The 144,179-nt window shown below is 42.8% G+C and overlaps 2 protein-coding genes across 5 annotated transcripts; both read right to left on the minus strand.

Moving 5' to 3' along the window:
* Positions 1-9,766: 9,766 nt before the first annotated feature.
* On the minus strand, positions 9,767-33,291 carry LOC311149493 (scavenger receptor cysteine-rich type 1 protein M130; the record flags this gene model as incomplete). The annotated part of the gene is made up of 18 exons (XM_084186682.1): positions 9,767-10,650; positions 10,980-11,151; positions 11,401-11,565; positions 16,471-16,584; positions 18,835-18,969; positions 19,469-19,768; positions 19,905-20,180; positions 20,816-21,112; positions 21,551-21,865; positions 21,984-22,313; positions 22,510-22,824; positions 23,029-23,349; positions 24,044-24,352; positions 24,660-24,875; positions 27,101-27,307; positions 28,831-28,944; positions 29,296-29,607; positions 33,234-33,291. 17 exons carry the CDS (start codon positions 33,289-33,291, stop codon positions 10,982-10,984), a joined length of 3,954 nt encoding a protein of 1,317 aa, XP_084042808.1. The 3' UTR covers positions 9,767-10,650; positions 10,980-10,981.
* Positions 33,292-43,778: 10,487 nt separating this feature from the next.
* Positions 43,779-106,975, minus strand: kcnd1 (potassium voltage-gated channel, Shal-related subfamily, member 1; the record flags this gene model as incomplete). 4 transcript variants are annotated; one of them, XM_084187742.1, is made up of 6 exons in its annotated part: positions 43,779-43,983; positions 44,556-44,791; positions 45,032-45,127; positions 53,398-53,481; positions 53,776-53,938; positions 105,861-106,975. In XM_084187742.1, the coding sequence occupies 6 exons, from the start codon at positions 106,973-106,975 to the stop codon at positions 43,779-43,781; spliced, it is 1,899 nt and encodes a 632-aa protein (XP_084043868.1). The 4 variants fall into 4 exon arrangements, with proteins under 4 accessions (XP_084043868.1, XP_084043865.1, XP_084043866.1 ...); XM_084187739.1 differs by having other exon boundaries at positions 43,779-44,025; XM_084187740.1 differs by having other exon boundaries at positions 43,779-43,980; positions 44,544-44,791.
* Positions 106,976-144,179: the final 37,204 nt, after the last annotated feature.

Consider the following 144,179-nt stretch of genomic DNA (forward strand, 5'->3'; position numbering starts at 1 on the left):
GCGGGTGCTAGCAGCGTTCGATTGAAAAGCATGCATTTAGTTTTACTAGTGTTTAAGAGCAGTTGAAGGCTACTGAAGGATTGTTGTATGGCATTGAAGCTCGTTTGGAGGTTTGTTAACACAGTGTCCAATGAAGGGCCAGATGTATACAAAATGGTGTCGTCTGCGTAGAGGTGGATCTGAGAGTCACCAGCAGCAAGAGCGACATCATTGATATACACGGAGAAAAGTGTCGGCCCAAGAATTGAACCCTGTGGCACCCCCATAGAGACTGCCATAGGTCCAGACAACAGGCCCTCCGATTTGACACACTGAACTCTATCTGAGAAGTAGTTGGTGAACCAGGCGAGGCAGTCATTTGAGAAACCAAGGCTATTTAGTCTGCCAATAAGAATGCGGTGGTTGACAGAGTCGAAAGCCTTGGCCAGGTCGATGAAGACGGCTGCACAGTACTGTCTATTATCAATCGTGGTTATAATATCGTTTAGGACCTTGAGCGTGGCTGAAGTGCACCCTTGACCAGCTCGGAAACCGGATTGCATAGCGGAGAAGGTACGGTGGTATTCGAAATGGTCGGTGATCTGTTTGTTAACTTGGCTTTCGAATACTTTCGAAAGGCAGGGCAGGATGGATATAGGTCTGTAGCAGTTTGGATCTAGAGTGTCACCCCCTTTGAAGAGGGGGATGACCGCGGCAGCTTTCCAATCTCTGGGGATCTCAGACGTTATGAAAGAGAGGTTGAACAGACTAGTAATAGGGGTTGCGACAATTTCGGCGGCTAGTTTTAGAAAGAAAGGGTCCAGATTGTCTAGCCCAGCTGATTTGTAGGGGTCCAGATTTTGCAGCGCTTTCAAAACATCAGCTGTCTGAATTTGTGTGAAGGAGAAGCGGGGGGGGCATGGGCAAGTTGCAGCAGAGGGTGCAGAGTTGGTGGCCGGGTTAGTGGTAGCCAGATGGAAAGCATGGCCAGCTGTAGCAAAATGCTTGTTGAAATTCTCGATTATTGTAGATTTATCGGTGGTGATAGTGTTTCCTAGCCTCAGTGCAGTGGGCAGCTGGGAGGAAGTGCTCTTATTCTCCATGGACTTTACAGTGTCCCAAAACTTTTTGGAGTTAGTGCTACAGGATGCAAATTTCTGTTTGAAAAAGTTAGCCTTTGCTTTCCTGACTGCTTGTGTATATTGGTTCCTAACTTCCCTGAAAAGTTGCATATCGCGGGGGCTATTTGATGCTAATGCTGTACGCCACAGGATGTTTTTGTGCTGGTCAAGGGCAGTCAAGTCTGAGGAGAACCAGGGGCTATATCGGTTCTTAGTTCTGTATTTTTTGAATGGGGCATGTTTATTTAAGATTGAGAGGAAATTACTTTTAAGGAACAACCAGGCATCCTCTACTGACGGAATGAGATCTATATCCATCCAGGATACCTGGGCCAGGTCAATTAGGAAGGCCTCCTCGCTAAAGTGTTTTAGGGAGCGTTTGACAGTGATGAGGGGTGGTCGTTTGACCGCAGACCCGTTACGGACGCAGGCAATAAGGCAGTGATCGCTGAGATCCTGGTTGAAGACAGCTGAGGTGTATTTAGAGGGTATGTTAGTCAGGATGATATCTATGAGGGTACCCATGTTTAAGGATTTAGGGTTATACCTGGTAGGTTCGTTGATAATTTGCGTGAGGTTGAGGGCATCTAGCTTGGATTGTAGGATGGCTGGGGTATTAAGCATATCCCAATTTAGGTCACCAAGCAGTACAAACTCAGAGGATAAATGGGGGGCAATCAATTCACATATGGTGTCCAGGGCACAGCTGGGGGCTGAGGGGGGTCTGTAGCAAGCGGCAACAGTGAGAGACTTATTTCTGGAAAGGTGGATTTTTAGAAGTAGAAGCTCAAACTGTTTGGGCACAGACCTGGATAGTATGATAGAGCTCTGCAGGCTATCTCTACAGTAGATTGCAACTCCACCCCCTTTGGCAGTTCTATCTAGACGGAAAATGTTATAGTTGGGGATGGAAATTTCAGAATTTTTGGTGGCCTTCCTGAGCCAGGATTCAGACACTGCTAGAACATCAGGGTTGGCAGAGTGTGCTAACGCAGTGAATAACTCAAACTTAGGAAGTAGACTTCTGATATTTATGTGCAAGAAACCAAGACTTTTGCGATTACAGAAGTCATCAAATGATAGCTCCTGGGGAGTAGGAGTGATACTGGGGGCTACAGGCCCTGGGTTAGCCTCTACATCACCAGAGGAACAGAGGAGGACTAGAATAAGGATACGGCTAAAGGCTTTAAGAACTGGTCTTCTAGTGCGTTGGGTACATAGAATAAAGGGGGCAGATTTCCGGGTGTTATAGAAAAGATTCAGGGCATTATGTACAGACAAGGATATGGAAGGATATGAGTAAAGTGGAGGTAAACCTAAGCGTTGGGTAACAATGAAAGAGATAGTATCTCTAGAGGCATCAATTGAGTCGGTCTCTGAGCGTATGGGCGGAGGGACAAAGGAGCTAACTAAGGCAGGTTTAGCTAGGCTGGGGGGTCTACAGTGATATAGTACAATTAGAAATAACCGAAACAACAATAAACTAACCATGTTTGGGCTGAGGCTAAACATAAACAGGATGTAGTACCGTAAAAAGGAACAGTCCAGCAGATATCAGCTGTATAGCTGAGTTATCATAAGGTCCGGTGGTGAAGCACTAGTGAGTAAGAGGCCACGGCTAGCGTGTGCTACGTCCGTTTTGTTGTAGCCAGCTGGTAGCGATGAATCCGGAGTTAAAGGTCCAGTGAATTCAGTGATTCCGGCGGAAAAACTGATATGTTCTGGGTCGATAACGCGCTGTGCAGACTGGCCGAATATCCGGTGATCAATGTCCAGTGATTAAAAATTAATCCAGCGGGAAAAAAATCCAATATTCTGGGTGCAACACCGCTAGCTGTGGCTAATAGCAAGTAGCTAGTTCAGTAGCTAGTTCAGTTTAGTGAGTAAGAGGCCACGGATAATGTGTGCTAACGGGCCAGGGCTAGCAGATGGATGGAATCTTCGTGGTTAACGTCGTAACCACATCAGACGATTTCGTCGGCAGACCAGTCGTGTAGGATCGGCGGGGCTCTGTGTCAACACTAGGTGGTCCCGTCCGGTTGATAGAGAGGTAGATAGCCGGGAGATGGGCCTAGCTCGGGATGATTAGCCAGACCACAGCGTCCGTTTTGTTGTTGTTGTAGCCAGCTGGTAGCGATGAATCCGGAGTTAAAGGTCCAGAGAATCAGTGATTCCGGCAGAAAAACGGATATGTTCTGGGTCGATAATGCGCTGTGCAGACTGGCCGAATATCCGGTGATCAATGTCCAGTGATTAAAATTAATCCAGCGGAAAAAATCCAATGATCTGGGTGAAACACCGCTAGCTGTGGCTAATAGCAAGTAGCTAGTTAGCTGGCTAGCTAGTTTCAACTGGAGATTCTAGATTCTAGATAAAAGGTAAGTCAATAATAGAATCCGTTCCACATTGAGTGAGGCGGGTTGCAGGAAAGTATATTTTGTAGAAGGATGAAAAGTCTGATAGGGAAATATGTACGAAAAATACAAAAAAAACAGGGTATTTACAGGCTATTTACAGACACACGACAGAAACAGGACTGCACTACTTCGCCATCTTGGATCAGATGAATGAATGAATGGGGCCATGTATCGTGAGATTTTGAGTGAAAACCTCCTTCCATCAGCAAGGGCATTGAAGATGAAACGTGGCTGGGTCTTTCAGCATGACAATGATCCCAAACACACCGCCCGGGCAACAAAGGAGTGGCTTCGTAAGAAGCATTTCAAAACGTTTGACCTGTGTCATTGCCAACAAAGGGTATATAACAAAGTATTGAGAAACTTTTGTTATTGACCAAATACTTATTTTCCACCATAATTTGCAAATAAATTCCTCCATAACTTACTACATTCGCACACACTGTATACAGTGGGGAAAAAAAGTATTTAGTCAGCCACCAATTGTGCAAGTTCTCCCACTTAAAAAGATGAGAGAGGCCTGTAATTTTCATCATAGGTACACGTCAACTATGACAGACAAAATGAGAAAAGAAATCCAGAAAATCCCATTGTAGGATTTTTTATGAATTTATTTGCAAATTATGGTGGAAAATAAGTATTTGGTCAATAACAAAAGTTTCTCAATACTTTGTTATATACCCTTTGTTGGCAATGACACAGGTCAAACGTTTTGAAATGCTTCTTACGAAGCCACTCCTTTGTTGCCCGGGCGGTGTGTTTGGGATCATTGTCATGCTGAAAGACCCAGCCACGTTTCATCTTCAATGCCCTTGCTGATGGAAGGAGGTTTTCACTCAAAATCTCACGATACATGGCCCCATTCATTCTTTCCTTTACACGGATCAGTCGTCCTGGTCCCTTTGCAGAAAAACAGCCCCAAAGCATGATGTTTCCACCCCCATGCTTCACAGTAGGTATGGTGTTCTTTGGATGCAACTCAGCATTCTTTGTCCTCCAAACACGACGAGTTGAGTTTTTACCAAAAAGTTCTATTTTGGTTTCATCTGACCATATGACATTCTCCCAATCCTCTTCTGGATAATCCAAATGCACTCTAGCAAACTTCAAACGGGCCTGGACATGTACTGGCTTAAGCAGGGGGACATGTCTGGCACTGCAGGATTTGAGTCCCTGGCGGCGTAGTGTGTTACTGATGGTAGGCTTTGTTACTTTGGTCCCAGCTCTCTGCAGGTCATTCACTAGGTCCCCCCGTGTGGTTCTGGGATTTTTGCTCACCGTTCTTGTGATCATTTTGACCCCACGGGGTGAGATCTTGCGTGGAGCCCCAGATCGAGGGAGATTATCAGTGGTCTTGTATGTCTTCCATTTCCTAATAATTGCTCCCACAGTTGATTTCTTCAAACCAAGCTGCTTACCTATTGCAGATTCAGTCTTCCCAGCCTGGTGCAGGTCTACAATTTTGTTTCTGGTGTCCTTTGACAGCTCTTTGGTCTTGGCCATAGTGAAGTTTGGAGTGTGACTGTTTGAGGTTGTGGACAGGTGTCTTTTATTCTGATAACAAGTTCAAACAGGTGCCATTAATACAGGTAACGAGTGGAGGACAGAGGAGCCTCTTAAAGAAGAAGTTACAGGTCTGTGAGAGCCAGAAATCTTGCTTGTTTGTAGGTGACCAAATACTTATTTTCCACCATAATTTGCAAATAATTCATTAAAAATCCTACAATGTGATTTTCTGGAATTTTTTTCTCAATTTGTCTGTCATAGTTGACGTGTACCTATGATGAAAATTACAGGCCTCTCTCATCTTTTTAAGTGGGAGAACTTGCACAATTGGTGGCTGACTAAATACTTTTTTCCCCCACTGTATATATTTTCTGTTGTATTTTTTTGACTTTATGTTTTTTTACCCCATATGTAACTCTGTGTTGTTGTTTTTATCGCACTGCTTTGCTTTATCTTGGCCAGGTCGCAGTTGTAAATGAGAACTTGTTCTCAACTGGCTTACCTGGTTAAATTAAAATAAATAAAATAAAATAAAAATAAAAATCCTCCAGTGTCCCGCTGAACACTCAGCCCAACAGATATTGTATATGTACAGCAGCCTCAGCAGGCCATGATAGGAACCTCTTCATGGGGCCATCCACTGGGAAGCACTACCAATTAATGCATCTCTTCTGTTATGGAAAATCAACAAAACTGGGCCTTTCTCACAGCCACAGGCCTCCCCATTACACCAATCAACAAAACTGGGCCTTTCTCACAGCCACAGGCCTCCCCATTACACCAATCAACAAAACTGGGCCTTTCTCACAGCCACAGGCCTCCCCATTACACCAATCAACAAAACTGGGCCTTTCTCACAGCCACAGGCCTCCCCATTACACCAATCATCAGAACTGGGCCTTTCTCACAGCCCAGCCTGGTCTCATAGACTAGACATAACATAGATAAAAGTAAATCCGGGACACTGAAATTAGTATGATATGTTATGTTTGGCATGGTTACGTAAGACTGATGGCTACTTAACCTTTTCACATTTGATTTCCAAATATCACTAACAGAGTTTTTTGATGCACGTGATGTCAGAATGCACACACTGTTCCAAAATGTGATTGTTACACAACAGGACAGTTAACCCGTGCTGCCCTCAAGCCAAGGCACGCTGCCTGCTAATTATCTATAGGCTATGTTTCAATTTCTCAATTTCTAATGATTTTAGAACAAGTTTAATTTTCTAACAGTTTGAATTGAGGTGTGTTCCGCCTCCTCATTAATTCACATAAGAAGTAGCCCATTTCACTGTTGTGGACAATTTATGTTTGAGGCTTTACTGAGCCGGACAAAGACGGGAGCCCAATCACTTCCCCAGATCAATGTATGCAGACATTTGCACATCTCTAGTCAGAACAGGCCTTGCACAAACTTTTCCCCTTGGCACATTTTCTGGCTGGCGTTCGCATTGCCTTCATTGTTGATTTCCTTACAAATAATAACTTTGGACATGTGTGCGTTCCAATCAAAGTAAGTGCCTTGTTTTCAGTATATCGTGTTGTCATTTCTACTGTAGCACACCATATGTATGTATGGAGCATCATGTATTTACTGTTTTATTCACATGTTTTCAAGTACTGGTGGCAAATCTTGCATTCCAATTCTTGCATAGATCGTTCAAAACAATTTTTCCCAGTCGGAGCTCGTTTTTTTTCAGAGTTCCCAGTTGTCTTGAACACACTGAAGTCAAAAGTCTGATATTTCCGAGTTCCCAGCTCCGAGTTCCCAGTTGTTTTGAACGCGGCATCAGATTGTAACTATGGTACCTCAGGGTTGCTAGCTCAGACCCCCCTACCAGGGGTTTTATTTTTATTTAGCTTATAAACTTCTCCTGTGTTTGCCCCACATGTATTGATAAATCCCCCATCATAGTAATATTTCCTGCATCATATCCCCTCACGATACCTTGCCCCATTTCTACGCCCCATGGACTTGAAAACCCCCCAGAAATTAAATGAACCCCCCACCAACCCCCCTAAAATGGTTTCATTGATATCTGGCAACCCTGTTTAGCTTCCACACTATGGTTAGGCTAGGCAGTAGGCTTGTATTTGGGGTGATGATCTGTGAGGTGATAACATTTTATTTGCTTTGTGTTTTGTCAAAAACTTTAAACAACTTGTCAAGTCATGTGCTTCGGTTCTTGTATACACTATAACAAGTACATAGAAGATTTGTAATATGCTGAAAAGTGATCTTTGACTTTGACTTTGTTTATTTGCATCTTATAGTGAATGGCATTCTGGGATTAGGGAGTTCTCTCTTGTCAAACATAAATAAACATGGCTGCCATCATATAGAATTTAGCTGCTGTTAGCTTAGCTGACACGCATCTCTTTTCTAAACAATATTACATTTCTCCCTTGTGCTCACCAGAGATGTGGTACATATTAAACAAGTCTAGCTGTTAGGTCGCTAACTTATGTTTTGTTTTTTGTCAGCGCAACCTATTATTTAGACTGGTTTATGGAATGAGTTTGGCTGTGGATGTGTTCTGTGTGATGCTTGGATGATGAAGTTCGCATTTATCTTTTACAATAAAAAGTGACATTGATGAATAAAGTTGTGAAGACCTTTATTTCCCATCAGTACAAAACATTGTTTAGATGCTTTTCAGACAACAATACTGTTTAGACGCGTTTGTTGCATCATATGTTCTGTTGCTTCTGTTCCAATCACATATTTGCGATGGTGTGCTGCAGGGACCACTCATCAATCACAAAGATGTGATCGTACGCGTCAAAGGGTTAACCCTTTTAGATAACCGTTCCCCTAATCCTAACCTTAACCCTTTAACCTAACTCCTAAACTTAACCCTAACCTTAACCCTAACCCCTAACCCTAACCCCTTGCCTAGCTAATGTTAGCCAGCTAGCTAACGTTAGCCACCTAGCCAGCTAGCTAGAATGAGTAACATATCATACGTTTTGCAAATTCGTAACATATTGTATGTTTGTAAATTCGTAACATATAGCACGAATTGTAATTCGTAACATATCATACGAAATGGGTGATTGACATCCACAAATTAATACATACCATATACGAAATGTAACATATCATACTAAATTGAGTGTCTCGGATTTACGTACAGAATCATATGAAATGCCCTGAGACCAGGTTGCACAGCCACAGGCCTCCCCATTACACCAATCATACAACTGGGCCTTTCTCACAGCCACAGGCCTCCCCATTACACCAGTCAAAAGGCACGTGTGATGAGGTAAGGAAACATTGGGATTTCACAGCAGTTCCCTCCACCAACTTCGATCCACGGCAAACAAAGCTAAGTCTATGAAAACCACATCAAATGGCCATGGCAGGCTAGTGATGTCAGAGCTCTTTTTTTGAACATCAAGTGGATGAGGTTTTGAACATTTGTCCAAGGTTAGCTGGTTGACATTACAGCAGTTAGTTCCACAAACTGCAGGGTCTTAGTTAATTGCATTTTAATTGAGATATTAATTGAAGTGTCATTAAATTCAGTAAAATAAATAGTTTTAATATTGTTTTATCCATAAGTTTAAATATTCAATTCACATCTAGACTCGTATTATTTAATTTCAGATTCTAAATTGTATCTAAAAGATACAATTATAGGACACACTGTTGCTGTTAAAGGCCTCACAAGATCTATTTACTATGAACAAGGTAGTGATAAAACATGAACCATTTTGTGATGACTGCGGCCTCATTGCTGTTAGACAAACCATATCATGTAAAGCGATACACTGTCAATATCTTTAAGAGCATGCTTTATGCAATCAAAAAAGCAAAGTCAAATTGAAATCCGTGCCAAAATACAAAGGCGGCAGGGATTGCTATAAAAGGAATTCCAGTGTGCACTATGGAGGCTCTGAAGGGACAAAAAACAACCCCAGAATGAAAATATTGGTATGTACTCTGATCTATTTCTGCTTCCCTCCCTGCAGCCTTTTTAATCGTGCATCCCTACCCTTACAAGAGCCCCCTGCTAGAGTGGGAGGCTGGGTGTGATGTTTACATATAACACTAGAACCACCACTTACAAATGAGTCCCGCTGGGTATATCCTCAGTCCTGGGACCTCAATGGGCACTGAATAACTCCTGGCAACACATGTAAAGCTCTGAAGGTTGACACACCCATGGTCACGGGATGCTGTTGTACTGTATGCGTCTCCCGTAAAGGGACAACATATATCAGTCTTCTCATAAGAAACACCATAGCTGGGCATGGGGATCTTTTTTTGTAGGTGTAACAGGCTGTGTGTCACAGAATAGTTTGCCTGAGAGAATGTGGTAAATGGCTTTTTATGCTGTATATCAAACTATACATGTTTAAAAACATACAGTTTAATACACAGCACCAAAGCAATATCCTGTGTCTTGAGCACCTGATCCTGTGTCCAGTCAGTCCGCGTTTACAGTAGATAATATTACAATCTAACTAAGATTCATTTATTGTCCTTTTTCACGGTGTTGTCAAATATTGCCTACAGTACGTGCATGTCCCTTCACTGTTTTCACTTCTCTAAATTGTAATGTTTTTGGAGCATTGTAAACCTTCAAAATATACAGGAAAGACCATTATACAACATATATAATTACCATCATTTGAATAATTTCATAATGTGAAATGTTGTATAAAGACGACAGGATCAATAAAGCCAATAATTGGATCTCATTACAAAACAACACAATACTGACAGCACAGTACACATTATTAAAGCAGTATATTTTCTTTTTCATCAGAAGTGAATTACATAATAAAAACAATCGGACACTTTAATCACATAATCAGGGCCAGTATTCTTAATTATATATTTTATACATCTCATCATCATCTATATATTTTTTTAAATTTCAAGTTTAAGTCGACTGATTTTAACTTTACACTGGATGTTTTCTTTTTTTCCCTGTTGATAATATTCTTAAATTCCAATCACCAAATCCCAAACATGATTTCATAGATAAAACAAAACACTAAACGAACATGTTTAAACGAATAAAGACAGACAAGCTCTAAACTACTCCTTTAATACTTTATAAACCTTAACATCAAAAAACTTCTAAAGGAAAACAGTTTTTTATTATTGATGTAAGATCAGAAAAATGTATTTCATAAGTTGAAGATAAGAATACAAACTAGATGATTTTGTTGCAATTAAAAAGACAAATGTTTAAAATGTTACATTTACAAATGGTAAAAGTAGTTTACGTTTTTTTGTACAATAAAAAAATATTTAAAAACAGCTGTTGGCTATGAGTTTTGATGCATACAGTAAAATCAGTTAATTATGCAGGTCTTCATGGAAGGAACTACCACATTTCAACATGTTTCATGAATACATGTGTTGCGGTGAGACAGACACTATTGATTCTGGTCTGTGTCAATCAGTTCTGCTTTACAGGCCATGGCACAACAAACTAATCAAAACATATTTCTAAAAAAGCAATATCAAATGTTAGAGACCAAAAAAAGTCAAGAAATTCAAATAATTGTATATATGAAAAGGAAACACAGATATTATATGTGGACAGAAGATGAAGGAATTTGAAGTTCTTACGCAGTCAGCTTTTCCCCTCCAACTTTGGGACCCTAAAGACCAATGAGACATACTGAAATTGAGAGACAGACTGGGTGTCTTTAATACCCTTCAGAAGACATTTGATGTGGTATCATGTGTTTTTTGTCAAATTCAATAAACCATACAGTAGTAATTTTACATGACATGATGAAAGTGACAAATTACTAGCTAATTCCTTCATAAAGTAGAAACAGTTATTTCTATCATGCATGAGAATGATGCATAGAGCCAATATAAACCATATAATCAACCATATAATCAACCATATCATCAAAACACCATAATCCCCTCCCATAGTTCTGTTTGACAACAGATCATGTCAAGACTCTATGTTGCTCACTTCTAGCCATCAGGCTCCAGGTAATCCTCGTCATCATGGATCTCCAGGCCCTTGGGCTTGGGTCTCTCATGGACCTCTGCAATCTCCTCTCTGGTCTCAGCTGGCGTGATCATCGACACCACATCATCGTAGCTCTCCTGTTGATCTTCCTCCACCTCGTAGGTAACATGTTCTGTAAAACATTTAGTACAGAGCAGCACATAAAGAATAATATAATATAAGCTATTTAACAGACGCTTTTTATCCGAAGCGACTTGCAGTCATGCGTGCATACATTTTTCGTATGGGTGGCCCCAGCGGGAAACAAACCCAAGACCCTCAGCGTTGTAAGTGCCATTCTCTGACGGCTGAGCCACACAGGACCAAAGACACAACACATTCAGGTACGTACGTATATAACTGAGCTGGGCCTTTATATTACCGTGGGTAGCAGCAGGTCCAGCCCCTGGGCCTGGACTACTGGTTCCATCTCCTCCACTGGATAAGGGTTGAGCTGGGACGTTCTCCACCTCAGCAATGTCATCGTAGGACAGGGATGACGCAGCACTTCGCCGGCCATTCTCCTTGTCTCCGTCAATCACTGATCCTGTAGGAACAGCAATACAGAGAGGGATGTGATGATACAGCAACAAGGCACTTCATTATACTAGGACAGCTACAGTGATCCCCCCCTTATCATTAAAGTAGTTATCCCTTCTGTCATCTACAGTGCCTTCGGAAAGTATTCAGACCCCTTGATTTTTTCCACATTTTGTTACGTTACAGCCTTATTATAAAACGGATTAAATTGTTACCCCATAATTACAAAGCAAAAACGTTTTTTCTTTTTTTTTAGCAAATGTTAAAAAAAATACAAAACTGAAATATTACATTTACATAATTATTCAGACCCTTTACTCAGTACTTTGTTGAAGCACCTTTGGCAGCGATTACAGCCTCGAGTCTTCTTGGGTATGACGCTACAAGCTTGGCACACCTGTATTTGGGGAGTTTCTCCCATTCTTCTCTGCAGATCCTCTCAAGCCTGTCAAGTTGGATGGGGAGCGTCACTGCAGAGCTACTTTAAGGTCTCTCCAGAGATGTTCGAGGTCCGGGCTCTGACTGGGCCACTCAAGGACATTCAGAGACTTGTCCCGAAGCCACTCCTGCGTTGTCCTGGCTGTGTGATTAGGATCTTTGTCCTGTTGGAAGGTGAACCTTCACCCCAGTCTGAGGTCCTGAGCAGGTTTTCATCAAGGATCTCTCTGTACTTTGCTCCGTTCATCTTTCCTGCGATCCTGGCTAGTCTCCCAGTCCCTGTGGCTGAAAAACATACCCACAGCATGATGCTGCCACCACTTTGCTTCACCGTAGGGATGGTGCCAGGTTTCCTCCAGACGTGACGCTTGGCATTCAGGCCAAAGAGTTCAATCTTGGTTTCATCAGACCAGATAATCTTGTTTCTCATGGTCTGAGTCTTTAGATGCCTTTTGGCAAACTCCAAGTGGGTTGTCATGTGCCTTTACTGAGGAGTGGCTTCCGTCTGGCCACTCTAGCATAAAGGCCTGATTGGTGGAGTGCTGCAGAGATGGTTGTCCTTCTGGAAGGTTCTCCCATCTCCACAGTGGAACTCTAGAGCTCTGTCAGTGTGACCATCGGGTTCTTGGTCACCTCCTGACCAAGGCCCTTCTCCCCTGATTGCTCAGTTTGGCCGGGCGGCCAGCTCTATGAAGATTCTTGGTTGTTCCAAGCTTCTTCCATTTAAGAATGATGGAGGCCACGGTGTTCTTGGGGATCTTCAATGCTGCAGAAAGGTTTTGATACCCTTCCCCAGATCTGTGCCTCGACACAATCCTGTCCCGGAGCTTTTGGTTTTTGCATGCTCTGGCATGCACTGTCAGCTGTGGGACCTTATATAGACGGGTGTGTGCCTTTCTAAATCATGTCCAGTGAACTGAATTTACCACAGGTGGACTCCAATCAAGATGTAGAAAAATCTCAAGGATGATCAATGGAAACAGGATGCACCTGAGCTCAATTTCGCGTCTCATAGCAAAGGGTCTGAATACTTATGTAATTAAGGTATTTCTGTTTTTTAATTTTAATAAATTAGCAAACATTTCTATGCTTTGTCATTATGGGGTATCGTGTGTAGATTGCTGAGGAACGTTTTTCATTTAATCCATTTTAGAATAACGCTGCAACATAACAAAATGTGGAAAAAGTCAAGGGGTCTGAATATAAATACTATATAATTTTTTCGTTGATATATATATATATACACTGCTCAAAAAAATAAAGGGAACACTAAAATAAAACATCCTAGATCTGAATGAATGAAATAATCTTATTAAATACTTTTTTCTTTACATAGTTGAATGTGCTGACAACAAAATCACACAAAAATTATCAATGGAAATCAAATTTATCAAGCCATGGAGGTCTGGATTTGGAGTCACCCTCAAAATTAAAGTGGAAAACCACACTACAGGCTGATCCAACTTTGATGTAATGTCCTTAAAACAAGTCAAAATGAGGCTCAGTAGTGTGTGTGGCCTCCACGTGCCTGTATGACCTCCCTACAATGCCTGGGCATGCTCCTGATGAGGTGGCGGATGGTCTCCTGAGGGAACTCCTCGCAGACCTGGACTAAAGCATCCGCCAACTCCTGGACAGTCTGTGGTGCAACGCGGCGTTGGTGGATGGAGCGAGACACGATGTCCCAGATGTGCTCAATTGGATTCAGGTCTGGGGAACGGGCGGGCCAGTCCATCGCATCAATGCCTTCCTCTTGCAGGAACTGCTGACACACTCCAGCCACATGAGGTCTAGCATTGTCTTGCATTAGGAGGAACCCAGGGCCAACCGCACCAGCATATGGTCTCACAAGGGGTCTGAGGATCTCATCTCGGTACCTAATGGCAGTCAGGCTACCTCTGGCAAGCACATGAAGGCCCCGCAAAGAAATGCCACCCCACACCATGACTGACCCACCGCCAAACCGGTCATGCTGGAGGATGTTGCAGGCAGCAGAACGTTCTCCATGGCGTCTCCAGACTCTGTCTCGTCTGTCACATGTGCTCAGTGTGAACCTGCTTTCATCTGTGAAGAGCACAGGGCGCCAGTGGCGAATTTGCCAATCTTGGTGTTCTCTGGCAAATGCCAAACGTCCTGCACGGTGCTGGGCTGTAAGCACAACCCCCACCTGTGGACGTCGGGCCCTCATACCACCCTCATGGAGTCTGTTTCTGACCGTTTGAGCAGACACATGCACATTTGTGGCCTGCTGGAGGTCATTTTGCAGGGCTCTGGCAGTGCTCCTCCTGCTCCTCCTTGCACAAAGGCGGAGGTAGCGGTCCTGCTGCTGGGTTGTTGCCCTCCTACGGCCTCCTCCAACTCTCCTGATGTACTGGCCTGTCTCCTGGTAGCGCCTCCATGCTCTGGACACTACGCTGACAGACACAGCAAACCTTCTTGCCACAGCTCGCATTGATGTGCCATCCTGGATGAAGTGCACTACATGAGCCACTTGTGTGGGTTGTAGACTCCGTCTCATGCTACCACTAGAGTGAAAGCACCGCCAGCATTCAAAAGTGACAAAAACATCAGCCAGGAAGCATAGGAACTGAGAAGTGGTCTGTGGTCACCACCTGCAGAACCACTCCTTTATTGGGGGTGTCTTGCTAATTGCCTATAATTTCCACCTGTTGTCTATTCCATTTGCACAACAGCATGTGACATTTATTGTCAATCAGTGTTGCTTCCTAATTGGACAGTTTGATTTCACAGAAGTGTGATTGACTTGGAGTTACATTGTGTTGTTTAAGTGTTCCCTTTATTTTTTTGAGCAGTGTATATATATATATATATATACTACCAGTCAAAGGTTTGGACACACTTACTCATTCAAGGGTTTTTCTTTATTTTTTCTATTTTTTACATTGTAGAATAATAATGACTACATCAAAACTATGAAATAACGCATATGGAATCATGTAGTAAGCAAAAAAGTGTTAAACAAATCAAAATATATTTTATATTTGAGATTCTTCAGATAGCCACCCTTTGCCGTGATGACAGCTTTGCACACTCTTGGCATTCTCTCAACCAGCTTTATGAGGTAGTCACCTGGAATGCATTTCAATTAACAGGCGTGCCTTCTTAAAAGTTAATTTGTGAAATTGCATTTGAGCCAATCAGTTGTGTTGTGACAAGGTAGGGGTGGTATACAGAAGATAGCCCTATTTGGTAAATGACCAAGTCCATATTATGGCAAGAACAGCTCAAATAAGCAAAGAGAATTGACAGTCCATCATTACTTTAAGACGTGAAGGTCAGTCAATCCCGAGAATTTCAAGAACTTTGAACGTTTCTTCAAGGGCAGTCGCAAAAACCATCAAGAACTATAATGAAACTGGCTGTCATGAGGACCGCCACAGGAAAGGAAGACCCAGAGTTACCTCTGCTGCAGAGGATAAGTTCATTAGAGTTAACTGCACCTCAGAAATTGCAGCCCAAATAAATGCTTCACAGAGTTCAAGTAACAGACACATCTCAACATCAACTGTTCAGAGGAGACTGCGTGAATCAGGCCTTCAAGTCAAATTTCTGTAAAGAAACCCCTACCAAAGGACACCAATAATAAGAAGAGACTTGCTTGAGCCGATGGAAACACGAGCAATGGACATTAGACCAGTGAAATTCTGTCCTTTGGTCTGATGAGTCCCAATTTGAGATTTTTGGTTCAAACCGCCGTGTCTTTGTGAGACGCAGAGTAGGTGAACGCATGTTTGGCTCCCACCGTGAAGCATGGAGGAGGATGTGTGATGGTGCTTTGCTGGTGGCACTGTCTGTGATTTATTTAGAATTCAAGGCACACTTAACCAGCATGGCTACCACAGCATTCTGCAGCGATTCGCCATCCCATCTGGTTTGCGCTTAGAGTGACTATCATTTATTTGTCAACAGGACAATTTCCCAACACACTTCCAGGCTGTGTAAGGGCTATTTACCAAAAAGTGATGGAGTGCTGCATCAGATGACCTGGCCTCCACAATCACCCAACCTCAACCCAATTGAGATGGTTTGGGATGAGTTGGACTGCAGATTGAAGGAAAAGCAGCCAACAAGTGCTCAGCATGTGGGAACTCCTTCAAGACTGTTGGAAAAGCATTCCATGTGAAGCTGGTTGAGAGAATGCCAAGAGTGTGCAAAGCTATCATCAAGGCAAAGGGTGGCTACTTTGAAGAATCTCAAATATGAAATATATTTTGATTTGTTTAACACTTTTTCGGTTACTACATGATTCCATTTCTGTTATTTCATAGTTTTGTTGTCTTCACTATTATTCTACAATGTAAAAAATTGTAAAAATAAAGAAAAACCCTGGAATGAGTAGGTGTTCTAAAACGTTTGACCTGTAATGTATATATATAGTTTATTAATTACACTTCTGATAATTTAATGGATGTCATGCTGTGGAGTTGTTTTAACAAAAAAGGATGGAACTCACCATGGCGATTCAAATCTCTCATTTCCATTGGTCCAAACTGTTCATTTTCGCTGGTCTCTACGTCCTCATAGTCTCCACTCTCAAAAGCAGACTCTTTTCTCATTGAGAATCTCGCTGGATTCAGAATATTATACTAATCAAAACATCAGTGTCTCTCCAAAGCATACATATTAAGAACATATCTAAATGTTTTCACATATTCCATAACATTTAATTCAATGTCACTTGATGTTTCTAGTGTAGAACATGCTGTTAAAGTGCTCACTGACTGCCCTCCAGTGGTGGCACAATTGTACAAATGCATTTGTAATGTGTTTAGGACATAGAGATACAGTGCCTTGCAAAAGTATTCATCCCCCTTGGCGTTTTTCCTATTTTGTTCCATTACAACCTGTAATTTAAATGGATTTTTTGTGGATTTCATGTCATGGACATACACAAAATAGTCAAAATTGCTGAAGCAAAATGAAAAAAATTACTTGTTTCAAAAAATGCTAAAAATAAATAATGGAAAAGTGGTGAGTGCATATGTATTCACCCCCTTTGCTATGAAGCCCCTAAATAAGATCTGGTGCAACCAATTACCTTCAGAAGTCACATAATTAGTTAAATAAAGTCCACCTGTGTGCAATCTAAGTGTCACACCATCTGTCACATGATCTCAGTATATATACACCTGTTCTGAAAGGCCCCAGAGTCTACAACACCACTACGCAAGGGGCACCACCAAGCAAGCGGCACCATGAAGACCAAGGAGCTCTACAAACAGGTCAGGGACAAAGTTGTGGAGAAGTACAGATCAGGGTTGGGTTATAAAAAAAAATCTGAAACTTTGAACATCCTACAGAGCGCCATTAAATCCATTATGAAAAAATTGAAAGAATATGGCACCACAACAAACCTGTCAAGAGAGGGCCGCCCACCAAAATTCACGGACCAGGCAAGGAGGGCATTAATCAGAGAGGCAACAAAGTGACCAAAGATAACCCTGAAGGAGCTGCAAAGCTCCACAGCGGAGATTGGAGTATCTGTCCATAGGACCACTTTAAGCCGTACACTCCACAGAGCTGGGCTTTACGGAAAAGTGGCCAGAAAAAAGCTGTTGCTTAAAGAAAAAAATAAGCAAACATGTTTGGTGTTCGCCAAAATGCATGTGGGAGACTCCCCAAACATATGGAAGAAGGTACTCTGGTCAGATGAGGCTAAAATTGAGCTTTTTGGCCATCAAGGAAAATGCTATGTCTGAAGCAGACCCAACACCTCTCATCACCCCAAGAACACCATCCCCACAGTGAAGCATGGTGGTGGCAGCATTATGCTGTGGGGATGTTTTTCATCGGCAGGGACTGGGAAACTGGTCAGAATTGAAGAAATGATGGATGGCGATAAATACAGGGAAATTCTTGAGGGAAACCTGTTTCAATCTTCCAGAGATTTGAGACTGGGACGGAGGTTCACCTTCCAGCAGGACAATTACCCTAAGCATACTGCTAAAGAAACACTGAAGTGGTTTAAAGGGAAAGATTTAAATGTCTTGGAATTGCCTAGTCAAAGCTCAGACCTCAATCCAATTGAGAATCTGTGGTATGACTTAAAGATTGCTGTACACCAGCGGAACCCATCCAACTTGAAGGAGCTGGAGCAGTTTTGCCTTGAAGAATGGGCAAAAATCCCAGTGGCTAGATGTGCCAAGCTTATAGAGACATTCCCCAAGAGACCTGCAGCTGTAATTGCTGCAAAAGGTGGCTCTACAAAGTATTGACTTTGGGGGGGTGAATAGTTATGCACACTCAAGTTCTGTTTTTTTTGTCTTATTTCTTGTTCGTTTCACCCCAAAAAATATTTTGCATCTTCAAAGTGGTAGGCATGTTGTATAAATCAAATGATACAACCCCCCCAAAAAAAATCAATTTTCATTCCAGGTTGTAAGGCAACAAAATATGAAAACTGCCAAGGGGAGTGAATACTTTCGCAAGAGGACTCATCACGGATATAACCCATTTTAGCATGGACATTGTCATTGAGGGCTTCCACTATTTTAAAGTAGTCAACTGTTTGGGGATTCCTATGAATTGGGATCAATCAGCCAATGAAGAAGAAGAAAATTGACTACTTTAAAATGGAGATAGCCTCAATGGCGCTGCCCATGCCATCACAGACGCTATAATGGCACAGATACAAAGATTGGTTTTATATCTATGGTTTAGGATCGATACCACTTTAGGATAATTTCCTAATTGTGACAGAGCTACACAGATACACAAATTATTACAAAGGTGTGCTTCAATTTGGCTATTGTACTGTAAGTGGCTTTAGTTGGTAAATCCCTACAGTATTATTATCAGCTGTTGAAATGACACTTACCTTTGAACCTGGTTACAAAGCGTCTTCGTAGGAAGAGACAGAGGGCAGCGACCATGACCAGAGACAACACTCCGAGGGAAAGACCAACATACAAGTTGATGGGGATCGGAGCAATGGGGTTTTCGACTTGATAACCTGAAATCATATTAAGTGATTGGGGAGAAATATTATAACTTAAGACATAGACCGTACACATTTTGTCCATCTTAGATTTTAGGAAAAGAGTGTCTTGAGTTTTACTAAGATGATAAAAGCAATTCTGAAGAGTGAGAGACATCTTTGCCATTCTATAGCTAGATAGACCCCTACAGTTATCAACATATCTGAAAACAAGGTTACCTCCCACAAGCTACTTCAAATCAAATCAAATCAATTGTTATTTGACACATGCACCGAATACAACAGGTGTAGACCTTATAGTGAAATGCTTACTTACAAGCCCTTAACCAACAATGCAGTTTTAAGAAAAATAAGTGTTAAGTAAAGAATAGATAAGTAAAAACTAAAAAAATCACAAATCACAAATAATTAAAGAGCAGCGGTAAAATAACAGTAGCAAGGCTATATACTTACAACCTGAAACATTGGAAATTAGCACTTTGAACAACTAATGGTGGTGTGATCATTGTAGTACCTTCACAGTATATTACACCAGGTTTTTCACAACGCTTCTCCTTGAGGATGCAGTGCTGTAAATCTGTATTGTCAGAGGAGCATTGGAGAGATGTCTCTGGTGTTTTTAGTCCTTTTTCCTCATCTGACTGTTCAAACAGATCCAGTTTAAAACCCAAAGGAATGCTACAGTTCAGCTTCTCGCAAAGGAATTCAGCTTCCTTTGAAGACAAACTCTGTAGACATGCCGACTCCCAGGTCCCTCGATAAAGTATCTTAATTCTCCCTCCGCATTTCTGAGTTGAATTGAATTTCACAGCACCTGAAAAATAAATGATGAAGTTGCACCACTTACTGCACTGCTAACCTCTGTTATGGAAACATCACTACTGTATTAACCACACGATTAGTTACCGCTTGTCATGTACACGTCTTCAAAGTTAGTATTTAACTCTTACCTGCACACGACACAGAAACCAATCCTCTACCACACTTTCCTTTCGTTGTTTTGCACTGGCCAAGATTGGACTCTGAGCCGCTGCAGCTGACAAAATATCCATCAGATCGACGTCCTTTGTTGGTTTCTTCGGATGAGATTCTGTTGCTACACTCCTGCTCTTGACATGCTATTTTGGAGTGACTGTCATCCCAGTTATCATAACACACTGGCAGGTGATTTAACATCACCTGCCCAGAGCATTTACCTGGATCTCCCAGGCTTGCTGTGAGAATATCTATGGGGAAACATAGGTGTAAGAATACATAAGCGCCTCAGTCCTTCAGCAGTAACATCAATTATCTTGGCAACTTAAATACCACAACATTTATTTGGTATTATAAACTGGGTGGTTCGAGCCCTGAATGCTGATTGGTTGAAAGCCGTGGTATATCAGACCGTATACCACGGGTATGACAAAACATTTATTTTTGCTGCTCTAATTGTGTTGGTAGCCAGTTTATAATAGCAATAAGGCACCTTGGGGGTTTGTGGTATATGGCCAATATACCACGTCTAAGGGCTGTGTCCATGTATTACGTACGTCCCAATCATATCTCCCTACTCCATGGTAGGAGTTTCAGTCTTTTCCTTTCAAATCAGTGAAGGGGAGTGAACAAGTGCGTACTTTGGAATGAAGGGGAGATAATTGGGACATCGCCCCTGTGTTCATAGATATTGTGTTCATAGGATATCACGTGGGGTCTAAGGCTCATTATGTATATGTTTCTATAGGACAGCGACTAATGTTGTCATTTTGGATTTTGATGATCAACCATTAAAGATATGCGGTGGCAAAAATCACACCATTATCAGTGAGAGTATTTGGAATTACTTGTCTTGTACAATTTAATTATTTTATCACTATCTCACCGCGGCACTTTACGAAGAGCGGCTGGTTTTGAGAGGGCCCGTCGTTTAGTTCACAGTCCCAGATGCTGTTCTTGCCTTTACAGCTGTACTTCTTCCCCCACCAGAGATCATGATTCTCTGCATTCTCCATAGTTGTATGGTTTATGTAGGCTCCACAGCCCAGGTCTGTGCACAACACCTTGCTCTCTGTCTCAGTCCAACCATCGCTGCTGACAGCCCAGCCGTGTGCTCCACTGTACACAAACACTTGCCCCTCACAAGCCCCTTTCCCTAGCTTCAACACCATTCTCCTCCATTCTGTGAAATAACACAAGGCACAGTGAAGGTTAGACCAAGTTAAACACACAGCAACGAACGTGCAGCAGGTAACCTAGCAGTTAAGAGCGTTGGGCCAGTAACTGAAAGGTTGCTGGTTCAAATCCCTGAACCAACTAGTTGAAAAATCTGTGGATTTACCCTTGAGCAAGGCACTTACCTCAAATCTCTCTGGGTAAGTACATCAGCTAAATTAGGAAACCCTCAGGCAAATACGTATTCGGATGGCAAATACAGTGTTAAGAATGCAAGGGCCCCAAACTATACTTTTTACAAAAGACAAACTAGTTATTGTGTACATAATGACTTTCATATGGAAATTGGGAATATAAAAAAATATATAGCTATTATTATACACTTTAAACAATATATTCTCTCATTTTGACTCCGGTGTTAAAAGCATAGAAATGAACAAAATACCAGAGCATTGGAGACCACCGAAGGGACATAGTTTGTTGTTGGTCTGAGTAAGTGTAACTCCACACTCTGCCGAAGAACTGCTGTTTGCACTACAGCTGAGGCCTGACACAACAGCATCACTGCTTGCAGGTGAAGGGCCAAAGAACGAGAGAGGTTTGACAGCGTGTCCACAACCCTGCTCTCTGCAGATAGTGTTTTGGACATCTTGGTTCTGGAGGGCAGTCTCACAGACAGGGCGCCAGATTCCTTGGTAGAACATCTGTACGTTGCCTGAGCATCTATCTCTATGATACATTAGCCTGGCCTTGACACTTCCTGCATTGGAATAATCACATCAAATGAAAAATGATCATGCATCAGCAAAATAATGTGAGAATAATATTACATAAAAATAAGGATTTAATGGAAAACAGGGACTGCTACATGATATTACCTGAGCAAACAACATAGGCTGGCTTGTTCTGACAGTAAGACCCATCAGCAATTTTGACCATGTTGCACTGACTGATGTTAGTTGTCTGCTGGGTACTGTGCACACTGCCAATAATGATTTTGTAATCAGCTGACGGTGATTTTGTCTTCAGGTAGGACAGAGGATAGATGGCTGATCCACAATGGAAGGCTTTACACAACATGTTGGACTTATGCTCCGTCCAGGCATCCTCACAAACACCTCCACACATTCCGTTGAGGCACACATCCACCTTTCCCCAGCATTTCCCCTCACCTCCAGCGTCATCTTTCAGGCTTACTGTTTTACTACCTGTCAGGGCAAAGCAGAGATATCAGGAGGAACACCATGAAGACCTACTATTATAATTATTATCAAATTATTTCCATCACCTGTATCATCATATACAGTTATTCTCCTTTGAAAAATAAAATAATCAATCATTAGAAATAGAGAGAGAGAGAGAGGAACGGGATGTACAATGTTTTGTCAATAGAATGCTGTGTACCTGAGCAGACGACAGAGGCTATACTGTGGTTCGACAGACGTTCACTCCGCTCGCAATGAAAAAGGGATTTGTTCGTTGGCAGGCATTTGTACGAGTATTTCCACAAATCAGTGGTTCCACTAGCATTAACAACGCTAGTGGATTCAAAGTTAATTGAGATAGCATTCCCACAGTCCATCTCTTGACACACCACTGTGGCAGTTTGACGATCCCAAGTGTCGTTGGACCCAGACAGCCAGTAACTCTTCCCAGCTTCCTCTATGCCCACCTTGCCAGAGCAGGCAGAGTCCCCCATCAGGAACACCACCCGACGCTCTAAACAATCAGAAGAAAGGCAGGGAAAGGGTCCACACATCAGTAAAACACATGTAATCCTAAACAAACCATATTCAACTGCAGCATTAAAGCAGCAAATGGTTCTATTTGGGTAAACTAACTTGACATGACAAACTGTAAAGTTTAATATGCATATATTTGTTGTATCTATTTCATGTGTACGAGAAGGAAAATGACAGATACCTTGGCAGATTAACATCTTATTTTTCTCCTGTTGTTGTAGTTGTTGTTGCAGTTTGTTGGTTGGCTTGATACAGCTAGAGATAGATGTCGAGCCACTAACACAGGTCACTTCAATGTCCATTACTGGACTCTTTCCTTGAATGAAGGAATCAGTACCAGGAGCAGCCACAGCATCACCACATTTCAGTTCTTTGCACATCACTTTTGAGTTTTCCTCCTTCCAGTTGCTTTCACCGACGCTCTTCCACTTTCCTTCATACTGAATCTCTACTCTTCCAGCACACCTTCCAGGGCCATCTGACAAACGCACTTTCACACAACCTGGAGAACAATGTCAGGGGAAAAGAGTATGAAAAACAATTTATATTATTCTAAGTATTAATAAACCTACAATTTAGCACATTATACATGCAAAAAATGTGAAGATTATAAACCAATGAGAAAGAAGAAGAAACCCGCACACTGCTCTTGATTGTGTCACTGCTCTTGATAGTATCACTGCTCTTGATAGTATCACTGCTCTTTGAGGGCCTTGAGGCCACTACATAAAGCTTAATAAAGAGCAGTGATAATAGTAAGAGCAGCGATACTAGCAAGAGCGGTGATACTATCAAGAGCAGTGATACTATCAAGAGCAGTGATACTATCAAGAGCAGCGACACTATCAAGAGCAGTGATACTATCAAGAGCAGTGATACTATCAAGAGCAGTGATATTATCAAGAGCAGTGATACTAGCAAGAGCAGTGATACTAGCAAGAGCAGGGTGCGGATTTCTTATTTTGTCTCATCTTATTCGGCTGTTACCATGGCACCTGCAACAAAGATGACTCAGATGTGCGATTGCCTTTTGAAGATTATAAACCAAAAATCTACTTCTTTAGAAATGGCATTTGAAATGATCAAAACACTGGTAATAGTTTTCCACATATTTTTCATATCGTTGTAATTCTATAAACAATACTGAAAACAATCCTACTGCTCTCGAGTTTCCTGTGTTGTGTAATGTATAGTACCTGAGCAGATGACGTTGGCTGTTTTGCATGGGGTTGAGCTCTCTAAGTGATTGGCCAGGCAGTGCCACAGTGAAGCCTCAGAACCTTTGCAATCTACTTGGTCATGCATTCTACCATGCTGGGGTTGACTCCCAAAGCTGACTGACACAACCTCTCCACAGCCCAACTCTCGGCACACGACTTGTCCATCATTTTTATCCCAATCCTTAGAACACACAGCCTCCAGTGTGCCAGAGTGGTTGAAGTGTACTGACCCAAAACAATGACTGACACTTCGGTCATCTTTCAACAGGGATACGTTGACTTCGTCTGAAACACATTGAGCAATAATTCTCAAAAACTCATAGAAAGTTATTCTTAGCTTTTTCTCATGCACATTGCTTTAGACAAGGCGCAACCATCTTTTTTTTCTTCTCAAAACATACAGTATTTGGACATCGTATAAATTAAACAAATGCAATAAATACATTTTACTCTGATATTATTTTCTCTTTTTAAGATTGCCTTTTTAAAGCTTTGCTCATGATTCAAAACCTTAGAACATTTGTGAGTTTTGCCCAGAGAACACTGTGAACTGTCTCAACAAATGAAAAATTGACCTCTCGGAGAGCTTTACCTTTACAATCTAGTGAGATGTTTTTGGAACCATCACAGACCATGCGTTCCTGACTATTATTGGTGCCACACCGCATGTGTGAGCACAGATCATCGATTGATTCGTTCAGCTTGTATTGGCTTTGGCATACAGGTTTCCAAAACCCATCGTCATCATCCACTTCCAACTCTCCAGAACAGACATTGCTTCCACCTTGTAGACGAAAGTTGTGATGATCTGTTTGACATAAATCATACGTTTTTGTAATTTCACCTCAAAGGTAACAGTAAATGTTCCACTTTTATAAAATGAGTTGACATAGACAGTATATGTTATTAAATTAGTAATATCAGAAGGTAATCATAGTGCACAGGCAGATACCAAAAACGGAACTTTGATACATATACATTGACATTTGAGTCATTTAGCAGATGCTCTTATCCAGAGTGACTTACAGTTAGTGCATTCATCTTAAGATACCTAGGTGAGACAACCACACATCACAATCATAGTAAGTACACTTTTCCTCAATAAAGTAGTTATCAGCAAAGTCAGAGCTAGAAATGAGGAGGGTGGGGGGGGGGGGGGGGGGTCAAGTGCAAGTGTTGGTTCAGAATTATTATTACGTTTATTATTATTATTATTTTTAAATGTGGGGGGTGGGTCGAGGTGAGGAGGCAGATTATTTAAGATACTCTTTGAAGAGGTAGGGTTTCAGGTGCTTTCGGAAGATGGGAGGGCCAAGAGACCAGAGGTGGCAGAACGGAGTGCTCGGGTTGGGGTGTAAGGTTTGAGCATAGCCTGAAGGTAGGGAGGGGCAGATCCCCTTGCTGCTCCATAGGCAAGCACCATGGTCTTGGAGTGGATGCGAGCTTCGACTGGAAGCCAGTGGATAGATGCATGCACATCTTAAACTATGTGTTCTGATGGTCCAGGACTGACCTAACAGTTGGACATGATAGGGCAGTTGGTCACCCACCACCTGTTCAAATGTCCAATACATTCGTATTGGATATGTCACACTAATTGCTCCTTGCGGGTCGCCGTCAATAATGGCTGATCCCTGGCTGCAACCCCACTCTCCTTGGCTGTCTCAGGGGGAGTTGGGATATGCAAAAAACACATTTCCATTTCACACCTCACAATCGTACAGGTTACCCACTTGTACATGCACTGAAACAGGACAAATATAAGCACCCCCTATTTAATCTTAAAATATGCGCCTTACAAGAAAATATTCACAGCAACATCTTGGATGCCATCTAGAACCTTAACACATTTCCACAGTGTCAAATTGGCACCCCTTGTATAGGTGTGGTCAGCAGTATTGTGTGATAAGATAGAGGTAACTGCCCAAAACAAGAAAACACCAACATAAAGTGTCTTAACAGGGCGTTGGGCCTCCACGAGCCAGAACAGCTTCAATGCACCTTGGCATAGATTCTACAAGTGTCTGTAACTCTATTGGAGTGCTGCGACACCACTCTTCCATGAGAAATTCCATCATGTGGTGTTTTGATGATGGTGGTGGAAAACGCTGTCTCAGGCGCCGCTCCAGAACAGCCATGGCATATGGTTTACATTGTTTTCATGCTCATCAAACCACTCGTGCCCTGTGGATGGGGGCATTGTCATCCTATGGGGGGCATAGCCATGGTTTTATCCATGACCCTAATCATGATGGGAGGTTAATTGCTTAATTAACTCAGGAACCACAACTGTGTGGAAGCACCTGCTTTCAATATACTTTGTATCCCTCATTTACTCAAGGGTTTCCTTTACTTTGGCCGTTACCTGTATCTTCATCTTATGTTCACTGATGGTGCTGTGTGCTGATAGGCAGCAGCAGAGCAGGGCCACCAATAACATACAGTTCCACTAAGACCTCCACTAACTGTATATACAGTTCCACTCAGCCTGGTCTCATAGACTAGACGTAACATAGTAAAAGTAAATCCGGAATACACAAATTAGTATGGTAGGTTACATTTGGTATAAGACAGATGGCTACTTAACACAAAAATGAAAGTAGGGTGGTTGGTCAGGGTGGATGGGAAGGCGTATAACGTGAACATCTAGCAACCCAATGGTTGTGAGTTTGAATCTCATCACAGACAACTTTAGCATTTTTGCTAATTAGCAATCTACTACTTAAAAATAAAATAAAAAATAAATAAAAAATAAATAAAAATAAATAAATAAATAAATAAATAATGTATGCACTCAATAATGTAAGTCGCTCTGGATAAGAGCATCTGCTAAATGACTAAAATGTAAATGTAAAATGTAACCCCAAAAGTGAAGGGTGAAATCTGCAAACAGTTAGCCACTAAAGCACCTTAATGCATCACACATACAGCGTGAGAGTTATATGAAAAAATTGTGATTACAGCATAAAATAGTGATTGTAAGATCAATGACTGTTACCAGTGAATGTGGTGAGGTGAATGTGAAATACTTGCCTGAGCAAATCACGGCGATACGTTCTGTACACATCTCTACATCCTTGGTTAGACATTGCCAGATATGTTTCATATGCTCATCGCTGCTGCACTGCAAATGTTTGAGGTCGCCAGTTTTTGCCTTTTGTGAGAACATTCCGGCTGCTGGGAGACGCTTAGATTTGCCACATTTGAGATGTTCACACACAAGGTCAGCCTGCCGTTTATCTGAACCAGAGGTAAAGAACAGACATGTGTTATGACCCAAGGGCGAAAACGTGGTGTAGATATTGGGGGAGATGAACAGTGGACGGGGGTCCCGGGTATCTCCCCGGAATTTGTTTTGACAATTTAAAAGCATTTTCTGCAACTCTACACAGTTTGAAATGACTTACAATGACTCTCTTGAGGGTATTTTGAGGGGTACATGGAGGGATATTTTGAGGGGTATATGGATGGGTATTTTGAGGGTTACATGGAGGGGTACTTTTGAGGGGTTCATGGAGGGGTATTTTGAGGTGTATATTTTGAAAACACAGGATAAATGGATAGGAAAATGTGCAGTTTCATGATGCTATTCTTATGCTATTCTTCACATTTTCGAATGAGGATGAGAGAATATTTTTGCAGTTTTTAAAGCTAATTTCCTGCTCCTGTACATACACATATTGCCATGAGGCTGAGTTAAAATGATGCCGTTTTAAAGTAACTGACCAGTGAAAATCTCATTTCAAAAAGTTAATATTCTTTTAACTCATACCCAAATAATGTTGTGGACTCCTATACTCATATTTGTGGCCAAATCATAAATTGGAGAAAGCCCCCCCCCCCCCCCCCCCCCCCCAAAAAAAAAATGCTTGCTATTTCCTCATAGAGGATGAGCTGGCCAACTCGCATTAATATTTTTAATGACCGGTATACAGCCACACCATTCTGTTGTTGGGGTATGCCCACACCATTCCAAACAAATCCTGTGAAATGAAGTCAACACATACTGGAGGAGTTACTGGCTAGCTACAAGTGGCTAGCTTAGCTAATGAACTAGCTATGTTGGTTGCGGCGTGCATGACCAGAATGACACATTGATGAACCACCAAAGGCACACCCCATTTCTGTTTGAAAATTGAGAAGAAGGAGGATTTGGACCAATTTTTGTGCCCGAAGCTGATTTCCTGCAATTCTATACATTTTGCCATTGCTTATGATGTGTTCATATGCTATCTGGGAGGGGGGGTGTCCGAACTCCAGGGTGCCCCCAACCCCAAGAAGATTAAATACAATTTTACCTATGTTACAACCATCACAAAAGGATTGTTTTCACCGCTTGTACAGTCTAGCCATACTTCTTGAAATACATTGTATAAATAAAGGAGAAGAAATATCTTCAAATGAAACTACTTGGATAATTGACACATTTCTAGTTTTGCTATTCACTACCTAAAAGAAAATGTGGATGGTGATTGCTTGCACCTAACTAAGCATATACAGTAAGTTCTAATGAAATATAATTGTTATCAAATGATATAAAGTGTAATTAGACTTTATATTAACAAAAAATTACATGGGTCCCATATTGTAAAGTAGCCTATTTGTTAAATCGTAATTTTATAACTCAAACATTAGCTAACATGATTAGATTAACATGTCTAATTAACATTTCATGTACAGTAGGGTAATGGTAATGTTAAAATCAGTAGTTCTAGTTTACTTGTGACAGAGTTAGTTAAGTGAAGGTAAGATGTAGCTCTTACCCCATTTCGGATCACAAAAGTAGCCCGTTTCGTTGACCTTTGAGATTTTCTGGTATCTGAGAGTTCCAGCACATCTAAACCCAGGCAAACTCTCAAGCGCAAGATGAATCTTATCTGACGATAATAAAAAATAAAAAAAGACTTGTGAGGCTCAAAATGTAATTCAAATGCTTCATTTTGTTTTTAACTTAATGCAAATACTGTACAACACAAAATAAAATCCATATTTTTCAATATTTGAGTTGACAATCAGATGATGTAAAAAGTATTTTTGCTAAATATCAAAGTTAGTAACATGACTTTTTAAATATCGGCATTGGGTATACCATATCGGCATTGGCTGTTGTGACAAATAAAATATTGAGGTGTCAGTGTTAGCCAGCAATTAACATGTAGTAAAATATCCAACCTGATAGAATTACCAATACACAACAGAACATGTAAATAACTTAAAAGTACACTTACCCGAACATGTGATTTTTTTTACTGTATCCTTGGTATAGGAACTTATGTTCCACCCTGGAAAACTGCATTTCCATAGATACGGCTCATTTCCATTGCATTCCAACTCGTTCATCCATGTGGTAAGATTAACCTTTTTCAATATGATATCTTTGGAGCCATTGGATGTCCCACAGCCGATGCTCTTGCAGATTACATTCTCATTGTTCTTGTGCCATTTCTGGTCACCAACAATACCCCATATCCCACCATGGAAGATTTCAACATAGCCCTCGCATGGACCATCCCCACCCTGCAGGATCAACCTGTTTTCCACTGCACAGTAAAATAGATATTATACTATTAACCAGATCTGTGTTCAAATGCATGTGTGTTGATGATCTTTTTTTATTTAAATATTTATTTTCTGTGTATTTGAGTATGTTTTAATAATGAGGACCAAATCAACTACTTCTATTGGAAGTATTTGAAAATATTTTGAGATAATATTTGAAAGTATTTTCAAATACTTATTTCAAATACTTTTTTTAAATACCTAGGTTAAATGCAGGGGAATGTATTTGAGTCAGTGTATTTGTATTTGTATTCAAATACATGCCAATACTTTCCAAGTCTATTTCCAAAGTATATTCCAATATTCAACTGAATACTTACTTTGAAATGTATTTTAAAGTAATTGAGCTACTTGAAATGGTATTTGAACCCAGGTCTGCTATTTAGTTACTGTAATTCCTGTGTAGCTCAGTTGGTAGAGCATGGTGGCTGCAATGCCAGGGTTGTGGGTTCTATTCCCATGTGGAAAATTTATGAACTCACTACTATAAGTCGCTCTGGATAAGAGCGTCTGCAAAAATGACTAAAATATAATTGGGGAAATATCGGAGTGAAATCCTAATTTACTAGCTATTTAATGGTTGGGAAATTATCAAAAAATGTTAGCCCCACTTTATGAATGTGATAGCATTTTAAAAACTCCCTGAATATGGCACCACAATATTCATAGATTCATAATCTGATAAGATAGAGGTAGTTCTACAGTAGTTTTTCTTTTTTAATTCTTCAAAAGACAAAATTGCTTGTTTGATTGCTTGTTAAAAGCATCTAGAACAGGTTAATATTAACCAAAAAAAACTAGCTTTTGTACCAAAATCTAGGACAATAATTCAATAAATATTAATAACATAAGTTTAGAAATCATACAAAATAATTGATTTACTAATTTAGAACTAGGCCTAATGCAGACACATCTGTATTATCTATATTTAACAAATACATTGTAGGCCTATCAAGGGATACTGTATGTAATGGGGGACAATTTACTTCTAGTGTTGACATCTTATAGAAATAATTCAGTTATGGCCAAATATATTGGCACCCTTGCACTTTTCTTAATTTATTTTTCTAAAATAAGTTGAAATTGAAAAACAACTTTTGGTCTCCACATATTGTTATTGGATTTTCAACATTGCAGAACCTATTTTGTTGTCATGGAGAAAATTTAAGCAATTAGCTAATTGTGTCAACAACTGCAACGCTGCTGGGTTTTTCACGCTCAACAGTTTCCCTTGTGTTTCAAGAATGGCCCACCACCCAAAGGACATCCAGCCAACTTGATACAACTGTGGAAAGCAATGGAGTCAACATGGGCCAGCATCCCTGTGGAACCCGTGTAGCTCAGTTGGTAGAGCATGGTGCTTGCAATGCCAGGGTTGTGGGTTCGATTCCCACGGGGGGCCAGTATGAAAATGTATGCACTCACTAACTGTAAGTTGCTCTGGATAAGAGCATCTGCTAAATTATTTAAATGTAAAATGAACGCTTTTGACACCTTATAGAGTCCATGCCGCAACGAATTTAGGCTGTTCTGATGGCAAAAGGGCGGTGCAACTCAAAATTAAGAAGGTGTTCCTAATGTTTTGTACACTCACTGTTTGTAGAACCTGGTGTTGTGCTGGAGATATTGAAAATTAGGTTGAAAAGTAGTGAAATTGACCCTAGAGAGATATTACCACCTATGGCTGCAAATAGACTATTGAGACGGCTTATTATGCTTCCCCAATAATAATGCATTAAATCACAGACCGGGCACATCATTGCACACATGTTGTCACACATCATGAAACACATTGAGGCAAACATTTCAGACAGTAGACTAGTCGCAAAATATAGTTCAATTGATTGAACATTACATTTATTTAAATATGATTGAAATAGCCTATATAGGCCCATGTGGCCTATGTATCTTTTAATGCCGTCATCTCATTTTTCATTTGATGCATCATTTGATCCTTTACTTAATTGTAACAATTGCAAATACTTTAGCAACTTTGTATTTGTAGTCAACTTTGTTCTGAAATTATTGGCAGTCACAGTCAGACAGATTGCCTAAACATCTTGATTCTATGTTTAGCGGAGATCTTCTTTGAATAAAGTGATGCAGAAGGGCAAAAAAAGCATCTAGCGATGCACTTTGGCTGCTGTACGAATGGTCTGGAGCACTAGTAGATGCACAAAGGTTTTTAAGGACCACGTTACTAACGAAGGCTTTGGGAAACACCTCGGCTACTAAAGATACATCGTAAGAAGGTTCTAACGATGATCTTAACACTACGAAGGCTCTGGGAAACGAGGTCCTGAATTTAACACTGGCCACTCCAGAACAGTCCAGCGTTTTTTTTTTTACCATTCCTGGGTGCTTTTTGATGTGTGTTTGGAGTCGTTGTCCTGCTGGAAGACCCACAACCTTGGATGGAGACCCAGTTTTTGGACACTGGGTTGAACATTGGATTTCAAAACACCTAGATGATCTACAGATTTCATGAGGTCTTGCACAAATTCAAGGTCCCCAGTACCAGAGGCAGCAAAGCAACCCCACAGCGTTATCGAACCTCCCCCATGTTTGTTTGTCGGCAGGGTGTTATTTTCTTTGAATGCTTAATTTGGTCGTCAGTAAACATAGCGCTGGTTTGTATTGCCAAAGAGCTCTGATTTTGTTTAATCTGTCCACAGAACATTTCCCCCAGGATTAAGGCTTGTTAATGTGAGTTCAATTGTGGTTTCTTGTGTCTCTTTCAGCAGTGGGATATTCCTATGTATATCAACTTAATGGAGCATTCAAAGAAAATAACATCCACTCCCTACAATCAAACATGGGGGAAGTTTGATCATGCTGAGGGGTTGCTTTGCTGCCTCTGGTACTGGGGGCAAGGCATCATGAAATCTGTAGATTATCAATGTGTTTTGGAGTCCAATGTTCAACCCAGTGTCCAAAAACTGGGTCTCCATCAAAGGTGGTGGGTCTTCCAGCAGGACAACGACTCCAAACACACATCAAAAAGCACCCAGGAATGGTTCAAAAAGAAACTTTGTTCTAGAGTGGCCAGCATTGAGTCCAGATCTGAATCCCAACGAAAACCTATAGCGAGTTCTGAAAACAGCAGTTGGTGGACGGCACCCCTCAAATATTGTAGAATTGGAGCAGTTTGCAGCTGAAGAGCGGGCCAATGTTCCAGCAGATAGGAGTAGCAAGCTCATTGATGGCTACAAAAAGTGTTTGTCAGCAGTTATCACAGCCAAAGGCTATACAACTAGTATTAGAAAAAGCATTAGCTCTTGGGTGCTAATAATTGTGCCCATGCCATCTGTTTTTATTTTCTACATTAAAAAATGCTAACTTAAGTTTGTTCTGCAACGTTGAAAATTCAATAACAATGTGTGGAGACCAAAAGTTTTTTTCAATTTCAACTTAATTTAGAAGAAATAGGAAATTGTTTAAGAAAAGTGCAAGGGTACCAATATATTTGTCCAGAACTGTAAATGCATGGAAGGAAAATGTTTCAGTTATATTGTCTATAGCGCACTCCAAGAAGGCTACATATCCCTTATATAAAGTACATTTAATATCCTATTGACTTCCATTATTAATCAAAGTTTCTACTTGCCTTGAGTGGAGGACAGGTGTGGGGATGATGCATGCAAGAGAAGCACGAGGAACCACATAGTCACAACAGGACAAAAAAATGAGGCAAAGAAAAACGACCTTGGTTTATAAAGGAGGGCATTTCCTTCAACTATGAACACAGGTCATCTTTGTCACCACACCTAGAAAACATAATTCAGCTCCAATAATCCCACTATTTGTTACATTACTGTATTCAGAGTTTAGGAAATTACACACTTTGATAAAGCTATGTTATATTTTACAGAATTATTTTAAATTGACAGATAAAGTTCTGTTTTACTGTAAATGAAGAGGCCTTGCCTTGACACAAAGTAGCCATCCTCACTTAGATAAATGTTACAGCCTAAACCATGGTTTTCTTGTGGTCATATAAATCAGTATTTCATGATACTGTTACAGCAAAGTAAGATGTAGTTTAGCAGGGTTGATATATTTACAGTAAAGGTACATGCATTATTGTCACATAGTGCTGACAACTGTTAAAATAACTACAAGAGTAGATGTTATTATCAAGTTTCATATGTTTTAAGATTATTATTTTTTTGATTACATGTGAAGAACAGATATGAACACCAAATGAAACTAATATTAACCTAAATGAATGTAAACACACTTTTTGAAAGCAACAGGGCAGCAGGTAGCCTAGCGGATAGAGAATTGGGCCAGTAACTGAAAGGTCGCTGCGTTCCAGTACCCGATGCCGACAAGGTGAGAAATCTGACGATGTGCCCTTGAGCAAGGCTACTATGGCTGACCCTGTAAAACAACACATTTCACTGGACCTATCTGGTGTATGTGACACCAAAATATATATATATATATATATATTTTTACATGTAAGGTATTAAATGGCACATTTCAACATGGTAAAATATAAATTAGTTTAACTTGAACAACTATGTTTTCCATGAGCAAAAAAACTAATCTGAGGCCCTCAGCTAGATGTCATTACGGCAGGCTGTGGCTGTGGCTCAGATAAGAGATATGCCAGCTAAGTGTAAAGGTTGAGTGATCTGTGGCAATGTGGTCTGCCTGCTTATGAGAAAGATGCAGTTATCTCCTACCATCTCAGAAGAGAAAAGGGTAGGGCCACTTTTATAAACCTCATCACCTTTTGCAGAGGCATTTTCAGTAGTGCACACTGTTCTTCTATATGTGTAGAAGGGGAAATTCTCCCTTTCCAAAGAAACCTCATCAGATTAAGAGTAGTCCTATCAGTCATCCAAGTGTACCTTTTTTTGTGGCAATTTTTAAAACATGTTTTGTCATTTCTTTGTGGGGGGGGGGGGGGGGGGGGTTACAGGTACAACATTTAAATTAACATCAAGTCATATTCTGTTCATATATATTCAATACATTATTTCCCAGAGAAAACAATACAAACTGATACCTAGTCAGTTTCACAACTGAATGCATCTTCTACATTTAACCCGACCCCTCTGAATCAGAGAGGTGAGGGGGGGGGGGCTGCCTTAATCGACGTCCGCTGCGCCTGGGGAGCAGTTGTTGTTGGGTGTTAACTGACTTGCTCAAGGGCAGAACGACAGATTTTTCCACCTTGCCGGCTCAGGGATTCAAATCAAATCAAATCGAATTTTATTTGCCACATGCGCCGAATACAACAGGTGTAGACATTACAGTGAAATGCTTACTTACACGCCCATAACCAACAATGCAGTTTAAGAGAAAATAAAAATAGCAAATAATTAAAGAGCAGCAGTAAATTAAAATAACAGTAGGGAGGTTATATACACGGGGTACCAGTACAGAGTCAATGTGCGGGGGCACCGGTTAGTCGAGGTAATTGAGGTAATATGTACATGTGGGTAGAGTTAAAGTGACTATGCATAAATAATAAACAGAGTAGCAGCAGCGTAAAAGAGGGGGTTGGGGTGGGGAGGGGGGGCAATGCAAATAGTCCGGTTAGCCATGATTAGCTGTTCAGGAGTCTTATGGCTTGGGGGTAGAAGCTGTTAAGAAGCCTTTTGGACCTAGACATGGCGCTCCGGTACCGCTTGCCGTGCGGTTGCAGAGAGAACAGTCTATGACTAGGGTGGCTGGAGTCATTGATAATTTTTAGGGCCTTCCGCCTGGTATAGAGGTCCTGGATGGCAGGAAACTTGGCCCCAGTGATGTACTGGGCCGTTCACACTACCCTCTGTAGTGCCTTGAGGTCGGAGGCCGAGCAGTTGCCATACCAGGCGGTGATGCAACCAGTCAAGATGCTCTCGATGGTGCAGATGTAGAACCTTTTGAGGATCTGAGGACCCATGCCAAATCTTTTCAGTCTCCTGAGGGGGAATAGGCTTTGTCGTGCCCTCTTCACGACTGTCTTGGTGTGTTTGGACCATGATAGTTTGTTGGTGATGTGGACACCAAGGAACTTGAAGCTTCAAACCAACAACCTTGCGGTTACTGGCCCAACACTCTTAACCACTAGGCTACCTGCTGTACATTACTACAAATCATTTTGATCATATTATGAAGTTGAAGTGATAATACATTCAATATGTACAGTAGAAAAAAATAAAGAAGAAGTGGGCCTCCACCAACCTCCTATCCCATTTCCCCAACCCCACCCAGCCAACATGCCTCCACCCCCAACCTCCCATCCCATTTACCCAACCTCCTATCTCATTCACCCAAACTCCCATCCCATTTACCCAGCCCCAACCTCCCATCCCATCCACCCAACCCCAACATCCCATCCCATTCACCCAACCCCAACCTCCCACATCCCACATCCCATTCACCCAACCACAACCTCCTATCCCATTTACCCAACCCCAACCTCCTATCCCATCCACCCAACCCCACCCAGCCAACATGGCTCCACCACCAACCTCCCATCCCATTTACTCAACCCCATCCTCCCATCCACCCAGCCAACATGACTCCACCAACCTCCCATCCCATTTACCAACCCCAACCTCCCATCCCATTTACCCAGCCCCAACCTCCCATCCCATTCACCCAACCCCAACCTCCCATCCCATTTACTCAACCCCATCCACCCAACCCCACCCAGCCAACATGGCTCCACCACCAACCTCCCATCCCATTTACTCAACCCCAACCTCCCATCCACCCAGCCAACATGTCTCCACCAACCTCCCATCCCATCCCATTCACCCAACCCCACCCAGCCAGCATGCCTCCACCCCCAACCTCCCATCCCATCCTATTCACCCAACCCCACCCAGACAACATGCCTCCACCCCCAACCTCCCATCCCATCCCACCCCATTCACCCAACCCCACCCAGCCAGCATGCCTCCACCCCCAACCTCCCATCCCATCCTATTCACCCAACCCCACCCAGACAACATGCCTCCACCCCCAACCTCCCATCCCATCCCACCCCATTCACCCAACCCCACCAAGCCAGCATGCCTCCACCCCCAACCTCCCATCCCATCCCATCCACCCAACCCCACCCAGCCAACATGCCTCCACCCCCAACCTCCCATCCCATCCCATCCCATTTTTTTATTTTATTTATTTATTTATTTTATTTCACCTTTATTTACCCAGGTAAACCAGTTGAGAACAAGTTCTCATTTACAACTGCGACCTGGCCAAGATAAAGCAAAGCAGTGCGATAAAAACAACAACACAGAGTTACATATGGGGTAAAACAAAACAAAGTCAAAAAATACAACAGAAATACATATATATACAGTGTGTGCAAATTTAGCAAGTTATGGAGGTAAGGCAATAAAATAGGCTATAGTGCAAAATAATTACAATTAGTATTAACACTGGAATGATAGATGTGCAAGAGATGATGTGCAAATAGAGATACTGGGGTACAAATGAGCAAAATAAATAACAATATAGGGATGAGGTAGTTGGGTGGGCTAATTTCAGATGGGCTGTGTACAGGTGCAGTGATCGGTAATGTGCTCTGACAACTGATGCTTAAAGTTAGTGAGGGAGATAAGTGTCTCCAGCTTCAGAGATTTTTGCAATTTGTTCCAGTCATTGGCAGCAGAGAACTGGAAGGAATTGCGGCCAAAGGAGGTGTTGGCTTTGGGGATGACCAGTGAGATATACCCGCTGGAGCGTAGCCTACGGGTGGGTGTTGCTATGGTGACCAATGAGCTAAGATAAGGCGGGGATTTGCCTAGCAGTGATTCATAGATGGCCTGGAGCCAGTGGGTTTGGCGACGAATATGTAGTGAGGACCAGCCAACAAGAGCGTACAGGTCACAGTGGTGGGTATTATATGGGGCTTTGGAGACAAAACGGATGGCACTGTGATAGACTACATCCAATTTGCTGAGTAGAGTGTTGGAGGCTATTTTGTAAATGACATCGCCGAAGTCAAGGATCGGTAGGATAGTCAGTTTTACGAGGGCATGTTTGGCAGCATGAGTGAAGGAGGCTTTGTTGTGAAATAGGAAACCGATTCTAGATTTAACTTTGGATTGGAGATTCTTAATGTGAGTCTGGAAGGAGAGTTTACAGTCTAACCAGACACCTAGATATTTGTAGTTGTCCACATACTCTAGGTCAGACCCGTCGAGTGTAGTGATTCTAGTCGGGTGGGCGGGTGCAAGCAGCGTTCGGTTGAAGAGCATGCATTTAGTTTTACTAGTGTTTAAGAGCAGTTGGAGGCTACTGAAGGAGTGTTGTATGGAATTGAAGCTCCCACCCAGCCAGCATGCCTCCACCCCCAACCTCCCATCCCATCCCATTCACCCAACCCCACCCAGCCAACATGCTTCCACCCCCAACCTCCCATCCCATTCACCCAACCCCACCCCACCCAGCCAGCATGTCTCCATCCAACCCCACCCACCCCCCACTTCCAGAAACCATGTTTTCCACCATTCCCACCCCCCCTAAAAACGAGTATACCCCCCTCCCCCCCCCTCCCTCCCCCTCCATACCATCCCTTCCCCTCCATACCATCCCCTCCCCGTGGGCCTGAAAGCAAAGAAAAGCAAAGAAAGTAAAAAAGATCAAAATCGGTATACATATATACAGTGGGGGAAAAAAAGTATTTAGTCAGCCACCAATTGTGCAAGTTCTCCCACTTAAAAAGATGAGAGAGGCCTGTAATTTTCATCATAGGTACACGTCAACTATGACAGACAAAATGAGAATTTTTTTTCCAGAAAATCACATTGTAGGATTTTTAATGAATTTATTTGCAAATTATGGTGGAAAATAAGTATTTGGTCAATAACAAAAGTTTCTCAATACTTTGTTATATACCCTTTGTTGGCAATGACACAGGTCAAACGTTTTCTGTAAGTCTTCACAAGGTTTTCACACACTGTTGCTGGTATTTTGGCCCATTCCTCCATGCAGATCTCCTCTAGAGCAGTGATGTTTTGGGGCTGTCGCTGGGTAACACGGACTTTCAACTCCCTCCAAATATTTTCTATGGGGTTGAGATCTGGAGACTGGCTAGGCCACTCCAGGACCTTGAAATGCTTCTTACGAAGCCACTTCTTCATTGCCCGGGCGGTGTGTTTGGGATCATTGTCATGCTGAAAGACCCAGCCACGTTTCATCTTCAATGCCCTTGCTGATAGAAGGAGGTTTTCACTCAAAATCTCACAATTCATTCTTTCCTTTACACTGATCAGTCGTCCTGGTCCCTTTGCAGAAAAACAGCCCCAAAGCATGATGTTTCCACCCCCATGCTTCACAGTAGGTATGGTGTTCTTTGGATGCAACTCAGCATTCTTTGTCCTCCAAACACGACGAGTTGAGTTTTTACCAAAAAGTTCTATTTTGGTTTCATCTGACCATATGACATTCTCCCAATCCTCTTCTGGATCATCCAAATGCATTCTAGCAAACTTCACATGGGCCTGGACATGTACTGGCTTAAGCAGGGGGACACGTCTGGCACTGCAGGATTTGAGTCCCTGGCGGCGTAGTGTGTTACTGATGGTAGGCTTTGTTACTTTGGTCCCAGCTCTCTGCAGGTCATTCACTAGGTCCCCCCGTGTGGTTCTGGGATTTTTGCTCACCGTTCTTGTGATCATTTTGACCCCACGGGGTGAGATCTTGCGTGGAGCCCCAGATCGAGGGAGATTATCAGTGGTCTTGTATGTCTTCCATTTCCTAATAATTGCTCCCACAGTTGATTTCTTCAAACCAAGCTGCTTACCTATTGCAGATTCAGTCTTCCCAGCCTGGTGCAGGTCTACAATTTTGTTTCTGGTGTCCTTTGACAGCTCTTTGGTCTTGGCCATAGTGGAGTTTGGAGTGTGACTGTTTGAGGTTGTGGACAGGTGTCTTTTATACGGATAACAAGTTCAAACAGGTGCCATTAATACAGGTAACGAGTGGAGGACAGAGGAGCCTCTTAAAGAAGAAGTTACAGGTCTGTGAGAGCCAGAAATCTTGCTTGTTTGTAGGTGACCAAATACTTATTTTCCACCATAATTTGCAAATAAATTCATAAAAAATCCTACAATGTGATTTTCTGCATTTTTTTCTCTCAATTTGTCTGTCATAGTTGACGTGTACCTATGATGAAAATTACAGGCCTCTCTCATCTTTTTAAGTGGGAGAACTTGCACAATTGGTGGCTGACTAAATACTTTTTCCCCCCACTGTATGTATGGCGTCATGTGTGCGAGCGGTTTGCTGATTCGGTTTGCTGATGTCAATGTTGTTCACAGAGTGCTACGGACAACAAACACAATTGCATTTAATCAATGGCAATTTGAATGCACAGAGATACCGTGACGAGATCTTGAGGCCCATTGTCGTGCCATTCATCACCTCATGTTTTAGCATGATAATGCACAGCCACATGTCGCACGGATCTGTATACAATTCCTGGAAGCTGAAAATGTCCCAGTTCTTCCGTGGCCTGCATACTCACCAAACATGTCACCCATTGAGCATGTTTGGGATGCTCTGGATCGACGTGTACGACAGTGTGTTCTAGTTCCCGCCAATATCCAGAAACTTCACAACTTTCAATTGACTGATTTGCTTATACGAACTGTAACTCAGTAAAATCTTTGAAATTGTTGCACGTTGTTTTTATATTTTCTTATGTATGTGTTGGGCTGTATAGAATGTTTATTTGTATGTGTTGGGCTTTAGCTGAGATTATTCTTTACAGAGTCAAGTATATTTGTCCAAGCCTTAATTGTTCCCTGACTAACACCATTCATTCTTGCTGTCGCTAATTCTAATATTACAACTTCTAATAGTAACTGTATCCACTGGTTAAATGGGAGAGAGTGAGGTGATTGCCATCTAAGAGCCAACATATTTTTTTGCGGCAGTGCTGCCTGCCAGGGTACTTTTAAAGAAGCACTTAGTTAAGCACAGATAAAATGCACTCTTCAACTTTTCCCTGTTGCAATATGACTGATGATAATCATTGTATGCATCGTGATTATGTTAATGAATTACTCACTTTGGATGTAACTTAGCAGCCAACATGTGTTAGAGAAATGCTTAGATGTCTACTTTGGTGATTATCATAAAACTCTTGTACTTGCAATGCTTGCTTACATTTCATGAGAAAAACACATACCACAGAGACATCTCTGCTAACAGAAACCACATCTTCCATCGTAGTGAGCCGAAGCACTGACAGTTTTTTTCACATTCTGTAGGTATTGCATGTCCTTAAATTGAACTTGCAATTTAGATGAACTTTTTATATTATACGATGTCTCCATCTCTTTCTTTGTTTGTTATTGATTTATTTCATTGAATAAGTTTAGGTGTAATATAAAGTATGTGGGTTTCTAAAATGGGCTATTGCGTAAGACACTACAGCAAACATGGTGACAGTGAGGCCTAATGCTCTAATGTGATGCAAGTGCAATATGAGTGAAGCCGTGAATACCATTCAGTCATTCTCTAGCTAGCTCTGATGTCAATGGCACAAATCGTATTAGTGATGTCATTTTAAACAGGTTTAGTGGCACTTCAAAGGTCAGTGCCAATGTCAGGAAGATTCAGACTGACTGACAGGCAGAGTTGGACAGAGTTACCGAACACAGGTCATGTTATGGTCAGATCATCCAGTGGTCTTAAACTAATCACACAGTACTTGCGATTTTAACTGCACTATTTATGAAAACAGACTGTTGGTAATTGTAATAAACGAAAAAATAATAAACCATTGGGATAATGTCATCATTTGTCTACTCGCAGTGGTTCTTAATCCTGGTCCTGGGGACCTAAAGGGACAAACATTTCGGTCTTTGCCCTTAGCACTACACATCTGATTCAAATAATCTAAGCTTGATGATGAGTTGATCATTTCAATCAGCTGTGTAGTGCTCGGGCAAAAACCCAAAACGTTTGTCCCTTTAGGTCCCCAGGACCAGGATTAAGAAACACAACTCTACTGTAATTTGAGCATAAAGGTGAAAATGTTATATCAAACGCTGTAGTGCCCCCTACTGGTGACTTCTCAAATCTCACAATGGAGGGCATTATGGGTAAAATATTTATATAAATATATAAACGTATCACCATCATTCAGGGGGAGAAACACTAGACCAAACCAACAACTTAATGTTGGCAAATATGTGTGAGGTGTCCATGACATATCTGCAGATTGTACACCAGATAATGAGATACAACCAAAGATTTTTGGCATCCATTACTGGACGTTACATGTTGGCCTACACAAAACGTTGCCATAGATTCTTCAACTAACCTGGTATTGAGAGTATCGCCAATACCAGGTTAGTTGAAGAATCTATGGCAACGTTTTGTATAGGCAAACCTGGAACGTCCAGTAATGGATGCCAAAAATCTTTGGTTGTATCTCATTATCTGGTGTACAATCTGTAGTTATCCATAACAGTGCTGATTACTCTAGTCCTATCTGCATTATATAACTCAAACTAAAGCTAACGAATAAATACTAAAGTAACTTTAAAACAGCTGTGGTGCACAGTTACAGATTTTCCATTGCAATATTATGCAAATAATAATAATTGGAGGATAAAAAAGTAGGATTGTAAACACCAGATCTCATAAATAGAAGTCCAATCAACTACAGTAACAGCACCGATATGTTAGCATGTTGGGGCGGCAGGTAGCTTAGTGGTTAAGAGCGTTGTGCCAGTAACCGAAACGTCGCAGGTTCTAATCCCCGAGCCGACTAGGTGAAAAATCTGTCGATGTGCCCTTGAGCAAGGCACTTAACCCTAATTGCTTCTGTAAGTCGCTCTGGATAAGAGTGTCTGCTAAATGACGTAAATGTAAATGTTGAACAGAAAAGGAGTCTGTGTCTTTCACAGCCGTCAACAGGCTGCATACACTTAAACCTGTAACACAATATTACAAGAGGGTCTGAACTGAATGATAATGGATGTCAATGATAGGTTACTGTGAACTCAAAGATGGATAGATACTTTTTTATTACTGGTAACCTCTTCTCCCTTATTTATGACTCATTGACAATGGATGCTGTTGAATCCCTCCTCTACATTTGATTTCCCAAGGGAAAAAACACTTAAAATACCTAAAACGGTATCCATGCATATTTGTGATCAATTAACACAAGTCCTCCCAACCTACCACACACACAGACCATACAATCGGACTCACCCACTTTGCATTCTGGCGAGGAACATGCCTGAATGTTTTTATTTAATTCATTTTTGACCTAATGTACACTTCTGGTGCAGACATCATTATTACGTTACAATGTTGTTGTCAGGAAAAAATAAATCAAACAAACTGTTCTGAGAGAAAGAATAAGGTACCATGCAAAAAACAGATGAGCTAGTCATATCTGACATCACTAATATCAGTAGTTTCTCTTCTCCACCATCTACTGAACAGAACATGCACTGCTGTATTAAGCTAGTCAGTACACTGACATTTTTTGGTAAAGTTTGAAGATGCATGTGATTTAGAGATGTATTATACAAAATATGTTACATATGTACTACCATCTAACGCTCCCTCACTCCTTTATTTTCAAATTAATTTGTGTATTGATATCTATTGCAGAATACAGTATTCATATTTCCATCTGTAAAGATGTATTTAAATATCAATATAGTTGTGCAATTATTCAAAATCTTTATAATCTCTCCCTGCAATTTATTTTACACCAATTATGTATATTAGTTTTTCCTGCTTGTTCTAACATTGCATATCTTGAAAAGTAAAAGGCTTTCGACGCCACGGTGGGTGTATTATTGTTGAAAAACACTTACTAACCACACCATCCATCCCTTCTCTGAGTCCAAGAGGCACTGTCATCTGTTCCTGGTCAGCTCAGAGTGTGTCTGTGATACTGCCTCAATTTAATAACCCCCCCCCCCCCCCCTCCCGTATCTCCCTGTGCCAAAAGGTCAACCTCACAGTAACTACATGGATAGTTACAATTACCGTACTTTTTTTTTATCACGCTGCCCCTACCTTGACTATTCAGTAGACACTGCATTGGTATTGGAGTGAAGCATTTGCAAAGAGTATGGACGTTATCATCCTTCTTTCACATGTTCTTCTCTGATGATCTTCCTCTTCTTTTGTGCAATGGGTCAAGCTCCTGTGCTTCAGAGGGTTATAAAGAGGAGATCTTGACAGTTTCCTGGGTGTTGTAGGTACTGGACCGAGAGTTGCGTAGGATGCCAGGGATGGCGGGCGAGTTAGGTAGGCTCTCATCAGGAGTGTTGGCTGGGGGAGTGGGGATACTGATGATGGCTGCTGTGTAGTCATCACAGTTCAGCTTCAGGTCTTCGGTCCTGGCGTTTAGATTGGAGCGACTGCTCACACACGCACACAGAAATAAAGTTAGACAATTCACGTATCTGTCAATATTACTCCAAAATAGTTACATTTGTTTATGTTGAGAGGACTTTTATGTGTTACCATTGTAAATAGATCAGTGTATTCTAGACAAGTGGTTTGTTCTTCCACCGTCTGTATAGTGATACATCCATCACAGCAACTACGTATAAAAATGCAAACAATCTCACCATTATCAACTGATTCCCTTACAAATAAACGATCATTAGTCATACTACAGTGACAAATGAAATACATTTCCCCATGTTTTTAGGCTACATTTCTCATTAAACCCATGGAGGTTGTTTTGACAAACATCAACAGCATCAAAATAGTTAGAGCCAGCAGAGCTTGAACAACTTAGAAAATATTCGCCTCAGCTTGTAATTCAGGATCAGCAGAATGTTATTTTCAATTAATCGGCCTGAGCAAAATATACTAAAACATCAACAGCCTCTACAGATTATTGAGTGGTGGGGCAAAGATAGAAAGGGAGAGGTGGGCTCCTTGGATCAGGTGGATAGTGTGTGCGGTACTGTACCTCTGTGGGTACTGGGTACCAACAGGAGTCTTGGTGATGTGCAGCGTGGCCAGCTCCTGCACACTTCCCCGGCTGACAGATACGGTGGAGTTGGCAAGGCGGATAGCCCTCCTCTTGGACCGCCGGGAGCAGCAGGTGGTGGTGGCCCCCTGCTGGCTGGACAAGGAAGTGCTGCGGCTGGTGCGGAAGCCCACTGAGTCCATCATACACACCTCGCTGTAGGTGACTTCATCGGTGAATTCGTGATTCTGTCGACACATAAAAGAAAGAAAGACATCTATCCTGGCCTCTGAACGGCCTCACATCTTTAAACTAGCTGTAGGGAGCTGTATACTATATGATAGCTTCTCGTAACTGCTGAAAGTGAGAAACAGCGTGAAACACTGTTGAGTATATATACAGTACATCACAGTGAGTAATAAACTTATCCGACAAAATTATACATGAGATACTTGAAACATTTCCCAGGTGGAAAAAGCAGCACTCACAGTAGTTTTCTCCAAGCACTGCAATAGGTGATGATGTTGGTGCTCAAAGGCGGACCTGTTCTTCACACAAAGAGCTGTGCTGTCACTATCACCACCCTGAGGGACACAGCAAGACAACAACTCACTTAGCCCAACATAGCCCCATATGAAAGACGTCGTCAGTGAAAACACAATCACATCAACAGTTGAATTAGTAGTTGGCAACTTATTGCTGTGGTAAGCAAACTTCACATTATAAACACAAGTGGGAGGTGATTTTGTCTAACAAACATTGTAGAATGAGTTATTATTTAGGCAATAATACAGTATACTGATGAGTAGCGCATATACTGATGAGTCGACAGTATACTGATGAGTCTATAGTATACTGATGCGTCGACAGTATACTGATGAGTCTATAGTATACTGATGCGTCGACAGTATACCTCCACAGCTTATTACTGAGTGACTGCCCTTGACTGTCTGATTGCACAGTGGCCTCCCTCTCTAGTGATGTTAACCCGGGCACAAAGAACTGTCTCCTGTACTCCCTGTGTACCCACGACAGCGTGGTCTCACACAGTTCCAACTCCATCATCAAGTTCGCTGACGAAAAATAGTATGCCTGATTACCAACAACGATGAGACGGCATACAGAGAGGAGGTAGGCAGCCTGACGTCGTGGTGCCAGGTAAACAACCTCTCCCTTAACGTCAGCAAAACAGAAGAGCTGATTGTGGACTTCAGGAGGAACCAGGCTGGGCACACCCCCATCCTCATCAACGGAGCCGCCATGGAGACGGTCAAAAACGTCAAGTTCCTCGGCGTACACATCTCCGAGGCGCTGAAATGGTCAAACAACACGTACACCGTGGTGAAGAAGGCACGACAGCGACTCTTCAACCTCAGGATGCTGAAGAAATTCGGCCTGTCCCAGAGGGCCCTCACAGTATTCAACAGGAGCACCATCGAGAGCATACTGTCGGGCTGCATCACAGCCTGGTACGGCAACTCCACCGCCGCGGACTGCAAGGCACTACAGAGGGTGGTCTGCTCAGCCGAACGCACCACTGGTGCACACTGCCTGCCCTCCAGGACACCTACAACACCAGGTGTCGCAGGAAGGCCCAGAAGTTCATCAGGGACCCCAGCAACACTAGCCACGGCCTGTTCTCCACGCTTTCACAGCCAGTTCTCCCCCAAACATACATTTATCCACTGGCCCCTCCCCCTGCACCCCCTCAACCCCCAATGGACATTTATACTCGTTAGTCACTTGTCACAATCTTTGTTTACACACTTCGCCACTTTTAACTGCAGCAACTGTATAGAATTTTAAACTAGTTGTAAATATATATACAGTGGGGAGAACAAGTATTTGATACACTGCTGATTTTGCAGGTTTTCCTACTTACAAAGCATGTAGAGGTCTGTAATTTTTTATCATAGGTACACTTCAACTGTGAGAGACGGAATCTAAAACAAAAATCCAGAAAATCACATTGTATGATTTTTAAGTAATTAATTAGCATTTTATTGCATGACATAAGTATTTGATACATCAGAAAAGCAGAACTTAATATTTGGTACAGAAACCTTTGTTTGCAATTACAGAGATCATACGTTTCCTGTAGGTCTTGACCAGGTTTGCACACACTGCAGCAGGGATTTTGGCCCACTCCTCCATACAGACCTTCTCCAGATCCTTCAGGTTTTGGGGCTGTCGCTCGGCAATACGGACTTTCAGCTCCCTCCAAAGATTTTCTATTGGGTTCAGGTCTGGAGACTGGCTAGGCCACTCCAGGACCTTGAGATGCTTCTTACGGAGCCACTCCTTAGTTGCCCTGGCTGTGTGTTTTGGGTTGTTGTCATGCTGGAAGACCCAGCCACGACCCATCTTCAATGCTCTTACTGAGGGAAGGAGGTTGTTGGCCAAGATCTCGCGATACATGGCCCCATCCATCCTCCCCTCAATACGGTGCAGTCGTCCTGTCCCCTTTGCAGAAAAGCATCCCCAAAGAATGATGTTTCCACCTCCATGCTTCACAGTTGAGATGGTGTACTCATCCTTCTTCTTCCTCCAAACACGGCGAGTGGAGTTTAGACCAAAAAGCTCTATTTTTGTCTCATCAGACCACATGACCTTCTCCCATTCCTCCTCTGGATCATCCAGATGGTCATTGGCAAACTTCAGACGGGCCTGGACATACACTGGCTTGAGCAGGGGGACCTTGCGTGCACTGCAGGATTTTAATCAATGATGGCATAGTGTGTTACTAATGGTTTTCTTTGAGACTGTGGTCCCAGCTCTCTTCAGGTCATTGACCAGGTCCTGCCGTGTAGTTCTGGGCTGATCCCTCACCTTCCTCATGATCATTGATGCCCTACGAGGTGAAGTCTTGCATGGAGCCCCAGACCGAGGGTGATTGACCGTCATCTTGAACTTCTTCCATTTTCTAATAATTGCGCCAACAGTTGTTGCCTTCTCACCAAGCTGCTTGCCTATTGTCCTGTAGCCCATCTCAGCCTTGCGCAGGTCTAGAATTTTATCCCTGATGTCCTTACACAGCTCTCTGGTCTTGGCCATTGTGGAGAGGTTGGAGTCTGTGTGATTGAGTGTGTGGACAGGTGTCTTTTATACAGGTAACGAGTTCAAACAGGTGCAGTTAATACAGGTAATGAGTGGAGAACAGGAGGGCTTCTTAAAGAAAAACTAACAGGTCTGTGAGAGCCGGAATTCTTACTGGTTGGTAGGTGATCAAATACTTATGTCATGCAATAAAATGCAAATTAATTACTTAAAAATCATACAATGTGATTTTCTGGATTTTTGTTTTAGATTCCGTCTCTCACAGTTGAAGTGTACCTATGATAAAAATTACAGACCTCTGCATGCTTTGTAAGTAGGAAAACCTGCAAAATCGGCAGTGTATCAAATACTTGTTCTCCCCACTGTATATGTCCAAACTTTTGACTGGTAGTGTATATATATATATATATATATATATATATATATACACTACCAGTCAAAAGTTTGGACACACCTACTCATTCAAGTTTTTTCTATATTTTTACAATTTTTTACATTGTAGAATAATAGTGAAGACATCAAAACTATAAAATAACACATATGGAATCATGTAGTAACCAAAAAAGTGTTAAACAAATAAAAATACATTTTATATTTGAGATTCATCAAATAGTCACCCTTTGCCTTGATGATAGCTTTGCACACTCTTAGCATTCTCTCAACCAGCTTCATGAGGTAGTCACCTGGAAATCATTTCAATTAACAGGTGTGCCTTCTTTAAAATGTTTATTTGTGGAATTTCTTTCCTTCTTAATGCGTTTGAGCCAATCAGTTGTGTTGTGACAAGGTAGGGGTGGTATATAGAAGATAGCCCTATTTGGTAAAAGACCAAGTCCATATTATGGCAAAAACAGCTCAAATAAGCAAAGAGAAACTACAGTCCATCATTACTTTAAGACATGAAGATCAGTCAATACGGATAATTTCAAAACCATCAAGAGCTATGATTAAACTGGCTCTCATGAAGACCACCACAGGAAACACGAGCAATGAACATTAGACCAGTGGAAATGTGTCCTTTGGTCTGGACCCCAAATTGGAGATTTTTGGTTCCAACCGCTGTGTCTTTGTTCCCACTGTAAAGCACAGAGGAGGAGGTGTTATGCTTTGCTGGTGACACTGTCTGTGATTTATTTAGAATTCAAGGCACACTTAACCAGCATGGCTACAACAGCATACTGCAGCGATATGCCATCCCATCTGGTTTGGGCTTAGTGGGACTATCATTTGTTTTTCAACAGGACAATGACCCAACAAACCTCCAAGCTGTGTAAGGGCAATTTAACCAAGAAGGAGAGTGATGGAGTGCTGCATCAGATGACCTGGCCTCCACAATCCCCCGACCTCAACCCAATTGAGATGGTTTGGGATGAGTCGGACGGCAGAGTGTAGGAAAAGCAGCCAACAAGTGCTCAGCATATGTGGGAACTCCTTCTAGATTGTTGGAAAAGCATTCCAGGTGAGGCTGGTTGAGAAAATGCCAAGAGTGTGCAAAGCTGTCATCAAGGCAAAGGGTGGCTATTTGAAGAATCTCAAATATAAAATATATTTTGATTTGTTTAACACTTTTTTGGTTACTACATGATTCCATATGTGTTATTTTATAGTTTTGATGTCTTCACTATTATTCTACATGAGAGAAAATAGTAAAAATAAAGAAAAACCCTTGAATGAGTAGGTGTGTCCAAACTTATGACTGGTACTGTGTATATATATATATATACATACATACATATATATATATATATATATATATATATATACACAGTTGAAGTCAGAAGTTTACATACACCTTAGCCAAATACATTTAAACTCAGTTTCCTGACATTTAATCCTAGTAAAAGTTCCCTGTCTTAGGTCGGTTAGGATCACCACTTTATTTTAAGAATGTGAAATGTCAGAATAATAGTAGAGAGAATTATTTATTTCAGCTTTTATTTCTTTCATCACATTCCCAGTGGGTCAGAAGTTTACATACACTCAATTAGTATTTGGTAGCGTTGCCTTTAAATTGTTTAACTTGCGTCAAACGTTTCGGGTAGCATTCCACAAGCTTCCCACAATAAGTTGGGTGAATTTTGGCCCAATCCTCCTGACAGAGCTTGTGTAACCGAGTCAGGTTTGTAGGCCTCCTTGCTCGCACACGCTTTTTCAGTTCTGCCCACACATTTTCTATAGCATTGAGGTCAGGGCTTTGTGATGGCCACTCCAAAACCTTGACTTAGTTGTCCTTAAGGCATTTTGCCACAACTTTGGAAGTATGCTTGGGGTCATTGTCCATTTGGAAGATCCATTTGCGACCAAGCTTTAACTTCCTGACTGATGTCTTGAGATGTTGCTTCAATATATCCACATAATTTTCCTTCCTCATAATGCCATCTATTAAGTGCACCAGTCCCTCCTGCAGCAAAGCACCCCCACAGCATGATGCTGCCACCCCCGTGCTTCACGGTTGGGATGGTGTTCTTCGGCTTGCAAGCACCCCCCTTTTTCCTCCAAACATAATGATGGTCATTATGGCCAAACAGTTCTATTTTTATTTCATCAGACCAGAGGGCTTTTCTCCAAAAAGTACGATCTTTGTCCCCATGTGCAGTTGCAAACCGTAGTCTGGCTTTTTTATGGCGGTTTTTCAGGTTATGTCGATATAGGACTCGTTTTACTGTGGATATAGATACTTTTGTACCTGTTTCCTCCAGAATCTTCACAAGGTCCTTTGCTCTTGTTCTGGGATTGATTTGCACTTTTCGCACCAAAGTACGTTCATTTCTAGGAGACAGAACGCGTCTCCTTCCTGAGCGGTATGACGGCTGCGTGGTCCCATGGGGTTTATACTTGCGTACTATTGTTTGTACAGATGAACGTGGTACCTTCAGGCATTTGGAAATTGCTCCCAAGGATGAACCAGACTTGTGGAGGTCTACAATTGTTTTTCTGAGGTCTTGGCTGATTTCTTTTATTTTCCCATGATGTCAAGCAAAGAGGCACTGAGTTTGAAGGTAGGCCTTGAAATACATCCACAGGTACACCTCCAATTGACTCAAATTATGTCAATTAGCCTATCAGAAGCTTCTAAAGCCATGACATCATTTTCTGGAATTTTACAAGCTCTTTAAAGGCACAGTCAACTTAGTGTATGTAAACTTCTGACCCACTGGAAATGTGATACAGTGAATTATAAGTGAAATAAACAATTGTTGGAAAAATTACTTGTGTCATGCACAAAGTAGATGTCCTAACCGACTTGCCAAAATGATAGTTTGTTAACAAGAAATTTGTGGAGTGGTTGAAAAACGAGTTTTAATGACTCCAACCTAAGTGTATGTAAACTTTCGACTTCAACTGTATATTTACACAAGACAAGGTGCTGTCTTGTGATCTTTCTGTATTCTATTATTTTACTTAGTATTATTACTATTATTATTATTATTATTATTGTTATTGTTTCACTCACTTCTCTTTGACCTGCATTGTTGGAGCTCAGAGCTTAAGAATTTCACTGTACCCTGCAATTACTGTACATCGGTGCATGTGACTAATAAACTCTGATGTGACTTGAACACACAGAACCCCAGAGGACCTCAGATGCTTCCTAAAAAGCTGTTTCTTTGTGGTTCGTTTCAGAGATAAAACAACTGGCTGTGGAGTTGAGATTTCCAGGTCAAGGTGGTTGAACACCATCATAACTGTTATAGACGGTGAACAGCCTGTCAAAATCATTAACATTCAGATGATCTAATCTGTTAGACTGAGAGAAATGAGTTTGCCAGGCTGGAAGGGAGGGATGGAGGGAGCAGGGAAACAGCTCTGTTAGTCACAAAGCCAGTCTGGAGACCTGTTGCAGCGTCACTCCCGCTAAGGCACATCTGTTGGATTCACTACAGACATGTCCGATAACATCGTCCCACAAACTGATATAGAGACTATACTGCAGCCAAGACCAAGAAAAGACCTGGGAGAGAAAACAACACCTCTAGGTTTATAAATAGCTCTGCAGTCCTGTTAGTAATGGGTTTATAGATCCCTGCTCTCACTCTGGGATTGTAAATATTGGATTATAGTGACTTTCAACTGCTGAGAAGAAACAGAAACAAGATTACTCAGGACTCAACCTGGTGCATTAGTAAAGATGGGAATTCAGTCTCTCTCTATCTCTGCCTCTCCCTCCTCCTCTATCACCTGTAGTCCTTAAATCAGCAGGACGTCCTCTCATATTCCTCTGTCCTCCACTGGGGTGAAGAGAGATTGGGATACTGAAATATGCCTGTTAGGGAGAGGGAACACTTCTTCACCTCCCTCCCCTGGCTACGGCTATTAAGGAAAGTTACAGGAGATACTTACAGTTGCATTGTTTTCAATTATATTTGGCATCATAGAGTGTACACTCTTAGAAAAAAAAGGGTTATTCGTTTGTCCCCATAGGAGAACCCTTTTTGGTTTCAGGTAGTAAAACCCTTCGGTGGAGAAGCAGATAATATTTCAAACATTTTACACTATATGACATGCTTTTAGACTATATGGCGTGATTTTACACTATATGACATGATTTTACACTATATGACATGATTTTACACTATATGACGTGATTTTACACTATATGACGTGATTTTACACTATATGACATGATTTTACACTATATGACGTGATTTTACACTATATTATGTGATTTTACACTATATGACATGATTCTTCCTCAGGAGGGCAATAACTAGGGAAATCCAAGTGATAAAAAGGTAGATACTCTATGTTAGAATGTTTTATTTAGGTGAGGTTCTAGGTATTGGTAATACAACTGAGGTGAAAACAGCTAGGAGTGGAGGATGAATGCTGAGAGCTGCGAATTGCAACTCATCCTCTAGTAAATGTCTTTATCTGTTCTGGTCCCCTGTTGCTAACATCATTACCTCTGTGTGTCCATAAACCACCTGTCCACGTCATCTGCTTTCTGTCCTCTGACTCGCTGATCTCGCATTAGGATTCCACATCACACACACCTCACAGGAACGCCACACATAGCCAGGGACCTTATCTTGTTTGTTTAAAACTGTTTCTTTGCCTACTGTCAATGAGACGTTGTCTCATTCTGGGGAGGGAAATAATACATATTTGCCAGGATTCCATTTTGGTGTAGCAAGTCATCCTTCATTATTGCAGGACTGACTCCGGTGGATAGATTTAATCAAGGGAAAGTTTGGGATGAAATATTAATGACTGTCAAAGTGACATTTGGGTTATTTTAAACGCTGTTGAAACTGAAGATGACTGATCCCTACAATGTGCTTTATTCATCAGTTTTTTTGTTGTTGGCAATCACAGTGACGTGACATTCTTATGCAGATTTCATGAAACTGCAGCAGAACGTCCTGGTGAAGGGAAGGTGTTCCAGAACAGGTAGAGAGCGCAAGAGATAGAAATCGAGAGAGAGAAAGAGAGACAGAGAGAACAGCAATCTGTCTGATTCTGAAGTAAATACAGTCATTACTGGACAAGAACAAGCTACAGTTAGTTACAAGCTACAGTTAGCTACAGTTAGTTACAAGCTACAGTTAGCTACAGTTAGTTACAAGCTACAGTTAGGTACAAGCTACAATAAATGATACAATGGCAACAAAACTGTCTCCAGAACAGAGAAATGCTTTAGCGTTATTTTAATTTTATCACAAAGCTGAACAAGTGTTTGATCTTATTAGTCCATCCAAGTATATTGTACATTTGAAATCCAAATGTGAACATGTGAAATAAGCGTGATTGTCTGTATATGAGCATAAGGAAACATTTGCTCATGTGATTTGCTCACCTGCAATCCCCCATCCTCTTTGTGCTGCAAGAATGCATTGGTGGCCCCTTTTTTAGCCATTCGAATCCTTGCCTGGCGCACTTTCTGCAGAATGGAAAAGAATTGGATGGAAATGCCTGTGTCAGCACTTGTTCCACTTACAACCCAGTGAGCAATATCTGGGGAATAAATACAAAACTCCCATTTCCCAAGACAGTGTGTTTCCTCATAGCTTTACGATAGGCTTTTGCCTGACAAGCACACCTAGATATTTGAAGGCAGAATCGTCCTACTTATTTGTCACACACACAGCATGCAATACAGCAAAAGAACTGCGGACCTTCACAACAATCTGACACAAACATGATGAGAATGACATCATGCCTCTCTCTCTCTTACCTGCTGTGCCCTCATCTTATCTGCCCTTTGGTTCTGGTGGTAGATCCTCGCGAAGTTGGAGACTATAACAGGCACAGGTAGAGCGATCACCAGCACACCACTGAGCGAGCAGATGGAGCCAAATATCTTGCCTGCTATGGAGTCTGGAACCATGTCTCCATATCTGCAAACAGCAACAACAAGCCAGTGGGGGATTAATGTGAGCAACGCTTCTCTCGGGTCATTACCGTGACTATTGAGACGGAACAGTTACATCTCAACATCACAGCGTAGACAGACAGAAAGAGGTACAAACCAACTGCTGTGAATGTAAACGTGTCAATCATCCTGCCTTGAATTTCAAACAGTTTACTTTAGAATTGCTCTGAAACTAAAAAAAGAAATGTGCCAGAAATAGATGACAATTACAGCACTCTACCGCCTTTGAGAAAAAGTATTGAAATTGGAATCAAACTCATACGGTGACAAGAGAATGAAATCACCTGAAGCCTACTCTTACTACAGCATGTGTAGTGAGACTTCAATACTGTATATCCATTGTGACAAGTCTTCACTGTGCATGTGTGAACATTTGATTTATAATACATTACTTGTCAAAATTCAGAAACGTATCTTTGTAATTTACCACTTTATTAAAGAAAGGCTGATTAGGGAGTGAACCTTATTTCCAATAAGGGTTACATGGAGAAAAACGGACCTCTCTGAAATGAAAATGGATGGCCCTCCCTTCAGCAAGATATATTTTACCTAAACCCTCCCTGAATGCTTGAAAAAACAAAACTAGTGACCCTCCCCTCTACCCAAAATAATAATAAAAACATAAAGTGGATAGCAGAGGACATGCCTACCGTTTACCCTCACTTCCTGGACAGACCAGAAACTTAGATAGGCCTATGCAGTTTTAGAAACTGTTCTTCGTCCTGTAAGCATTACAATGCATTCATTTTGATAGCGCACAGGGCTGCGGACCAGAAGGTTGTGGGCTATCAGACCACGGTGCACAAGAGTAGGGTTGGAAATATCGTTTTTATTATGAAAACATTGCATAAATCTATCATCGTATTTGCGGGTCTGAGAAAAAAATTGCCTTTTATAAAAATGTCGTGCAACTCTACGTCATTTTACGTGACTAGAAACCTTAGCAGGATATTTTTTTATGCCACACAAATTACTGAAATTACAGGCTAGGAATGGACAGACAGATAGGCCGATGCGTTCATCTTATCATATTTCTCCAATGCCAAATCAGAATGTCTTGTTTGCAACAAAATTGTCCCTGTTTGCAAATAATTAAATCTGAGACGTCATTATGCATGGTCCTTTAAAAATGTAGGCCTACCTTTCCACCCCAGACAGGGTAGGCCTACCTTTCCACCCCAGACAGTGTAGGTCTACCTTTCCACCCCAGACAGTGTAGGTCTACCTTTCCACCCCAGACAGTGTAGGCCTACCTTTCCACCCCAGACAGGGTAGGCCTACCTTTCCACCCCAGACAGTGTAGGCCTACCTTTCCACCCCAGACAGTGTAGGCCTACCTTTCCACCCCAGACAGTGTAGGCCTACCTTTCCACCCCAGACAGTGTAGGCCTACCCTTTCCACCCCAGACAGGGTAGGCCTACCTTTCCACCCCAGACAGTGTAGGCCTACCTTTCCACCCCAGACAGGGTAGGCCTACCTTTCCACCCCAGACAGTGTAGGCCTACCTTTCCACCCCAGACAGTGTAGGTCTACCTTTCCACCCCAGACAGTGTAGGCCTACCGACGCAGAAACATTTAAACTTGAACTGCTGGCTACTCTTATTCCGTGGCTTAACCCAACGAGAGAAGGTCACAAGGGGTTCCCTAAAAGCTGTCTGGGTTTAAACATCTTCTATTTTTACAGAAAGTTAATAGCTCAATCAATTGATAGCGACAGAATTAGACTACTTTCCAAGCAAAGTTAATTTTCTGTCTCCTCGGCTATGAAAGGTTGTAGCTCAGCCAACGAATGTCATAGAAACGAAACAAAGATATCCCCATATGCATTCATATACAGCTTGTTTCAAGCAAAAAGCATCATGGACCAAATCGCAGTTATAGATCACGTTATTTAATTGGATCTGTTTTATTTTCTTCAAAATCTTAAGCTAACAAGGGGTAGGCCAGGCCTATGCTTTTTGACTCTACTCCTGAACTGTCCCTATAGGGCCACACAGCACAGCCATTGGTTAGGCAGCACAAAAAAAAAAGGTTTTGATCAGGAAGAGCAGAGCGAGGCTCAGGGTTGGAATATCCATTGCAGTGTATAATGCAGCTTAGTTTTATTTACACCATCCCAGCAGCACAAAATAAGAAAGTTAATTTATAACTTTGCTCTGTGCTTCTCCCAGCATGCACTTTGTATAGCCTAGCCTACAGCCTATAGGCTATGGATCATTTGGTTGAGACCACACTAAATAGCCTATAGGTGCACTTGATATTGTGTGCCCAGCAGAGAATCAGAGATGAGGGGTGGCATCAGGCACACATAGATATATAGCCTAGTAAGCAACTCATTCTAAAACACTAAGAAATATTGAGATTTCATCTATTACAAATGACATGACCTCCCCTGGACTAGATTTAAACAATACTAAACCTTCCCCATGACTGAAAGTTTAAAAGCATTTCCCTCCAGGTCCCCATTCTGTACATTTTGAACCATCCCTTACCATGACTGAGAGTGATTATGCCAGAGCAATTCAGAAAAATCTCACTGAACACACACATGTGCACACACTTTTTCCACTTTCTCTAAGCACATGCTATCATGCACACACAGGCACACAAGTTGCTGGTGGTTGCCTCATAAAGTACACCATCTGGCCTCTGATTGGCATAGTTTGGTCCATAGATCACTGGTGCTGAGCTGAGCGACTGTTGAAAATAAATAAAAGTGGAGGGGTGTCAGAAGCCAGCCAGGTGTGGTGGAGACAACATTTCCCACATTCATCATTGCCATTGCAGTGCATTGGAGGAATATGCCACCTGAATTCTGATCAGCAAGCTGTCTCATTACAGTAAGGCCTACCCTACATAGAGAAGCTGTCCCATTACAGTAAGGCCTACCCTACATAGAGAAGCTGTCAGATTACAGTAAGGCCTACCCTACATAGAGAAGCTGTCCCATTACAGTAAGGCCTATCCTACATAGAGAAGCTGTCCCATTACAGTAAGGCCTACCCTACATAGAGAAGCTGTCCCATTACAGTAAGGCCTACCCTACATAGAGAAGCTGTCCCATTACAGTAAGGCCTACCCTACATAGAGAAGCTGTCCCATTACAGTAAGGCCTACCCGACATAGAGAAGCTGTGCTCCAACAGGGAAGGGGGCTGCTGTCCGAGACAAACACCACAAACCCCGGTAACACTTTGGATAGATGGTTTGTAGATGTTCAATAATTGTCATCCACATTTGAACTTACTGTCCACTAACCCTAACCCTAATCTTAACCATACCCTAACCCTTATTATAAACCTAACCCTAACCTTAACCATACCCTAACCCTTATTATAAACCTAACCCTAACCTTAGCAAGCAGCTGCTTATCAACATACAGTTTGATGATAGTATCACCATCTGTAGATTAACCCAAATACCTTAGCATCATTCATTCATGATAAATGCACAAAAAAGTCCATACAGTAAGGCACATATGTCCAGCACTTTGGAGCAGCAACAATCAGACCACGTAGTGGTACTAGAGTATGTAACACACTACGCCTATTTGACAACATTCTGCAGGTACAATAACAAGCATGAACATATTGGGATCTGCATACCTAAACAGCCAGTCACTGTTACAGTGGCATATTGATCTGGAAAATATTGATAGAAAAGTCTAATACTGTAGGATGCATACGACCATAAAAGGTTTAAAAAAATAATACGAATAAGAATACTGCCCCACAAACATATTGTCACGTTCGTCTACCAGAGAGGACCAATGCGCAGCGTTGAAGGTGAACATATTTATATTATTTTAATGATCACACGATCAAACAACAAACGAAAACGTGACGTCTATGGTTTAAACACAAACCAACATGAACAAGAAACCACAAAACACAAGGTGAAAACCGACAGTTTAAATATGGCTCCCAATCAGAGACAACGAGCCAACAGCTGACACTCGTTACCTCTGATTGGGAGTCACTCACACAAAGAAATACAATAACCTAGACCCACAACAAAACATAGAAACTAACACCCTGGCTCAACATACGAGAGTCCCCCGAGCCAGGGCGTGACAGTACCCCCCCCTAAAGGCGCGGACTCCGACCGCGCCAACGAAACACAACAGGGGAGGGACCGGGTGGGCACTCCGCCTAGGCGGCAGATCCGGCTCCAGTGGAACAGGCACGTGCCGTGCCGAACCGACGACGCACACCACTGGCTTGGTGTGGGGAACAGGCACGGGCCGGACAGGGCTGACGAAACGCCCCACAGACTTGGTGCTGGGAGCAGGAGTGGGCCGGACTGGGCTGGCGACGCGCACCACAGACCTGGTGCGGAGAGCAGGAACGGGCAGAGCCGGGCTGACGAGACGCACCACAGACTTGATGCGGGGAGCAGGAATGGGCCGGACTGGGCTGGCGACGCGCACCACAGACCTGGTGCGGAGAGCAGGAACGGGCAGAGCCGGGCTGACGAGACGCACCACAGACTTGATGCGGGGAGCAGGAATGGGCCGGACTGGGCTGGCGACGCGCACCACAGACCTGGTGCGGAGAGCAGGAACGGGCAGAGCCGGGCTGACGAGACGCACCACAGGCTTGATGCGGGGAGCGGGAATGGGCCGGACTGGGCTGGCGACGCGCACCGCAGGTTCGGTGCGGGGAGCAGGAATAGACCGGACCGTACTGGGGACACACACCACTGGCTCTACACCGGGATCTGGAACGGGCCGGACCGGACTGGCAACACACGCCAGTACCTCTCGCCGTGCCTCCACACCTTCCATCCCCTCTTCTACCAGTGGCCCCCGTAACCCGGCGGCCTTCTCCGGCAACCCACTGGACCGCTCTATCGCGGCCTCCTGCTGGTCCGCCGTCGTGAGCCCCCCCCTAAAAAATTTCGGGGCGTCTCTCCTACCCGTGGACCACGTCTCCATATCCCTCGCCAGCTTCTCGCCCTTCTGCCATAATGTCAAGCCCTTGTCTTCCTCCCTCGGCTTGACCCAGTCCAGGAGGCGAAGGAGATCTGTGAGGGATCTCCCTGGCGATGGCTCCTGAACACGCTGCTTGGTCCCATCTTGGTGGTTTCTTCTGTCACGTTCGTCTACCAGAGAGGACCAATGCGCAGCGTTGAAGGTGAACATATTTATATTATTTTAATGATCACACGATCAAACAACAAACGAAAACGTGACGTCTATGGTTTAAACACAAACCAACATGAACAAGAAACCACAAAACACAAGGTGAAAACCGACAGTTTAAATATGGCTCCCAATCAGAGACAACGAGCCAACAGCTGACACTCGTTACCTCTGATTGGGAGTCACTCACACAAAGAAATACAATAACCTAGACCCACAACAAAACATAGAAACTAACACCCTGGCTCAACATACGAGAGTCCCCCGAGCCAGGGCGTGACACATATTTGATTTACTGCTTGGATTTTAAGCTACTGATAGACTCCTCAAGGCATACAGTCTTAGAAAAAAAGATGCTATCTAGAGCTTAAAATTGTTCCTCGGCTGTCCCCATAGGAGAACCCTTTTAAGAACCTTTTTTGGTTCCAGGTCCAACCCTTATGGTTCCAGGTAGAACTATTTTGGGTTCCATGTAGAAGCCTTTCCACAGAGGGTTCTACATGGAACTTGAAAGGGTTCTACATGAAACCAAAAAAGGGTTCTACCTGGAACCAAAAAGGGTTCTCCTATGGGGACGGCCAAAGAACCCTTTTGGAACCCTTTTTTCTAAGAGCGCACAGTTGAAATCAGTGCTGGATAACTGCAAGGGGGAAACAGAGTGCTGAGAAAGATTACTCTACAATGGATAGGAAAGCTAATGGAGTTACTTGGGACTGGGGACATTTGTAAACCAACCAAGCCCTTTAGATTGGCACCATTTTAAGCCTTTGTTGTGCCTCATACTGTAGTTAGTGCATCATAATCATGCTCAGGAGCGTCAGCCATTTCCAACCATCTGAGTACTTGTAATAGTACTGTAAAGGTAGGGCTGCAGTGGAGATGGTTGTTCAGTAATATTAGTAGAATTAGTACAGGCATTTGGTTTAGTACGCCGATACTGTACATGAAAAACTGTATAACTTCATTCAGGACAGGATTTACATGCTCACAGCGAGACTTACACAACTTATTAAACAAGTTATCTATCATAAGCAAATGTCTATGGGACTTTATGAGGTATAAGAAACTACAGTATATATATTTTTACTACAGAATCATTCAAATCCATCCTAGGTCTGATCCTAATAAATTCCACAGCTAACTGTTTTCCCTTTGAATTGAAAATAGATGAACGTGAGCAACGTTTTACCTGATTGCAAATTAGAGAGGAAACAAAGCGACCAGGCCATACCCGGCATAATAACAAGGTTGAACATCTCAGAAAGCCCATAACAACAAAGTGTTTGCTCAAATCCTGCCTGCTGCCTGCTTCTAATGGGAAGATGTTGTTTATTGTTGCGTTCCCTACTCCCCTTTCTTCAATAGGCCTTAAGGGGTTCTGCGCTCCCTGGACCAATTTACGTCAAACCCCAGCCTCTAATCTCCGCATTGGAAAACATCAAAATGATCGAATGGAAGGATATCTGCAGATGGCTTTGGGTTCAACGATAAGCAAAAGAGCAAGTTCTATAGATCTGTAGAAAATATGGTCATTAACATAATCGTCACCCTGTGTTCTACGAATGTTAATGCAAATTGATATCATGCTATGAAAGCTATACTGCATAATTGCAATCCATATCAATTTAAATACGGGAAAATTTACCGTAGATTGAACACAGGCATTAATAGAATACAAATAAAAATGTGATATGAAAAACAGAAAACTATTGTACACAGGCAGGCGATCAGTGTCAGAGTCTTCGTTTTTTCTTACACACCAATATCCATGCGTTTCTCATCAGTATTATGAAGCACTTCCTAGCTCTTTAATTAGCCCATAATATAATAATGTTTTAGACGGATTCTCCTTTGTGTTTGTTTGACTGTTTTACACTCCAGAGAGAAGGAATCCAAATATTGAACTGCACCCGTTAAGTGAGTTAACAAAACAGCCAGAAGGAAATTCATTAAAAACAAACTCTTCTCCTCTTTTTCGCAGGTTTAGCTAAATTCTTCCCTTGAGCGAATAGACACCGTTTACATTCAATAAGCCATCTTGATATGCTGCTCATTGAGGTGTTGATGCTACAAACTAGATAATTAGCTCAAAGGTCTTCATTAGCTGAGTACTATATGCAGGATCCTTTAATAAAAACTGTGAAGCTAGATCTCATTCAGGATCCTTTATTAAAAACAGTGAAGCTAGATCTAATTCAGGATCCTTTATTAAAAACAGTGAAGCTAGATCTCATTCAGGATCCTTTATAAAAACTGTGAAGCTAGATCTCATTCAGGATCCTTAAAAAAAAACAGTGAATCTAGATCTCATTCAGGATCCTTTATTAAAAACTGTGAAGCTAGATCTCATTCAGGATCCTTTATAAAAACTGTGAAGCTAGATCTCATTCAGGATCCTTTATTAAAAACAGTGAAGCTAGATCTCATTCAGGATCCTTTATAAAAACTGTGAAGCTAGATCTCATTCAGGATCCTTTATTAAAAACAGTGAAGCTAGATCTCATTCAGGATCCTTTATAAAAACTGTGAAGCTAGAGCTCATTCAGGATCCTTTATTAAAAACTGTGAAGATAGATCTCATTCAGGATCCTTTATAAAAACTGTGAAGATAGATCTCATTCAGGATCCTTGTCACGCCCTGACGTATGGAACTCTTGTATGTTGTGTCAGGGTTTGGAGATCTATGTGATGCATTCTATGTTTGTATTCTAGGTATTGTGTTTCTATGTTTGGCCGGGTGTGATTCCCAATCAGAGACAGCTGTCGCTCGTTGTCTCTGATTGGGGATCATACTTAGGTAGCCCAGTTGCCTACTATGTTTGTGGGATCTTGTTCTGTGTTAGGCTTGTATGTGTAGAGCCTGAGGACTTCACGTTACGTTGTTTCTTGTTTTGTTTATGTTTATTGAGTAAATAAACATGTTCGCATACCACGCTGCACCTTGGTCTGACCCGTCTCTCAACGATCGTAACAATCCTTTCTTAAAAACTGTGAAGCTAGATCTCATTCAGGATCCTTTAAAAAAAACGGAATCTAGATCTCATTCAGGATCCTTTATTAAAAACTGTGAAGCTAGATCTCATTCAGGATCCTTTATTAAAAACAGTGAAGCTAGATCTCATTCAGGATCCTTTATAAAAACTGTGAAGCTAGATCTCATTCAGGATCCTTTATAAAAACTGTGAAGCTAGAGCTCATTCAGGATCCTTTATAAAAACTGTGAAGCTAGAGCTCATTCAGGACCCTTTATTAAAAACTGTGAAGCTAGATCTCATTCAGGATCCTTTTTAAAAACAGCTGTGCTGTATGTATCCTAAACATCAACCTGCATCTTCCACCTGAAGCTCTGCATCCTCAGCCACACGAAGCATGACCATGACGTGTGTGCCTCTACATTCCAATATCTGCTCTATGCCAGGCCTTGGACCAGTACAACGTTCCATTTTAGGTCATTCTTGAGGCACTCTCATTCCATTGTAAACGTCACTCTACAGGGAACACAAATGGCAAAGACTAATTACAAACAATATATTTTTATTTTACTTCCATTTCCTAATCTCAAAACAGAACTGTTCCTCAATTGGTGTTTTCATTTTCTAACAAAGGCAATAATGCATTCACAAGATTTCATAATCACCACTCCTCCTCCCCCTCCATTTACTTAACATACAGACTGGTTCATCATTTTGTTTCAGAGCTGTTTTGTCTCAAAATATTATATTAATACTAGTTTTAGAAATATGCTTGCCTGTTTATAAAGTACGCTTGTTCAGGTGTACACCAGTCTTAAACCTTTTCAACACTAGAGGGGAATATATAGCTAACCATTACATTATATCACCTGCACGTGGGGCTTAATATCTGCTTCATAGAGGTTTGGAATAAGTGCCTGCACCTCATCAAAATTATTTTAGTGTGCAGAGCTCTCGTGGTAAATTACGGACGACACAATGCAGGCAGTTGTACCATATTTGTATGGCTTTTAGCCTTGCCCTTCAAGGTACCTCTGTTTAAAAAGGAAAATGCAACCCAAGCCGACTGCATCTATTGGCTTCAAGCCCAGGGCGAGGGACTGAGAGACTGCAGCATCGCTGTTAGACTAGACAAGACCAACACGCTATTTCAGACCAAGGACAATCTACATATATTACCAAAAATATCCCAAAGATATGGATATGCAATCAAGAAGATGGAAATTATACAGACAAGTCACTGACAGTCTGGCTGTAACAGATAACTTTTTAATGGAACTTTATTCAGAGGTTTTTGTTCTTTACCTTTTAATATTTAATCTGGAATGTTCTACCATCTAACCCAGAGCCTTTAGCCTGCATAGTCGAGCACTAAAGCTGATGACGTCATAAGTTATAAGTAGGCTACTTCCCTCAGCACAACTGAGGTTCATTGCATGCTTTCATAAACTCATGATTTTGCTCTTTCCAAAATTCTTGAGGGTTTGAAGTAAATATTGAGGAACTGGTAACAGATACTCAACTGGAATCTAATGACAAAGAGAAAAGGCCTCCAGAAGAGTTTTGACGGTCGGATATTGTGGATAACTACATTCTTCGGGTGTTTTCACACTTGGTCCCTTTCAGCCAATTTTGTTGAATTTTTTGTGCAGTGTGAACACTCCAAAGGAACTCCAGTCAAAAGAGCCCCCAAAGCGAACCGAACTGAGACCATCTCGAGAGGTGGTCTGAGTTCAGTTCGCTTGAATTCAGCGGTCTGGTTCCCTTCTTTAGGGCAATATGCAGGGCCGGCTCTAGCTTTGTGGGGGCCCTAAGTGAGATTTGGTTGGGGCCCTAAGTGAGAATTGGTTGGGGCCCTAAGTGAGATTTGGTTGGGGCCCTAAGTGAGATTTGGTTGGGGCCCTAAGTGAGATTTGGTTGGGGCCCTAAGTGAGAATTGGTTGGGGCCCTAAGTGAGATTTGGTTGTGGCCCTAAGTGAGATTTGGTTGGGGCCCTAAGCGAGATTTGGTTGGGGCCCTAAGTGAGATTTGGTTGGGGCCCTAAGTGAGATTTTGTTGGGCAAACAGCTAATTTCCTGCAATTCTACCCATTTTGCCATGGGGTAGAATCAAATCAAATTGTATTCATCACATGCTTCGTAAACAACAGGTGTGGACTAAATGAAATGCTTACTTACGGGTCCATCCCAACAAAGCAGAGCGAAAGAAAATAGAATTTTTCAGTTTTAAAGCAAATTTCCTGTAATTCTACTCGTTTTGCCAATACTTATTCCATGTTAATGATATCTGAGTGAGAGTGACTAACAAAATCAATGTGGGCCCCATGGAGGTCAGGACCCCTGGGCACATGCCCTGTGTGACAGGTCGGTATTTGGCCATGATTACTACAAGTTTTAGATAGCTGGCTAGACTATTTTACCAATCTGAAAATTGTTAGCTGACATGGCTAATTGAGTGACAGTCAGTGATTGACATACTGTAACAAGAGAAAAATAGCTGATGCAGAACAAAATTTCGAACATGCATCTTGTGTATTCTACTTTTCTAACTCTCAACAGTAAGATACCTTTTTTTGATGATGTGCAGGTTTTTGGATATTGATTAGTGATTGTCAAAGATGCACAGAAATGCCAAAATACTGTATGTGCAGAGTTTTAGTTCAGATTATTTGTTTGCAATGTGTGATCTATAAGAGAGCTTCATACGCTGTTTATTCGATTGTGGTGTTTGAATAGTGTGAGAAGACAACAACATATTTGGTGAGAATCACAACATAGGGTACAAAATCTACATTTCACATTTACATTTTCGTCATTTAGCAGACGCTCTTATCCAGAGCGACTTACAAATTGGTGCATTCACCTTATGATAGCCAGTGGGACAACCACTTTACCATTTATTTTATTTTTTGGGGGTGGGGTAAGGGGGGGGTAGAATGATTACTTTATCCTATACCAGGTATTCCTTAAAGAGGTGGGGTTTCAAGTGTCTCCGGAAGGTGGTGTTCTATTCTTGCTCTTAAAGGGCCAGTAGCCTACATTGGGTGTACAATGTTCAATTACAGCATTATATAATCTGCAGTTATTCTTCTGCTATTTATTCTCTTACCAATAATATTGACATGTTAATAGTATCTTCTGATTACAATTATTATGTCTCATCTTTTAACTAAATGCAATCTATTAGCTTCCAAAATGTAAGTATGTATATCTAGCTGTCCGATAACATGTTCTGATGGAATGGCTTGTTCTGCACTTTGTAAAAACCCAGAGTGCATTGAGTGAATGTTGGAAATAGATTATGGTTCCTTTTAAAACATAGCAATGTGAATGCAAAGAGGACTCGGACCACAAAATAGGTGAAGTGAACTGGCAAAAGAGTTGAGTCCTCATTCAAAGGCAAGGGCAGTGTGAATAGTGTGAATGCTCTTGTTTTACCCTAGAGTTCACTTTAAAGAGGACTGAGATCTGTTCTTTTAAGGAGGACTACAAGTGAAAACACCCTTGGAAAAAGGGGTTCCAAAAGGATCCTCAGCTGTCCCCATAGGATAACCCTTTTTGGTTCCTGGTAGAATCGTTTTTGGTTCCAGGTAGAAGTTCCATATAGAACCCTCTGTAGAAAGGGTTCTACATGGAACCCAAAAGGGTTCTACCTGCAACCAAAAAGGGTTCTTCAAAGGGTTCTCCTATGGGGACAGCCGAAGAACCCTTTAAGGTTCTAGATAGCAGCTTTTTTTCTAAGAGCGTATACATCCCTTTATTCAAAAACATTATTATGTCTCCTCCTGCAAGATTCTTGCCGTGTGGCAGGTTTGACTTTCTGAATTCTGCCTAGGCATGATGTTGTATTATCACCTGAAATAGAGTGTTGCATGTTCTGTAGCAATAACTACACTCTTAGAAAAAAGGGTTCCAAATGGGTTCTTCGGCTGTCCCCATAGGATAACCCTTTTTGGTTCCATGTAGAACCCTTTTTGTTTCCATGTAGAACCCTTTCTACAGAGGGTTCTACAAGGAACCCAAAACGGTTCTACCTGCAACCAAAAATGGTTATTCAAAGGGTTATCCTATGGGGACAGCCAAAGAACCCTTTAAGGTTCTAGATATAACAAGTGTATCCTTCTCTGCTTCTCTGTGTACCTGCCTGCAACCCTACCCTCCTCTACAGACTGTGTACCTGCCTGCAACCCTACCCTCCTCTACAGACTGTGTACCTGCCTGCAACCCTACCCTCCTCTACAGACTGTGTACCTACCCTCCTCTACAGACTGTGTACCTGCCCTCCTCTACAGACTGTGTACCTGCCCTCCTCTACAGACTGTGTACCTGCCCTCCTCTACAGACTGTGTACCTGCCCTCCTCTACAGACTGTGTACCTGCCCTCCTCTACAGACTGTGTACCTGCCCTCCTCTACAGACTGTGTACCTGCCCTCCTCTACAGACTGTGTACCTGCCCTCCTCTACAGACTGTGTACCTGCCCTCCTCTACAGACTGTGTACCTGCCTGCCACCCTACCCTCCTCTCTAGACTGTGTACCTGCCTGCAACCCTACACTCCTCTACACTACTACTGAGGAGGAGGTTGTCGGGTGAGGTCGTCGGGTAAGCTTGGCATTATACATAGTTTGGGCTTTGTCGAGTAAAGCTTAAACTATGTATTTAGATTGTAGTTAGGTATTGTAGGTAGTTATCGTGGGTTGTTGTATGTAATTATTGTAGGTTAGTATTGTATTCGGCTGAGCCCGGTGAAGCACGAAGCTAGCTAGCTAACCCACTACTTGGACTAGCTGGCAGGTAGCTACTGGCAACTATTAGCAACGGTATAGTTGTTTCACGCCTGAGAGTGCCTGTAATTACGCTAGCTGGCTGCCTACAATAATTACATACAATAATGCCTACTATTCAGCTGTTTTCTAATCTCATTGTCTGAACCGTTAACGTTAGGTAGTAAGTGGCTACTGTGCTTGAAAATAGCTGGAACGACCTAGCGAACAGACGCGAACTGGCTGAGTCAATTCAGTGGCTAGCTTTGCACTTGGCTAGCTAACAGTAGCTGCTAGGGGTAAGTCATAACCTACAGTGGGGGAAAAAAGTATTTAGTCAGCCACCAATTGTGCAAGTTCTCCCACTTAAAAAGATGAGAGAGGCCTGTAATTTTCATCATAGGTACACGTCAACTATGACAGACAAATTGAGAGAAAAAAATCCAGAAAATCCCATTGTAGGAATTTTAATGAATTTATTTGCAAATTATGGTGGAAAATAAGTATTTGGTCACCTACAAACAAGCAAGATTTCTGGCTCTCACAGACCTGTAACTTCTTCTTTAAGAGGCTCCTCTGTCCTCCACTCGTAACCTGTATTAATGGCACCTGTTTGAACTTGTTATCAGTATAAAAGACACCTGTCCACAACCTCAAACAGTCACACTCCAAACTCCACTATGGCCAAGACCAAAGAGCTGTCAAAGGACACCAGAAACAAAATTGTAGACCTGCACCAGGCTGGGAAGACTGAATCTGCAATAGGTAAGCAGCTTGGTTTGAAGAAATCAACTGTGGGAGCAATTATTAGGAAATGGCAGACATACAAGACCACTGATAATCTCCCTCGATCTGGGGCTCCACGCAAGATCTCACCCTGTGGGGTCAAAAAGATCACAAGAACGGTGAGCAAAAATCCCAGAACCACACGGGGGGACCTAGTGAATGACCTGCAGAGAGCTGGGACCAAAGTAACAAAGCCTACCATCAGTAACACACTACGCCGCCAGGGACTCAAATCCTGCATTGCCAGACGTGTCCCCCTGCTTAAGCCAGTACATGTCCAGGCCCGTCTGAAGTTTGCTAGAGTGCATTTGGATGATCCAGAAGATGATTGGGAGAATGTCATATGGTCAGATGAAACCAAAATAGAACTTTTTGGTAAAAACTCAACTCGTCGTGTTTGGAGGACAAAGAATGCTGAGTTGCATCCAAAGAACACCATACCCACTGTGGAGCATGGGGGTGGAAACATCATGCTTTGGGGCTGTTTTTCTGCAAAGGGACCAGGACGACTGATCCGTGTAAAGGAAAGAATGAATGGGGCCATGTATCGTGAGATTTTGAGTGAAAACCTCCTTCCATCAGCAAGGGCATTGAAGATGAAACGTGGCTGGGTCTTTCAGCATGACAATGATCCCAAACACACCGCCCGGGCAACGAAGGAGTGGCTTCGTAAGAAGCATTTCAAGGTCCTGGAGTGGCCTAGCCAGTCTCCAGATCTCAACCCCATAGAAAATCTTTGGAGGGAGTTGAAGGTCCGTGTTGCCCAGCGACAGCCCCAAAACATCACTGCTCTAGAGGAGATCTGCATGGAGGAATGGGCCAAAATACCAGCAACAGTGTGTGAAAACCTTGTGAAGACTTACAGAAAACGTTTGACCTGTGTCATTGCCAAAAAAAGGGTATATAACAAAGTATTGAGAAACTTTTGTTGTTGACCAAATACTTATTTTCCACCATAATTTGCAAATAAATTCATAAAAAATCCTACAATGTGATTTTCTGGATTTCTTTTCCTCATTTTGTCTGTCATAGTTGACGTGTACCTATGATGAAAATTACAGGCCTCTCTCATCTTTTTAAGTGGGAGAACTTGCACAATTGGTGGCTGACTAAATACTTTTTTTCCCCACTGTACATTTGTGTTTTGTTTTTACATATTGGTAGCCAGAGTCGTTCAAGGAATTCGGGACATGGGTGACTAGTTAACGTTAGCTTGGCTCTCTCTGTGTGTTCGTGCCGTGAAAGGAGGGGTTTCTTCTATGTCTGAAAGCAATGGCTAGCTAGTATCCTAACTATTCTAGCTAACTAACTGGCTGAATAAGTTGACGACGGACTCGCTCAAGCTGTCGGGACTAACCCACAACGTTAGACCCGGACACGAACGATCTGCTTGGCGTGTTGACACACTGGTGGTTTGTTGTGGCCGAGTATTGGTGCTAAACCGTGTTGTTGGAGTCCGGCATGCTAGCTGGCTGTGGCGTCTTATGACTAGGTGCCCTGGACGATTTTCACGGAAGAATACTGTACCAAGTTAGCTAGCTGAATAAACGAAGTTAGTCTATTCCTAGAAAGCATTGAACCGCTGTAGTTTACAACAATTATAGTTTCTGAGGTGGAAGTTGGGAGAGTTATATTTGGGTGAGGGAGGCCCCACTCTCTCCTTTCCCAGATGTTTAGTTCATTTCATTCCGATCTCCTTTGCATTATTGTAGCCATTTTCTGTAGCCTGTCAACTATGCCTCTGTCTATCCCTGTTCTCTCCTCTCCGCACAGGCTATACAAACGCCTCACACCGTGTGGCTGCTACCTCTCTAACCTGGTGGTCCCTGCACGCACCACCCACGTGGAGTTCCAGGTCTCAGGCAGCCTCTGGAACTGCCGTTCTGCTGCCAACAAGGCAGAGTTAATCTCAGCCTATGCTACCCTCCAGTCCCTCGACTTCTTGGCGCTGACGGAAACGTGGATTACCACTGAAAACACTGCTACTCCTACTGCTCTCTCCTCGTCTGACCATGTGTTCTCGCATACCCCGAGAGCATCTGGTCAGCGGGGTGGTGGCTTCAACCTCCCTACGTCTACCTTTGACTCATTTCTCTCTGCCTCCTTCTTTCCACTCCTCTCCTCTTTTGACCTCACCCTCTCACTGTCCCCCCCTACTCACAAGGCAGGCAATACCCTTGACCTCATCTTTAATAGATGCTGTTCTTCTACTAATCTCACTGCAACTCCCCTCCATGTCTCCGACCACTACTTTGTATCCTTTTCTCTCTCTCTCTCCTCCAACACTACTCACTCTGCCCCTACTCAGATGGTAATGCGCCGTCGCAACCTTCGCTCTCTCTCTCCCGCTACTCTCTCCTCTTCCATCCTATCATCTCTTCCCTCTGCTCAATCCTTCTCCCTCCAATCTCCTGATTCTGCCTCCTCAACCCTCCTCTCCTCCCTTTCTGCATCATTTGACTCTCTATGTCCCCTATCCTCCCGGCCGGCTCGGTCCTCCCCTCCAGCTCCGTGGCTTGATGACTCATTGCGAGCTCACAGAACAGGGCTCCGGGCAGCCGAGCGGAAATGGAGGAAAACTAGACTCCCTGCGGACCTGGCATCTTTTCACTCCCTCCTCTCTACATTTTCTTCATCTGTTTCTGCTGCTAAGGCCACTTTCTACCACTCTAAATTCCAAGCATCTGCCTCTAACCCTAGGAAGCTCTTTGCCACCTTCTCCTCCCTGCTGAATCCTCCTCCCCCTCCCCCCTCCTCCCTCTCTGTGGATGACTTCGTCAACCATTTTGAAAAGAAGGTTGACGACATCCGATCCTCGTTTGTTAAGTCAAATGGCACTGCTGGTCCTGCTCACACTGCCCTACCCTATGCTTTGACTTCTTTCTCCCCTCTCTCTCCAGACAAAATCTTGCGACTTGTGACGGCCGGCCGCCCAACAACCTGCCCGCTTGACCCTATCCCCTCCTCTCTTCTCCAGACCATCTCAGGTGACCTTCTCCCTTACCTCACCTCGCTGATCAACTCATCCTTGACCGCTGGCTGTGTCCCTTCCGTCTTCAAGAGAGCGAGAGTTGCACCCCTTCTCAAAAAACCAACACTCGATCCCTCTGATGTCAACAACTACAGACCAGTATCCCTTCTTTCTTTTCTCTCCAAAACTATTGAGCGTGCCGTCTTTAGCCAACTCTCTTGCTATCTCTCTCAGAATGACCTTCTTGATCCAAACCAGTTAGGTTTCAAGACTGGTCATTCAAATGAGACTGCTCTTCTCTGTGTCACGGAGGCTCTCTGCACTGCTAAAGCTAACTCTCTCTCCTCTGCTCTTGTCCTTCTAGACCTGTCTGCTGCCTTTGATACTGTGAACCATCAGATCCTCCTCTCCACCCTCTCCGAGCTGGGCATCTCCGGCGCGGCTCACTCTTGGATTGCGTCCTACCTGACCGGTCGCTCCTACCAAGTGGCGTGGCGAGAAGCTGTCTCCGCACCACGTGCTCTCACCACTGGTGTCCCCCAGGGCTCAGTTCTAGGCCCTCTCCTATTCTCGCTATACACCAAGTCACTTGGCTCTGTCATATCCTCACATGGCCTCTCCTATCATTGCTACGCAGACGACACACAACTAATCTTCTCCTTTCCCCCTTCTGATAACCAGGTGGTGAATCGCATCTCTGCATGTCTGGCAGACATATCAGTATGGATGACTGATCACCACCTCAAGCTGAACCTTGGCAAGACGGAGCTGCTCTTCCTCCTGGGGAAGGACTGCCTGTTCCATGATCTCGCCATCACGGTTGACAACTCTGTTGTGTCCTCCTCCCAGAGTGCGAAGAGCCTTGGCGTGACCCTGGACAACACCCTGTCGTTCTCCGCTAACATCAAGGCGGTGACCCGATCCTGTAGGTTCATGCTCTACAACATTCGGAGAGTACGACCCTGCCTTACACAGGAAGCGGCACAGGTCCTAATCCAGGCACTTGTCATCTCCCGTCTGGATTACTGCAACTCGCTGTTGGCTGAGCTCCCTGCCTGTGCCATTAAACCCCTACAACTCATCCAGAATGCCGCAGCCCGTCTGGTGTTCAACCTTCCCAAGTTCTCTCACGTCACCCCGCTCCTCCGCACACTCCACTGGCTTCCAGTTGAAGCTCGCATCTGCTACAAGACCATGGTGCTTTTCTACGGAGCTGTGAGGGGAATGGCACCTCCATACCTTCAGGCTCTGATCAGTCCCTATACCCAAACGAGGGCATTGCGTTCCACATCTGGCCTGCTGGCTCCCCTACCTCTGCGGAAGCACAGTTCCCGCTCAGCCCAGTCAAAACTGTTCGCTGCTCTGGCACCCCAATGGTGGAACAAGCTCCCTCACGACGCCAGGACAGCGGCGTCACTCACCACCTTCCGGAGACATTTGAAACTCCACCTCTTTAAGGAATACCTGGGATAGGATAAAGTAATCCTTCTACCCCCCCCTTACCCCCCCCCCCCCCCCCCCCCAAAAAAAAACAACAAACATTGTAAAGTGGTTATCCCACTGGCTATAAGGTGAATGCACCAATTTGTAAGTCGCTCTGGATAAGAGCGTCTGCTAAATGACATAAATGTAAATGTAAATGTACAGACTGTGTACCTGCCTGCAACCCTACATTCCTCTCTAGACTGTGTACCTGCCTGCCACCCTACCCTCCTCTCTAGACTGTGTAACTGCATGCAACCCTACCCTCCTCTCTAGACTGTGTCCCTGCCTGCAACCCTACACTCCTCTCTAGACTGTGTACCTGCCTGCAACCCTACACTCCTCTCTAGACTGTGTACCTGCCTGCCACCCTACCCTCCTCTCTAGACTGTGTACCTGCCTGCAACCCTACCCTCCTCTCTAGACTGTGTACCTGCCTGCAACCCTACCCTCCTCTACAGACTGTGTACCTGCATGCAACCCTACCCTCCTCTACAGACTGTGTACCTGCCTGCAACCCTACCCTCCTCTCTAGACTGTGTACCTGCCTGAACCCTACACTCCTCTCTAGACTGTGTACCTGCTTGCAACCCTACCCTCCTCTACAGACTGTGTACCTGCCTGCAACCCTACCCTCCTCTACAGACTGTGTACCTGCCTGCAACCCTACCCTCCTCTCTAGACTGTGTACCTGCCTGAACCCTACACTCCTCTCTAGACTGTGTACCTGCCTGCAACCCTACCCTCCTCTACAGACTGTGTACCTGCCTGCAACCCTACCCTCCTCTACAGACTGTGTACCTGCCTGCAACCCTACCCTCCTCTACAGACTGTGTACCTGCCTGCAACCCTACACTCCTCTCTAGACTGTGTACCTGCCCTCCTCTACAGACTGTGTACCTGCCCTCCTCTACAGACTGTGTACCTGCCCTCCTCTACAGACTGTGTACCTACCCTCCTCTACAGACTGTGTACCTGCCCTCCTCTACAGACTGTGTACCTACCCTCCTCTCCAGACTGTGTACCTGCCCTCCTCTACAGACTGTGTACCTGCCCTCCTCTACAGACTGTGTACCTGCCCTCCTCTACAGACTGTGTACCTGCCCTCCTCTACAGACTGTGTACCTGCCCTCCTCTACAGACTGTGTACCTGCCCTCCTCTACAGACTGTGTACCTACCCTCCTCTCCAGACTGTGTACCTACCCTCCTCTCCAGACTGTGTACCTGCCCTCCTCTACAGACTGTGTACCTGCCCTCCTCTACAGACTGTGTACCTACCCTCCTCTACAGACTGTGTACCTGCCCTCCTCTCTAGACCTCCTGTTCTCACTCTGCTCTGTTAGACATCTGCTTGTCGATAGAAGACAGCTAAACAACAGGATGAGAATGAACATTTAAGTTATTATCTGAGTGTGGTATCGAACCAGGAATCCATCCTATAGTCTAAGTAGGAGAGCCGCGAGGGGCAGAGACAGAGAGAGAGAGGGGCAGTGTACAGAGAGAGACAGAGAGAGACAGAGAGAGAGAGACAGAGAGAGAGAGAGAGAGAGAGAGAGAGAGAGAGAGAGAGAGAGAGAGAGAGAGAGAGAGAGAGAGAGAGAGAGAGAGAGATGAAGAGAGAGAGACAGAGACAGAGAGAGAGAGGAGGACGAGAGAGAGAGTAGTGAAGGTAAAAGGGAAAGAGCAGAGAAATGGACACCAGCTAAATGGAAAGGTATAGTGATAATAAGGGTTATGGACAAAGGTTGGCAATAAAAGGAGAGGAGGTGTGAGTGTCAGCTTGTCAGGATGCCAGAGGGGGACAAGTGGATGAGGTGGGCCAAGGACAAATAAGAGGGAAAAGAAGAGGAAGTACAGGAGAGGTCAAGGAAACAAGAGGAGCATGGGGGAACAGGCTGATGATCAACAGGACACCAGTGAACATGCTGAAAGAAGGAGCAGGGCCTTGAGATAGAACACAAAACCTGTACACAACCCCAGAGTGGCTGGCTGGCTGGCTGGCTGTGACCATGGCAAAGGGCTCAGGTGGAATGTTGTGGCTCTGTAAGCAGGAAGGGCATTCTAAATACCCCTTATGCTCCAATGGATAAGGAGTCTGCTATTTAGAGGAGTCAGTCAGTGTGCCAGGGTATCTGAATTTCCTGGAAGTACACAGTGTAGACAATGTGTACATTAATTACTCATAGTGGTTTGAGCGAATACTCTGATGGGAATGACAGAAAGTCATTAGGAAAGAATAATAATAACAATAACTTTCGTCTTTGCATGGCACTCAAAGCACTCTATACAAAACGGAAAACAAAGTAAATCCCAAATAAATGTTATAGATTGGCACCATTTAATTACTTCTAATTAGATGTTGCTATCTTCCATTTTCATTTTGAGTTTGTTGAGGTGACCTGGCCCTAAGAGATAATCTTACGAAGATATTCGATCAATCAAAGCAGACCCATTGCAGTTAAATTAAACCTGACAGACTAGACACTAAACAGAGGTCAGTAGGCTATACTGTATAAACCAGGGGCACAACTTTGGTTTTAGACATGGGGGGGGACATAACTTTTATTTTATTTGTATTTTATTTTTATTTTCAACTGGATAAACACTCCAAACAGCCTTTACCGCATGGTCATGAAGCACACCGTTGCCTCGTTTTATATCACATTCCAACTGAGGGGGACAATCCCCAGTGAAAGTTACGCCCCTGGCCTACAGTATGAGTGGGGAGGATGGAGGGTCTGGGTAAAATTTGTGGAATAAACAATGAACATCACAATCAGAACTAGAGGACAAGAAAAACGGTCTCCAAGTGGCCCAATGAAGATGTCAAAGAGAGAACACAGAGAGGATCATTGGCTGGTTGTGTCGAGCCAGACTGAGCAGATATGAGTCCATTTGTGATGACTAAGGCGGAGAGAGCCATTAGATTGCTATCAACAGTATCTCATACACAACCCATATTAACAAGAAATTACGTAGGCAAAAGTCATTCGTCTTAAGATGAACGATCACGATTGGCCCATTCAATTTACTTAGGCTTAGTTACTGATGCATTAAAATCAAATTATCATAACCCAAACAAACAATACACTGTGCAATCTCTCTCCATTAAATAACACTGCATGGAAATTCTCTCTTCTAGGTGGCCAGTTGGTTATTCTCTGTGCCCTAGCTAAAACTTGAGGGGAAGTGATATTAGATTTTTGTAAATGTAAAAATATACATTAGGCCACTGGTTATTATGTATAAACTGTCTGACCTGAGTGCAGGACCTGGCTGGCTAATGGTATTGTTAGGTAGATATTACCCCAGAGAAGAGGTTTCTCTGCAGCATCTGGTTTCTCTCAGAGTGGAATATCAATTATATACTACTAGAAGCTACAGTGAAATACAGTATGTACCTCCCTACAGCTTGGGGCTTGGGGAGAAACAAAGAATGCAATAAAAAGTAGAGGTCCGCTCTCTCTACTCCCCGCCTTACTCCACTATGCAATCTAATCCATACTCTGCCTATAACTTAACCACCTAAGGTCGATGTCCACGACCCCGTGGACATCTAATTAGCATAATAAACACATCCCCATAAAAATCTGTCAGTTTATGCAAGATATAATTTTTTGCATTGGATGCCTCTCAATCCACCGCATCCGCCTATGTAACACTTCCGTATCTGCGGTGAAAGGTGACAGAGCTAGAGAGGTGTTTGTCAGACCATGAGACATCCCGAAAATCAGTCTTCTCACAAATTTGACTCCCACAAGGGTCTTGGGACTCGTCTGAAGTCGGTACAGCCAATCTGCCAACTTCTGTATGTAGAGTCCAAACAGTTTCGGCTCCACAATAATATGACCCCTCTGGGTAATGGTGAGGCTCTCACGAACACGTGCATGTTTGCTGTACTAATATATGATGCCCACAGGCCTCACAAGACTCGTCTGAAGGTCCCCCGGTACCAATTGAAAACGTAATGGAAGTATACTGTACAGTGGGGGAAAAAAGTATTTAGTCAGCCACCAATTGTGCAAGTTCTCCCACTTAAAAAGGTGAGAGAGCCCTGTAATTTTCATCATAGGTACACGTCAACTATGACAGACAAAATTAGATTTTTTTTCTCCAGAAAATCACATTGTAGGATTTTTTATGATTTTATTTGCAAATTATGGTGGAAAATAAGTATTTGGTCAATAACAAAAGTTTCTCAATACTTTGTTATATACCCTTTGTTGGCAATGACACAGGTCAAACGTTTTCTGTAAGTCTTCACAAGGTTTTCACACACTGTTGCTGGTATTTTGGCCCATTCCTCCATGCAGATCTCCTCTAGAGCAGTGATGTTTTGGGGCTGTTGCTGGGCAACACGGACTTTCAACTCCCTCCAAAGATTTTCTATGGGGTTGAGATCTGGAGACTGGCTAGGCCACTCTAGGACCTTGAAATGCTTCTTACGAAGCCACTCCTTCGTTGCCCAGGCGGTGTGTTTGGGATCATTGTCATGCTGAAAGACCCAGCCACGTTTCATCTTCAATGCCCTTGCTGATGGAAGGAGGTTTTCACTCAAAATCTCACGATACATGGCCCCATTCATTCTTTCCTTTACACGGATCAGTCGTCCTGGTCCCTTTGCAGAAAAACAGCCCCAAAGCATGATGTTTCCACCCCCATGCTTCACAGTAGGTATGGTGTTCTTTGGATGCAACTCAGCATTCTTTGTCCTCCAAACACGACGAGTTGAGTTTTTACCAAACAGTTCTATTTTGGTATCATCTGACCATATGACATTCTCCCAATCCTCTTCTGGATCATCCAAATGCACTCTAGCAAACTTCAGACGGGCCTGGACATGTACTGACTTAAGCAGGGGGACACGTCTGGCACTGCAGGATTTGAGTCCCTGGGCGGCGTAGTGTGTTACTGATGGTAGGCTTTGTTACTTTGGTCCCAGCGCTCTGCAGGTCATTCACTAGGTCCCCCCGTGTGGTTCTGGGATTTTTGCTCACCGTTCTTGTGATCATTTTGACCCCACGGGGTGAGATCTCCCAGATCAAGGGAGATTATCAGTGGTCTTGTATGTCTTCCAGTTCCTAATAATTGCTCCCACAGTTGATTTCTTCAAACCAAGCTGCTTACCTATTGCAGATTCAGTCTTCCCAGCCTGGTGCAGGTCTACAATTTTGTTTCTGGTGTCCTTTGACAGCTCTTTGGTCTTGGCCATAGTGGAGTTTGGAGTGTGACTGTTTGAGGTTGTGGACAGGTGTCTTTTATACTGATAACAAGTTCAAACAGGTGCCATTAATACAGGTAACGAGTGGAGGACAGAGGAGCCTCTTAAAGAAGAAGTTACAGGTCTGTGAGAGCCAGAAATCTTTGTTATTGACCAAATACTTATTTTCCACCATAATTTGCAAATAAATTCATAAAAAATCCTACAATGTGATTTTCTGGAAAAAAAATTCTCTCAATTTGTCTGTCATAGTTGAAGTGTACCTATGATGAAAATTACAGGCCTCTCTCATCTTTTTAAGTGGGAGAACTTGCACAATTGGTGGCTGACTAAATACTTTTTTCCCCCACTGTATATGGAGAGTTTAGTGCCAAAAATAAGGGGTTAAATACATGTAAAAAAAAACAACAACAAATGTTTCTTACATTGCTCAGATAATAATGGCAGAGCCTCAATGAATTGCAGTGAACACATCACTGCACAGCAATACACGTCCACTACTTGAAATAGGGGCTTATTTTCTGGTCTAAATATAGCCACGTCCATTTATTTTAATTTTACAAGGATCACTTTGCAAATAATGCCTTTGCCATTTGTAAATCTACTAGAGAATGATACCTCTTAAAGATACCTCTTAAATATACCTCTCAGAAGATACCTCTCAGAAGATACCTCACAGAAGATACCTCTCAGAAGATTCCTCTTAACCTTTTACTGCAGTGTGTTAAATCAGGGTCACAGAGAGTGTTTCTTGGTAGTCGTTGAAACAAAGGTATACACCTCACACACATGGTTATGGGCTTAAAAAAAGAAGACACCTGTACCATGTCAGATATAGAGTTGAAATGTATTCCATTTTGAGTATGCATCGAAATATTACACTTTATATACATCCCAGAAGACTGAAATATAACAAAACCGTTTGTTATTATTAATTATGAAATTATGAAAAATATTAATAACACTCCACCCATGAGGCCACTAGTCATTTGACTGCAGGAAAGGGCTACAGATACCTCTTAGGGAGAAATCTAGAGAACATAATGGGTAACTCCATCACATTAACCTTTTAACCTTTTAAAACCTTTTTGGAAAACGTAATTAACGCTCCTTGTATTTTCACCCAGAGATGATTTATGAGATATTCTGTTATTTATAAATGACGTTAGGAATAATAATGTTATAATTAAGCAATAAGGCCAGAGGGACTGTGGTATATGGCCAATATACCACGGCTAAGGGCTGTTCTTAGGTATGAAGCGGAGTGCCTGGATACAGCCCTTAGCCGTGGTATATTGGCCATATACCTCAAACAGGTTACCAACATAATTAGAACAGTAAACAAGTAGTTATGCATCCTACCCGTGGTATATTCACCAAATCAGCATCTAGGGCTCAAAGGACCTGGTTTATAATGGCCTTCAGAAGTTGGAAGTTCACATACACTTAGGTTGGAGTCATTAAAACTCGTTTTTCAACCACTCCACACATTTCTTGTTAACAAACTATAGTTTTGGCAAGTCGGTTAGGACATCTACTTTGTGCATGACACAAGTAATTTTTCCAACAATTGTTACAGACAGATTATTTCACTTATAATTCACTGTATCGCAATTCCAGTGGGTCAGAAGTTTACACACACTTAACTTGACTGTGCCTTTAAATAGCTTGGAAAATTCCAGAAAATGCTGTCATGGCTTTAGAAGCTTCTGACATAATTGACATCATTTGAGTCAATTGGAGGTGTACCTGTGGATGTATTTCAAGGCCTACCTTCAAACTCAGTGCCTCTTTGCTTGACATCATGGGAAAATCCAAAGAAATCAGCCAAGACCTCAGAAAAACAATTGTAGACCACAAGTCTGGTTCATCCTTGGGAGCAATTTCCAAACGCCTGAAGGTACCACGTTCATCTGTACAAACAATAGTACGCAAGTATAAACACCATGGGACCACGCAGGCGTCATACCGCTCAGAAAGGAGACGCGTTCTGTCTCCTAGAGATGAACGTACTTTGGTGCGAAAAGTGCAAATCAATCCCAGAACAACAGCAAAGGACCTTGTGAAGATGCTGGAGGAAACAGGTACAAAAGTATCTAAATCCAGAGTAAAACAAGTACTATTTCGACATAACCTGAAAGGCCGCTCAGGAAGGATGAAGCCAAACTACGGTATGCAACTGCACATGGGGACAAAGATCGTACTTTTTGGAGAAATGTCCTCTGGTCTGATGAAACAAAAATAGAACTTTTTGGCCATAATGACCATCATTATGTTTGGAGGAGAAAGGGGAAGGCTTGCAAGCCAAAGAACACCATCCCAACCGTGAAGCACGGGGGTGGCAGCATCATGCTGTGGGGGTGCTTTGTTGCAGGAGGGACTGGTGCACTTCACAAAATAGAAGTTTCATCTCAAGACATCAGTCAGGAAGTTAAAGCTTGGTCGCAAATGGGTCTTCCAAATGGACAATGATCCCAAGCATGCTTCCAAAGTTGTGGCAAAATGGCTTAAGGACAGCAAAGTCAAGGTATTGGAGTGGCCATCACAAAGCCCTGACCTCAATCCTATAGAAAATTTGTGGGCAGAACTGAAAAAGCGTGTGCGAGCAAGGAGGCCTACAAACCTGACTCAGTTACACGAGGTCTGTCAGGAGGAATGGGCCAGAATTCACCCAACTTATTGTGGGAAGCTTGTGGAAGGCTACCCAAAACGTTTGACACAAGTTAAAAAATTTAAAGGTAATGCTACCAAATACTAATTGAGTGTATGTAAGCTTCTGACCCACTGGGAATGTGATGAAATAAGTAAAAGCTGAAAGAAATCATTCTCTCTACTATTATTCTGACATTTCACATTCTTAAAATAAAGTGGTGATCCTAACTGACCTAAAACAGGGAATTTTTTACTAGGATTAAATGTCAGGAATTGTGGAAAACTGAGTTTAAATGTATTTGGCTAAGGTGTATGTAAACTTCCGACTTCAACTGTACATTCTCCTATAGTCTACTTTTCAGTCATTACGTACAGTACTGTATTCTCTAAAGAAAGAATGACTCGGTCAAAGTAAGTCCTCGTGATCATTTAGAGAATGTTATTATAACCATTATACTGTCATTTTATGCATGACCAAATACCAACACAATAACAACATAATTCTATTTGGCCTACTATAGCTCTGGATTAAAACAGTATTTTATCAGACTAACAGAATAACCGACTGTAGACTGCCATTGTGGACCAGGACAATTTAATTTGATTTGCCATGAATATTAAAGACAATCTTCAGTCAGGGAAATTACATTTAAATTAAGTCTCCATAATAGCAGATTGCTCAAGTGCAACGGAGGACTGTCATGTAACTGTCAGATTTTTTTTTAATTTTCATAGAAGGAACTAAAGGACCAACCATAACTGTTCCATTGAGATATTATATATTTATATATTACTGTAAAATATGTTAATGAATAATGTACATAGCAGTATGCAATAATGATTTAACAAAAAGTCACTCAATTCCAAAGGCCTTCAGTTTCTGTCTATAGAAACATATCACATTCACAATGAAGCTCCTGTACATTCAATTGCTTTACATTTAATTTAGCTAAGCGTCTATGTCCTTTTCAGTACTTTACAGTACCACATACAGTAGATAGCATGTGCAATGCAAGAAGAGCGTCTCCCCTTCCAACAGTTCATCAAAACAGTGTAATATTCGATTGAATATTTTTTTCTTCTTTTTTTTTTATATTGCAGATCGATTGTAACTTCCATCAATGTAATTGTCTGCATCACTTCCAATCACCAAATATGTTTATTTTTCCACAAACATACATTTTATGGACACAGTCAATTTTACAATAATTCTAGTTTGTTTGTTTTTACTCCTAAACTTCCTCTACCCTCAACCTCGCAGTTCATTGTCATGATGTCCATCCGGTTTGCTTTTATATGATATATATTTATAACTCTGCTCTTTCACAAAAGCTCTCAACCTATAACCTATATACTTATTATGGACACAGTATGCTTTACATTAGTTATCTTGTTGTTATTAGTTGTTGTTAGTTGTTATTAGTCCCATCCTTCAGCTCCATTCAACACCTCCCATCTATCTCTTAACACAATCCATATTGGATTTCTATTTGCCATATATTTTTCAACTGTACTGTGATGTTTTACAAAAGTTCTGAACCCTTCTATTCTCATTGTTTCTACAGATTGTAAATTGAAATTAAACATTTTTGCTAAAAGTATTATTATATTATTGATCGATTGACTATGACTTTTCAGATCATCCAGTTTTGCTATCTACAGGGTTAGCTCCAGGTAAATATTGCAATCCTTTAGCCATTCCTGGACCTGTGTCCAAAAACAAGCTACAAATGGACAGTACCAAAACAAATGATCTAATGATTCTGTCTCTTCGCAGCAAAATCTGCAGAGCTTGGAAGATTGTATCCCCCATATAAATAACGTTATATTGGTAGCAAATTGAAAAATTATAAGTTTTGAATCCGGCGTCGTTTTGCCTATCAGTTCATAAACACTATGCCATGGGATCGGTATGTCAAAAATCTCTTCCCAACTATTTTGCAATCTATATGGGACGGCTGTCAATCCTTTGGTCCTTCAATGAAACGGGTATACTTTTTTATTTATCACAATTTTCTTTAACCAATTATGTTCTTTAATGCAGGGCCGACAGACAAGTTCCTTACTTTTTCCCCATTCCACTTTCCTCTTCCATTTTTGCGGTAATGCTGTAATTATTTGGTTGTAATTTTTGGTAGAGCAGACATTTCCATATGTTTTTGTTAGCTGCATGTTCGACAAAACTCCACCAGTCCTACCTATGATGTCATTTGCAAAGATTGTACCTTTTTTAAACATTTTTTCAAAAAATAATGTTTTTTTAATCAATTAGTATAATTGAGTTTAATCACAATATTTGTTGCATTATATGTTCTGTAGTTTCTGGAGGATTCAATTGAAATTGCAACCCACTTTCTATGGCTTGTTTTAGAAATAGTAGGATATTTGGGAGATTATTTCCTTTTCAAATAACTGAAAGTGAGAGGCTGTAATCTGAAAAAAGTGAAAAAGGCCACTCTTGAACAATCTTACTAATTTGCTAGAGAACCAGTTTGGATTTAAGTATAACTTTTGTATGACTGAAGATTTTAGGGATAGGTCTAATGCTTTAATATTTAATAATTTCTGTCCTCCGAATTCATATTCATTATATAAATAGGCCCGTTTAATTTTGTCTGGCTTGCCGTTCCAAATAAAATGGAATATGTTTTTCTCATATAATTTAAAGAACTGTTTGCTAGGCGTAGGCAAGACCATAAGCAAATAGGTAAACTGGTATTTACCTTTCCATTGTAGCAAGATCTTATCTATTTTTGCTAACTTTCTATTCAAATGTATTGGAGTGAGATCATTTATTTCATTTGGGATATGTATTCCGAGTATATCCACATCACCATCAGACCATTTTATTGGTAAACTACATGGTAATGTAAAAAATAAAAAATGTTTGTGATCCATCACGTAATATAGTACATTTATCATAATTTGGTTGTAATCCAGAGAGGTTAGAAAATGTATCTAGATCCTCTTTGAGGCTTTGGAGGGATTCAAGTTGTGGATTTAAAAGAAAACATGAATCATCAGTGTACAATGACACCTTTGTTTTTAAGCCCTGGATTTCTAATCCCTTGATATTATTGATGGATCTGAATTTAATAGCTAACATTTCGATGGCCATAATAAATAGATATGTCGATAGTGGACAACCTTGTTTCACTCCTCTTGACAGTTTAAAACTTTCGGAGAAATAACCATTATTTACTATTTTACACCTAGGGTTACTATACATGATTTTAACCCATTTTATAAGAGATTCTCCAAAATGTAAATGTTCCAGGCATTTATATATAAACCCCAGTCGTACTTTATCAAATGCCTATGAATAGCAGGCCTGGTTTCCCAGATTTTTCATAGTGTTCTATTGTTTCCAGTACTTGCCTTATATTATCTCCAATGTATCGTCCATGTAAAGATCCTGTCTGATTCGAATGAATAATGTCCAACAGTACCTTTTTAATTCTATGCGCTATACATATTGCTAGAATTTTTGCATCACAACACTGAAGTGTAAGGGGCCTCCAATTTTTTAAATGGACTGGATCTTTATATTTACCACTTGGGTCCTGTTTCAGTAATAATGAAATCAGACCCTCTTGAGTGTCTGATAATCTACCATTTACATAGGAATGGTTAAAACACGCTAATAACGGTCCTCTGAGTATATCAAAAAAGGTTTGGTATACCTCGACTGGTATGCCATCCAACCCTGGAGTTTTCCCAGACTTAAAGTCTTTAATTGCATCCAGAAGTTCCTCCTCTGTAATTTCACCTTCACATGAGTCTTTCTGTATGGCAATTAATTTTACATTATCAATAGAAAAACAATCTCTACAATTAGCTTCAGTTAGAGGAGATGGAGGCAACTGAAACGAAAACATATGCTTAAAGTACTTTGCTTCCTCCTATTTTTGGTAGCATTTCTATGTTAAAGATACAAATATAATTTGGTGCATTTTTCCCCATATTCTATCCAGTTTGCTTTATTTTTATAATATATTACACTTGATCTTTCTTGAATAAGTTTCTACATTTCTTTTTGTTTTTCCTCTAATTGATTCTGAGCCTCTATGTTACAGTTTTTATTGCTATTTATCTGTTCTGTTAGACCTTCTATTTCCTTTGTTAGTATGGACTCTTTTGAACTAAATTGCTTTTGTTTTCGAGATGAGTACTGAATTGCATGGCCTCTAAAGGCACATTTAAAAGTGTCCCATACAATAAGGGGATTTGCTTGTACCTATGTTATGTCGGAAAAATCAGTTATAAATTCCTCTGTCCTAGTTAAAAACAAGTTATCATCCAATAGGCTTTGATTACATTTCCAATATCCTCGCCCATGTGGAAATTCAGCAAGAGTAATGTATATGCCAATTATATGATGGTCCGACCGCATTCTGTCCCCTATCAACACTTTTTAAACTTTTGGTGCCAATGAGAATGACATAAGAAAGAAGTAAAGGCGACTAGCTTGATTGAGTCTCCGCCATGAATACCTCACTAGATCAGGATATTTAAGCCTCCATATATCTACTAGTGTCACGATCGTTGTGTAAAGGATCGGACCAAGGTGCAGCGTGGTATGCGTACATAGTCGTTTATTTTAATAAACACCGACAAAATAACAAAATCCAACAGTGAAGTTCAAGAGGCTAAACATCAAACAAGCCAAACAGAAACAAGATCCCACAACTAAGGTAGGCAACATGGCTGCCTAAGTATGATCCCCAATCAGAGACAACGACCGACAGCTGCCTCTGATTGGGAACCACACCCGACCAACATAGAAATATATAAATTAGATTTCACACCCTGACCAACCCAACTAGAGATCTCAATGTCAGGGTGTGACAACTAGTTCTAATGTATCCATGACATTCACGATTTCCTTAAGAGCATGAGGGTGATAGTTTGTAGTGTGATTTCCTTTACGGTCCATTGAGCTATTTAAAACAGTATTATAATCTCCCACCATAATAATAGAATCTTGTATTGCTTGCAGGGTTGATAATTGATTAAATATATTTCAATTGAATATTACTTATTGATAAGAAGCATATAAAAGTTGCAGGAGGAAGGATTGGTATTTCTTGTTTCTATGCTCTCTGCTAGTCCCTGATATTGAATTGTTTACACCCCTTTCTTCAGCGATCCTGTGGTTGGCAGCTGAAATGGAGCAACAGAACCATACACACCCTAGTGAGACACGAGTGCACTGTGCATTGAAGTTGCTTGTAGATCGTTATTTAACATGTTCACTCCATTCTGATTGACAGACCTGAAGAGATTATAATTGTTTTATTACAGTATAAACATAAACTTTGTTCACACCTTTAATGGCTTTGACGTGCAAGTAGTGTTGTGAAGCAGTAGAATCGTATGGAGGTATGAAACCTTTGGATTATGGGTAGTATGTGCATTGATTTATCAGAATCAAACTGTAAAATAAAGTGTGAGTGGCAATGGGGCAGCTTTTTATGCATGTCCTGGGGAACAAGATCTCTCGTCCTGGGGCACAAGATCTCTTGTCCTGGGGAACATGATCTCTCGTCCTGGGGAACATGTTCTCTCATCCTGGGGAACATGATTTCTCGTCCTGGGGAACAAGATCTCTCGTCCTGGGGCACAAGATCTCTCGTCCTGGGGAACATGATCTCTCGTCCTGGGGAACATGTTCTCTCATCCTGGGGAACATGATTTCTCGTCCTGGGGAACAAGATCTCTCGTCCTGGGGAACATGTTCTCTCATCCTGGGGAACATGATTTCTCGTCCTGGGGAACATGTTCTCTCATCCTGGGGAACATGATTTCTCGTCCTGGGGAACATGATCTCTCGTCCTGGGGAACATGATCTCTCGTCCTGGGGAACACTATCTCTTGTCCTGGGGAACATTATCTCTCGTCCTGGAGAACATGATCTCTGTCCGAAGTAGCAGAAAGCAGAGCTGCCAAAGGAATGCCATTTGTATCCACATAAATGAGTGATTTCCTGAATGAGGCTAGTAGATACAGCGTTGGGGTATTGAGCAGTCAGTAGTTCCAGTCATGTTATACTACTATATCCCCCCTAGTCTATGAAATCCCAGATCTAAGGAAACAAACATTGTTAATGTGGGAGGGAGACTATTTCCCCCCTAAACACTGAGTGTATGCTCCACCTTCCTCAGTGTGTCCACTGCCCAGTCTCGGTGTAACCACTGCCCTGCCCAGTCTCAGTGTAACCACTGCCCTGCCCAGTCTCGGTGTAACCACTGCCCAGTCTCAGTGTAACCACTGCCCAGTCTCGGTGTAACTACTGGCCTGCCCAGTCTCGGTGTGACCACTGGCCTGCCCAGTCTCAGTGTAACCACTGCCCTGCCCAGTCTCAGTGTAACCACTGCCCTGCCCAGTCTCGGTGTAACCACTGCCCTGCCCAGTCTCGGTGTAACCACTGCCCAGTCTCAGTGTAACCACTGCCCTGCCCAGTCTAGGTGTAATCACTACCCTGCCCAGTCTCGGTGTAACCACTGCCCAGTCTCAGTGTAACCACTGACCTGCCCAGTCTCAGTGTAACCACTGCCCAGTCTCGGTGTAAATACTGGCCTGCCCAGTCTCAGTGTAACCACTGACCTGCCCAGTCTCAGTGTAACCACTGGCCTGCCCAGTCTCAGTGTAACCACTGACCTGCCCAGTCTCAGTGTAACCACTGGCCTCCCCAGCCTCAGTGTAACCACTGTCTGACAAGGCTGGCTGTAATGGCTGGAAGCAGAGGTGATGCATCCCAGCCATCTGTGATTATTGTTAGAATTGACAGAGGACATAAATCCAGAACTATGCATAAAAGGTGGTAAATTAGTGGCTGTGCTGAGAATGAATGTGAGGCATCATCCCTCGCAACAGAGTCCTCTGAACACTGCAAATGACCTCATAATTTAAGGAGAAACATTACATTGAATTGCCATTTGGGCAATTTTTACAGGTTCTTTCACCTCAACTGTACATGATCGCGCTGATTGTTCATGTTCAATTACTCATTTTCCAAACCTTAAACCAGCCACATTTAGTCCTACAGTAGGTGAAGTATGGGCTGAGGTTGTTTGTAGCCCAGAAATAAAAGATTTAGATCACCTGTTAATTGTCTCAGCAAATGTTTTAGTTACATGACTGGATGTACAAGACTACAATATGCATCTTAAACTACTGTACCTCAGGATTACAGCAACAAGGTGAGATAATGTACAGATATATAAATAGCTGTGTTATTACATTACAGTTGCAATGGTTATTTCCATTTATGTCGTTCTGATTAATGGCTGAGAGTTCATTAGCATACAGAGGAGTGGAATTTACGGAAAACATTTCATGAAAAGGAGGAAGCTGGCTTTAGGAATGTGTCCCTGTCTGTCTGCCAATGGGAGCTGCTGTCTCCTGGACATGGAGACGATACACCATGAGGACAATGAGGTCCTGGGGCTGTACTGTGTTAACATACATGTACTGTAGGCCGGAACCATATATTTAGAGAGTTGAGCAAACGTATAATTGTTTATATTGTTGTAATTCTAGACATAAGAGTTAGATAGTGTCCAGTGTTTCCAGATTTCTATGAAATATCACCGATAATTACTTACAATATGAGTGAAATTGTTTTTTTTCCCTTACAAACAATTGTAATTAAGTATGTTAAAAAGCAGCTTTTCTGTGTTGGAATGGTGTGGGCGTACCCCAACAAGAGAATGAAGTGGGCGTATACCGGTCATTAAAAATATTTATGCAAGTAGACCGCAAATTGGCCAGCTCAGCCTCCTTTAGACTACTGATTGGCCAGTTCATCCTCCTCAGGATTATGACATCATACTGTGAGGAAAAAACAAGCATTTTTTTAACAGTCTGTTTGAGGGGTTTTCATTAAGTGTTTTTTTTTCTCACATTTATGCTTTGGCCACAAATACAAGTATAGGATGAGTCAACAACATTATTTGGGTATGAGTTAACAGAATATTAAAAGTGAGAATTTCACTGGACATTTCCTTTAAATATTCCCCATGTAATGTTAATGGGGCGCTAACATGACTGCCATAGAATGTTGTAGTGTCATGTAATGCATCATATTGCAGAATCCTCAATGTCCCATTTCTCTAAATACATGGCTCTGCTGTAGGCTACCTGTGAGAGTCAGGGCTGCAGAAACACTGGGTAATCAGCGCTTACATCCCGACTTGGTCCTTTTCTGCACGAGACTGTTGTATGCAAGTAAGTGCGTCGCTGAGTACGTCTACTGTAACTGTTGAGAGACATGTCATAACATTCTCTTTTTGCTGTTTGGTTTGCGTGTAGACAGTTTAAAAAAGTGTTGCAGGCAGTGTCTATTTTGTTAAATCAACATTGTCCAATAGCTGTAACACGGGTTGGCGGTATCAAGTATTGTTAGGAACAGCCAATGCCAGAACATTCTGCACAATGTAAACAATGGTCTTAATCTAGTTAAGGCACAGCAGTAGATGAGAGGGAGGATGATATGGTGGAGTGATTTTGGAAGAAGCGTTCTAAAATAATCCAATGTGCATATCTCAACTGCCAATTGAGTTACAACTTGACATATGCCACTGCCACACATCATCTTCAATGTCCAGGTTATGGGCATAAGTGTTGTGTCTGTGTATGGTACTGTTGTAAATAGAATTGTACTTGCTTTCTTGTACTCTTTGTAAGTGGATATGTGTGTCTGTGACTGAATAAGAGTGAATGCTGTGCGATGCAGAGCTGATCGATTTTCTTCCAGCGTATTTGAGTGGAAGGCGTCTTCTAGTTGATGTGTTCACTGACTCTGGAAAAAGCGGGGGCAGGACAGGGAGGGGAACTTGCTCAGGCTATCAGGAACATATTTTTTGGGCCAAAGAAAATATGTATAAAAGTGTTAACTCTTCACTGTCATCATGAGGCATCTAAATGTCATAAAAACCAATGACCATACCTTGTGGCATGACCGAAACTGGAGAAGTAGTTAAGAGAATTTATAGTGGGCTGTAGAAGAGTATTACGGCTTTAAAAATCAATAAATTCTATCGAAATGTTGAATTCATAATGGCGTAAATCACATAATTTCCTTTGAAAGATGTTTCTCAGCAGCGATACATTATGCTGTTTAATTATTAGGCTACATTACTGGATCCAGAACATCCATTAGTCTTCCCTGGTCCTTTTCACATCAGATCAAAAGACATCCAGTTTCACAAAACAAACACTATCCATGTTAGGCGTATTATATTATGGCTTGTGCTAAGATATTTCATACCATATATTATTATAAATTGCAGTGGAATGCCTTGGGGACTCTTACAATATGTAGATTCATTATTTTTCCTCCATGGAGAAATCCTATTTTTAAATACTTTTGACTATTCCCAAATTAATGGATTCCCTCCCAGATTTTCAAGATAAATAAATATACAAGTTCAGTGGTTTTGTATTTTCTTTGAGGATATTTCTATATTCTGAGAACATAACTGAAGAGTTTCATTCCAAAATGCGATATATACATTTTCAGAAATGTTGGTAACTTGACATTAATTAAAACTACATCTTGTGAAAGAGAGCTATCATTTTTTAAATCTTACCATGACATGGGCTAGTGAAAAGACAGACGTGATTTAGTTTGAAATATATTGCAAGGTAAAAAATTAATAAAAACTGAGAGACAAATAATCATGTTTTGTGTCAAAATGTACTTCAAAGAACAGAACTTCAACAGAAAAAGTACTTTATCCCGGTTGGGTTTTAAACAGTTAGGCTACATGTAATAAAGTATTGATACAGTACAGGGTTGGAGTGTAAACCTACAGGAGGGTGGCTCTCCAGGTACAGGGTTGGAGATCCATGACTGAATCCCCTGTGTTCCCCCGCTCAAGACAAGAAACATGCTTTGCTTATAATAGCCATATAAATGAACAATGTTGAACCACAGAATGGGCACAATTACGTTTATTTTTCCCCCATTGAGAGTGTTACATTAATTACACAACGAGAGCAATGTTATGCGCATGCTTCTAACAAACCAGAGCTATCTACTGTAGCAATTTGTGAGTCATATATATTAAACATATACAGTAGAGACGAAATATAAACACTGCACAGAGAAAATTTTTTTTGTGTTAATTTTCTTGAAGGAGAGAAGGAAACTGCAGGAGTAAACTGTCCAGAAATCCATTTGCAGTAAAGACCCAGTTAGATGCAGTTAAATTTCTCATCTCAAGCATCGTATTGCCATTTTAGCATATTGTGTTATTGATTTTGTGCTATGCATAGAGCTCCCATTCTGAACAAATGAATATGGATCACAGTATGTCCTCAGAGGGTCATCCTAGTTATGTACATCCTAATGTGGAGGTTGAGCTCAGTTATATTCCAATAATAACTCACAATCTCACATTTCGGCTAGGCTACATACGTATTCGTACGCGCATGCAAGTGTTTATATTATCAAGTAACACAAAACCATAGAAACAAAATAATGATATAACCCAGCTTAGCCCAGTGAGGATTTCAGTCACTTTAAATATACACTGCGATGCATGAGGTTTGAGAAGGCAGTTAGAAGTGCAAGGAAACTTATTGAAAATAATTAATGAGAGTAGAGTATTCGCTGGAGTTTTTCTTTTCAGTGGCTTTGCTCTCTGCCTCAGAGATATTCAGAGAGACAGAGTCTAAGCGGCACAGCTGTGCAGTGTCTGCCCATTCCTGAGAGAGCTCCGCGGGGAGAGGTGTGGTGTGGATACTACAGAGGCAGACGGGAACTTGGGAGGAAGATACGTCAGCGTTGTCATCTCTCCACGCAGCCTGTAAATAGGTCAGCCTGAGAAGGCAGAAGGGCCACAGCGAGAGCCTGCCCAAAAACTGTGAGCACATCCAATTACTTAGAGAGGAAGTCAACACAAAGCGACATAGAGAACAGGAAGGAAAAAAAGGAAGAGCAGAATAGGATGTATTCTTTCTACTGAGACATGTGAGATTGGTGCTCTTAGTAATACGTTTTACTGACCTCGTTTAAGGTTTCATGCCATGTACTTACTTACTTACTTCCTTACGACTTACTTACTACTCACTTACTATTAACTTACTACTTACTTACTACTTACTTACTACTAACTTCCTACTTACAGACTTACTTACTTACTACCTTACTTCTTACTTACTTACTTACTTACCATATGTCATGCAATGTATGCAGAATGACAATGCTATTTAACTTATAAGCTACATAGACAACATAGAGATCAGCATTGTGATTGATTGTACAGTATACAGTCCCATTAAATAAAAGAAAGCCTCATGGTGATATTAAGTACAGATCTACCCTTCCATCTGTTCAGTCTCTGTTAAACTCCTTGAGTGCAGTGCAGACGTATACCACATAACATTTGACTGACGCTCTTATCCAGAGCGACATACAGGAGCAATTAGGGTTAAGTGCCTTGCTCAAGGGCACGTCAACATATTTTTCACCTAGTCGGCTCGAGGATTCGAACCAGTGACCCTCTGGTTACTGGCCTAACGCTCTTAACCGCTAGGTTACCTGCTGCCCTACCTGCTGCCCTTCATGACATCAATTAAGCCAAGGGCCATTACCTCAGCCTGTTGTGTTTTGCTCATGTTGTCTTCTATGGAGTAGAATCCCCTACGGAGCCACCTCTCCTCACGGTGTGCTTTATCCTCAATGTTCATCAAAGTCCACAAAACAGCTTTCAATTGCTGTGACCTCAGAATGGTCCCTGAAAGAACTCAAATCAGCTTAGCATTTTCACAGTGCACACTGAATCACTACAATAACTGGGATACAACAAGAGCTTTAACCTAATACCAATTATCTTTCCAATTCCATTGACCGATTTGATTGACCAGAGAAAGTAGCATACAGCAAACCATATGACTCCCAACTTCCAGGTCCGTGTCAGTGTGTGGTTTCACATGACACTAATCCGCTCAATGCACAGCCAATCTGTAGACCTTAATGGGTCAACAAATCCAGTAATCTGTAGAAAATCCAGTTGTCTGCTTTTTCCAAAATGATGGATAGCTTGTTATTGTCAAGCTGCAGAGTACTGTCAAAATGACGGCATAATGATACGTAATAATCCATCTAATGGTATAGAAAAGAGCTTAGAAATGCCTCCATGAAAAATGAACCATCGCATGTCCTGACAAACAGTCAACGTCTCAGAAAGTAAAATATACAGTGAATGTTGGATCGCTGTTTTGGCACAGGCTGTTCTCCACCTCTCTTTCTCTCTCTCTCTGAGGAGTGTTGACTCCTGGGAACACTGTTCTGCCATCCAGAGAACAAAAGGTCAGCCCAATATACCGATATACGGTACTTGGCTAAAATGAAATTCTTCTACAAAAGAAAACAAAACTCATTTAAAGTCAACTAAAACCAGTTTATCTTTATGGGTGTTCTCAACCTCCAGCAGCAATGTTAATACCACCAGCAGGTAGGTAGACAAGACATGCCATCCGGTACAGTATTTGGAGAGTGGAAGACAATTTCTAAGTATCACATACATCAGAAATTAAGATGAAGCCACGTTACATCACAAGATACTACAATTGTTCATAAATACTAAACACAATCACAGGCAAACTACACATTGAGATACAACAGTTTGTCACAGAAGATACGTGCACTCAGTCATAAAACATTTTGGTGTTGGTGAGCCCAGACAGTCAGCCTGTTATTGTTCAAGGATAGCGGTGCTCCCAAAAGACACTTACATAATATAGTAACAGATGGTGACTGATGTGTATTGGGAGTGAATTACTCAAGAGAGGGGAAAGTGATGCAACGGAAGTAAAGAGGCTTGTCCTTTAACCAAAATCAAGGATCAAAGTCAATAAGGTATTTCACCTTTTATAATGTATTTCACCTGTTCCTGATGGGATTGGACAGTTTCACTATGAATAAGGTATGCATTATGTATAAATACTGTATACAATAATGATTCATTATTAATAATAATAATATTTGTATTAAAAGTTAATAGATAATTGCTACATATAGGAAAAAGGGACTGTGATGAGGTTGTGGGCAGGTTTTCATGGCTAGTTATTTCATATTACTATCTTGAATACTTCCTTTCCTTCTAAACTATTAGCCAATGTTCTGGATGGCCAAGGTCAAGGTCAAGGTCAAAAGGGGAATGAATGAAAGGTAGATATGAAGTCCTATTAATGAGGAATCAAGTCGGTTGCCTTAGAGACATGGTCAAGTAATTGCAAATAGAAAAGTGCACTGATTGGAGACTCAGTAGAGTGTTTCCCCTCTGCTTTGATCAGCATAGCTACATTACTTGCAATCTTTCTGCAAAGGAAGACTAAAGGATAATGTTTAACGAGCTATCATCAGTGAGCATAGAATATTACTCAGAGTCTACCCTGAAAATATATACAATTAATTACCCAGAGTACATTACCCAGAGTCTAGCTGAACAGATAGATAATACATTACCCAGAGTCTAGCCTGAACAGATAGATACTACATAACCCAGAGTCTAGCCTGAACAGACAGAGAATACATTACCCAGAGTCTAGCCTGAACAGACAGAGAATACATTATCCAGAGTCTAGCCTGAACAGATAGAGAATACATTACCCAGAGTCTAGCCTGAACAGACAGAGAATACATTATCCAGAGTACATTACCCAGAGTCTAGCCTGAACAGACAGAGAATACATTACCAAGAGTCTAGCCTGAACAGATAGAGAATACATTACCCAGAGTCTAGCCTGAACAGACAGAGAATACATTACCCAGAGTCTAGCCTGAACAGACAGAGAATACATTATCCAGAGTCTAGCCTGAACAGACAGAGAATACATTATCCAGAGTACATTACCCAGAGTCTAGCTGAACAGATAGATAATACATTACCCAGAGTCTAGCCTGAACAGATAGATAATACATAACCCAGAGTCTAGCCTGAACAGACAGAGAATACATTACCCAGAGTCTAGCCTGAACAGACAGAGAATACATTATCCAGAGTCTAGCCTGAACAGATAGAGAATACATTACCCAGAGTCTAGCCTGAACAGACAGAGAATACATTATCCAGAGTACATTACCCAGAGTCTAGCCTGAACAAAGAGAGAATACATTACCCAGAGTCTAGCCTGAACAGACAGAGAATACATTATCCAGTCTAGCCTGAACAGATAGAGAATACATTACCCAGAGTCTAGCCTGAACAGACAGAGAATACATTATCCAGAGTACATTACCCAGAGTCTAGCCTGAACAAAGAGAGAATACATTACCCAGAGTCTAGCCTGAACAGATAGAGAATACATTACCCAGAGTCTAGCCTGAACAGACAGAGAATACATAACCCAGAGTCTAGCCTGAACAGATAGAGAATACATTACCCAGAGTCTAGCCTGAACAGACAGAGAATACATTACCCAGAGTCTAGCCTGAACAGACAGAGAATACATAACCCAGAGTCTAGCCTGAACAGATAGAGAATACATTACCCAGAGTCTAGCCTGAACAGACAGAGAATACATAACCCAGAGTCTAGCCTGAACAGATAGAAAATACATTACCCAGAGTCTAGCCTGAACAGACAGAGAATACATTACCCAGAGTCTAGCCTGAACAGACAGAGAATACATTACCCAGAGTCTAGCCTGAACAGATAGAGAATACATTACCCAGAGTCTAACCTGAACAGATAGAAAATACATTACCCAGAGTCTAGCCTGAACCGATAGAGAATACGTTACAGGAGAATTTATAACCATGCCAGCATAAAAAAATTAAATGCATAAATTTTTTCGCTTTTATTACCATTAGGAATTACTATATACCGCTCTAATCTGAGCAGTAGCAGTTCTTTACACTATTAGGTAATAGTTCCATCTGTCTGTAATTCTGCCAGGATCCACCCTCAAAAAGTCAAACCATGGCAGGCTGATAATGTGTTTGGCTTCCTCTTCAGTATGCATCTTCTACTATAGCCCAGTACTGTATTTACATTTTTAGACATTTACAGTCATTTAGTAGACGCTCTTATCAGAGAGACTTACAGGAGCAATTAGGGTTAAATGCCTTGCTCAAGGGGCACATCGTCAGATTTTTCACCTAGTCGGCTCGAGGAGTCAAACCAGCAAGCTTTTGGTTATTGACCCAACTCTCTTAACCGCTAGGCTACCTGCCGCCTACATCTAGTTAAGACAAAATAAGGTCAATATCAGGGACATTAAGCTACTTCAAAGCAGTCTGCTCTGACAATATCTAAGATAATTATTGGAAATTAAACAGTTATCAGTAACAGTTATCATCAGAATGTAAGATTAGCAGTTTTCAATTTTAATTATGACAGCATTCCAAGAGGAAACGGCATGAATAAGGGTTTTTGGATAATTATGCATGTGGCCATTTTGGGAGGATGGTGTCATATAACCCGGACATGCTCCAAACCTGAGAGGATAAAGTGGGTGCTAACCGAACGTAGCAGGCGTAAAAGAAACGCCTGAAACTAGATCCCCTACATACTGATCTTGACAAGAAGAAGAAAAAACTGCCCGGGGAGGTTCTCTTCTGCACTCTTCAACCAATCCAGTAAATGTGGAGGAGGAGTTAAGATGGCGTGTCGCCTTGTTAACGTCCAGAAGCGGAAGTCACGTGACGTAACAGGCTCGCTTTCCATTTCCCCTGAAAACCGGAACATCTGGTTGTTGGGGACCTGGCAGACTATAGTATAATACCAGAATGTCAGAATGTATCTTTACTTTCCCTTTCTGTTGTATGATTGCATAATAATAGACAGCATACTGTATAACATACATTTACATTACATTTACATTTTAGTCATTTAGCAGACGCTATTATCCAGAGCGACTTACAGTTAGTGAATACATATATATATATATATATATATATATTTTTTTTTATACTGGCCCCCCGTGGGAATCGAACCCACAACCCTGGCGTTGCAAACACCATGCTCTATCAACTGAGCTACATCCCTGCCGGCCATTCCCTCCCCTACCCTGGACGACGCTGGGCCAATTGTGCGCCGCCCATGAGTCTCCCGGTCGCGGCCGGCTGCGACAGAGCCTGGATTCGAACCAGGTTCTCTAGTGGCACAGTTAGCACTGCGATGCAGTGCCTTAGACCACTGCCCAACTCAGGAGTACGATAGAACAACCACAGTATAGTAATCGCCATGTTCCTTCCCTCTTTCATGGTCATTTGCTTTTGAATGAGTAGGCAAAGCTTTTGATCTGAAATGGTGGATAAAGGTCCAATGCAGACGTTTTTATCTCAATATCAAATTATTTCTGGGTTACAAATAACTACCTTACTGTGATTGTTTTCAAATAAAATGGTGAAAAAGAAACAAAAATAGCTTCTTAGAAAATAGCAATTTCTCAAGCAGGAATTATGCTAGGACCATCTGGGAGTGGTCTGAGTTTGGAGGGGAAAACTGAAATCTAGCTGTTATTGACAGAGAGGTTAGGAACTCTCCTTTTTATTGGTCAATTAACTAATTTACCGCCTGGTGATGTCACCAGGCAGGCCAAAACTCAATCCCACCAAAACAGGCTGAAATGTCATGTGGTCTTTTCAAACAGCTCTTACACTGAAAGGGCATTATCATAATTTTCACAATTTCACAGTTTTATTCCAACCTCATAGTGTGGAAATACACTGAGTGTAAACACTAGGAACACCTGCTCTATGCATGACATAGACTGACCAGGTGAATCCAGGTGAAAGCTATGATCCCTTATTGATGTCACCTGTTAAATCCACTTAAATCAGTGTAGATGAAGAGGAGGAGACAGGTTAAAGAAGGATTTTTAAGCCTTGAAACAATTGAGACATGGATTGTGTATGTGTGCCATTCAGAGGGTGAATGGGCAACACAAAATATTTAAGTGCCTTTGAACGGGGTATGGTAATAGGTGCCAGGCGCATCGGTTTGAGTGTGTCAAGAATTACAACTCTACTGGGTTTTTCACGCTCAACAGTTTCCCGTGTGTATCAAGAATGGTCCACCACCCAAAGGACATCCAGCAAACTTAACCCAACTGTGGGAAGCACTGGAGTCAACATGGGCCAGCATCCCTGTGGAATGCTTTCGACACCTTGTAGGGTCCATGCCCCGACAATTGAGGCTGTTCTGAGGGCAAAAGGTGTTCCTAAAGTTTTGTACACTCAGTGTATACATAAAACACTGCACTGGGCCTTTAACACAGCACTGCTTTTGACTGCCATTGAACTGTTAGTCAATTGTTGAAAAGCAGAGAAATGTCACTGCCGAGGAAAGCCCATGCATCTACATTGTTCCATCATGGTCTCAGGCAGCCTCCACACAATAGCAGAAACCCAGGACAAAACAGGCCACTTGACATCACACATGCAGTTGAAGTCAGAAGTTTACATACACCTTAGCCAAATACATTTAAATTCAGTTTTTCACAATTCCTGACATTTAATCCTAGTAAAAATTCCCTGTCTTAGGTCAGTTAGGATCACCACTTTATTTTAAGAATGTGAAATGTCAGAATAATAGTAGAGAGAATGATTTATTTTAGCTTTGATTTCTTTCATCACATTCCCAGTGGGTCAGAAGTTTACATACACTCAATTAGTATTTGGTAGCATTGCCTTTAAATTGTTTAACTTGGGTCAAACGTTTCGGGTAGCCTTCCACAAGCTTCCCACAATAAGTTGGGTGAATTCTGGCCCATTCCTCCTGACAGAGCTGGTGTAACTGAGTCAGGTTTGTAGGCCTCCTTGCTCGCACACGGTTTGTCAGTTCTGCCCACAACTTTTCTATAGGATTGAGGTCAGGGCTTTGTGATGGCCACTCCAATACCTTGACTTTTCTGTCCTTAAGGCATTATGCCACAACTTTGGAAGTATGCTTGGGGTCATTGTCCATTTGGAAGACTCATTTGCGACCAAGCTTTAACTTCCTGACTGATGTCTTGAGATGTTGCTTCAATATATCCACATAATTTTCCTTCCTCATGATGCCATCTATTTTTTGAAGTGCACCAGTCCCTCCTGCAGCAAAGCACCCCCACAGCATGATGCTGCCACCCCCGGGCTTCACGGTTGGAATGGTGTTCTTCGGCTTGCAAGCCTTCCCCTTTTCCCTCCAAACATAACAATGGTCATTATGGCCAAACAGTTCTATTTTTGTTTCATCAGATCAGAGGACATTTCTCCAAAAAGTACGATCTTTGTCCCCATGTGCAGTTGCAAACCGTAGGCTTTTTTATGGCGATTTTGGAGCAGTGGCTTCTTGCTTGCTGAGCGGCCTTTCAGTTTATGTTGATATAGGACTCGTTTTACTGTGGATATAGATACTTTTGTACCCGTTTCCTCCAGCATCTTCACAAGGTCCTTTGCTGTTATTCTGGGATTTATTTGCACTTTTCGCACCAAAGTACGTTCATCTCTAGGAGACAGATCACGTCTCCTTCCTGAGCGGTATGACGGCTGTGTGGTCCCATGGTGTTTATACTTGCGTACTATTGTTTGTACAGATGAACGTGGTACCTTCAGGCATTTGGAAATTGCTCCCAAGGATGAACCAGACTTGTAGAAGTCTACAAAAAACGTTCTGAGGTCTTGGCTGATTTCTTTGGATTTTCCCATGATGTCAAGCAAAGAGGCACTGAGTTTGAAGGTAGGCCTTGAAATACATCCACAGGTACACCTCCAATTGACTCAAATGATGTCAATTAGCCTATCAGAAGCTTCTAAAGCCATGACATCATTTTCTGGAATTTTCCAAGCTATTTAAAGGCACAGTCAAATTAGTGTGTGTAAACTTCTGACCCACTGGAATTGTGATACAGTGACTTATAAGTGAAATAATCTGTCTGTAAACAATTGTTGGAAAAATTACTTGTGTCATGCACAAAGTAAATGTCCTAACCGACTTGCCAAAACTATAGTTTGTTAAAAAGAAATTTGTGGAGTGGTTGAAAAACAAGTTTTAATGACTCCAACCTAAGTGTATGTAAACTTCCGACTTCAACTGTACATGTGTCAAGCACGGGAGGCTGGTAGGAAGAGCTATAGGAGGACGGGCTCATTGTAATGGCTGGAATGGAATAAATGAAATGGTATCAAACACATTAAACATATAGAAACCACACGTTTGACTCCGTTCCATTGATTCCATTCCAGCCATTACAATGAGCCTGTCCTCATACAGCTCCTCCCACCAGCGGCAAGTCGCATTTTGGGGGAGGGAAACAATAGGACAAGCCAGCTCTCCCTCTGCTGTCTTTGACTGTTCACACGCTGACACTGAAACAGGCTCCAACCTTCATCAATCAAATGGAAAGATGCTGTTGTAGCATTGATAACCAGAAACCTGGAGCAGTCCATCTGACTGAGCTCATTTCTCCATTGATGGCAAGGCTGCTACACTTCAGTAGGCTCATCAAGCATCTCCTGCTACATCATTAGCTAAGGGTGAAGCTACAGTCATAAGCCAGCGTTAGATAATGTCATTCAACATGCAGTAAGATGGACACAGATATACAGTGGGGTAAAAAAGTATTTAGTCAGCCACCAATTGTGCAAGTTCTCCCACTTAAAAAGATGAGAGAGGCCTGTAATTTTCATCATAGGTACACGTCAACTATGACAGACAAATTGAGGAGAAAAAATCCAGAAAATCACATTGTAGGATTTTTTATGAATTTATTTGCAAATTATGGTGGAAAATAAGTATTTGGTCACCTACAAACAAGCAAGATTTCTGGCTCTCACAGACCTGTAACTTCTTCTTTAAGAGGCTCCTCTGTCCTCCACTCGTTACCTGTATTAATGGCACCTGTTTGAACTTGTTATCAGTATAAAAGACACCTGTCCACAACCTCAAACAGTCACACTCCAAGCTCCACTATGGCCAAGACCAAAGAGCTGTCAAAGGACACCAGAAACAAAATTGTAGACCTGCACCAGGCTGGGAAGACTGAATCTGCAATAGGTAAGCAGCTTGGTTTGAATAAATCAACTGTGGGAGCAATTATTAGGAAATGGAAGACATACAAGACCACTGATAATCTCCCTCGATCTGGGGCTCCACGCAAGATCTCGTGGAGCCCCTAGTGAATGACCTGCAGAGAGCTGGGACCAAAGTAACAAAGCCTACCATCAGTAACACACTACGCCGCCAGGGACTCAAATCCTGCAGTGCCAGACGTGTCCCCCTGCTTAAGCCAGTACATGTCCAGGCCCGTCTGAAGTTTGCTAGAGTGCATTTGGATGATCCAGGAGAGGATTGGGAGAATATCATATGGTCAGATGAAACCAAAATAGAACTTTTTGGTAAAAACTCAACTCGTCGTGTTTGGAGGACAAAGAATGCTGAGTTGCATCCAAAGAACTGTCACGCCCTGGCTCTGGGGACACTGTTATGTTGAGCCAGGGTGTGTTAATCTATGTGTTGTGTTTCTATGTCGGGGTTCTAGGTATTGTATTTCTGTGTTGGCCAGAGTGGTTCCCAATCAGAGGCAACGAGTGTCAGCTGTGGCTGGTTGTCTCTGATTGGGAGCCATACTTATAGAGGCTGTTTTCCCACATTTGTTGTGGGATCTTGTTCTAGTTGGTTTGTGTTAGACCGTTGACTGTCACGTTATCGTTATCGTTTGTTGTTTTGTTCGAGTGTTTTCTCTCTAACAATAAATATGTTCGCATTCAACGCTGCGCCTTGGTCCTCTGTTCCCGACGATCGTGACAGAAGATCCCACCAAGACTGGACCAAGCAGCGTGTCCAGGAGCCATCGCCGGGGGAGTCTCTAGTGGATCGCCTTTGCTACCTCGACTGGGCCAAGCCTAGTGAAGAGCAGAGAGGTTGGACTTTGGAGCAGTGGGGTGAGAGTCTGGCGAAAAGTTTGGAGACCTGGTCCACGGGTAGGAGGCAACCCCAAAAAATGTTTAGGGGGGGGCACACGGCATGGGCGACTGGGCAGCAGAAGGCTGCCACAGGGCATTTTGGGAGGTTAGCAGAGGAGGCCGCCAGGTTACGGGGGCTACTGGTCAAAGAAGGGAAGGAAGGTGTAGAGGCACGGCGAGAGGTACTGGGGTGTGTTACCAGTCCGGTCCGGCCCGTTCCAGATCCCGGTGTAGGGCCAGTGGTGTGTGTCCCCAGTACGGTTCGGCCTGTTCCTGCTCCCCGCACCAAGCCGATGGTGCGCGTCGCCAGCCCGGTCCGGCCTGTTCCTGCCACTCGCACCAAGCCAGGGGTGCGAGTCGTCAGCCCGGCCCAGCCTGTTCCTGCCCCTCGCACCAAGCCTACGGTGCGCGTCGCCAGCCCAGCCCGGCCTGTTCCTGCTCCCCGCACCAAGCCTATGGTGCGCGTCGCCAGCCCGGTCCGGCCTGTTCCTGCCACTCGCACCAAGCCAGGGGTGCGAGTCGTCAGCCCGGTCCAGCCCGTTCTTGCTCCACGCATCAAGCCAGGGGTGCGTATCGTCAGCCCGGTCCGGCCCGTTGCTGCTCCACGCACCAAGCCAGGGGTGCGTATCGTCAGCCCGGTCTGGTCCGTTCCTGCTCCACGCACCAAGCCAGGGGTGCGTATCGTCAGCCCGGTCCGGTCCGTTCCTGCTCCACGCACCAAGCCAGGGGTGCGTATCGTCAGCCCGGTCCGGTCCGTTCCTGCTCCACGCACCAAGCCAGGGGTGCGCATCGTCAGCCCGGTCCGGCCCGCTCCTGCTCCCCATACCAAGCCAGTGGTGTGCGTCGTCAGTCCAGCACGGCCCGTGCCTGTTCCCCACACCAAGCCAGTGGTGTGCTTCGTCAGTCCGGCACGGCCCGTGCCTGTTCCACTGGTGCCTGGTCCGGCACCGGTCAGATGCTTTACGCCGGAGCTGGAGCAATCCGCTCCACCAGTGTGCAGTCCAGCTCCGGCCAGCGGGGCCAGACCGGACCAGGGGTACTTTGGGGGGTGGGAGAGGGAGTGGGGATCAGGCCCGGAGCCGGATCCGCCGCCAAGGCGGAGTGCCCACCCGGTCCCTCCCCTGTGGAATTTAGTTGGCGCGGTCGGAGTCCGCGCCTTAAGGGGGGGGTACTGTCACGCCCTGGCTCTGGGGACACTGTTATGTTGAGCCAGGGTGTGTTAATCTATGTGTTGTGTTTCTATGTCGGGGTTCTAGGTATTGTATTTCTGTGTTGGCCAGAGTGGTTCCCAATCAGAGGCAACGAGTGTCAGCTGTGGCTGGTTGTCTCTGATTGGGAGCCATACTTATAGAGGCTGTTTTCCCACATTTGTTGTGGGATCTTGTTCTAGTTGGTTTGTGTTAGACCGTTGACTGTCACGTTATCGTTATCGTTTGTTGTTTTGTTCGAGTGTTTTCTCTCTAACAATAAATATGTTCGCATTCAACGCTGCGCCTTGGTCCTCTGTTCCCGACGATCGTGACAAGAACACCATACCTACTGTGAAGCATGGTGGTGGAAACATCATACTTTGGGGCTGTTTTTCTGCAAAGGGACCAGGACGACTGATCCGTGTAAAGGAAAGAATGAATGGGGCCATGTATCGTGAGATTTTGAGTGAAAACCTCCTTCCTTCAGCAAGGGCATTGAAGATGAAACGTGGCTGGGTCTTTCAGCATGACAATGATCCCAAACACACCGCCCGGGCAACGAAGGAGTGGCTTCGTAAGAAGCATTTCAAGGTCCTGGAGTGGCCTAGCCAGTCTCCAGATCTCAACCCCATAGAAAATCTTTGGAGGGAGTTGAAAGTCCGTGTTGCCCAGCGACAGCCCCAAAACATCACTGCTCTAGAGGAGATCTGCATGGAGGAATGGGACAAAATACCAGCAACAGTGTGTGAAAACCTTGTGAAGACTTACAGAAAACGTTTGACCTGTGTCATTGCCAACAAAGGGTATATAACAAAGTATTGAGAAACTTTTGTTATTGACCAAATACTTATTTTCCACCATAATTTGCAAATAAATTCATAAAAAATCCTACAATGTGATTTTCTGGATTTTTTTTCCTCATTTTGTCTGTCATAGTTGACGTGTACCTTTGATGATAATTACAGGCCTCTCTCATCTTCGAAAGTGGGAGAACTTGCACAATTGGTGGCTGACTAAATACTTTTTTCACTGTATGTTACAAATCCACACTACAGGCACTACATTACAAGGCCAAAACCACAAATCTATTTTCTAATCCATTCAAGGAGGGCCAAATGACATATCTGAAATGTGCAAACACAGATATTTTACAACTGGATGACTTTGTAATTCTACAGAAGAAATCGAGGAGATTGCATTCAGTTTTATGGCGTCATGGTACATTATATCTCTCTACTCTACGTATTAACACATTGATAGTCTCAGAGTCATGTTGGTTTGAAGCTGAAATCATAATAGGGGCTGAAGTTTGTCAGGCAAAATGGAGCCAGTAGTAAAAGCGTATGTGCTGCGTTACCTGAGCCCATTTAGTGCTTGGACACATACTGATTTGAGTTTAATGGCCTGGGGGGGATTGCCATAAAAACAAGCCGGATGACTCTGGGTCGTAGTGAAGAAAGAGGCCTGGGTGAAGACGGGGCGAGGACCATGGCCCACTGGGGTACTGTCGTTGCTGTGGCCCAACCGCACCCAACAGATCAATCAATCAATCAATTTTATTTTATATAGCCCTTCTTACATCAGCTAATATCTCGAAGTGCTGTACAGAAACCCAGCCTAAAACCCCAAACAGCTAGTAATGCAGGTGTAGAAGCACGGTGGCTAGGAAAAACTCCCTAGAAAGGCAAAACCTAGGAAGAAACCTAGAGAGGAACCAGGCTATGAGGGGTGGCCAGTCCTCTTCTGGCTGTGCCGGGTGGAGATTATAACAGAACCATGCCAAGATGTTCAAAAATGTTCATAAGTGACAAGCATGGTCAAATAATAATCAGGAATAAATCTCAGTTGGCTTTTCATAGCCGATCATTAGAGTTTAAAACAGCAGGTCTGGGACAGGTAGGGGTTCCATAACCGCAGGCAGAACAGTTTAAACTGGAATAGCAGCAAGGCCAGGCGGACTGGGGATAGCAAGGAGTCACCACGGCCGGTAGTCCCGACGTATGGTCCTAGGGCTCAGGTCTCTCAGTTGGCTTTTCATAGCCGATCATTTAGAGTTGAAAACAGCAGGTCTGGGACAGGTAGGGGTTTCGTAGCCGCAGGCAGAACAGTTGAAACTGGAATAGCAGCAAGGCCAGGCGGACTGGGGGCAGCAGGGTGTCATCATGCCCGGTAGTCCTGACGTATGGTCCTAGGGCTCAGGTTCTCAGAGAGAAAGAGAGAACGAGAGAATTAGAGAGAGCATACTTAAATTCACACAGGACACTGGATAAGACAGGAGAAGTACTCCAGGTATAACCAACTAACCCCAGCCCCCCGACACATAAACTACTGCAGCATAAATACTGGAGGCTGAGACAGGAGCGGTCCGGAGACACTGTGGCCCCATCCGAAGAAACCCCCGGACAGGGCCAAACAGGAAGGATATAACCCCACCCACTCCGCCAAAGCACAGCCCCCGCACCACTAGAGGGATATCCCCAACCACCAACTTACAATCCTGAGACAAGGCCGAGTATAGCCCACAGAGGTCTCCACCACAGCACAAACCAAGGGGGGGGGGGGGGGGGGGGGGCGCCAACCCAGACAGGAAGATCACGTCAGTAACTCAACCCACTCAAGTGACGCACCCCTCCCAGGGACGGCATGAAAGAGCACCAGCAGGCCAGTGACTCAGCCCCTGCAACAGGGTTAGAGGCAGAGAACCCCAGTGGAGAGGGGAACCGGCCTGGCAGAGACAGCAAGGGTCCTCAATTACCATGACAACATGTAGTCTCTGCTACAGTGGTAGTCTGATGAAGGACAGTTTGAAACAGCGTGCAGCTCCTCTGAGGTCCCTTAAATATCTATTTTCCTGCACTCACTCTGTGTATTTCATTACCCTCCACCACAGCATGATACTCATCTGCCAAACGCTGCTCTTATTTCCTGAAATATTTTTGTGGTGTTTTGATATGTTAAGATTTTAATTCATTAGCAATGATTACATGTTTCCAAACTAAATGAAATGATGTGACAGGTTCCCCACATTGGGGAACTGTAATACAACATTCAGCATCTTTTTCCAGCACAGAGTACTATTATTACATAACGATAAACCTTATGTCAAATAAAATATGCTACAGGATCTTTTTACTACTCAATCTCAAATGCAAACTAAAATCAGTATTCTTAAACCCTGGTCGTTTACACCAAGTGCCTGGAGTGGGCTGTCAAATCTTCTGAACCCCATTCATTTCCCATTCACAGCACACAACCCAGTACTCTCCCATTCACAGCACACAACCCAGTACTCTCCCATTCACAGCACACGACCCAGTACTCTCCCATTCACAGCACACGACCCATTACTCTCCCATTCACATCACACGACCCAGTACTCTCCCATTCACAGCACACGACCCAGTACTCTCCCATTCACAGCACACGACCCAGTACTCTCCCATTCACACTACACGACCCAGTACTCTCCCATTCACAGCACACGACCCATTACTCTCCCATTCACAGCACACGACCCATTACTCCCCCATTCATAACACACCTGCAGGGAGAGTGTTTGAGAGTGTGACACCTGAGAGCAGCGTAGGACTGAGGTAACGACAGGGGATTGAAGCTATAAAATGACTAATTCACAGTCAATTGATTCTACTGGAATACTCCCACCATTTCATATTCAGAGCAGCAAAGTAATATATTCTGAGGCCTATGCAACAGTATGTGGGAGGTAGAAGTCGATATGGAACTGGTGATGATGCTTTTACAGTATATAAAGGTTAAGTAGTATAACAACATCCAAACACTTACCCTAGTGTTGTCATGGTGACGATGGTGTACCAGAAAGAGGCTGGGATGCTGGAAAACGTGGTTCCCTTGGTGCCTTTCTCAGCATAGAACATGACGGTGGCGAAGATGATGACAGCCATGGTGAGGGAGAAGAGGAGGAAACCCAGCTCAGAGGCGCAGGCCTGCAGCGTGCAGCCCAGGATGCGCAGGCCCTGAGAGTGGCGGGAGAACTTGAAGATACGGAACACCCGGAAGACTCGCAGGGTAACAAAGGCCCCGCTGACTTCCTCGTTCTCGGGCATCACAAGGCCAATGTAGAAGGGCAAGATGGCCACCACGTCGATCACGCTCATCACCGAACGCGCAAAATCACAGCGGCTGGGGGCAGCATACAGTCTCATGAGGTACTCGCAGGAGAAGATAAGCACACAGGCCGTGTCCAAACAAGAGAAGGCCACTGAAAACTTCTCACCGCACGGCAGGTCCTTTACACTCCCTTTGAGTGGTCGGCAGGGAACCGTTTCCACGACGTTGGCAATAACAGACACAGCGATGAAGAAGCCAGTGACGTAGTAGAAAACCAGGGCCATGGTGCTTGTGTGAGGGTTCTCGAAGGCCCTCCATAGCTTATCTCGTAACGTGGCATCTGGGGGCAGTGGAGCATCTCCGGCATTCTCTGCCTCTGTGTCCTCAGCCAAACGCTCCTGGTTCTCCTTCTTACGATCCCGGTACTCTTCCATACAGCAGTCACCTATGATCTCAGGTATTATGCCATAGAAAGCCAGCTCCTCCTCAAAGGCCTGAATGCATTCATGTCGGGGATAATGTAGCTTGCCTGTTCGAAAAAAGTTGAGTATATGGCGGAACATCTCTGGATCCCTGTCAAAGAAATATTCCTGAGTTTCCTCATTGTAGAAAAACTCCTTTTCTGAGCTGCCTAGAAGGGTGTCCGGGTAACGGTCCAAGGTGTTCTTCCATGTCTGGAAGCGTAGTCCACTCACATTAACAAACAGGATCTCATCACTGCGACTTGTTTTGTCCACAGGAGGCTTGGGCATGGTCTGTTGGGCCAGTGGTAGCCAGCCCACGGCTGCTGCCCGAGCAAAGGGCATCCATGTTGCAACTCCAGCAGCCATTTTGTTTAGTAGCTTATGTTTGAGGAGTAAACGGGATGTTGAGTAATGGTACAGAGAGTCTCTAGGTACTTGAGGGATATTTCTGGGTCTTTTCTGATCAGAAGGAAAAGGCTAGGTATATCCAATCTAATCATCCGTCCCAACTGAAGGCCTCAACAACCGGATTGGCTTGCCTCCATTACCAGTCTGTCAGTTTGTTTGTGCATCGGTTTCAACAGGAGAGGGAGAAGTGATGCTGGTAGAGAGATGATAGTGTTTCATCGTCAAAGAAAAGGGTCACGGTAAGGCAGTTGTGGACTAAACACAAAGGTCAGGCCATTGGAATAGCTCAGGAAAACTTAGTCTGATTCATAAAATATCAGACTATTGACCTCTCTTGTATAAATAATAGCACAGTGATATTGTAGAACAATACTGTATATGGCTTTTCAGTAGTGTTTAAAAGGACTTCCAGAGAACTAATGGTTGAAGTCTCCAGCCTTTGCTTGCTGCCTCCCCTCTCTCAGAAGACAGATTGGTTGCAGTGCTGTGGTTTTCAAATTCGTATTAAATTGTGATGATGGTCCCCGAAGTTGCAAGATAGACACATTTTCCTCTGTTGCTTTCTTTCTGTCCCTCGCAGTGTTGCTCTCCAACTTTGATTATGGATGGCTCTCTTTGTCGCTTGGTTTCTCTCTCCCGCTCTCTCAAATGCACAACCAAACCTTAAGTGTAATCGATTTTTCTGGTGTCTGAGAGGCCTTGTGAATGGAAAAGTTTGAGTCTTAGGCGTTTCTATTCCTTGTATGGTCGTCCCTTTTTATACCTGTCAAGACACACAACACACACAACTTAGACATTGAGCAGCACAGGCTGTGAAGGCACCGTGTGCTACATCTAGTTGTGTCACAGCTTGGGTGAACTGTTTAAAAGTCTTTGCTTCAATATACAAACAGAGAGGTTCCTCACAAAGGAAACTTTCAAGTTGACTACGTTTGAATAATATTTAGAGCCTAGACCAAACAGTTGTACCAATAGAAATACAATCCTTATACTTAAACGTCCATTTTGCAATAATTGTGAACTTGTACAGAGCACCAACCCAAATAAGCACTGTGCTCCTTTGATCTTTAAACACATTATACATCAACCACACAACTGTACCTCTTTAGTATAAATACACAAAGGGATTATGCTTTCAATGTGTAATAACAGAAATAACCCTAAATTGAATTTCAATATAAAAAGGTTACCATTAAATCTCGAGATTCAATTACTATATTTTATTTTGAATTTACTGTCACTCTTCTAAACAAGAGATGTGTTAGGGTGTATCCATGAAACATATAGTCTGCCTTGTGAGGGAGCTGGAGTGTGCCCAGACCTGTCCCTAACCAACAGACCTGTCTCTAACCAACAGACCTGTCTCTAACCAACAGACCTGTCCCTAACCAACAGACCTGTCCCTAACCAACAGACCTGTCCCTAACCAACAGACCTGTCCCTAACCAAGAGACCTGTCTCTAACCAACAGACCTGTCCCTAACCAACAGACCTGTCCCTAACCAAGAGACCTGTCCCTAACCAACAGACCTGTCCCTAACCAACAGACCTGTCCCTAACCAACAGACCTGTCCCTAACCAACAGACCCGTCTCTAACCAACAGACCTGTCCCTAACCAACAGAACTGTCCCTAACCAACAGACCCGTCTCTAACCAACAGACCTGTCCCTAACCAACAGACAGGTGACCCAACACAGATGCATAACTGTGCACAAGATGCTCCCCCAATCAAAAATCAATAAGACACTATAAAACAGCATTCCTGCTGCAGTGGACAGGAATTACATCCAAAACAACTACTACAGTAAACAAAAACAGAACAATATCACATATCAGTCAAGCACTAACGGTTAGTCTACAAGTGACATTAGGCTTTCACGCTGTGTCCACTTAGCCTTCTATGTAAAGTGTTACTTTAATGTGCTCGCCATTTTGTTGCTTAAAACAACATGACCACTCAGTCAAAGGAAAACAAAATATGAAATAGCCCTAAGGAAAAGGCATAATTTCAACTAAAGTATCTTTAGACTAGCACTTAAATTCAGATAAGTATTATTTAAAAACAGTGATGTATACATGTCAGTGTATAGTAGAGTATGTTAGGTACATCGGAATAACATACATCTGATGACTCTTGAAGTTATGTGTCTGTTCCATTACTATTAAGGCTTTTAAAATGTCTAGCGATGTATCTGGAGCAATTAAGATCATAGCTACTTACCCTGCATTAAAGCTGAAGACAATGTAGGATGAAGGGACCAATGTGTCAGAAAAGAGAAAGCAAAGGCAATAGGAGAATTAAAAGCAGGCATGAACAAGCCCATCTCCCGGAATCGAACCATATCGCACACCGGATAGTGGGGGAGTGATTCTCATGCTTAGCCTTAGCTCCTCTCCACTCTCTCCTCTCACTCAGTACTGTGACTCCGCTTGCTCTCACTCTTTCCAACTCTACCTCACATTTGCTTGCTCAACCCTCCCACCTTCTCTTTGTCTCTCTATTGCGCTCTCCCTCTCTCCGATCACACATACTCACCTCCATACCTCTTGAAAACACAGAACAGAACACATTTACATTTTTAGTCATTTAGCAGACACTCTCTATCCAGAGCGACTTACAGGAGCAATTAGGGTTAAGTGCCTTGCTCAAGGGCACATCGATAAACTTTTCACCCTGGTCAGCTCAGGGATTCAAACCAGCGACCTTTCAGTTACTGGCCCAACACACACACCAGTTACTTAACCACTAGACTACCTTACACCATTAGGCTGATAGGAAATAAAGATAATGTTATTTGATATACCAAAAACTGCTCGGAGTGTTTTTGCATGCACCATGGCTTATGAAGTTTGACTCAGCAGTTTTACTGGGGGAATACACTTCAGATTTTATACTCAGTCTCGACCCAGTCCTAAAGATGCTTTGCGTGCCTGTTTTCCTACAGTATTTATAGGGCAGCTTGATTCGGAAGCAGTAGGAGTAGTATTTCAGGCTGTGTTTAAGCTTTAATTACCTAACCAGAGAAGAAGACAAGGCTGCTCCATAAGGGCGGGGATAGTAGTGATCTTAATGTTTATCGCCCCATTTCAAGGCTTCCTTGTCTAGCTAAGATTCTTGAATCCTTAGTAAATGTAAACTTTGCTATTTTTTATCTGAGAAATTCATTTAGAATGTAAACCAATCAAGGTTTTGGCCTGGGCATAGCACTTTTACAGCAACCACTTTAGTTGTTAATGATCTTAGACACTAAAATGAAATGTGCTGCGTTGTTTGTGGACTTGTCAAAAACTTTTTATACTGTTGATCATGCTATTTTGATTGAACAAGTTGTCCTTGATAGGCCTGAGCTCTGACGCATGTTCATGGTTTAATGATTATCTTAGTGACAGAACTCAGGCCATCGTGATTGATGGAGTTAAGTCAGAATTTCTTGATGTATATAAAGGTGTACCACAGCGGTCGATTTTGGGACCTGTTCTCTTCACTATTTATATAAACACTATTGGTCAATCTGTTAAAAAAATGTAACTTAATCTATATGCGGATGATACTATTATGTATGCTATTGCTCCAACTGTTGATCTGGCTGTGTCAACACTACAGTCAATGTTATAGCTATGCAGGAATCTCTTGCTGATTTAAAACCTGTGCTTTACGGGCAAAACAAAATACATGTTGTTTTTAAACTCTCGTAAGAATGTTTCAGATGAACTACATGTTCAATCATTAGATTGTTCTCCAATTTAACGTGTTCCCGCATATAAATACTTAGGCATTTGGATTCATATGGATTTGACGTTTTAAAAAACATATAGATGAGCTTGTTAAGTATGACAGTGTATGCACTCACTAACTGTAAGTCGCTCTGGATAAGAGCGTCTGCTAAATGACTATAATGTAATAATGTTAAGAAGCTAAGATTTTAAATTGGCTTTTTCTACAAAAACAGATCGTGCCTCTCTCTAAGCAGTAGAAAGCAGATTATTCAGTCAACCTGTTTATCTGTTCTTGATTATGGTGATATTATTTATCAAAGTGCAGCTGCTACTACTCTTAAACCTTTGGATGCCATCTACCATAGTGCCCTTAGTTTTTGTTACAGGTGACAGTTTTGATATCCACCACTGCATCCTGTATCAAAAGGTTGGCAGGACTTCGCTAAAGACCGATCTCTACATTACTCCCTTTTCGTTTACAAGTCCCTACTTCATAAACTTCCGTCTTATCTAACTTGTCTGTTGAAGTATAGACACCTGAGTTGCCTAACCCGTTCACAGGATTGGTTAACTTGAGGTTCCTGGGGTCTCCACCGAGCTAGGTAAATCTGCTTTTAGTTTTAATGCACCGTATTGATGGAACAAAATTCTAAATACATTTCATCTTGATGTTCTGGTGCCTTTCGGGCAATTTAAAGCATTGATTGGGGACTTATTTGTGGAGGAATGTAACTGTTTTTCTGGTTGATTTGTGATGTTTTAATTGTGCTTCCCATGACTGTGTTTTGTATTTTAATGTGTGTGTGTGTATATACAGTGCATTCGGAAAGTATTCAGACCCCTTGACTTGACTTTCCACATTTTGTTACATTATAGCCTTATTCAAAAATGGATTAGTTCGTTTTTCCCCCTCATTAATCTACACACAATACCCCATAATGACAAAGCAAAAACACGTTTTTAGAAGAAAAAAACCTGGAAATATCACATTTACATAATTATTCAGACCCTTTACTCAGTACTTTGTTGAAGCACCTTTGGCAGCGATTACAGCCTCAAGTCTTCTTGGGTATGACGCTACAAGCTTGGCAAACCTGTATTTGGGGAGTTTCTCCCATTCTTCTCTGCAGATCCTCTCAAGCTCTGTCAGGTTGGATGGGGAGCGTCGCTGCACAGCTATTTTCAGGTCTCTTCAGAGATGTTCGATCACGTTCAAGTCCGGGCTCTGGTTGGGCCACTCAAGGACATTCAGAGACTTGTCTCGAAGCCACTCCTGCATTGTCTTGGCTGTGTGTTTAGGGTAATTGTCCTATTGGAAGGTGAACCTTCGCCCCAGTCTGAGGTCCTGAGTGCTCTGGAGCAGGTTTTCATCAATGATCTCTCTATACTTTGCTCTGTTCATCTTCCCTCGATCCTGACTAGTCTCCCAGTCCCTGCTGCTGAAAAACATCCCAGAAGCATGATGCTGCCACCACCATCCTTCACCGTAGGGATGGTGCCAGGTTTACTCCAGACGTGACGCTTGCCATTCAGAGTTCAATCTTGGTTTCATCAGACCAGAGAATGTTTACTTATTTTTATATTTATTTTTGAATATTTAAAACATACTATCTTCTTGCAGTGAAGCCGCTCAACATCTACATCACATTAGTCATCTAACAGACTCCCATCCAGAGCAACCCACAGAAGCAACCAGGGTCAACGCCCTGCTCAAGGGCACGTCGACAGATCTCCCACAAGGTCAAAAACGAGGACCCGAACCAGCGACCCATCAGCCACCGGCTCCCAACCGCCAGGCCACCAGCCCTCTAAGATCCCACCCACAGTTGCCCAAGAGCTGCCCCTCAACCAAATCTCTTCCCAAATATTTTGCAATCTGTATGGCACAGCTGTCAACATCCTGGTCCTCAAATGAAACTGGTATACTTTCTTATTTATGCTAGGCATTTATAAATAAAATCCAGTCTTACTTTATCAAAGGCCTTTTCAAAATCCGCTATAAATAGCAGGCCTGGCATCTTAGATGTTTCATGTTGTTCTATTATTTTACATTAAGTTTCTCATGGTCTGAGAGTCCTTTAGGTGCCTTGTGGCAAACTCCAAGCAGGCTGTCGTGCCTTTTACTGAGGAGTGGCTTCTGTCTGGTCACTCTACCATAAAGACCTGATTGGTGGAGTGCGGCAGAGATGGTTGTCCTTCTGGAAGGTTCTCCCATCTCCACAGAGGAACTCTGGAGCTCTGTCAGAGTGACCATCGGGTTCCTGATCACCTCCCTGGCCAAGGCCCTTCTACCACGATTGCTCAGTTTGGCTGGGCGGCCAGTCTAGGAAGAGTTTTGGTGGTTCCAAACATCTTCCATTTAAGAATGATGAAGGCCACTGTGTTCTTGGGGACCTTCAATGCTGCATACATTTTTTGGTCCCCTTCCCCAGATCTGTGCCCTGTCTCAGAGCTCTACGGACAATTCCTTTGACCTCATGGCTTGGTTTTTGCTCTGACATGCACTGTCAAATGTGGGACCTTATATAGACAGGTGTGTGCCTTTCCAAATCATGTCCAATCAATTGAATTTACCACAGGTGGACTCCAATCAAATTGTAGAAACATCTCAAGGATGATCAATGGAAACAGGATGCACCTGAGCTCAATTTCGAGTCTCATAGCAAAGGGTCAGAATACTTATATAAATGTTATATTTAAGTTTTTTATTTTTAATAAATGTGAAAAAAAATCAAAAAATCTGTTTTTGCTTTGCCGTTATGGGGTATTGTGTGTAGATTGATGAAGAAAGAAAAATATTGAATCCATTTTAGAATAAGGCTGTAATGTAACAAAATGTGGAAAAAGGGAAGGGGTCTGAATACTTTCCCGAATGCACTATATATATATATATATACAGAACCAGTCAAAGGTTTGGACACAGCTACTCATTCAAGGGTTTTTCTCTATTTTTACTATTTTCTACATTGTAGAATAATAGTGAAGACATCAAAACTATGAAACAACACATATGGAATCATGTAGTAACCAAAAAAGTGTTAAACAAATCAAAATATATATTATATTTGAGATTCTTCAAATAGCCACCCTTTGCCTTGACAGCTTTGCACACTCTTGGCATTCTCTCAACCAGCTTCACCTGGAATGCTTTTCCAACAGTCCAACACATATGCTGAGAACTTGTTGGCTGCTTTTCCTTCATTCTGCGGTCCGATTCATCGCAAACCATCTCAATTGGGTGGAGGTCGGGGGATTGTGGAGGCCAGGTCATCTGATGCAGCACTCCATCACTCTCCTTCTTGGTAAAATAGTCCTTACACAGCCTGGAGGTGTGTTGGGTCATTGTCCTGTTGAAAAACAAATATTGTCCCACTAAGCCCAAACCAGATGGGATGGAGTATCACTGCAGAATGCTGTGGTAGCCATGCTGGTTAAGTGTGCCTTGAATTCTAAATAAATCACAGACAGTGTCACCAGCAAAGCACCCCCACACCATAACATCTCCTCCTCCATGCTTTACAGTGGGAACTACACATGTGGAGATCATCCGTTCACCCACACCACGTCTCACAAAGACACGGCGGTTTGAAACAAAAATCTCCAATTTGGACTCCAGACCAAAGGACACATTTCCACCGGTCTAATGTCCATTGCTCGTGTTTCTTGACCCAAGCAGGTCTCTTCTTCTTATTGGTGTCCTTTAGTAGTGGTTTCTTTGCAGCAATTCGACCATGAAGGCCTGATTCACACAGTCCCCTCTGAACAGTTGATGTTGAGATGTGTCTGTTACTTGAACTCTGTGAAGCATTTATTTGGGCTGCAATTTCTGAGGCTGGTAATTCTAATGAACTTATCCTCTGCAGCAGAGGTAACTCTTGGTCTTCCATTCCTGTGGCGGTCCTCATGAGAGCCAGTTTCATCATAACGCTTGATGGTTTTTGCAACTGCTCTTGAAGAAACTTCCACATTTCTTGAAATATTCCATATTGACTGACCTTCGTGTCTTAAAGTAATGATGGACTGGCATTTCTCTTTGCTTATTTGAGCTGTTCTTGCCATAATATGGACTTGGTCTTTTACCAAATAGGGCTATATTCTGTATACCCCCCCCCCCCCCGTCACAACACAACTGATTGGCTCAAATGCATTAAAAATGAAAGAAATTCCACAAATTCACATTTAAGAAGGCACACTTGTTAATTGAAATGCATTCCAGGTGACTACCTCATGAAGCTGGTTGAGTGAATGCCAAGAGTGTGCAAAGCTGTCATCAAGGCAAAGGGTGGCTATTTGAAGAATCTCAAATATAACATATATTTTGATTTGTTTAACACTTTTTTGGTTACTACATGATTCCATATGTGTTATTTCATAGTTTTGATGACTTCACTATTATTCTACAATGTAATAAAAAAAAAAAAAATCAAGAAAAACCCTTGAATGAGTAGGTGTGTCCAAACTTTTGACTGGTAGTATATATATATATTTTTTGTATAATGTGTATATTTATGTCTTATCATACAGGACGCATCTGAAAAAGAGACCTAGGTCTTAATATGTCTTCCCTGTTAAAATCAAGGCAAAATATATCTATCTATTTTTAAATCCCTAAACACTTGGTGAAGTGGTGTCATGTTTGCCCTACCACTTACAAATACACAATTCATGTTCAAATAGCTCTCACTATACCCTACCTGGATACTGTGCCTGGACAACATTTTTAAATCAGACAAATGATTGGCTGAGGAGAAAAGCTTGGGACGATCACAGACACAGCCTGAGGAGGAACATATAGGATCAACAGCATCTTAATAATAATAAAGAAACATAAAGAAACAGTATTACATACACAAGCTGTGGTGATTCTATTCCCTCGCTTGAATTACTCATGTGGGCAAAAGCTGCATTCAGCACTCTGACATTCATGCAACCTACCATTTACAACCAGTCAATGACCATTGACCGAAACAAACATACCGCACAATCCCACGTGTGTGAATGGGATCATCATTTAATGCAACTGTACTGAAATATTGGTTAATTCTGTAACAATAATGGGACTTGATTCTGTTAACTTCAATAAAATAAAAATAAAATACATATACTGTATATATAAAGCACATCGTACCAAAAGTCAAAGTATACTACGTTCTCAGCATTTGAGAAGAGTACATATGTAATGATCAGTCATATGTACCTGCAGGAAGCTTGTGAGGGATTGAACTGCACAGCAATCAGATATTGATCTGTTTGCCTTTGAAACCTTCAGTGGAAAGGATCTGGAGATGATGAACTATATTGGGGATTCTCTGGTTCAATTTTTGTGCCCACTTGTTTATTTTCAATGAGAGCACAGCCATTACAGAGTACATGCGATTCTCCTGGTCTAATTAAATGGTGCAAACCTGGAAATGTGTTCCTTGGGGCATGAGGACCACAATGGATTTAAGTCTTATACTTCTTCGTGTTTATCCTCGAAGAGTATTAATCAAGTGTGTAATTTTGTATGTGTACCTTGTTTTAAATGACCAAATAAACTAAACTAAACTAGATAATTTTGACTGAAATACTATAAGAATGGCCCCTAGACACCTACATGGATTCTTCACTGCATTAGGTATTGATTTACAGGGGGTCGGCATCCCTGCCTTCAATAGTGAATAAAAACACAACAGATACATTTAACTGCAGTGAGAGGGAAAGCACGGCAGAGGCGCATCGTCAAAGGAAGATGGCTGAATTGCATTGAGGTGAATGACTTGATAGTGATTGAGGCTGCATAAAGACTCCCTGCTCAAACTAATGTTAATGGCAATCACAGCAGTTACTTAAAGGAGGAGTTTCACTCTTCCAATCGGTGAAGTAGTGATACAATATTCAAAGGGAGGGCTTTTCATTGAAGTCAAATTTCATGGGCTGCGTCTGTATTATCTTATTAATAATTCAGCAATCTCAGTGCGGTCCTGTGCAGAGTGGAAACAATGGGATGGAGAAAACAGTTGAAGCGTAAATGAATATAGGTGGACAAGGAATGATGATGGGGAAAAGAGAAGCTCGACGGCTAGTCTCTACCAGCCCCTGTGAGCTGTCTGATGGTTAGTCTCCACCTGCCCCTGTGAGCTGTCTGATGGCAAGTCTCTACCTGCCCCTGTAGCTGTCTGATGGTTAGTCTCCACCTGCCCCTGTGAGCTGTCTGATGGCTAGTCTCCACCTGCCCCTGTGGCTGTCTGATGTCTGTGTTAGTCTCTACCTGCCCCTGTAGCTGTCTGATGGTTAGTCTCCACCTGCCCCTGTGAACTGTCTGATGGCTAGTCTCTACCTGCCCGTGTAGCTGTCTGATGGCAAGTCTCTACCTGCCCCTGTAGCTGTCTGATGGTTAGTCTCTACCTGCCCCTGTAGCTGTCTGATGGCTAGTCTCTACCTGCCCCTGTAGCTGTCTGATGGTTAGTCTCTACCTGCCCCTGTAGCTGTCTAATGGCTAGTCTCCACCTGCCCCTGTAGCTGTCTGATGGCTAGTCTCCACCTGCCCCTGTAGCTGTCTAATGGCTAGTCTCTACCTGCCCCTTTAGCTGTCTGATGTCTGTGTTAGTCTCTACCTGCCCCTGTAGCTGTCTGATGTCTGTGTTAGTCTCTACCTGCCCCTGTAGCTGTCTGATGTCTGTGTTAGTCTCTACCTGCCCCTGTAGCTGTCTGATGTCTGTGTTAGTCTCTACCTGCCCGTGTAGCTGTCTGATGGCTAGTCTCTACGTGCCCCTGTAGCTGTCTGATGGCTAGTCTCTACCTGCCCCTGTAGCTGTCTGATGGCTAGTCTCTACGTGCCCCTGTAGCTGTCTGATGGCTAGTCTCTACGTGCCCCTGTAGCTGTCTGATGGCTAGTCTCTACCTGCCCCTGTAGCTGTCTGATGGTTAGTCTCTACCTGCCCCTGTAGCTGTCTGATGTCTGTGTTGGTCTCTACCTGCCCCTGTAGCTGTCTGATGGTTAGTCTCTACCTGCCCCTGTAGCTGTCTGATGGTTAGTCTCTACCTGCCCCTGTAGCTGTCTGATGGTTAGTCTCTACCTGCCCCTGTAGCTGTCTGATGTCTGTTTTGGTGTTCCTCTGTAACAGTTACTGTATGACCTCTTTATTTGTTCCATGGCTTGGTCTGGTTGGGTCTGGCTTGGTCTGGTTGGGTCTGTTTGGGTCTGGCTTGGTCTGGTTGGGTCTGGTTGGGTCTTCTTTGGTCTGGTTGGGTCTGGTTGGGTCTGGCTTGGTCTGGTTGGGTCTGGTTGGGTCTGGCTTGGTCTGGTTGGGTTCTCCTTGTGTGGTTCACTGGGCTCTTTTTACCTCCTGTTCTCCAGGGACGTTTGGTGGCAGGCTTTACGTTCTTGTTAACTCAGCTAAGAAGCCTCAGCTCCCATCACATCCAGCAACACAATTCCACACAGCTGATTCCAGAGCTTTACAGTATGCTCCACCAGACATCAAGGGAACTGTTTTTGTTAGCTATACAAACGTCATAACTGCCACAGTGTTAACAACAAACTTCACATGTGATTAATAACACATCTACTACTGTTAAAAATGCCTACATAGCTGAAATACACTGATGATATCATCACGATTCTAGTAGACTTGATTTAGCAACATCCAAGTGGACATTCACAATTGACCTCCATAACTGCATTCCACATTTCCTTCCCCCTTTCCTTCCTCCTTTCCTTCCTTATTTCCTTCCTTCCTCCTTTCCTTCCTCATTTCCTTCCTTCCTCATTTCCTTCCTCCTTTCCTTCCTCCTTTCCTTCCATCTTTCCTTCCGTCTTTCCTTCCTCCTTTCCTTCCTAATTTCCTTCCTTGCTCCTTTCCTTCCTTCCTCCTTTTCTACCTTCCTCCTTTCCTTCCTCCTTTCCTTCCTCCCTGCACTGAAATATTAGCACACCGTGTCACATGATCAGAGTCTGGTGGCCAACATCAGACAACCCATTACTGTAATGTTTAGTAACCTGGTTAGAAATGAGCCCTTTCCCATCCAGTGATGTTATGTTCACCGTTAAAACTTTATAGCAGTACTACGCAGCCTAATGACCCTATTCCTCATACAGTACATTAAGAATCACAATACTTGCCATCTGAGCACCATGCATGTTGGCCTGTAGCTGAGGGCAGTGTTTATTTCATGTTTAATTTATCGCCACCTTTCTACGAATGAGGTTTAAAAAGCCCTCCTGTGCCTAACACTTCATTCCATCACTTCAAACGCTCGCTTAGCTTCATCTGACAGCAGGCTACAGCTTTACTTGTGATTCTTCAAGTACCCATACTAACCTCTACATCTACATTACACTGCACGGCCCGCTATTCAGGAAAGAAAACATACTGAAATATATGCACAGTGCTTTTCAACCACACAGTTACATTTACTTCACTATTAATCATAGCATTTCCCATTGTTCATAAACACGTACTACACTATGATTTACTGTGAAATTAGTTTGGCACATGCCCTGTTCTAGGCCCATCTCTATTTCATACTAGTTCAAATCACCCGGAAGACACAAGGACTCAAATTTGCGTTAGTCACCTGTAATACTAAAACAACGACAGTATGTGTGTTGCATACAATAGCAAAGTCAAGGCCTTTGAGACCTTTATATAACTCTGTTTCCCAGAACATGTTAGTCTGGTGAAATAGGGACTCAGTGTATATAATTTAAGACTCATGAATGAAATATGAGGCGCTCACATAGAATGGGTAGAATTCAGACACAAAGTTACGAGTTAAAAGCTATGGAATGGCAATGTGGCTGAAATTGCATTTGAAAGCACTCTCAAAATTCTGAGTGCCACCTCCAAAATCTGCTCATCCTCTGGGAGGACAGCCAGTGGAACAAAAACAAAACCACTATTCATAGTGAATGACAACCTTTTTTACCTCAGCACAGATAATGTTTATAGTGTACATACTGTGGATTCATGTAAATGATTACATTATGTTTATCGTCTACACAGCCAACGCTTCTGTTCCATGTATAGAGAGACATTAAACACTGGACACTTCCTGTTTCTTTTATACCGTTTTTCACAGTGTGTATTTGTCACGACCGTCGTTACAGGAAGCGGACCAAGGCGCAGCGTGTGATACAAACATGACTTTATTTTAATAACGAACAAACCAAAACACGACTCGTGAAGTCCAACGGTTAAACATACCGAAACTGAACAAAAACCCACAAACACAAGGTGAAGACACACAGTTTAAATATGGCTCCCAATCAGAGATAACGAGCCGACAGCTGACACTCGTTACCTCCGATTGGGAGTCACTCAATACAAACATAGACATCGACAACCTAGACACCCAACATAGAACATGAACACATAGAATGCACACACCCTGGCTCAACATAATGAGTCCCAGCGCCAGGGTGTGACAGTACCCCCCCCTAAAGGCGCGGACTGCGACCGCGCCTCAACTAAACAAAACAGGGGAGGGCTGGGCGGGCATACCTCCTCGGTGGCGGTTCTGGCTCCGGCCTAGACCACCACCCTCCGATACACCCCCCAAAGTACCCCTGGTCCTGTCTAGCCCCGCTGGCCGGAGCCGGACTGACGACACGCGCCCCTGGCTTGGTGCGTGGAACAGGAATGGACCGGAATGGGCTGGCGACGCGCACCACAGTCCTGGTGCGCGGAGCAGGATTGGGCCGGACAGGGCTGACGAAACGCACCACCAACTTGGTGCGTGGAGCAGGAACAGGTCGGGCAGGGCTGTCGACGCACACCGTAGACCTAGTGCGTGGAGCAGGAACAGGCCGGGCTGGGCTGGCGACGCACACCGTAGTTCTAGTGCGTGGAGCAGGAACAGGCCGGGCTGGGCTGGCGACGCACACCGTAGTTCTAGTGCGTGGAGCAGGAATAGGCCGGGCTGGGCTGGCGACGCACACCGTAGTTCTAGTGCGTGGAGCAGGAACAGGCCGGGCTGGGCTGGCGACGCACACCGTAGTTCTAGTGCGTGTGGCAGGAACAGGCCGGACCGGGCTGGCGACGCGCACCGTAGACTTGGTGCGGGTGGCAGGAACAGGCCGGGTCGGGCTGGCGACGCGCACCGTAGACTTGGTGCGGGTGGCAGGAACAGGCCGGACCGGGCTGGCGACGCGCACCGTAGACTTGGTGCGGGTGGCAGGAACAGGCCGGGTCGGGCTGGCGACGCGCACCGTAGACTTGGTGCGGGTGGCAGGAACAGGCCGGACCGGGCTGGCGACGCGCACCGTAGACTTGGTGCGGGTGGCAGGAACAGGCCGGGTCGGGCTGGCGACGCGCACCGTAGACTTGGTGCGGGTGGCAGGAACAGGCCGGACCGGGCTGGCGACGCGCACCGTAGACTTGGTGCGGGTGGCAGGAACAGGCAGGGTCGGGCTGGCGACGCGCACCGTAGACTTGGTGCGGGTGGCAGGAACAGGCCGGACCGGGCTGGCGACGCGCACCGTAGACTTGGTGCGGGTGGCAGGAACAGGCCTGGTCGGGCTGGCGACGCGCACCGTAGACTTGGTGCGGGTGGCAGGAACAGGCCGGACCGGGCTGGCGACGCGCACCGTAGACTTGGTGCGGGTGGCAGGAACAGGCCGGGTCGGGCTGGCGACGCGCACCGTAGACTTGGTGCGGGTGGCAGGAACAGGCCGGACCGGGCTGGCGACGCGCACCGTAGACTTGGTGCGGGTGGCAGGAACAGGCAGGGTCGGGCTGGCGACGCGCACCGTAGACTTGGTGCGGGTGGCAGGAACAGGCCGGACCGGGCTGGCGACGCGCACCGTAGACTTGGTGCGGGTGGCAGGAACAGGCCGGACCGGGCTGGCGACGCGCACCGTAGACTTGGTGCGGGTGGCAGGAACAGGCCGGACCGGGCTGTGGAGACGGATAGGAGGCCTGGAGTGAACAGCGGCCACCACCCGTCCTGGCTGAATGCCTACCCTCACACACTCTGTGTGAGGCATCCGCACAGGACGTACAGGGCGGTGTACCTTTGGCCTGGTGGCCTTCTGGATCCTCCCCCTTTTCTCCTCCGTCAGCCCCGTCGTCCATGCCGTGTGCCCCCCCCTAAAAATTTTCTGGGGTTGACTCACGACCGTCCGACGACGACCCTGATCACGCCGTAGCTCCTCTCTACGGCGCGCCTCCACCGTCTCACTCCATGGCCGGCGATCCATCCCGGCCAGGATTTCCTCCCAGGTCCAGGACCCCTGTCCGTCCAAGATCTGCTCCCACGTCCAGGCTGCCTGCTCCTGGACACGCTGCTTGGTCTTGGTATGGTGGGTTTTTCTGTCACGATCGTCGTAAAGGAGAGTAGACCAAGGCGCAGCGTGTGAAACGAACATGACTTTATTATATTAAAGTATCTAAATTACAAACAAAACACGACTCGTGAAGTCCACGGTTACACTGACCGCATAAGGAACAAAAACCCACAAACACAAGGTGAAGACACACAGTTTAAATATGGCTCCCAATCAGAGATAACGAGCCGACAGCTGACACTCGTTACCTCCGATTGGGAGTCACTCAATACAAACATAGACATACACCCAAATAATGAACACACCCTGGCTCAATATACAGAGTCCCGGAGCCAGAGCGTGACAGTATTCACATACTGCATTCTTCACACTGCCCATTCTAATATACACTGAGTGTACAAAACATTAAGAGCACTTGCTCTTTCGGTGACATAGACTGACCAGGTGAATCCAGGTGAAATCTATGATCCCTTATTGATGTCACTTGTTAAATCCACTTAAAATCAGTGTAGATGAAGAGGAGGAGACAGGTTAGAGAAGTATTTCTAAGCCTTGAGACAACTGAGACATGGATTGTGTATGTGTGCCATTCAGAGGGTGAATGGGCAAGACAAAAAATGTAAGGGCCTTTGAACGGGGTATGATAATAGTTGCCAGGCATAGGGCTGTTGCGGAGACAGTATTACCGCCACACCGGCAGTCATGAGTCAGGATCACAGTCAAATTCCATGTGACCATTGAGTCACGGTAATCTCCTTTTATGCACTCGGGACATGTTTTGGTAGTACTCAACTCGCTAACGACCATCAGGTCCTAATGGCCTGGTACTCAGGGCTCTATTGTCCCTCTAACCACTCTGACATCAATGCAAATGCAAATCCGAAAATCACATCAAACACTTATCATCAAAACTGTATCTTGCTTTTAAAACTCACCTCACTGTGATGATGAATTTGAAGAAAGAAATGAATCGCCTTTGAGTGAGGACCGTATTATTATGCATACTGGATGGACTGGTTACATACGTTATGCTACGCTCCAAAATTCAAACATTTCTTTCCACGAGTCTGGGAGAGAACGCGTAGCCCCGTGTAGCTCAGTTTGTAGAGCATGGCGCTTGCAACGCCAGGGTTGTGGGTTCGTTTCCCACGGGGGGCCAGTATGAAAATGTATTCACTCACTAACTGTAAGTCGCTCTGGATAAGAGCGTCTGCTAAATGACTAAAATGTAAATGTGATGCTGTTGGTTCATTGATTGTGCATGGCGGCTCACAGTTAACCTATAATTATAGTGAATTTGTATTTGATTTTGAATAGCCTAGTAATATGGAATTGTTTATATGTTCATAAATAATAGGCTGAGACATTACCTTTACATAATATCCCTCCACCGTGCGTTTCCATCTCCTCCTCTCTCTCCTTTATTCCTTTCTCGAGCGCGTAGACGGGCTGTCAACAGTTTAGTGAAATACTGTGTGTTTCGTTGCAAAAACATGTTACAATCCATGTTCCCTGAACAGATTTCACTTGGTTTCCCAAATTAAGCACTGGGTAGCTGCAGGAACAGGGTTGAAGAGCCCATGGCATACAGAGTTTGGGCAGAATCACCTGTCACGCAGCGAGAGCATGCTCCTCAAACAGAGGAATGAAATAAGTGTTTTTATATTTATTTCTCAGCTGCTCATATTAAGTACATGCTCCGCTATAAAACCGAAGTAGCGGCATCACTGAAAATCAGACCGGTGGGCCTCCATTCACTATAACAGTAATCCTTAATTTGTGTACTTGTTTGACATATTTACTGCACTGTAACAAGCATTTCGCTGCGCCTGCTATAACATCTGCTAAACTGTGTATGCGACCAATAAACTTCAATTAGATTTATATTCTGTCTGTTCACTCTGTTTACTGTAGCAGCACCATTTCACCAAATCAAATTCTGGGTATATGTAAATGTATTGGCGAATAAAGGTGATTCTGATTCTGATACTGATCATACCTTACAATACAGTATCCTACAATACAATAACACTATTTTAATGTTTGCCACAGGATGTATCACGACTCAGGATAAGACCCAGATAAGACCCAGATGCAGAAACGGCAGGCAGGCTCAGGGTCAGGACAGGCAGAATGGTCAAAACCGGGAAAAACTGGGAAAACAGGGGCTAGAGCAAAACAGGAGTACGGGAAACCCGCTGGTAAGCTTGAGAAGACGAACTGGCAACAGACAAACAGAGAACACACTGGGGATAATGGGGAAGATGGGCGACACCTGGAGGGGGGTGGAGACAAGCACAAAGACAGGTGAAACGGATCAGGGTGTGACAGGATTGGTAGTTAGTATCGTATAAATGATTAAAAGTACCACAGTGGTAAAGAAACCAGTGACTTCTCCATTAAGCCTAATATCTCACTCTGATCTAAACCACTGTGTACAGTATTATGTGCTCTTTCTTTTTAGCATTATTTCACCATAAATATTTCTGTTTAGCCTAACTGGACAGAATCATTCCAGTTGAATGTTTACCCAACAGGTGGCTGAATGCTGTGCTACAGCATAATTGATTTGATCTTTAAATAGTAAGCAGCTAATTACAGTTACAATTTAGGCCAGTTGCTCTGGCTGAGTTACCCAATGGGAACTGAGGGTTTCTCAGAGAAATGTAGCTCTACAGGAAAACGATTGCCTCGAGAAGGAGTCTGATTTCGATGGTATTGTACAGCTGGGACCTGTTTGAGTCCACATCTGCCATAGAGGTTTGTAGGGTCTATCCATTCATATAGTTACATGGACTTTAATACAGAACATTCTCCGACCTCTTGGATATCCTGGGACTTTAGCCAATAAATGCAGAATACAAGACAACTCAGGGAGACGATTAGGATATCTTAATCATTACTCGACTATGGTTTGTTCAAATAACTGTGCAAGCTCAGAGACATGACGTGAATGAAATGCAACACTGACAAACCGTGGGATATTCTTAGGAGAGGAAGCTCCCCCTCACCTCCTTGCGGAGAGAGAGAGAGAGAGAGAGAGAGAGAGAGATGAGAGAGAGAAAGTAAGAAAAAAAGAGTGAGAGTTTTGTGAGCATGTTTAATTCCTACCTCCCAGAGAGGTCTTCCATCAGGAAGGTCACTAGTCTCCATTAGTGGCAACAGAACAGTCAAGAGGAACATTCACTCCTTACTGTCCCCTTTCATACACCGATATCATCTCTACACACACTCGCTCCTTAATTAAAATACTTCCTTAGTTCCATCTCCAAAATGGACACCTTTGCAAATCCAATTATCATACTCGTTATTGTAGGGATTACTTTTCCCTCATTGATTAACTGACTAATGTCTGTCTCATACATGGTCTCATTGACTAACTGACTAATGTCTGTCTTAGTTTAGCGGTTAAGAGCGTTAGGCCAGTAATTTAAAGGTTGCTGGTTTGAATTCCTGAGCTGATTAGATGAAAAATCTGTTGATGTGCTCTTGAGCAAGGCACTCAACCCTAGTTGCTCTGGAAAAGAGTGTCACTAAAATGTAAATGTTAGGATGAGTATCAGAGGTGGGGCAGTGTCATCTGACTAATGAATAATCCCCAGGAGCATGGTTAGACCCAGTATTGCTCTCTCTTGGCCAAAGTGTTCAGAGAGGTTCTAGCAGATTAATCTGTGCACTGCCAAGGCTGTGCTTTAGCCTACAGAACCTGTTAAAATCCAGGTAGTCAAATTTAAAAGAGGCCAAGAAAAAGAAATGAGCTCATTTTAAGGGCAGCATTCACCAGGTTGGGTCCATTCAGCTGCAGCAATGAGATACTCAGTCTGTCATAATGACACAGTAGGATATCAACATCGCTGCAGGGATAACTGGTGCTGATTGGACAGTGAAAGTCCCTTACTGACTCATGTAGTTTAATGAAAGCTCTGCACTCTGAGACTACTGTTTTGTGAATGATGGTCATCTAATAATGGTCAGTGTGCTAAAGCTTCTACACAATGTCTCCCTTCCATGCTGAGTTGACGAATGATAGGGGATACATGTCACACATGGGGTTTTGCATTTAAATGCAAAGTGGGGTGGGGTTTTGCATTTAAATGCCCAGTGTTTCCCAGCAGATCTCTTTTAATGCGTGTACAAGTTGGCGTGCAATGGGAGGACGAGAGGGAGGACGGTGTGGCCTAGTCAAAATTCAGTGAAACCGAATCATGAAAGTGTGTACGTGTGCAGCTTGAGTGGCCATCTTCATCTGGATCCACCCTCCTTCTCCGAGGGCACGCCCTCCTTCAATTGTCAGCACTTATTGTAGATAATGCTATTGATTGTCCAAACTAATTGTTCATTTTGATAGATATCCTGTTGTATCAGCGTTAGCGCTTTAGATGATGTTGGAAAGGTTGTTTGAGATGTGCGGAGCACTCAGATTATTTATTGATGATTGTATATGTGATCACATGGCTGCTTCACCACAATGGAAATAATTCACAGACTTTGTGTTATCCTCGATGATTTTACTAATGCTTTTTCAAGTTTTATGTGTGTTTTTTGTTTTTTTTAATGGTCAAATTAATAAACGAAACTAAAACAGCAGTACATAAATAGAGAAGCTTTCTGTCTTTATCATTTCCATGTCTTTTTTTCATGTTTAGTTGTATTTAGTTATTTATCAGAGGACCTCACAAAAGGTGGCACATAGCAGCTACAATCCTCCTCCTGTCACAGAAACATGTGGAGAGCTATGGAAATATCAATCCCTGCTAAAGCAACATGGGAAACATGTGGAGAGCTATGGAAATATCAATCCCTGCTAAAGCAACATGGGAAACATGTGGAGAGCTATGGAAATATCAATCCCTGCTAAAGCAACATGGGAAACATGTGGAGAGCTATGGAAATATCAATCCCTGCTAAAGCAACATGGGAAACATGTGGAGAGCTATGGAATTATCAATCCCTGCTAAAGCAACATGGGAAACATGTGGAGAGCTATGGAAATATCAATCCCTGCTAAAGCAACATGGGAAACATGCCAAAACAAATGTATTAAACTGTACATGCTCTTGAGAGATGTCCAAAACGATTTCAATCTACCTATTAGACATTACTGTCATTCAATGAATAGTGCCTTTAGAAAGTATTCATACCCCATGACTTATTTAACATTTAGTTGTTACAGCCTGAATTCAAAATGGATTAAATTGATCGTTTTTCTCACCCATCTACACACAATACCCAGTGATAATATAGTGAAAACATGTTTTTAGAGATTTTTGCAAATTTATTGAAAATGAAATACAGAAATATCTCATTTACATACGATTTCATACCCCTGAGCCAATACTTTGTAGAAGCACCTTTGGGAGCAATTACAGCTGTGAGTCTTTCTGGGTAAGTCTTTGGTCACCTGAATTGTACAATATTTGCACATTATTCTTTAAAAAATCAAGTTGGTTGTTGATCATTGCTAGACAGCCATTTTCAAATGTTGCCATAGGTTTTCAAGTAGATTTAAGTCAAAACTGTACCACAGCCACTCAGGTACATTCAGTCTTCTTGGTAAGCAACTCCAGTGTAGATTTGTGTTTGAGGTTATTGTCCTGCTGAAAGGTGAATTAATCTTCTAGTGTCTGGTGGAAAGCAGACAGAACCAGGTTTTCCTCTAGGATTTTGCCTGTGATTAGGATCCATTCAGTTTCTTTTTTATCCTGAAAAACTCCCCAGTCCTTAACGATTACAAGCATTCAAATAACATGATGCAGTCACCACTATGCTTGAAAATATGGAGAGTGCTACACAGTAATGTGTTGTTGTGGTTTTGCCCCAAACATAACACTTTGTATTCAGGACAAAGAGTTAATTGCTTTGCCACATTTTTTTGCAATCTTACTTTAGTGCCTTGTTGCAAACAGAATGGCTGTTTATTCTGTACAGGCTTCCTTCTTTCACTCCGTCAATTAGGTTAGTATTGTGGAGTAATATATAAATCCCTGCTAGGCAAATCCCCGCCTTATCTTAGCTCATTGGTCACCATAGCAACACCCACCCGTAGTCTGTGCTCCAGCAGGTATATCTTTTTTTTTTTTTTTTTTTTTTTTTTTTCACCTTTATTTAACCAGGTAAGCCAGTTGAGAACAGGTTCTCATTTACAACTGCGACCTGGCCAAGATAAAGCAAAGTAGTGCAATAAAAAACAACACAGAGTTACATATGGGGTAAAAAACATAAAGTCAGAAATACAACAGAAAATATATATACAGTGTGTGCAAATGAAGCAAGTTATGGAGGTAAGGCAATAAATAGGCTATAGTGCAGAATAATTACAATAGTATTAACACTGGAATGCTAGATGTGCAAGAGATTATGTGCAAAAGAGCAAAATAAATAACAATATAGGGATGAGGTAGTTGGGTGGGCTAATTTCAGATGGGCTGTGTACAGGTGCAGTGATCGGTAAGGTGCTCTGACAACTGATGCTTAAAGTTATTGAGGGAGATAAGAGTCTCCAGCTTCAGAGATTTTTGCAATTCGTTCCAGTCATTGGCAGCAGAGAACTGGAAGGAATGGCGGCCAAAGGAGGTGTTGGCTTTGGGAATGACCAGTGAGATATACCTGCTGGAGCGCAGACTACGGGTGGGTGCTGCTATGGTGACCAATGAGCTAAGATAAGGCGGGGATATGCCTAGCAGTGATTTATAGATGGCCTGGAGCCAGTGGGTTTGACGACGAACATGTAGTGAGGACCAGCCAACAAGAGCGTACAGGTCACAGTGGTGGGTAGTGTATGGGGCTTTGGAGACAAAACGGATGGCACTGTGATAGACTACATCCAATTTGCTGAGTAGAGTGTTGGAGGCTATTTTGTAAATGACATCGCCGAAGTCAAGGATCGGTAGGATAGTCAGTTTTACGAGGGCATGTTTGGCAGCATGAGTGAAGGAGGCTTTGTTGCGAAATAGGAAGCCGATTCTAGATTTAACTTTGGATTGGAGATTCTTTATGTGAGTCTGGAAGTTGAGTTTACAGTCTAACCAGACACCTAGGTATTTGTAGTTGTCCACATACTCTAGGTCAGACCCGTCGAGAGTGGTGATTCTAGTCGGGTGGGCGGGTGCCAGCAGCGTTCGATTGAAAAGAATGCATTTAGTTTTACTAGTGTTTAAGAGCAGTTGGAGGCTACTGAAGGATTGTTGTATGGCATTGAAGCTCGTTTGGAGGTTTGTTAACACAGTGTCCAATGAAGGGCCAGATGTATACAAAATGGTGTCGTCTGCGTAGAGGTGGATCTGAGAGTCACCAGCAGCAAGAGCGACATCATTGATATACACGGAGAAAAGTGTCGGCCCAAGAATTGAACCCTGTGGCACCCCCATAGAGACTGCCATAGGTCCAGACAACAGGCCCTCCGATTTGACACACTGAACTCTATCTGAGAAGTAGTTGGTGAACCAGGCGAGGCAGTCATTTGAGAAACCAAGGCTATTTAGTCTGCCAATAAGAATGCGGTGGTTGACAGAGTCGAAAGCCTTGGCCAGGTCGATGAAGACGGCTGCACAGTACTGTCTTTTATCGATCGCGGTTATAATATCGTTTAGGACCTTGAGCGTGGCTGAAGTGCACCCGTGACCAGCTCGGAAACCGGATTGCATAGCGGAGAAGGTACGGTGGTATTCGAAATGGTCGATGATCTGTTTGTTAACTTGGCTTTCGAATACTTTCGAAAGGCAGGGCAGGATGGATATAGGTCTGTAGCAATTTGGATCTAGAGTGTCACCCCCTTTGAAGAGGGGGATGACCGCGGCAGCTTTCCAATCTCTGAGGATCTCAGACGTTATGAAAGAGAGGTTGAACAGACTAGTAATAGGGGTAGCGACAATTTCGGCGGCTAGTTTTAGAAAGAAAGGGTCCAGATTGTCTAGCCCAGCTGATTGCAATCTTACTGGTCATCCCCAAAGCCAACACCTCCTTTGGCCGCCATTCCTTCCAGTTCTCTGCTGCCAATGACTGGAACGAACTGCAAAAATCTCTGAAGCTGAAGACTCTTATCTCCCTCACTAACTTTAGGCGTCAGTTGTCAGAGCAGCTTACCGATCACTGCACCTGTACACAGCCCATCTGTAATTAGCCCATCCAACTACCTTATCCCCATATTGTTATTTATTTTGCTAATTTGCACCCCAGTATCTCTATTTGCACATCATCTCTTGCACATCTATCATTCCAGTGTTAATACGAAATTGTAACTATTTTGCACTATGGCCTATTTATTGCCTTACCTCCATAATTTACTACATTCGCACACACTGTATATATATTTTCTGTTGTATTTTTGACTTTATGTTTTGTTTACCCCATATGTAACTCTGTGTTGTTGTTTTTATCGCACTGCTTTGCTTTATCTTGGCCAGGTCGCAGTTGTAAATGTTTTATTTCTATTTTTTATCCATCCTCAGTTTTCTCCTATCACAGCCATTAAACTCTGGAACTGTTTCATAGTCACCATTGGCCTCATGGTGAAATCCCTGACTGGTTTCCTTCCTCTCCGGCAACTGAGTTAGGAAGGACGCCTGTATCTTTGTATTGATACACCACCCAAAGTGCAATTAATAACTTCACTATTCTTCAAAGGGATATTCAATGCCTGCTTTTTTGTGTGCTTTTTTTTACCCATCTACCAATAGGTGCCCTTTGTGAGACATTGGAAAACCTCCCGTCCTTGTGGTTGAATCTGTGTTTGAAATTCACTGCTCGACTGAGGGACCTTACAGATAATTGTATGTGTGGGGTACAGAGATGGGGTAGTAATTTAAAAAATCATGTTAAACACTATTATTGCATACAGAGTGAGTCCATGCAACTTATTATGTGACTTGTTAAGCAAATCTTTACTCCTGAACTTATTTAGACTTGCCATAACAAAGGGGTTGAATACTTACAAACATGAACATCAAACATCTCATAATGCAATTACTGAGAGATTACTGGGAGTTCATATGAAAATTACATATGATTTCCTAGCCCTGCAACACTGATGACTTGAGAAACAGATAATATTATCTGAATGTTATGGGAATGATTACATTTACATTTACATTTACATCATTTAGCAGACGCTCTTATCCAGAGCGACTTACATCAGCAGTAATCTTAAAAGCCTAGTGTTGTTTACATTTGAGATGGTGAGGATAGTCAGACTGCTCTCATAGACTAGACGTAACATAGTAAATGAAAATCCAGACACTCAAATTACGTTTACGTCATTTAGCAGACACTCTTATCCAGAGCGACTTACAAATTGGTGCATTCAATTTATAGCCAGTGGGACAACCACTTTTTTTTTATGGGGGGGTGGGGGAGGGAGGGGTAGAAGGATTAGTATGATATGTTACGTTTGGTATGGTTACATAAGACAGAAGGTTACTTAGTAGGGTAGTTGGTCGGGGTGGATGGGTAGGTGTATCGGGGTGTATCTGTCATCACGGACAACTTTAGCATTTGAGCTAATTAGCAATTTTGCAACTACTTACAATGTTTTAGCTACTTTGCAACTATTAACATGTTAGCTAACCCTAACCCTTTAATCTAACCCTAACCCTAACCCTTTAATCTAACCCTAACCCTAACCTTAAAGAGCCACTGAACACGCCAATTGGCATGTGTTTTTCTGTTGCTCATTCGAAAAAGATTTCACTCTTGGAGGTGTGTTTCCTGACCGATTCCACGTTTGGTTAATGATGTTTGTCCCTCATGAGACACTGTAGACATGGAAGCCTATTTCACTTCCTCAAAATCCCCAGAATAAATCTAAGAACTTAAGAAATCTGTAATTAATTTTGAAGTTTTTGCCAAGGTTGTTTCAGTTGTGCAATTTTACATCTAACTAAGGTGTTTGATGCAGTATTTCTCAAGTAAAAAAATGCGTGATGTGTTGTCTTATGTAAACAAAGTCGGGCTGCTGGGCAGGTCTGTCTCACTGTCTATGCAATCACCGCAGCTGTTCATCTCACGTTAGTGAGCAAATGTACATCGTCAAATCAAAACCCAACCTTCATTTACTCGTTGTGACGCACGGATGTTCCAAACTCCGTTTTAGACGAGACTGACTTTATGACCGAAATCATCCTATTTACACTTTGTAGTCAATTTTGACACTAGAATAACTCTTTCTGACTCATATCGATACCACATAGGCCATTTTCAAAGGGATTCATAGATTTTTAACCCCTAGCCTAGCTAACGTTAACCACCTAGCTAACATTAGCGTTAGCCAACCTAGCTAACGTTAGGCACAACAAATTGGAATTCGTAACATATCAAACGCTTAGCAATTTGTAACGTTGTAAGAATTGCAATTCGTAACATATTGTACAATTTCCAATTCGTAAAATTTCATACGACCTGTAATCCGTAACATATCATACAAAATGGTTTATGGACATCCACAAATGAATACATACCATACGAAACATAACGTAACATATCATACTAATTGGAGTGTCCCGGATTTCCATTTACTATGTTACGTCTACCCCTGAGTCCAGGTTGGGATAGTGCAGTGGGAAATGCCTGTAGAGCAACATCATTTTTGGACATTGAACTACTTATAACAAAAAATGTAAATGATAGATGATTCTGTAAGTATTCATTTGCTATTCCATGTCGAAATAATGTATTATTCATCCTCACTCTTACTACCATGACAGCACATTGCGTTCCTCTGCACTGCATGTAAGCTTCTTAATGAAATGTGATGCAAGGATCCTGGGAAAGCAAAACCAATAAAGTAATGTGACAGGAGAGAGAGAAGAGAGAGAGGAGAGAAGAGAAGAGAGAGAGGAGAGAGAAGAGAGAGGAGAGAGGGGAGAGGAGAGAGGAGAGAGGAGAGAGGGGAGAGAGGAGAGAGGAGAGAGGAGAGAGCGAATAGAGAGAGCAGAGTGAGTGTTTGGTTCTTAATGTGTGTCCTTCACAGAGTTGTGGTGCTCTGAGTCAGTGTACATCCTCATTTACCCAGCCTCCTCTTTCTTTGAGAATTTCTCTCTCTCCTCCCCCCATCCAGGATTACGTCTCCACTGCTTGGCTCATTGACTCCATTAGATTTCAATTATGTATCCTTTACCCCTCTTGTCCTGTAAATCCAGGGAAGTGGTAAAGTAGGGAGAGAAAAGATGCTGTGTGGGGCATGAAAAGAGGATGGGTGAGAGAGAGGGAGTAATGTAAAAAGATTGGTGGAGATACAGAGGCAGAAATACATTATTTATTCATCATGATGCTTCTGTAATTATTTCTATTACCAGATAGATTGCCTTCAGTTAATGGGCACTCTCTTATTTCTGTCTATATTTCTTTGAAGTCATTTTTATGCTCCAGAGTGGAACATCAATGCAAGGCAATAGGGGATCCAAGGCAGTATGTCCTCTGGAGTGGGATCAGAGTGAGAAAAAGGCTGGACTGTGAGAGTCATCTGTGGCTGTTCTCCTCCTCACCTCCTGCTTCTAAAGCCAATGTCTTTGTCCCATGGGTCACAGTGTTAGTATTGATGATTGGTGTCCTCTCTTAACCTCTCTCTTGACCAAAAATAATAATCCTTTCACTCTTTCCCATTCATTTTTAATGCTCAATAAAACTAGATCATGTGTCCCAAAACAGCTACATTAGTTTATGGAATATACATTTAAGAGCATTTTGTGCCATTACTATTAAGAACAGTTGTTTTTTTACTTATAAATTAATGATATATATATATATATAATTTATATAAACCCATTCATTCTTGAAGAATATAACTTAGAAATGCCTCATGAGCTTAGTTCAACTGTCGTATCCCATCAGAACCCAAAATCTAGGTTTGTTTTGCTCCAATGTTTGTAAACAATGTAAATGTAAACAAGCACTAACAGCCTCAAAACATGGTTAGAACTATAACTTTGACACCTTATATGGTCAGTCCTAGCATCCATAGATCTGTCTATGAATTTGAGTGGTTACATTTCTCCAGGCCCATCTCTCAGCTTTTTACCAAAAAAGAGGCAGGGGTGGCCGCTTTGTTACTGTTTCAACTAAGGATTCTAGCTTTAAATTTCTTCAATTATGACTTAAGAGATCACAAAAAGAAAGTACCGTAAAGTTGTATTGAATTGAATTGATTTTTCTTTGTTCTGCAATGAATTTGTCAATATAGATTTGTATGTGCATGAGAGTAAGTTTAGTATTCTACCTCTTTGAATGCAAGACAGATAAGGTGCATCACTGAGTAAATTGAAAACCTATTTAGTTCATGAAACATCTGCTTATATCCGTGAGCTTTAGAACTCAGAACAATTGCCCTGCTCTAATTGGAGCATACTGCATGGCATCATGCAGAAGAGACTTGTAGGGCCAATTACTTGATTGTTTGTGACAACTGTTTACAAAATGCCACAGTTGTTTACAAAACGGTCTCTTGAAACATACAGTTGAAGTCGGAAGTTTACATATACTTAGGTTGGAGTCATTAAAACTCGTTTTTCAACCACTCCACAAATTTCGTGTTAACAAACTATAGTTTTGGCAAGTCGGTTAGGACATCGACTTTGTGCATGACACAAGTAATTTTTCCAACAATTGTTTACAGACAGATTATTTCACTTATAATTCACTGTATCACAATGCCAGTGGGTCAGAAGTTTACATACACTAAGTTGACTGTGCCTTTAAACTGCTTGGAAAATTCCAGAAAATGATGTCATGGCTTTAGAAGCTTCTGATAGGCTAATTGACATAATTTGAGTCAATTGGAGGTGTACCTGTGGATGTATTTCAAGGCCTACCTTCAAACTCAGTGCCTCTTTGCTTGACATCATGGGAAAATCAAAAGAAATCAGCCAGGACCTCAGAAAAAAAAGTGTAGACCTCCACAAGTCTGGTTCATCCTTGGGAGCAATTTCCAAATGCCTGAAGGTACCACATTCATCTGTACAAACAATAGTATGCTAGTATAAACCCCATGGGACCACGCAGCCGTCATAAGGCTCAGGAAGGAGACGCATTCTGTCTCCTAGAGATGAACGTACTTTGGTGCGAAAAGTGCAAATCAATCCCAGAACAGCAGCAAAGGACCTTGTGAAGATGCTGGAGGAAACAGGTACAAAAGTATCTATATCCACAGTAAAACGAGTCCTATATCGACATAACCTGAAAGGCCGCTCAGCAAGGAAGAAGCCACTGCTCCAAAACCGCCATAAAAAAGCCAGACTACGGTTTGCAACTGCACATGGGGACAAAAATCATACTTTTTGGAGAAATGTCCTCTGGTCTGATGAAACAAAAATAGAACTGTTTGGCCATAATGACCATTGTTATGTTTGGAGGAAAAAGGGGGTAACTTGCAAGCCGAAGAACACCATCCCAACCGTGAAGCACGGGGGTGGCAGCATCATGCTGTGGGGATGCTTTGCTGCAGGAGGGACTGGTGCATTTCACAAAATAGATGGCATCATGAGAAAGGAAAATTATGTGGATATATTGAAGCAACATCTCAAGACATCAGTCAGGAAGTTAATGCTTGGTCGCAAATGGGTCTTCCAAATGGACAATGACCCCAAGCATACTTCCAAAGTTGTGGCAAAATGGCTTAAGGACAACAAAGTCAAGGTATTGGAGTGGCCATCACAAAGCCCTGACCTCAATCCTATAGAACATTTGTGGGCAGAAATGAAAAAGCGTGTGCGAGCAAGGAGGCCTACAAACGTGACTCAGTTACACCAGCTCTGTCAGGAGGAATGGGCCAAAATTCACCCAACTTTTTGAGGGAAGCTTGTGGAAGGCCACCCGAAATGTTTGACCCAAGTTAAACAATTTAAAGGCAACGCTACCAAATACTAATTGAGTGTATGTAAACTTCTGACCCACTGGGAATGTGATGAAAGAAATAAAAGCTGAAATAAATCATTCTCTCTACTATTATTCTGAGATTTCACATTCTTTAAATAAAGTGATGATCCTAACTGACCTAAGACAGGGAATTTTTACTAGGATTAAATGTCAGGAATTGTGAAAAACTGAGTTTAAATGTATTTGGCTAAGGTGTATGTAAACTTCCGACATACATTTTAGTCATTTAGCAGACACTCTTATCCAGAGCGACTTACAGTTAGTGAGTGCATACATTTTCATACTGGCCCCTCCGTGGGAAACGAACCCACAACCCCTGGCGTTGCAAGCGCCATGCTCTAGCAACTGAGCTACAGGAGGGTCTTCAACTGTAAATAGATTCATGCACGTTTCAAACAGGTCAGTAGAACACTTCGAGTCCCCCCAGTTACCATACTTCCTTTCTGTGTATTTCTACAGTATTGTAGAGTTGGTAAGAACAAGGACTAGTCAGGACATTATTAGAAGGCAATATGATCATGTGCCATTATGCTTCATTGAAATCAATTAGATCAAATTCCATCTCTGCACCAATATCACAGCCATTCAGTGATAAAGGCCATGCCCCTGCTTTGCTGTGATATGTGTATCGGTTTCATGCCCATGTCTGGCTGTGGCATGTCAACATTTCTTAAGCATCAGGTAGCCCATGGATAATGGATTGAGCTGGGCACAGCAACCTGGCTGGCACTGAGGCTATGGAACCTAATCTGCTGGAACCATGGTTCTGGCAGCAGCTGATACAGCAGACAGGTCTGGTGTTCATTCAGGCCAAATGGCCCTGTTGTATTGGCACAGAGGTGAACGTTTGAACATCTTGAAGAAAAATCTGGCCTTAATGGCCATGTACTGTTATAATCTCCACCCGTCACAACCAGAAGGGGACTGGCCACCCCTCAGAGCCTGGTTCCTCCCTAGGTTTCTTCCTAGGTTTCTGCCTTTCTAGGGAGTTTTTCCTAGCCACCGTGCTTCTACATCTGCACTGCTTGCTGTTTAGGGTTTTAGGCTGGGTTTCTATATAGCACTTTGTGACATCTGCTGATGTAAAAAGGGCTTTATAAATAAAATTTGATTGATTGATTGATTGAACAGTCAGCCCAACCATTATCTCAACAAACAGTGGGTGACACTGGAGGCCCAAGCCCACAAAGACAGCCAGGCAGGAGTCAGGGTGTTACTGGAGGCCCAAGCCCACAAAGACAGCCAGGCAGGAGTCAGGGTGTTACTGGAGGCCCAAGCCCACAAAGAGCCATGTATGAGTCACAGGTTATCATGATCTGTTGGTTTCAACATTTGAAGCCGTAGCTAACGTTGAGAAGGTTATGATCGACTGCCAGTTAAAGATAACATGACAAGAGACAGAGTAAAACACCTCTCCTTTGGAGCACTCAACAAAAAAAGCAGATTAATTTAATCTGCTCACTTTAATCCATTGTTCAGGATGAGTACAGGTGACTGACGTCTCTCAGAGGAAGACGTCAGTTTGACGTCCAAACGTCAGTCACTTGTACTGATCCAGAACCTGCCTTTTTTGTTGAGTGCTCCAACTCTTTTCTGCCTTGAATTAGTCTTTTTTGACGTTTTTCTTGGTAAGCCCTTTTGTTGGATTTTCGTCTTGTTGTTGAGCACCCCTCCTACCATTGTTTGTTTGCTGTAGCGCGGTCTACCTGAACTCACCACCAGAGAATTACATCCCCTTCAATCTTCCTGTCCTGTCTCAACTGATCTGGTATTTCTATAAATCACCATGACTGTTGGCAAGAGACCCTCTCTTAGGAGCTGATACATGTTCTCAAACAATAAAACAGTCATTTTTAGATTTATAGACTGTTAGCCTGTAACAATTAGTTACATTGAATACACCTTAGCTACTGCTGCTACTGCTACTACTGCTACTGCTGCTACTGCTACTACTGCTACTACTACTACTACTGCTACTACTACTACTACTGCTACTACTACTACTACTACTACTACTACTACTGCTGCTACTGCTACTACTGCTACTACTACTACTACTGCTACTGCTACTGCTACTGCTACTACTACTACTACTACTACTACTGCTACTACTACTACTGCTACTGCTACTGCTACTGCTGCTACTGCTACTACTACTACTGCTGCTACTACTACTGCTACTACTACTACTACTACTGCTACTACTACTACTACTACTACTACTACTACTACTACTGCATTATAGATAGACTGATAATGGTTAATTAAATGGACCGTTCCTACCAATATAATAATGTCTCTAGTGTATCATAAGGCCCAGTTTACAAAGCAGAGTAATGAAATGGACAGGTTGGAAAAGCCATCAGAGGACAGACCGACAGGACACGTTGGCCCAGAGAAATGGACTATCCAGATTAATTAACTGTCCCGAGAGAACTATAAAACAATGGTAATTACCGATGGTTCCTGCTAAAGCAGTGCATCTTTAAAATCCATAAAAATCCATCTTCTCGTTTGACAATAAGGGCTATTTGTCCCTAAAGGGACAAGAACACATGGGAAAGCATTTAAGCTAAAATAACATTTGATGTAAAACAATTATTGAGGTTAGTCTAGTATTTTACTTAACCATAGGCACAAATTAATCACATTTATCGTTGGGACAGACATGGGCTGTTCGGTCAGACAGTAGCTAAACAAAATATACGAGAAATGCATTACACTCCTTACATTTTTTTGTTTTGTTTGTTTGTACAGCATGAATAAGAAATGTCCTACAGTATATAGTTCTTAACCCTGACTTTTAAGACCAGAGCTATTCTAACACTTGAGAAAAAAAAATGTCTCCTGATTATTCCATGGGCTCAGATAGTAGGAGGGAAACCTTCCTCATCTCTTTTGGGAAGTGAAAAGGTGATGAAGTGTATAATAAAACTCCAGCTTTTTCATTATCTCCAGACAACTACTGGAATGGATCAAACAGCATAAAGACAGATATTTGGCAAAGGATCATTTGACTCCTCTTTTTTCCCCCCGATAAACGGTTTCTTCAAGATAGATTGGATTTAAAACCTTCATTCTGAATGAGGAGATTCCCCACACACTCTCTGACAGCCTCCCACGCTGCTTGGCCGTGTGCGTGCACTGCCATGATGACACACTGCACACCCACTCTGGAGGCAAAAGGAATAACTTGCAGATTTCATTACACAGACACTTAGAAGGAGAATCAATACAACCTTAGCAACATGTTACAGTGCTCTTCAGAACATCTCACATTGAAGGGCAGGAAATAGCAGCGTTAAGAGGGCAGGTAGTAAGAGGGCACTGATGGAGGAAATGGTTGCGTCACAGGTTTCCCCTCCCTGGCAGGTGTTGAAGGAAGTTGTGAGGTCTACAGGAATGATGGCTGAGGAAAATGAAAGAACATGAAAGAACTGAGAAAGTAGACCATTTAATATGGTATAGAAGGGTCTACTGCAAATGTCATCATATACTGCTAGTGAAAGCCTATGTGGTCAAACAAAACGCAAAACAAGTTTTGGATTATATCTAATCTCTAATATCAAAGACAATGTTCAAGCCAGCCATATATGTTTTATTGAGTAAGTGTGCAGAGTAGCACTCACGTCGGTAGCCATGAAGTGCTTTGAAAGGCTGGTCATGGCTCACATCAACACCATCATCCTGGAAACACTAGACCCACTCCAATTCGCATACCGCCCCAACAGTTCCACAGATGACGGCATCTCAATCGCACGCCACATTGCCCTTGCCCACCTAGACAAAAGGAACACCTATGTGAGAATGCTGTTCATTGACTACAGCTCAGCGTTCAAAACCACAGAGCCCACAAAGCTCATCACTAAGTTAAGGACCCTGGGACTAAACACCTCCCTCTGCAACTGGATCCTGGACTTCCTGACGGGCCGCCCCCAGGTGGTAAGGGTAGGCAACAACACGTCTACCACGCTGATCATCAACATGGGGGCCCCTCAGGGGTGCGTGCTTAGTCCCCTCCTGTACTCCCTGTTCAACCACGACTCCAACACCATCATTAAGTTTGCTGACGACACAACAGTAGTAGGCCTGATCACCGACAACGATGAGACAGCCTATAGGGAGGAGGTCAGAGACCTCTCCCTCAATGTGAGCAAGACAAAGGAGCTGATCGTTGACTACAGGAAAAGGAGGGCCGAACAGGCCCCCATTAACATCGACGGGGCTGTAGTGGAGCGGGTCGAGAGTTTCAAGTTCCTTGGTATTCACATCACCAACAAACTATCATGGTCCAAACACACCAAGACAGTCATGAAGAGGGCACGACAACACCTTTTCCCCCTCAGGCGATATTTGGCATGGATCCCCAGAACCTCAAAAAGTCCTACAGCTGCACCAGAGAGCATCCTGACTGGTTGCATCACCGCCTGGTATGGCAACTGCTCGGCATCCGACCGTAAGGCGCTACAGAGGGTAGTGCGTATGGCCCAGTACATCACTGGAGCCAAGCATCCTGCCATCCAGGACCTACAGTACCAGTCAAGAGTTTGGACACACCTACTAATTCAAGGGTTTGTCTTTATTTTTAATATTTTCTACATTGTAGAATAATAGTAAAGACATCAAAACTATGAAATAACACATATGGAATCATGTAGCAACCAAAAAAGTGTTAAACAAATATATGTCCAAACTTTTGACTGGTAGTGTATATACTAGGCGGTGTCAGAGGAAGGCCCAAAAAATTGTCAAAGACTTCAGTCACCCAAGTCATAGACTGTTCTCTCTGTTACCGCATGGCAAGCGGTACCGGAGCACCAAGTCTAGGTCCAAAAGGCTCCTTAACAGCTTCTACCCCCAAGCCATAAGACTGCTGAACAATTAATCAAATGGCCACCCAGACTATTTACATTGACCCCCCCCCCCCCTGTATATAGCCTCATTTTTATTATATTCTTTTTTTTTTTTTTTTTCATTTTTTAAAAACTTTTGTTTATTTAGTAAATATTTTCTTAACTCTATTTCTTCAACTGGGCTGCCTCCACCTGTTGTGGTCCTCTGTAGCTCAGCTGGTAGAGCACGGCGCTTGTAACGCCAAGGTAGTGGGTTCGATCCCCGGGACCACCCATACACAAAAATGTATGCACGCATGACTGTAAGTCGCTTTGGATAAAAGCGTCTGCTAAATGGCTTATTATTATTATAACTGCATTGTTGGTTAAGGGTTTGTAAGTAAGCATTTCACAGTAAGGTCAGTTGTATTCGGGGCATGTGATTTGATTTGAGAGTTACACTACTCTTTGGAAGTAGTAAGTGTTGGAACAGTAAATGTACAGAGCATGCAGATAGCTCTTGAAGTCAGGCTGATCTGTCAGAGTTCTTCTGAAAGATGCAGGAGTGACGCACTAGAATGAACATGCAGTCCTCACACACATCATGGGAGTTTTTTATTTATTTATTTTTTACATCTCCTAAAAAAATTGTGATAAAGTAATTATTAAAATGTTTACAGCAGCCTTGAGAAGGCCTTGTTTGAGTTCCACCACCGGGGATTTTGACTAGCGAGGAGAGATTATAAAAAGTTAGAAATAATAAAATATGGTCAGGGTGAGAATGGGAAGTTAGAATCACTATACTTTTTTAGTGTTATATTTTAATGTTATGATGGAGGCTGAGAGAAAGAATAGGAGGAAGACAGTGTTCAGGTCTTGGTGTCCCATTCTGTTAGGATAGTTTACCTCTGCAAAACTAAGAGAAGCTTCTATTTATAGGCAGCTGTAAAGAGGAAAAAGGAAAACGGCTAACTCTTAACTCTGTAACTCAATTTTCCATCTTCTAACCCTCTCTCATTGCTGGCTGGATACGGTTTCCCATGCTTAAAATAGTAGGTTATGTCATAGCCAGATTAAAAAGGAACATCGCCCCCTTTAAAGTTCAAAAAAAGTGTTCTAACTTTCAGGGCCGGATTACTGACCGGGCAAGCAGGGTTTGGGTTGGGGGCCCGTAAGCAGGGTTTGGGTTGGGGGCCCGTAAGCAGGGTTTGGGTTGGGGGCCCGTAAGCAGGGTTTGGGTTGGGGGCCCGTAAGCAGGGTTTGGGTTGGGGGCCCGTAAGCAGGGTTTGGGTTGGGGGCCCGTAAGCAGGGTTTGGGTTGGGGGCCCGTAAGCAGGGTTTGGGTTGGGGGCCCTGCCACATGGCAAAATGTGTAGAATTGCAGAAAGTTCTACAAACTCTTACAGTCAAACGTCACATTTTGAAGTTGTTCCAAATGTCAAATTTCGAAATGTTTAAGGTTAAATTTAGGCATTAAAGGGATAATCCAACCCAAACCACTAATTCCTTAGATTACCAGTGTTAAATATTGTTAAATAACACTAATATGTGAAAACAAATTTTGTGAACAAATGTTTCATTTTCTCGTTATAACAAGGTTGGTACAAACGTGAAAATTGTTAGTCTCTGCCACAATCAACTTGCAGTTAGTCTCTGCCACTGAGCAATAAACGGCATCTCTGCCCAGAGACAGAGCAGAGTAACGTTGCTTTCCCACATTGAAACTATTGAGGAGATGGGAAACTCCATTAGAATCGTATTAACGGCCATTGTGTACGTTGCCCATGCGTCGTCAATGGGACACGCGGTCCATTCTGGGGGATTATGGGCCAAGGAGAGCTCTCCTTCAAGTAGTGAATGGAAGTTAAATTGGCGCGAGCTCAAAAACCGAACTTAAGCATGAATGAAGTACAAACATTGCAAATATTTTTCAAGATGTGAGATAACTTGTTCTCTGTAATATCGTATAGCTTTGGAATCGTGCCATTACCTACTTTCGAAATAAATAGGCAGGTGACTCGACTCATACCCTGATATTGATTAGCTTAGCAACCGCGTCACACAGCATTACACCGTAAATGCGATGGGTCGACAGTCAGTAGGGTGGGGCGTTTTTCCGTTCATTGCCCAATGGGATTCCTATCTCGTCATTTCTGTAATATGTCTGTTTCCCACAGAAACAGGGTGCATTGCGACAAGGTACTTGAAAGAGAAAAATAGTTGAATAATTTGGTACACCGTTTAGATTGACCACATTTAAGCGAAATACCTTCGGAAAGTATTCAGACCCCTTGACTTTTTCCACATTTTGTTACGCTACAGCCTTATTCTAAAATTGATTAAATAAAATATTTTCCTCAGCAATCTACACACAATACCCCAAAATGACAAAGCGAAAACAGGTTTTTAGAAATGTTTGCAAATGTATTATAAAATAAACAGAAATACCTTATTTACATAAGTATTCAGACCCTTTGCTATGAGACTCGAAATTGAGCTCAGGTGCATCCTGTTTCTATTGATCATCCTTGAGATGATTCTACAACTTTATTGGAGTCCACCTGTTGTACATTCAATTGATTGGACATGATTTGGTAAGGCACACACCTGTCTATATAAAGGTCCCACAGTTGACAGTGCTTGTCAGAGCAAAAACCAAGCCATGAGGTCGAAGGAATTGTCCATAGAGCTTCAAGACAGGATTCTGTCGAGGCAAAGATTTGGGGAAGGGTACCAAAAAAATTCTGCAGCATTGAAGGTCCCCAAGAACACAGTGGCCTCCATCGTTCTTAAACGGAATAAGCTTGGAACCACCAAGACTATTCCTAAAGCTGGCCGCCTGGCCAAACTGAGCAATCGGGGGAGAAGGGCCTTGGTCAGGGAGATGACCAAGAACCCGATGGTCACTCTGACAGAGCTCCAGAGTTCCTCTGTGGAGATGGGAGAACCTTCCAGAAGGACAACCATCTCTGCAGCGCTCCACCAATCAGGCCTTTATGGTAGTGGCCAGACGGAAGCCACTCCTCAGTAAAAGGCACATGACAGCCCGCTTGAAGTTTGCCACAAGGCACCTAAAGACTCTCAGACCACGCGAAACAAGATTCTCTGGTCTGATGAAACTAAGACTGAACTCTTTGGCCTGAATGCCAAGCGTCATGTCTGGAGGAAACCTAGCACCATCCCTACGGTGAAGCATGGTGGTGGCAGCATCATGCTGTGGGGATGTTTTTCAGCGGCAGGGAGACTAGTCAGGATCGAGGCAAAGATGAACGGAGCAAAGTACAGAGAGGTCCTTGATGAAAACCTGCTCCAGAGCGCTCAGGTGAAGGTTCACCTTCTAACAGGACAACGACCATAAGCACACAGCCAAAACAACGCAGTAGTAGCTTCAGGACAAGTCTCGGAATGTCCTTGAGTGGCCCAGCCAGAGCCCGGACTTGAACCCGATCAAACATCTCTGGAGAGACCTGAAAATAGCTGT

The sequence above is a fragment of the Coregonus lavaretus genome (genome assembly GCF_964263955.1).
Source record: "Coregonus lavaretus genome assembly, chromosome: 22".
Taxonomy (NCBI): domain Eukaryota; kingdom Metazoa; phylum Chordata; class Actinopteri; order Salmoniformes; family Salmonidae; genus Coregonus; species Coregonus lavaretus.